Source organism: Hordeum vulgare, chromosome 2H (genome assembly GCF_904849725.1).
Source record: "Hordeum vulgare subsp. vulgare chromosome 2H, MorexV3_pseudomolecules_assembly, whole genome shotgun sequence".
Lineage (NCBI taxonomy): Eukaryota > Viridiplantae > Streptophyta > Magnoliopsida > Poales > Poaceae > Hordeum > Hordeum vulgare.
In genome coordinates this window covers 271,105,448-271,249,626 of record NC_058519.1, presented here as the reverse complement: position 1 = coordinate 271,249,626, position 144,179 = coordinate 271,105,448, and positions in this window count along the sequence as shown.

Genomic DNA, 144,179 nt, shown 5'->3' with positions numbered 1-144,179 from the left:
GGGCGAGTTACGTCCGGGCACTCAACGAAGAGAACACGAACGACGGCCAGCTCAGTCCTCGACATACTACTGTACAAGCCATGCCCCAAACACCCTGCCCCCGGCTGAATCAAGCTCCATACATAGCCTTCGAGCATGCTGGGTCGTGAGACAGGTCGCAAAAATCGGGGAAAGCATCCTCAAGGCAACTCCGACGGAGGGCCGGTCAGGAGCGTCACTGGATAACAAAATAGAGAACTTGACGATCTATGAGACATTTACCTCAAAGAATCAGAGAAAGAGAGCCTTTCGGAAGCTCCATCAAATCCACCATGTAGTAACGGAAAATCCATGGTCGAACAAACCCATCAGTTTCGACTAGGGCAACAAGCCGATGGCTAGCACAGGACGGACAACTGCCACCTTAGTCCCGAACCCCGTAGTCGATGGCTTCAGACTCAACAAGGTGTTAATGGGTGGGGGTTTCTTCCTCAACCTCTTCTACCTGGACACTGAAAAAAATAAAGTTCGATCGATCTAGAATCAAGCAAAGCACAACTACCTTCTAGGGTATTGTCCCCGGGATAGAGACCCACTGCATCGGACGAGTAACGCTCGTCGTAGTATTCGGTACACCCGAGAACTACCAATCCAAAGAGATCCTCTTTCATATCATCCCGTTTCACAGTGGTTACCACGCCATGTTAGGACGCGAAGCCATCACAAGTTTCCAAGCCATACCGCACTATGGGTACATGAAGCTCAAAATGCCACGACCAAACGGCATGATCATAGTGATCAGTGACCCCAACAGAGCCCTCCGAGATGAAAAGAAAACAGAATCCCTAACCCTGGAGGTACTAGCTGAGACCCTCGCCTTAGAGTAACTCACAACACTATGTGTCGGGGTGGACAAAGATGATGTGATCCCCGGCAAGCTGCCCATGTCCACATCCTTCAAATATGCATACGAGATCATCAACTTCCAGGTGCACCCAATGGATCCTAATAAGACCACATCAATGAAAGCACAACTGGAGCCCGCAATCGACAAAGCATTATGGGCCTTCTTGCGCGAAAATTGGGACATATTTTCCTCGCATCCCTGAGACATGCCATGAATCCCTAGGGAGCTGGCGAAATACAACCTGAACATAATTGCAGGCTTCAAGCCTGTTAAATAGGCCATGCGTCTATTTTCAGAACCAAAGCATCAAGATATGGGTGAAGAACTTTCCCAGCTCCTAGAACCGGGTTCTTCAGAGACATTAAACATGTCGATTGGTTGGCAAACCTGGTCATGGTGCCAAAGAAGACCAAATTATCGATGCAACAGCCGAATGTGACTCCTTGTGTTTCCTTGAAGCCTACTCCAGATACCATCAGATCAAAGCGAAGGAATCCGATAAGGCCGATACCGCCTTTATAACACCCTACTGGCCATTCTGCTTTAACACAATGTTGTCCGGGTTAAAAAATGCGGGCGCAACTTACCAGTGCATGATCGAGACATGCTTGGGGAAGCAGACCAGCAAATCTATGGAGGCATACGTGGATGATGTGGTTGTTAAGACCAGACACGTCAGTCAACTGATAGACGACCTCAGGGAAACATTCACCAATCTACGGGCATACGATATACGGCTTAATCCGGATAAGTGTGTCTTTGCAGTACGAACCGGCAAACTCCTCGGATTTATAGTGTCAAAAAGAGGAATTGAGGCCAATTAGGCAATAATACGTTCATTGTCACAACTAGCCATCCGAACAGAGCTATAACATGTCCAAATGTTGGCAGGCTATGTGGCAGCCTTAAGCCGATTTATATCTCGCCTCGGTGAGAAGGCCCTCCCGCTCTATAGGTTGGTGAAGAAAACTACGAACTTCAAATGGAATGATGAGGTCATGCTACCTCTTGAGCTTGCGTTGGTTTTCCCTTGAAGAGGAAAGGGTGATGCAGCAAAGTAGATAAGTATTTCCCTCAGTTTGTTGAGAACCAAGGTATGAATCTAGTAGGAGGAACAAGCAAGGCTCCAATAGTAGTACCTACACAAAGAATCAAACACTTGCACCCAGCGCTATAAAGGTGTTATCAATCCCTTCAGAGTTATTTGCAAGGATGAGATCTGATAGTGATAGATATAAAATATTGATAGATCTGAAAGTAAAACTAAAGTAAATAAATCGCAACAAAGTATTTTTGGTTCATAGATCTGAAAACAAAATAAGGAAAATAGACCCGGGGGCCATAGGTTTCACTATAGGCTTCTCTCATAGATGAAAATAATACGGTGGGTGAAAAAATTACTGTCGAGCAATTGATAGAAAAGCAAATAATTATGAAGATAACCAAGGCAATGATTATGCATACAGGCATCATGTCCATATCAAGTAGACCGAAATGATTCTGCATCCACTACTATTACTCCACACATCGACCGACTATTGCGTGCATCTAAACTATTGAGTTTATCAAGAACAAAGTAAAGCATTAATTAAGATGACAAGATGTAGAGGGATAAACTTAAGCAATTTTATGAAAATCCCATCTTTTTATCCTTGATGGCAAAAATACAATACATGCCTCGCTACCCCTACTGTCACTGGTTGAGGACACTGCACGATTGAACCCAAAACTAAGCACTTCTCCCATTGCAAGAATTACCAATCTAGTTGGCCAAACGAAACAAATAATTACAAGAGACTTGTGAAGATATGAAAGCATGCATATAAGAATTCAGAAGAGACTCAAATAATATTCATGGATAATCTGAACATAAACTCACAATTCATCGGATCTCGACAAACACACCGCAAAAGAGTATTACATTGAATAGATCTCCATGAAGATCATGAAGAACATGGTATTGAATATGAAAGAGAGAGAAGAAGCCATCTAGCTAGTAGCTATGGACCCGTAGGTCTGTGGTGAACTACTCACACATCATCGAAGGGGCAATGGAGTTGATGTACATGCCCTCCGTGATCAATTCTCTCTCCGACAGATTACCGGAAAAGGCTCCCAGATTGGATCTCTCGGGAACAGAGGCTCCCGGCGGCGTAAAAGTATTTTTGTTCCTCTTTTTGGCGATACTGGAATATTTGGAAATTTATAGGCCAAGAATTAAGGTTAGGAGACCTGCAGGGGGCCCACAAACAAGGGGCGCGTCCACTCCCCCAGGGTGCGCCCTGCAGGCTTATGGCCTCCCGGCAACTGCCTTGCCCCTACTCCAAGTTTGTTGCATGTCTTCTGCTCCAAGAAAAATCTTTTCGGAGATTTTATTTAGTGTAGACTCCATTTAATATTCCTTATCTGCAATATTCAAAAATGTGGAAAAAACAGAAACTGGCACTAGGCCCTAGGTTAATAGGTTAGTCCCAAGAATAATATAAAACGGCATACACATAAAACATCCAAAACATATAATATAATAGCATGGAACAATCAAAAATTATAGATACATTGGAGACGTATCACGCCACGACGGCTCTGGAGTAAATCAAGGCGATACTAGCCAGAAACCCCATCCTAGCCCCACCCTACACAAAGGAGCCGATGCTCCTATACATCTCAGGCACTAATCAACTGGTCAGCATGTTCCTCGTCGTTGAACGAGAAGCTAAAGGTCAAGAACTATAGATACAAAGGCCGGTCTATTACGTATATGAGGTGATCACCCCATGCAAAACCAGATACCCGCACTACCCAAAGATTGCCTACACATTGTTTATGGCACCACACAAACTTAGTCACTATTTCCAGGAATGTGCGATCACTGTGACTTCGGAAGTACCACCGAGTGACATCATTAACAATAAGGGCGTACGCCACCTGCCGAATTGCCAAATGGGCCATCGAGCACTTGCCATTTGAGATTACGTACAAGCGACGACGAGCTATCAAATCTCAATTCTTGGAAGACTTCATGGTTGCATGGAATGAGGCCAAACTCCCCAGAGAGTTGAGCACTTATGCTCATTGGACCATCTATTTTGACGGGTCCAAAACACTCGGCGGTCTGGGGGCTGGAGAGATTCTCACATCCCCTACTGCGGATAATCTTCGGTACGTGCTACAGATCATGTATGCCGACTCGAATAATGCACCACAATACGAGGCGCTACTACACGGTCTCCGGATGGCAGCCTCAATGGGCATACAATGGCTCAAGGTACAAATCAACGGTGAGTTTGATGCAAAATATCCGAAGAAGGCAGCATATTGAAATGCTGTCCTCAAGATATCAACACGATTTAAGGGGCTGGAGTTCCACCACGCCTGAAGAGAAAATAACCAAGCCACGGACATTCATGCCCGCTTAGGAGAACAATGCGACCCCGTCCCCAGCAACATATTCCTAGAACGGCTATTCAAGCCATCCGTAGTATGGTAAGATGAAGGGGGTAGCATAGGAACCGATGGTGTAGAGCAGGTTATACCACCTACAGTCGAGCAGGATGATCAAATCATCGGCGGAACTTCAATTGAAGAAACGCCATCGGCCCACGAGATCAAGACAGTAATCGTGCCATGGACGGAACCATTCCTTGCTTCTCTATTGTGCAAGGAACACCCTAAGGACCAGACCGAGGAAAGACGTATCGTCCACTGATCAAAGGCTTAAAAGGTCCACAAGGGCGAGTTATATAAAAAGAGCACCACAGGTGTCCTCCAACGATGTATATCCGAAGAGGAGGGAAGGCAGCTTCTAGCCGAAGTACATGCTGGTATCTTCGGTCACCATGCAGCAGCTTGGGCCCTGGTCAGCAAGGCTTTTCGAGCTGGTTTATTCTGGTTGACAGCCCGAGAGGACACCCACGCGCTCGTTCAGTGTTGCGTGGGGTGTTAACTCTCTGCAAATCAAAGCCACATGCCCCAACAGCTCTTCGGACAATCCCGATCACGTGGACCTTTGCGGTCTGGTGTCTTGATATGGTGGACCCACTCAATAGGGGGACCAAGAAAAAGAAGCACCTGCTAGTCATGGTTGACAAGTTTACCAAATGGATTGTAGCAAAGCATATTAGCACCACCAAAGCTGGGCCAGTAATCGAATTCATTTCTGGTGTCGTACACTATTATGTTGTCCCGCATAGCATAATAACACACAACGAATCCAATTTCACTACCCAGGAGGTAAAAGATGGTGCGCAAAATTAGGCATCAAGCTCGACTATGCCTTTGTATACCACCCGCAGACCAATGGACAAGTCTAAAGAGCCAATGGGCTCATTATGAGCGGTATTAAACCTCTGCTGGTCTGCTCTCTTCAATAATACTACTCCCAATGGGTGGAGGAGCTCGACTTCGTACTATGGGGCTTGTGTACCACCTTGATTCGTTTCATAGGGTACACACCATTTTTCATGCTGTAATGGGCTGAAGCGGTCCTCTCATCCGACATTATCCACGATGCACCTCGGGTGCATATGTATGATGAAAAAGAGGCTGAGTTGGATCGGCAAGATGACTTAGACGCATTTGTAGGCAAGTGCGACATAGCTCGGGCTCGATCTGCTTTCTATCAACAGCTAGCTCGACGCTTTCAGAGTAGGGAAGTTCGGGCCAAGGCATAAAACATGGGCGAACTCGTCCTACGCCTCTGAGAGAAGGACAAGCATAAACTTCACCTAACGTTGGAGATCCCTTTTATAATCGATGAAGTCTTAATAGGAGGAGCTTATCGCTTGCGCAACTACGACGACAACTGCCTCAAGCCGAACACATGGAATGCAGCTCGTCTTTGGTGTTTCTATGGCTAGACCAACGTTGTTACCTTCTTTCCATTGTTGCCTTTTTCTTTTTCCAAAAAAAATTATTTCTATTTTATAGGGCTTATTAGACGGTCTGAGGATGTGTTCGGCTTAACTGAACTACTTCGAGCATTTATGAGAACGCATGTGCTAAATGGAATGATCAAATTACACCCGGGGGCTTCATCAAGAAGCCGCTCAATGTATTCTTCACACCTACTTGTTTATATATACACCTTGACTCAACATTGATTCCCGCCATTATATGCATCAATTGGACTTAAGATCCATGCAATGTTGTGTGGCAAAGCTCGTGTGCTTACTGTCTACGTTCCTGATATATTTGGCTAGAGGGTAAAGGGAGCACCGCTGCGATTGTTATGACTAGTTCGCCCATATACGTAGCTCAGACTGGTAAAGCCAAAAGCTAGTGTTTCTTAAGAGACAACTTGGTCGGCTACGAACAATGTCCATCTAATCAACACTTTTCGTCGCATATAGCAGTTGTCCGTACAACATGGAGAAACGGCTCCACCGATTATAGCCTATGTAGCAGCCCAGAAAAAGGAACCCGTCGAGGAACTATTTTTTCGGAAGATGTTTCTTACGTCACATCGTAATATAACATAATCCCCCCATGTACTCTTTGTCTGTTAGCACCACATGGCCGAATTTCCTAGTTATCAGAAATAAAATCCTAATATCATAGGATACAAAGTACGGAACACTACCCAATTGTTAACAGGGAGATAGAAGACAATGACGGTTAAAGTGACAGTTTTGAAAACATGAAGGGAAGTGCCTTAATGCACAAATATAACATTACATATGATCACAAGCTTGGCGGTTGGTCGAGATGATATATTATAGCAGTCCTCTTGCGAAAGGCAGCTTGAAAGCAGATCTCAAGTGCCTTAAGTGCAGTCCTCTTGCGAAACATGAAGGGAAGTGCCTTAATGCACAAATATAACATTACATATGATCACAGTTTTCAAAACATGAAGGGAAGTGCCTTAAGTGCAGTCCTTTTGAGAAAGGCATGCGGCAGGCATCACTTGATCATACACCAGCTGATGAGGAATTTCTTTCCCATCCGGCCCTGCCAACCCAACCCGGGTCATGTGCTCGGGATCTAGGGAAAAGCGGGTCTGGATGATAGCCCACTCTTCCCGAGCTCCTTCTTGTCAAGCCAAAGTCTTCCCTAGTTCAAAGCGGCATCGAGCTCCTTTAAACAGCTCGCCAAACTTGACCATCCCTTCCGAAGGGTTTTGGTTTGGCCCTAAAGCTCATACCATACTCCACATTGCCTTTCAAGCCCGCACATGCACAACGGAAAGTTCCTTCAGCAGGTCAACCCCTAAAAGAACTGGCTTCCTCTTCACGACACCCAGTTAAGAGACCTAATCAAAAAGGGGCGCACATTTTCACAATCAACGCAACACAACCGTGACCCACTACAGGTCGGAGTTTTGCTTACAGAATATGCCGCCTTTCAGTTTCTAATTCTCTTCGTGGTTCTATGCCGATTGAGATTTCAAACTCTCAATTTCATCAGCTTGGTTTTTATTATCTTCTTTGAGATTTTTATTTTCCTCGTGGCATCGCTTCTACATGATAACCGGTTTCAAGATGAGATTGAGTGTACCACTGAAAATCTCGAGTTGCATCTAAATCCTTTTGCATTTGGCATATTGATTCGCCTGCTATAACAAAATTCTTGGTTTTTTGAATCCAAACAAAATTTAGCACAACACAAATAATTACCCTTACCGAGTGCTTCTCTCGTGATTTTTTTGGCATCCTCTAGTTCGGCCCTGCTGGCTTGTAGATCAGCTTGGCTTAGTTGAAAATCTTTGGATTATTTTCTGTTTTCCTGCTTTAAAGCCTGCAAATTGGCAAGATGTCAAGTCGACCATTAATTTAGCCATCCCGCCCAAATTAAGGCTCGGTGTCTACTGGGTCCAAACTTTTGTTTGAATATAGGGACACCAATGACTCACCTGCAGATGGGCAGATGTGTGCCTTGCCACTTCTTTAAGGCCAGCTCATGCAACTCCAAGGTATGCATTAGCCGAGTTGAGAGCGTCAAACTCTTACTCGGAAAACACAGGTTGACACAGTGACTCCTCTCGTTGCCAATGATTCGTCGCGCTTTTAAATTCGAAGTTAGTCATCGACAATCCTTCACAACCTGAAGGGAGCTGGCCCGTGTTCGGTACTCCTATGTCAGCCGAAGATTTTTGGTTTGGTTGACTAGCCAATACCTCGACGCCGTCCTCGGACAGGGAGGGCTGCGCACGTCTCCTGAATTTGTCAACTAGGGGTCATGAACATTTAAGTAGATGGTCACTACTATTAGGGATAAGGATTGATCTATGTACCTTTGCCGAGGGGACAACTGATGTTTTTTCTACGAGTGCCTCTTGTTCAGCGATTCTGTTCTCGTTTGACGGGACCCCCAATGGTACAGCTCGAGAACCCGTTCGGCGCGTGTTCCGGCGAACCCTGGGCACGGCCCCTCGTTAGGTAGTCATTTTCCTCTTGCTCCCTGAAGATGGAAGGGACCTGGGGTTGTCGTCTAGATGGGCCACCTTCTGCTCGTCAACACTCTCTTGATGAAAGACCCAATCCTCAAAGATAATCTAAATCCCTGTGTCTTCATGAAATCGGGGTCATCGTCACGGGCGAAGTCCTCGGGCTCGGGTGCGGGAGAGTTTCTCATCTAGATCCAACGCCTCCAAGTCTGTTGAGGGGGGTAGGGGTTATTGATCAGCAATAATGGACATAAATATCGAGGATGTGAATATAAACACACTTACCCATTCAATGGGGTTATATGCCGAATAGTTATCCTTGGGGTGAGGCGGGCGAAATCTTCTTTTTCCCCCTTGAAGAGATCATCTAGAACGGCCGCCAAGGCCTTCTGATCATTCGGTGTCTGCCCTCTAGATAGAGTAGAGTCAGTCATTACACTTTAGCGCGACAAAGGGTGTGTACGCTATTGGAGCTGTTGGAAGCACTAGGTAATTACCACGGCCATCACGTCAATGATGGTCAGCCCACTTTGAGTAAGTATCCTGACCTTCGAGGATAGGCGCTTCACTTTGGAGCTCTCCTCTTGGGAAGAGATCTTCGGCCTCTAGCTGAAGCGCTTCTTTAAAGGGGCTGCAGAGTATTTGGGAATACCTCTTCGAACTGGTTCGAGCAGGGGAACATCCTCCATATAAAACCACTCCGAGGGCGACTCGTCGGTCTCCTTCTTCGGTGTCCTCACCGGGTATCATGTGGCAGCTATACACAATATTCCGGCTACGCCCACTTCTCGAATTGTCGTTCCTCTAGTTTGGGGAACAATACAGAAGTACTTTCTCCATAGATCAAAGTGGGGCTCGCAACCTAGGAACATCTTGCATAAGGCCACAAAGCCTTAGATGTGAAGGATGGAGCCAAGAGTGAGATTGTGGAGCTGCAACCCATAGAACTCCAACAAACCCCTTAGGAAAGGGTGAAGAGGGAATCCCACTCCTCGCTGTAGGCAGAAAACAAAGCAGACCCTTTATCCCCTTTGAGGGGAAGGGATGTTTCTACGAAGGCTTCACCATTGGTCGAGGCCAGTCCGGCACGAGTGGGTGCGAGGTACGATAGGGGAAGATATCCTCGAGTTTTGAGTTTGCGCAAACGGAGAAGGGAAATGGACCAACTGGCCCAGTCCCCCGGAAGGGTGCCGAGGGGCGTGAGGAGGAACCTACCATGGCTCTGGAGTACTAGAACCCTAGTGTTTCTTGGTGACACTCGGATGGCATGGAGCCATGGAACAGATTTTGATTTCTTTATAAAGGGCATTACCTCCTATGGCTATAGGGAGCAGTTCCGACAAGGATAGCTAAAAGTGCTTGCCTTTGTTAAAGCACGCAAAAATTGAGAATTGTTATTAATCTTTATGCAGAGTTAAAAGTTATGGGGCCCGCGACGCTTCGAAAATCGTCAGCCATCCGTGGACTAAATCATCATTCCGTGATCGGAGGAAGCAGGGGAACTTGCCTTGTTAGCCGAACACTCTGGGTGCGAGCATGCGAAGACCCTGCACATCGGCATTGAAGGCTAGTTCGGGGGATACAAAGGGAGTCCGGTATTAAAGGGTCCTTAGGTAGTTGGTTTGCTACATAAAGGATGACCTAATGGGTTGTACTAATTGGAGGCTAGACTGTGTGGTTATCTCGTATTCAAGGAGGAAAGCACCGAAGGTCGGCGTGGCGTCCAAGTAAAGTAGACAAGGTCGGTCCAACCACCATCAGTTGGAGGTCGGTTGTATGTAACCCTAGATCCCCTGATGGCTATATAAACCAAGGGTCCTCGTTCATGTAGAAAGGTTAACTCATCTAGGGTTTAGCTCATATATAAACTAGGGGTCCACATCAATATAATCAAGTGGGATGTAGGGTTTTACCTCCTCAAGAGGGCCTAGACCTGGGTAAAATATTGTCTCCCCCTTTCTCTTGCAACCCATCGATCCAAGGTCCATAGTTCGGGACCCCTACCAGAGATCTGGCGGTTTTGACACCGACACCGATGACATTGCCAAACGAGCATAACACTAGGAGCCCTAGTGGCCCGGCGTCTTCAATGAAAGGCTCCTCAAGCCATCGGTCGTGCCACCCATCACCAGCACCGTGCCGCTGCCTGAGGAGCTGCCACCCGTACCACTAACAAGCGCGTCGGACAGCGGCCCGCCGTTGGGGGATTGGTTGCTGCTAGCGCTGGAGCCCGAGGAAGGAGATTGGACTGCCGAGTTCAAAAACTACCTGCTTCTGAGCAACCTCCCCACGGAAGACGAGAGAGCAGAGCGCGTCATCTAGCAGACCATTTCTTACTGCCTGTGGGACGGGGAATTGTACCATAGGTGGGCCAACAATGTCTCAATGTGGTGCATCTCGGAGCAGCAAGGGAGCGAGCTGCTCGCCAACATCCACGGAGGGGATTGTGGGCAACACTCCTCGTCGCACACCCTCGTTGGTAAGGTGTTCCGCAGCGGCTTCTACTGGCCCACGGCACTCTGCGACGCCACCGAGGTGGTTCGGTCTTGCAAGGCATGCCAGTTCCACGCCAAGCAGATCCATCAGCATGCGGAGGGGTTGCAGACAATTCCGCTCTCCTCTCCCTTCACGGTATTGGGACTGGACATACTAGGCCTTGTCCCCCACGCGGCTGGCGGATATCTCTACCTCTACGTCGCCATCAAAAAATTCACCAAGTGGACATAGGTCAAAGCCGTCAGCACCATCCTAGTCGGCTTGGCCGTTTGGTTTATCAAGGGCCTCGTATGTCGATTCGGCATCCCCAACCACGTCGTCCCAATTCATAAGTGGTCTCTTTAACTCATATTACTCTAATCTTGATACGTAGTTATACTACGCCTCTGTGGCACACTCTCGCAACAATGGCCAGGCTGAGCGCACCAACACTGAGGTTCTCAACGGCCTCAAGACCAGGAGCTTCACGAGGAAGCTTGAGCATGTGGAAAGGGTTGGCTCGATGAGCTACAGTCCATATTGTGGTCCATTTGCACCACTGCGACTAAGCCCACCAGCGAGACCCCCTTCTTCCTCGTCTATGGGGCTAAGGCAATCCTCCCCCAGAGCTTAAGTATGGTTCAATATGACTGTTGGCGTTTGATGAAGAGCATCAAGCTGACTCACGGGAAGCCGACCTCCTGCTTCTCGAGGAGGCCTGGCGTCGGGCCGCCCTTCATGTCGCGAGATACCAGTAGGCCTTGCGGCGCTACCACAACCACCACGTTTGCCCTCATACCCTCGAGGTCGGGGACCTTGTCCTGAGGAGGTTCCTCTTTAGGGAGGGCCTTCAGAGGCTCTCTCCCATGTGGGAGGGCCCCTTCACAATCACGCATGTTTCCAGGCCTAGTGTCGCGCTCCTGGAGACAAAGGGTGGGAACCCGGTGTCGAACGCCTCGAACATTCAGCACGTTTGAAAGTTCTACCCGTGAAACTCTCACATAAGAATGACTCGGCTATATACACCCAGAGCCTCCCAAGTGGAAGCCCACGAAGAGTCGCATCATGGCCTCGAAAGGGGGCTCCCGCCCACGAACAAGTGGAAGTCCCTATGCTCGGCACTGGCGGTATGACTGTGGAACTACGACTATGCCCACCCCCAAGGGGAAGCCCCATGCATCGCGGTTGGGGAGCGATCGAGGAAGACCCCCCGCGGGCCATGATAACCGACAAGTATAGGGGATCGCAACAATTTTCGAGGGTAGAGTATTCAACCCAAATTTATTAGTTCGACACAAGGGGAGCCAAAGAAAACTCTCGAGTATTAGCAGTTGAGTTGGCAATTCAACCACACCTGAAAGACGTAGTATCTGCAGCAAAGTTTTAGTAGCAAAGTAGTATGATAGGAACAATAGCGGCGGTAACAGTAGCAGTAGTGATTTGTATAGGAAGTGTGACAACAGTAGCGGCAAAGTAACTTAACAAGGACCAGTATAGGAAAAACTTGTAGGCATTGGATCGGTGATGGATAATTATGTTGGATGACATTCATCATGTAACAGTTATAACATAGGGTGATATGTAACTAGCTCCTGTTCGTCAATGTAATGTAGGCATGTATTCCGTATTTACTCATGCGTGCTTATGGAAAAGAACTTGCATGACATCTATTGTCCATCCCTCCCGTGGGAGCAGGGTCCTAATGGAAACTAAGGGATATTAAGGTCTCCTTTTAATGGAGAACTGGAACAAAGCATTAGCACATAGTGAAAAGATGGACTCCTCATACTATGGTCATCTCCGGGAGTGGTTCCGGTTATTGTCACTCCGGGGTTGCCGTGTCATAACACATAGTAGGTGACTACAACTTGCAAGATAGGATCAAGAACACACTTATATTGATGAAAACATAATAGGTTCAGATCTGAAATCATGGCACTCGGGCCCTAGTGACAAGCATTAAGCATAGCAAAGTAGTAGCAACATCAATCTTAGAACATAGTGGAGACTAGGGATCAAACCCCATCAAAACTAACTTGATTACATGATAGATCTCATCCAACCCATCACCGTCCAGCAGGCCTACAATGAGATTACTCACGAACGATGGAGAGCATCATGGAATTGGTGATGGAGGTTGGTTGATGATGACGACGGCGTCGATTTGCCCTCTCCAGAGCCCAAAACGGACTCCAGATCTGCCCTCCCGAGGAAGAATAGGTGGTGGCGGGGGCTCCATATCGTGAGACGCGATGAACTCTTCTCTCATAATTTTTCCTGGGCGAGAGAGACTTTATAGAGGTGTAGTTGGAAGCTGCGGAGCCACGTGGGCCTCACAAGCGTGCCAGGCGTGCCCTAGGGGGGCGCGCCTCCTGCGCTTGTGGGCTCCTGTTTCCGTGTCTTCGGGTTATTCTTGCGCCAGTATTTTTTAGATATTCCACAAAAAATCCTCGTAAGTTTCCAGGTCATTCCGAGAACTTTGATTTGTGCACAAAAACAACACCATGGCAATTCTATTGAAAACGGCGTCAGTCCGGGTTAGTCCCATTCAAATCATGCAAATTAGAGTCCAAAACAAGGGCAAAAGAGTTTGGAAAAGTAGATACGATGGAGATGTATCAACTCCCCCAAGCTTAAAGCCTTGCTTGTCCTCAAGAAATTAAGTTGACAAACTGAAAGAGACAAAAGAAAAACTTTTACGAACTCTGTTTGATCTTGTTGTTGTAATTATGTCTAACTCATATTCGGATTTTCAGCAAGATCATAAGCTAACCACATAAGCAATAACATTTAGGTCTCATGGTGTACTCGTATCAATGGCATAGTCAACTAGCGAGCAATAATAATAAGTTTCAAACATCAACACTTCAATTAAAACAATCATGATACACTATGAACAGATGGTTTCTCGCTAGCCCTTTCTGACACCGCAAAACATAAATGCAAAGCACCTTCAAAGACCAAGGGCGGACTGAATATTGTAATTGATGGCAAAGAAGATCTAGTCATAGTCATACTCAAAATCAATTAATAGGAAAGCATAAAAATGACGGAGGTGCTCTCTAGTTGGTGCCTTTTATAAGAAGAGGATGACTCAACAGTAATGTAAATAGATAGGCACTTCGTAGAGTTAAGCATTGATTTGCAGAGGTGCCAGAGCTCAAGCTTTTTAAAACAAAGATAAATAATTTTGGGTGGCATGCTTTCAATGTCAACGCGATGACCAAGAGTTTTCACCATCTTCCATGCTACACATATTATAGGCGGTTCCCCAGCAGAAAAGTAAAGTTTTGACTCCCCCACCATCGATCAGTCACACTCCATGACTAGCCGAATCCTCGGGTGCCATCCATATGAACAACAATCCAGGGGGATTTTTGTTTGCAATTATATTTTTGATTTGATTTGAGCATGGAACTAGGCATTCAGATTACCGACCCCTTTCTCGTGAGTGATACTGAATAAACACGTATCGAGGATAACACGCCTAGCATGGAAGATACTGACCGCCCCTTGTCTCCACATGAGCGGTTCGGGCATACAAAACATATTATTATTTGAAGATTTAGAGAGTGGCACATGCAATTTACTTGGAACGGCAGGTAAATACCGCATATAGGTAGGTATAGTGGAATCATATGGAACAACTTTGGGTTTATGGAAGTGGATACACAAACAGTATTCCCACTTAGTACAAGTGAAGGCTAGCAAAAGAGTGGGAAGCGACCAACTAGACAGCGACAACAGTCATCGATATGCATTGCAATTAACCAATGTTGAGTCCAAGCATGAGTAGGATATAAATCACCATAAACATGAATATCGTAGAGGCTATGTTGACTTTGTTTGAAATACATGCGTGAACATGTGCCAAGTCAAACCACTTGAATCATTCAAAGGAGGATACTATCCTATCATACTACATCAGAATCATCTTGAAATTCATGTTGGCAGCCAAGACAAACCATTATAAGCTCCTAGCTAATTAAGCATGGCATCAGAAACTATGATCTCTAAGTTGTCATTGCAAACATGTTTCTCTCATAACAATGCTGAATTAGGAACAATGAGCTAGTCATATTTACAAAAACAAAATAGGTCCAGTTCATACCAGCTTTTCGAGGCTCAGTCACTTCGTAATATATCGTCATTATTGCCTTTCACTTGCACGACCGAATGATATGAATAATAAGAGTGTTCGTGCATTGGACTAAGCTAGAATCTGCAAGCAAACTCAGAGGAGAAGACAAAGTAATACGGGCTCTCTGACAGATAAACAATAATTAAAATGAGAGCCACTAATCAATTCAATCATGGTCTTCTACCTTGACCCAAAGGAAAAGAGATCTATTTACACGGGAAAGCTCCCAACAGGCAAAAGAAGAACGGGAAATATTTTTGGGTTTTCTTCTAATTACCACTAAGAGAGGTGGAAAATAAACTTACAACTATTTTTTTTGTTTTTCTCAGTTTTAAACAAACACACGAGACGAATGCAAGAAAAAGAAATAATCTAGCATGGATGATACAATGGAAAAGTGTGAACACCGACTATCAAAGTGAATGTGTGAACAAGAATGTAAAGTCGGTGAGAAACACGTACTCCCCCAAGATTAGGCTTTTGGCCTAAGTTGGTCTACTCCCACGGCCGGGCAGGGCGATATCCAAAATCATAATGGGGGTTGTACTGGAAAGCGGCAGCTACCGCCTGAATAGCTGCCTCACGGAGGCGAGCAGCCTTCACCTCCCTCTCATTTCGTCTGCCTCTCCTATGGTTATGCAATATCTCCGTTTTCCCTGAAAGTCAAAGAAGGCAGGAGCAAGAAGGGTAATATGGAAAACACGTTGTCGGTAAAATAGTAACCGGTATAGGAGGGATTCATTATCCCTCTCAAGGAACTGATAACGTATCATAGAGGCCCGGTCAAGGAAAGTTGTATGGAGAGGGGGATCTCGTGTGCGGATGGGTATTCCAAGAAAATTTGCTATGCGAGTGGCACAGATCCCACCAAAGAAATCCCCTTCATTAGTATTATTATTTAGCCTCCTCGCAATTATAGTTCCCAGGTTCAAACTTCTATCACCCGTTACTGCGCTCCTATGAATAATAAGATCAGGTGCGCAGAGGTGACTATGCTCATGCTTGCCGTTAATGCATGTACCTATGAAGAGGGCAAAATAATGTAAGGCAGCAAAATGGATGCTCCCCATGGTAGCCTGCGTAATGTCTCTATTTTCTCCAACCGTTATAGTAGAAATAAAATCTCTAACCGAAGACTTAGGAGGGTCATTGGGACTACCCCAATCAGGTATCTTGCATATTCTATTAAAATCCTCCATATCCATAGTATACGATTTGTCATAAAGATCAAACAGTATGGATGCGTCACGACCAGCTGAAAATTTGAATCTACAAACAAAAGAGGCAGTGAGTGTAGTATACAGTTCACATTTATTCGAGATGAATTCTTCGAGCCCGGCGTTGCGAACAAATCTATCAATCTCGTCCTTGAAACCTGCATCAATCATGAACACATGGGAATGCCACTCACATGGTTGCACCGGTGCGTTCCTCGACTGATAAAGATCGGGCTCCCGAATCGCGAGACGGGGACCCCTTTTGCTTGAGGAACCACCATGATAGTTTTTACTGAACATCTTCTTTTTTCTGAAATTTTTAGTGACTCAAAATAAAAGTGAACAAGGCTTAACAAAACTCATAGCAACTACTCCTACAAGTGCCTAGAGGCTATATCATGCATCAAAACTACTTGGGACCAACTAAAATTAACATGCAACGCTCAAGAACAAGGTCATGAAGGCAGGAATAATATGCAAAGAATAAAGCACTAGAACAAAAACTAATTGCACCAATGGAGGAGTAACATACCAAGGAACAATTCCCGAAAATAGTTTGGTGAATGGAGCTTTGCACAAGGAGATCGAAAAATGCATCCCCCTGACTTTCAGGGCATTTGGAGAACCTTTATTTTCAGGTCATTTTTCTATTGAACGGAAAAAACAGAAAACAGGAAAATAAAGCTATATTTATTATTTTCTTTCGAAATAACAGAGAGTAAGAGTTGGGAACAGAAGGATGTGACTTCTAGATTCATCAATCCTATGGTCATCAAAATAAATCCGTCAATGAGGTTGATCAAGTCTCCTTGACAAACTTTTTTCGAATCACATAAAACCAGAGAATTTTCGAATAATCACTAGGTTACCTCAACGGGGATGTTCATATCCCCAACAAGTATATCATATTTCATCTTGACAATAGGTAGAGGACATTCAAAGGTTCCAATAATAATTGATGAATATTTTTCAATAGCTTTAATGCAATGAACTCGATATTGTTTCTTCGGAAAGTGCACCGTGTGCTCATTACCATTAACATGGAAAGTCACATTGCCTGTGGTGCAATCAATAACAGCCCCTGCAGTGGTTAAAAAGGGTCTTCCAAGGATGACCGCCATGGCATCGTCCTCGGCAATATCAAGAATAACAAAGTTTGTTAAGATAGTAACATTCGCAATCACAACAAGCACATCCTCGCAAATGACGATAGGTAAAGCAGTTGATTTGTCGGCCATTCGTAAAGATATTTCAGTAGGTGTCATCTTATCCAATTCAAGTCTACAATATAAAGAGAGAGGCATAACACTAACAACGGCTCCAAGATCGCATAAAGCAGTTCTAACATAATTTCCTTTAATGGAGCAAGGTATAGTGGGCACTCTGGGATCACCTAGTTTCTTAGGAGTCCCTCCCTTTAAAGTGTAATTAGCAAGCATGGTGGAAATCTCAACATCAGATATTCTCCTTTTATTAGTCACAATATCTTTCATGTACTTAGCATAAGGAGACATTTTAAGCATATCAGTCAAACGCATTTGCAAAAAGACAGGTCTAATCATTTCAACAAAGTGCTGAATATCCTCATCATCCTTTTTCTTGGATGGTTTGGGAGGAAAGGGCATGGGTTTCTGAACCCATGGTTCTCTTTCTTTACCATGCTTCCTAGCAATAAAATCATTCTTATCATATCTCTTGTTCTTAGGATGTGGGTTATCAAGATCAACATCAGGTTCAATCTGCACATCATTATCATTACTAGGTTGAGCATCAACATGAACATCATTATCAATATTATCACTAGGCTCATATTCATCACCAGATTGTGTTTCGGCATGAGAAATAGAGACATCATTTGGATTCTTAGGTTTAACAGCAACAGGTTTACGAGCATGCAAGTCCCTATCATCTTTCTGTTTCTTCCTATTACCAGGATGACTAGGTGCATCAGTGTTAACTCCTTGATAATCTTGTTCAATTCTCTTAGGATGGCCCTCAGGATACAAAGTTCCTGAGTCATTCTACCACCTCTAGTGACAACTCTAGCAGAATTGTCATCCAATTCATTAAGCAAGTCATTTTGAGACTTAAGTACTTGTTCTACTTGAGTAGTGACCATATAAGCATGTTTACCAATAAGCTTAAGGTCATTAACATTTCTATCCACAGAAGCGCTTATATGATTAATCATACGAGCATTTTGTTTCAGTTGTCTGCTAACATAATCATTAAAACTTTGTTGTTTGGCAACAAAGTTATCAAATTCATCTAAGCATAAGCTAGCAGGTTTATCATAAGGAATATCACTCCCATTGAATCTACGAAGAGAATTTACCTCTACTACCTGTGTCGGGTTATCAAGACCATGCATTTCTTCAATAGGTGGTAGATTCTTAACATCTTCAGATTTAATACCTTTCTCTTGCATAGATTTCTTGGCTTCTTGCATATCTTCAGGACCGAGGAATAGAATACCTCTTTTCTTCGGAGTTGGCTTCGGAGGTTGTTCCGGAATAGTCCAAGCATTATCATTGCTCAAGATATTATTCAATAGAATTTCAGCTTGTTCCACAGTTCGTTCCGTGAAAACACAACCAGCACAACTATCTAGGTGGTCCCTAGAAGTATCGGTTAGTCCATTATAAAAGATATCAAGTATTTCATTTTTCTCAAGAGGGTGATCAGGAAAAGCATTAAGTAACTGGACAAGCCTTCCCCAATCTTGTGGGAGACTCTCTTCTTCAACTTGCACAAAATTATATATATCCTGCAAGGCAACTTGTTTCTTATGGGAAGGAAAATATTTCTCAGAGAAGTATTAAATCATATCCTGGGGACTATGCACACAACCAGGATCAAGAGAAGTAAACCAAGTTTTAGCATCACCCTTTAGTGAGAGAGGAAACAACTTAACGATATAGTAATAGCGAATTTTTTCCTCATTAGTGAATAGGTGGCTATATCATTCAGTTTAGTAAGATGTGCTACAACAGTTTCAGATTCATAACCATGAAAAGGATCAGATTCAACCAAAGTGATTAACTCAGGATCGAATGAGAATTCGTAATCCTTATCAGTAACAAAGATGGGTGAAGTAGCAAACTTAGGATCATATTTCATTCTAGCATTCAGAGATCTTTCTTGCCACTTGCGTAATAAATTATCAAGATCATAGCTATCCTTACAAGCAAGAAAGACTTCAGCTACCTCTCCCTCCATAACATAACCCTTAGGTATATCAGGCAATTCATATCTAGGAGAGCTAGTTCTAACATGTGAAGCAGCAGGTTCCATTTCAATAATTTCATCAGTTTCAGAAGTATCATGAGATTCAGCAGTAACTCTAGCAATTTGTGCATCAAGAAATTCACCCAGTGGCATATCATTATCAAGCAAAGCATCATCATAAGCATCATGGATAGCAAAAGTAGCATCATCAAGCACAGGCGACATATCAGAATTAGTAGTAGGTGGTGGTGTCGCAAATTTACTCATGACTGAAGGTGAATCAAGTGCAGAGCTAGATGACAGTTCCTTACCTGTCCTCGTAGTTGAGGGCAATAGAAATTTTTAAATATTCCAGAAAAAATCATATTTGAATTTCAGGGCATTTGGAGAACCTTTATTTTCAGGTCATTTTTCTATTGAACGGAAAAAACAGAAAACAGGAAAATAAAGCTATATTTATTATTTTCTTTCGAAATAACAGAGAGTAAGAGTTGGGAACAGAAGGATGTGACTTCTAGATTCATCAATCCTATGGTCATCAAAATAAATCCGTCAATGAGGTTGATCAAGTCTCCTTGACAAACTTTTTTCGAATCACATAAAACCAGAGAATTTTCGAATAATCACTAGGTTACCTCAACGGGGATGTTCATATCCCCAACAAGTATATCATATTTCATCTTGACAATAGGTAGAGGACATTCAAAGGTTCCAATAATAATTCATGAATATTTTTCAATAGCTTTAATGCAATGAACTCGATATTGTTTCTTCGGAAAGTGCACCGTGTGCTCATTACCATTAACATGGAAAGTCACATTGCCTGTGGTGCAATCAATAACAACCCCTGCAGTGGTTAAAAAGGGTCTTCCAAGGATGACCGCCATGGCATCGTCCTCGGCAATATCAAGAATAACAAAGTCTGTTAAGATAGTAACATTCGCAATCACAACAAGCACATCCTCGCAAATGACGATAGGTAAAGCAGTTGATTTGTCGGCCATTTGTAAAGATATTTCAGTAGGTGTCATCTTATCCAATTCAAGTCTACGATATAAAGAGAGAGGCATAACACTAACAACGGCTCCAAGATCGCATAAAGCAGTTCTAACATAATTTCCTTTAATGGAGCAAGGTATAGTGGGCACTCTGGGATCACCTAGTTTCTTAGGAGTCCCTCCCTTTAAAGTGTAATTAGCAAGCATGGTGGAAATCTCAACATCAGATATTCTCCTTTTATTAGTCACAATATCTTTCATGTACTTAGCATAAGGATACATTTTAAGCATATCAGTCAAACGCATTTGCAAAAAGACAGGTCTAATCATTTCAACAAAGTGCTGAAAATCCTCATCATCCTTTTTCTTGGATGGTTTGGGAGGAAAGGGCATGGGTTTCTGAACCCATGGTTCTCTTTCTTTACCATGCTTCCTAGCAATAAAATCATTCTTATCATATCTCTTGTTCTTAGGATGTGGGTTATCAAGATCAACATCAGGTTCAATCTGCACATCATTATCATTACTAGGTTGAGCATCAACATGAACATCATTATCAATATTATCACTAGGCTCATATTCATCACCAGATTGTGTTTCGGCATCAGAAATAGAGACATCATTTGGATTCTTAGGTTTAACAGCAACAGGTTTACGAGCATGCAAGTCCCTATCATCTTTCTGTTTCTTCCTATTACCAGGATGACTAGGTGCATCAGTGTTAACTCCTTGATAATCTTGTTCAATTCTCTTAGGATGGCCCTCAGGATACAAAGTTCCTGAGTCATTCTACCACCTCTAGTGACAACTCTAGCAGAATTGTCATCCAATTCATTAAGCAAGTCATTTCGAGACTTAAGTACTTGTTCTACTTGAGTAGTGACCATATAAGCATGTTTACCAATAAGCTTAAGGTCATTAACATTTCTATCCACAGAAGCGCTTATATGATTAATCATACGAGCATTTTGTTTCAGTTGTCTGCTAACATAATCATTAAAACTTTGTTATTTGGCAACAAAGTTATCAAATTCATCTAAGCATAAGCTAGCAGGTTTATCATAAGGAATATCACTCCCATTGAATCTACGAAGAGAATTTACCTCTACTACCTGTGTCGGGTTATCAAGACCATGCATTTCTTCAATAGGTGGTAGATTCTTAACATCTTCAGATTTAATACCTTTCTCTTGCATAGATTTCTTGGCTTCTTGCATATCTTCAGGACCGAGGAATAGAATACCTCTTTTCTTCGGAGTTGGCTTCGGAGGTTGTTCCGGAATAGTCCAAGCATTATCATTGCTCAATATATTATTCAATAGAATTTCAGCTTGTTCCACAGTTCGTTCCGTGAAAACACAACCAGCACAACTATCTAGGTGGTCCCTAGAAGTATCGGTTAGTCCATTATAAAAGATATCAAGTATTTCATTTTTCTCAAGAGGGTGATCAGGAAAAGCATTAAGTAACTGGACAAGCCTTCCCCAATCTTGTGGGAGACTCTCTTCTTCAACTTGCACAAAATTATATATATCCTGCAAGGCAACTTGTTTCTTATGGGAAGGAAAATATTTCTCAGAGAAGTATTAAATCATATCCTGGGGACTATGCACACAACCAGGATCAAGAGAAGTAAACCAAGTTTTAGCATCACCCTTTAGTGAGAGAGGAAACAACTTAACGATATAGTAATAGCGAATTTTTTCCTCATTAGTGAATAGGTGGCTATATCATTCAGTTTAGTAAGATGTGCTACAACAGTTTCAGATTCATAACCATGAAAAGGATCAGATTCAACCAAAGTGATTAACTCAGGATCGAATGAGAATTCGTAATCCTTATCAGTAACAAAGATGGGTGAAGTAGCAAACTTAGGATCATATTTCATTCTAGCATTCAGAGATCTTTCTTGCCACTTGCGTAATAAATTATCAAGATCATAGCTATCCTTACAAGCAAGAAAGACTTCAGCTACCTCTCCCTCCATAACATAACCCTTAGGTATATCAGGCAATTCATATCTAGGAGAGCTAGTTCTAACATGTGAAGCAGCAGGTTCCATTTCAATAATTTCATCAGTTTCAGAAGTATCATGAGATTCAGCAGTAACTCTAGCAATTTGTGCATCAAGAAATTCACCCAGTGGCATATCATTATCAAGCAAAGCATCATCATAAGCATCATGGATAGCAAAAGTAGCATCATCAAGCACAGGCGACATATCAGAATTAGTAGTAGGTGGTGGTGTCGCAAATTTACTCATGACTGAAGGTGAATCAAGTGCAGAGCTAGATGACAGTTCCTTACCTGTCCTCGTAGTTGAGGGCAATAGAAATTTTTAAATATTCCAGAAAAAATCATATTTGAATTTCAGGGCATTTGGAGAACCTTTATTTTCAGGTCATTTTTCTATTGAACGGAAAAAACAGAAAACAGGAAAATAAAGCTATAATTATTATTTTCTTTCGAAATAACACAGAGTAAGAGTTGGGAACAGAAGGATGTGACTTCTAGATTCATCAATCCTATGGTCATCAAAATAAATCCGTCAATGAGGTTGATCAAGTCTCCTTGACAAACTTTTTTCGAATCACATAAAACCAGAGAATTTTCGAATAATCACTAGGTTACCTCAACGGGGATGTTCATATCCCCAACAAGTATATCATATTTCATCTTGACAATAGGTAGAGGACATTCAAAGGTTCCAATAATAATTGATGAATATTTTTCAATAGCTTTAATGCAATGAACTCGATATTGTTTCTTCGGAAAGTGCACCGTGTGCTCATTACCATTAACATGGAAAGTCACATTGCCTGTGGTGCAATCAATAACAACCCCTGCAGTGGTTAAAAAGGGTCTTCCAAGGATGACCGCCATGGCATCGTCCTCGGCAATATCAAGAATAACAAAGTCTGTTAAGATAGTAACATTCGCAATCACAACAAGCACATCCTCGCAAATGACGATAGGTAAAGCAGTTGATTTGTCGGCCATTTGTAAAGATATTTCAGTAGGTGTCATCTTATCCAATTCAAGTCTACGATATAAAGAGAGAGGCATAACACTAACAACGGCTCCAAGATCGCATAAAGCAGTTCTAACATAATTTCCTTTAATGGAGCAAGGTATAGTGGGCACTCTGGGATCACCTAGTTTCTTAGGAGTCCCTCCCTTTAAAGTGTAATTAGCAAGCATGGTGGAAATCTCAACATCAGATATTCTCCTTTTATTAGTCACAATATCTTTCATGTACTTAGCATAAGGATACATTTTAAGCATATCAGTCAAACGCATTTGCAAAAAGACAGGTCTAATCATTTCAACAAAGTGCTGAAAATCCTCATCATCCTTTTTCTTGGATGGTTTGGGAGGAAAGGGCATGGGTTTCTGAACCCATGGTTCTCTTTCTTTACCATGCTTCCTAGCAATAAAATCATTCTTATCATATCTCTTGTTCTTAGGATGTGGGTTATCAAGATCAACATCAGGTTCAATCTGCACATCATTATCATTACTAGGTTGAGCATCAACATGAACATCATTATCAATATTATCACTAGGCTCATATTCATCACCAGATTGTGTTTCGGCATCAGAAATAGAGACATCATTTGGATTCTTAGGTTTAACAGCAACAGGTTTACGAGCATGCAAGTCCCTATCATCTTTCTGTTTCTTCCTATTACCAGGATGACTAGGTGCATCAGTGTTAACTCCTTGATAATCTTGTTCAATTCTCTTAGGATGGCCCTCAGGATACAAAGTTCCTGAGTCATTCTACCACCTCTAGTGACAACTCTAGCAGAATTGTCATCCAATTCATTAATCAAGTCATTTTGAGACTTAAGTACTTGTTCTACTTGAGTAGTGACCATATAAGCATGTTTACCAATAAGCTTAAGGTCATTAACATTTCTATCCACAGAAGCGCTTATATGATTAATCATACGAGCATTTTGTTTCAGTTGTCTGCTAACATAATCATTAAAACTTTGTTGTTTGGCAACAAAGTTATCAAATTCATCTAAGCATAAGCTAGCAGGTTTATCATAAGGAATATCACTCCCATTGAATCTACGAAGAGAATTTACCTCTACTACCTGTGTCGGGTTATCAAGACCATGCATTTCTTAAATAGGTGGTAGATTCTTAACATCTTCAGATTTAATACCTTTCTCTTGCATAGATTTCTTGGCTTCTTGCATATCTTCAGGACCGAGGAATAGAATACCTCTTTTCTTCGGAGTTGGCCTCGGAGGTTGTTCCGGAATAGTCCAAGCATTATCATTGCTCAAGATATTATTCAATAGAATTTCAGCTTGTTCCACAGTTCGTTCCGTGAAAACACAACCAGCACAACTATCTAGGTGGTCCCTAGAAGTATCGGTTAGTCCATTATAAAAGATATCAAGTATTTCATTTTTCTCAAGAGAGTGATCAGGAAAAGCATTAAGTAACTGGACAAGCCTTCCCCAATCTTGTGGGAGACTCTCTTCTTCAACTTGCACAAAATTATATATATCCTGCAAGGCAACTTGTTTCTTATGGGAAGGAAAATATTTCTCAGAGAAGTATTAAATCATATCCTGGGGACTATGCACACAACCAGGATCAAGAGAAGTAAACCAAGTTTTAGCATCACCCTTTAGTGAGAGAGGAAACAACTGAACGATATAGTAATAGCGAATTTTTTCCTCATTAGTGAATAGGTGGCTATATCATTCAGTTTAGTAAGATGTGCTACAACAGTTTCAGATTCATAACCATGAAAAGGATCAGATTCAACCAAAGTGATTAACTCAGGATCGAATGAGAATTCGTAATCCTTATCAGTAACAAAGATGGGTGAAGTAGCAAACTTAGGATCATATTTCATTCTAGCATTCAGAGATCTTTCTTGCCACTTGCGTAATAAATTATCAAGATCATAGCTATCCTTACAAGCAAGAAAGACTTCAGCTACCTCTCCCTCCATAACATAACCCTTAGGTATATCAGGCAATTCATATCTAGGAGAGCTAGGTCTAACATGTGAAGCAGCAGGTTCCATTTCAATAATTTCATCAGTTTCAGAAGTATCATGAGATTCAGCAGTAACTCTAGCAATTTGTGCATCAAGAAATTCACCCAGTGGCATATCATTATCAAGCAAAGCATCATCATAAGCATCATGGATAGCAAAAGTAGCATCATCAAGCACAGGCGACATATCAGAATTAGTAGTAGGTGGTGGTGTCGCAAATTTACTCATGACTGAAGGTGAATCAAGTGCAGAGCTAGATGACAGTTCCTTACCTGTCCTCGTAGTTGAGGGCAAGACTTTAGTTTCTGCATCTCTCGAATTCCTCATAGTGATCAACAGATATAAATCCCAAGGGACTCGGAGAATAGAGCAATGCTCCCCGGCAACGGCACCAGAAAAATGTCTTGATAACTCACAAGTATAGGGGATCGCAACAGTTTTCGAGGGTAGAGTATTCAACCAAAATTTATAGATTCGACACAAGGGGATCCAAAGAATACTCTTGAGTATTAGCAGCTGAGTTGTCAATTCAACCACACCTGAAAGACTTAGTATCTGCAGCAAAGTTTTAGTAGCAAAGTAGTATGATAGTAACGATAGTGGCGGTAACAGTAGCAGAAGTGATTTGTATAGCAAGTGTGACACCAGTAGCGGCAAAGTAACTTAGCAAGGACCAGTACAGGAAAAACTCGTAGGCTTTGGATCGGTGGTGGATAATTATGTTGGATGACATTCATCATGTAACAGTTATAACATAGGTTGATATGTAACTAGCTCTAGTTCGTCAATGTAATGTAGGCATGTATTATGTATTTAGTCGTGCATTCTTATGGAAAAGAACTTGCATGACATCTATTGTCCATCCCTCCCATGGCAGCGGGGTCCTAATGGAAACTCAGGGATATTAAGGTCTCCTTTTAATAGAGAACCCGAACAAAGCATTAGCACATAGTGAATACATGAACTCCTCATACTATGGTCATCTCTGGGAGTGGTTCCGGTTATTGTCACTGCGGGGTTGCCGGGTCATAACACATAGTAGGTGACTACAACTTGCAAGATAAGATCAAGAACACACATATATTGATGAAAACATAATAGGTTCAGATCTGAAATCATGGCACTCGGGCCCTAGTGACAAGCATTAAGCATAGAAAAGTAGTAGCAACATCAATCTTAGAACATAGTGGATACTAGGGAACAAACCCCATCAAAACAAACTCCATTACATTATAGATCTCATCCAACCCATCACCGTCCAGCAGGCCTATGATGAGATAACTCACGAACGATGGAGAGCATCATGGAATTGGGCGATGGAGGACGGTTGATAATGACGACGGCGTCGATTTCCCCTCTCCGGAGCCCAGAACGGCCTCCAGATCTGCCCTCCCGAGGAAGAACAGTTGGTGGCGGCGGCTCCGTATCGTGAAACGCGATGAATTCTTCTCTCATAGTTTTTTTGGGCGAGAGAGACTTTATAGAGGTGAAGTTGGAGGCTGCGGAGCCATGTGGGCCTCACAAGCCTGCCAGGCGTGCCCTAGGGGGGCGCGCCTCCTTGGCTCGTGGTCTCTTGGCTCTGTGTCTTCGGGTAATTCTTGCGCTGATATTTTTTATATATTCCACAAAAAATCCTCGTAAGATTCCAGGTCGTTCTGAGAAATTTTATTTCTGCACAAAAACAACACCATGGCAATTCTGCTGAAAACAGCGTTAGTCCGGGTTAGTCCCATTCAAATAATGCAAATTAGAGTCCAAAACAAGGGCAAAAGAGTTTGGAAAAGTAGATACGATGGAGATGTATCAGGCCGCAACTAACACCAGGTTGTCCCGTGCTGAACATGGTAGCCACATTTCTTTCAGGCTGACCCGTGCTGGACACGGTAGCTACATTTCTTTCTAGGGTGACCCATGCTAGACACGACAGCCGCTTTTCTCCCCTTCTTTTTGGACTTGTAAACAAGCTCACCAGGCTGACATGTGCCTGACACGGTAGCCGCATCTCCCCTTTTTGGCTTAGAAGCAAGTTCTCATTTGGTTTTAATAAAGATGTTGGTCTTCTGGTTTTGGGGAGTTTCGTTGGTTTTCTCTTTTCTTACCACGCGCGCTCGGCCTCTCACTCTTGAACGTCACACGAGGGGGGCTGGGGTACGGTGCCCACGCCCGAGATACATGCTTCGTCCACGGGCTTGTCCCCGCACGCACCACCTCACCAAGGCCCTTAGTGCCAAATTCACTCATATGATGCACAAGAGCAAGCTGACGAGCGTATGTCATGCCACCGAGGCAAAACACCCCATGCGCGGGAAAGCGCAACATTCGGCAAAAGTACGGCCTATTGAGCAGACCGCCCCGGGAGGACCCCGGCCTGCTCCGGGCATCCTCGCCGCTTGGCCGTACCCAGGCGATCGTGGGCTGGTTCACCGCTGATGGATGAGCCTCACATAAGGGTTGCATTTGGATAATACAGGGTATGGAGTGGCACCAAAGGAAGGCACGACAAGCAGAGCTATTCATGATAGGCGCGGGGAGTTCGAAACAAAAGTCGTTGGCTTCATACCTCAGCGGGACTAGAAGCTGGCATGGACATGGGGGTCGCGGGAAGCCTAGAGGGATGTATCGCTCTCATTGCCATCGTCATCACCATGCGCTTTAGCTCCATCACCGTCATCATCAATTGTGTGTCCCTCAGCACACTATTGACCCTCGAGGTTGTCAGGGGTGAACTTCGCGCTCAACGCATCAACGTGTTCTCCCACCGCTTCCCCCAGGGTGCTGCGGATTGCCTCAGGAATGGGGGCCATTGCGGCCTCAAAATCGAAGTGGGTCGGCACGGAGGAGTTTTCAGAAGACAGACGTCAACGCTTTGTATAGGATATCATGGCTTTCCTCCTCGATCAAAACGCCCACCTGGTTGGCGCCAGCCTGACACTCGAGGCCTTCGAATATGGAACCCAGGGCACGAGAACGTCGATGGGCACGAGAAGATTGGAGACACTCCCTCCACAAATGGAACCCAGGGCTCGGCGTACCCGACGCTCGTGGCCTGGTTCCACGACCTTTGTGAAAAATCAAGATAAGCAACGTCGATGGGCACGAGAAGATTGGACACACTCCCTCCACAAATGGAACCCAGGGCTCGGCGTGCCCGACGCTCGAGGCCTTCGAATATCTTCGAGCGCAGGCGCTGCAGCTCTCGAGCCTCCTTCGTCTTGTCAGTCGCTCGCTCTACAAGCGACGCAACGCTGCCCACTTGCGTGTGAATTGACGCCGGCTAGGCCGCGACAGTGGCCCGGGCCTGAAGTGTGGCTTCCTACCGACCTTCCTCAAGAGTAAGAACCTATTTAAGACCTGCTATCTTGCACTACAGCTCTGCGTGTTGAGCCCTGAAGTGGCTCTCCTCGAGCTTTAGTTTGTCTCCGTAATCCTCCCGGGCTTGCTTGACCCACGTCTCGAAATCCCCTTGGATCTCTTCCACTTGTTTATCGTAGGTGGCCGTGGCAATGGTAACGTCTCGATCCAACACCTCCAGCCGCTCGTGCTCCAAGTCCAACTCCGACGACGTCAAGTCAAGCTGGTGTTCGAGGGCCCGGAGATCTGCCTCATGGAGGCTGATCTCGCACGCTCCCACCGCCTCGACCCTTCTCTCCTAAAGTTACTGCTCCAAAATGGTGTTTGAAGCCTGAAGCTCCCGCTCAGGGGCCTCTGCAGCCTCGCGGCGCTCGTCCGCTTCTTCGGCTGCGTAGAGGGGGCGATCGGGCGCCTTCATCTCCTGTACAACATGTACTTCAAACTTCGTGCGCGCTGCTTCATGTTGGTGGTGACTCAGCTTGACGGCCAGGTCAAACTGATGCCACCCATGAGTCAAGCGTTAATGCTCCTCGGCAAAGAGCATGTCGGCGTCTCAAAGCTCTACACCGAGCTGCTCGAGCGTGCTCATGCCATTCCTCAGTAGGTCATGACGGATCAAGGTCTGGGAGGCCACGAGTGCCACGGCCCAGTCCGGCTCAAGCCCAATGCCTTCATCCACCGATGGGGTACCAAAGGTTCCAGCACCGTAGGTCCGGTGTAGGGAGCCAGTTGATGCTGACCCTGCCCCATCAAGGCGGGGCATCACGCGCGGAGGTCTCGAGGCCCACTCCAAGGTAGCTAGCTCCTCGAAGCCATCCACGACGTTGCCCGGGACGGCCGAGGTGGCCGGTGGCTCCGTCCCCTTCAGCTCAACACTCTCCATGGAGGAAGGCCCCCCGAGGGGCCCATCAACACGTCTTCGCTCTTGGAGCCTCCCGCAGGTGGTGCTGGGGAGTTGTTTCCCTTCGCCCCGCGCCCTCGATGGGCGTGGATGGAGGCTCATCATGACTAGGTACGTTTCTCGCATTTTGACAACCCCCCAGCCCCGGTCGAAGGAAGGAGGGCACGCTCCGGGCCAGGGGGCTTGTTGGTCCTTTTGCTCACCGAAAGCCTGCATGGAAGGATTTTTCAGCCACACCTCGGGTGCGGAAGCAAGCAAGTAAAAGGGGCGGCACTCACTCATCTCTAGCGGCCCATCTCCTCCCCTTCAACACACTCAACAGCTTGCCGGTACTGCCCTCGGGTTGGGACCAGGGCGGGTGTCCGCTGCCACCCGCCGCCCCAGCTAGGGGCTCTGGGCCCGTCGGAGCTCCAGGGTCAGGAATCACTAGTACATGGCTGTCCCGAGGCCCCTTGTGTCCCTCCGGAAGTAGCCCCCACTGATTGAAGCGGGGCATCATCCAAATAAGGTATTCCCCGTTCTTCTACTTTGACACGGGATGCCCCTCATGGGAAGGCCGCTGATAGTCTAACCAATTAGGATCTAGATCATCCCGTCTAGCACGTCGACCGACAGGCGCTCCAGATGGAGCCTCATGGGGTCCTCCGGCCCAGAGAAGGGCCACATCATACGGGAGTTGTGTTGAAGTGGGGCAAGCCGCGTTAGGAACTCCCTCACGACCAGTGTGGCAGTCACGCCCGCAGCCCTCAAGGTGTCTAACCTCCTCCTCACCGGCGACCACCTTGGGTCGTCAAGCCTTGCGTGCCCCCACCCGGAGCTCAGCGCCTCTGGGGACGATGGAGTCAGCAGCAGGGGGTTGTATTGACCCCCGTCCACGTACACCTAGTGTCGCCTGAAAACTTGTGCGGTGTGGTTGATCCTCATATCGATGCACTCGCCCATCGTTGCGTCCTCACCCTGGAGGGACACGCACCCAGAGCACTAGTCGGGTGCGGTCAGCTAGATCGAGAAGAAGTGCCAGAGCAATGCCACCGAGGGGGGGGACACCTAGGAAGGCCTTTCATAGGATGGAAAATGTTGAGAAAAAAAGAACGGACCTGGGATCAAGATGCAGCACGTGAATTTGGTATAGCGTGAGCACAACGTTGAAGAACTCCGAGAATGGGGGAAGTAAGCCAAAGAAGAGCGCGAGAAGATGGAGGTGACTAAGGTCGTGGTCATCTCAGTGAGGGGAATCGTAGTCAGTAAAATTTTGGTTGGTCCCCACTCGCTGCAGTCGGGCGCACCATGAAGAGGACCTTGTCGATCCCCTAGCGATTCAGCACTATCGACCTACCCAGGGAGGATTCCGGTGCATGGCACCGTTTCTCCACTGCAATTTCCTAGCCCTTCCTGCCCGGAGAGCTATGGTGGCGCTGCGGGATGGGGCCAACAATCACTTGGTGGGATGGGGACAGTCCTACACGGGAAGGAAGGCGCAAGGAGGCGATGAAAGTGAAGGAAGAGTGATACGTCTCCAACATATCTATAATTTTTGATGGTTTCATGCTATTATCTTGTCAAACTTTGGATGTTTTGCATGCCTTTTATATATTTTTTGGAACTAACTTATTAACTCAGTGCCAAGTGCCAGTTCTTGTTTTTTCCATGTTTTTGACCCCTTTCAGAGGAGGTTTTGAAACGGAGTCCAAACGGAAGAAAATCCCCGAAAAGATTTTTTCTGGAATGGAAGAAGATCTCGGAGCTTGGGAGCCAAGGCAGGGGATCCCTAGGGGCCCCCACAAGCCCCCACCCCGCGGCCAGGGGGAGGCCGCGCCATCCAGGCTTGTGGGCCCCCTGAGCATCCCCTGACCTAGGGGTTGTGCCTATAAATTCCCTAACAATCCCGAAAAAATTAGGAGATCATCGAAATCACTTTTCCGCCGCCGCAAGCTTCTGTCTCCGCAAGATCCCATCTGGGGCACGTTCTGGTGCCCTGCCGGAGGGGAGATTCGGACATGGAGGGCTTCTTCATCAACAAAATGACCTCTCCGGTGATGCGTGAGTAGTTCACCATAGACCTACGGGTCCATAGCTAGTAACTAGATGGCTTCTTCTCTCTCTTGGATGTTCAATACAAAGTTCTCCATGATCTTCATGGAGATCTATCCGATGTAATCTTCTTTTGCGGTGTGTTTGTCGAGATCCGATGAATTGTGGATTTATGATCATATTATCTATGAATCTTATTTGAGTTTCTTCTGATCTCTCTTTTGCATGATTTCATATCCTTGTAATTCTCTTCGAGTTGTGGGTTTTGTTTGGCTAACTAGATCTATGATTGTTGCAATGGGAGAAGTGCTTGGTTTTGGATTCATACCGTGCGGTGACCTCACCCAGTTATAGAAGGGGCAGCGAGGCACGCATCGTGTTGTTGTCATCAAGGGTAAAAAGATGGGGTTTTCATCATTGGTTTGAGATTATCCCTCTACATCATGTCATCTTGCTTAAGGCGTTACTCTGTTTGTCATGAACTCAATACACTAGATGCATGCTGGATAGCGGTCGATGTGTGGAGTAATAGTAGTAGATGCAGAAAGTATCGGTCTACTTGTGTCGGACGTGATGCCTATATGTATGATCATTGCCTTAGATATCATCATGACTTTGCGCAGTTCTATCAATTGCTCGACAGTACTTTGTTCACCCACCGTGATATTTGCTATTATGAGAGAAGCCTCTAGTGAACACTATGGCTGCCAGGGTCTACTCCACACCATATTTTCAGCCATACACTTTGTACTTCGCTGTACTTTCCGCCGTTAGATCTCACTTTGCAAACAATCTTGAAGGGATTGACAACCCCTTTGAAGCGTTGGGTGCAAGATTGTTTGTGTTTGCGCAGGTACTTTGGACTTGACGAGGCCCTCCTTCTGGATCGATACCTTGGTTCTCAAACTGAGGGAAATACTTACTGCTCCTGTGCTGCATCACCCTTTCCTCTTCAAGGGAAAAACCGACGCAAACCAGAGAAGTAACAAGAAGAATTCCTAAGCGCCAGGGAAGGACTTTTGTTGCCGCAGCAGAAGAATTTCTAGCGCCGTTTCCGAGGAGGAAGATCAAGTCAATAACTCATCCAAGTAGGTGTCGCAAACTCATCTCTTGCATTTACTTTGTTTGCTAGTTGCCTCTCGTTTTCCTCTCCCCCACTTCACCAATTTGCCTTTTTCTTTTGCCTTTATCGTTCGCCTTTTCGTTCACCCTTTTTCTCGCCTGCTTTTTTGTTTGCTCGTGTGCTTGCCTGCCTGCTGAAGTCACCATGAATGAAAACACCAAACTTTGTGACTTCTCGAATACTAATAATAATGATTTTATTAGTACTCCAATTGCTCCCGCCACGAGTGCGGAGTCATACGAAATCAATGCCGCTTTGCTGAATCTTGTTATGAAAGAGCAATTATTTGGCCTTCCTAGTGAAGATGCCGCATCCTATCTCAATACCTTCATTGAGCTCTGCGATATGCAAAAGAAAAAAGTTGTGGATAATGACGTGATTAAATTGAAGCTTTTTCCTTTCTCGTTGCGAGATCGCGCAAAAACTTGGCTTTCTTCTTTGCCCAAAAATAGTATCGATTCTTGGGATCGGTGCAAAGATTCTTATATATCCAAGTATTTTCCGCCGGCTAAGATCATCTCTCTCCATAATGATATCATGAATTTCAAGCAACTTGATCATGAACATGTTGCACAAGCTTGGGACAGAATGAAATTAATGATTAGAAATTGTCCCGCTCATGGCTTGAGCCTTTGGATGATTATTCAAATCTTTGACGCTGGCTTGAATTTCTCTTCTAGAAATATCTTGGACTCCGCCTCAGGTGGAACGTGCATGGAAATCACGTGAGGAGAAGCCACAAAGCTCTTAGACAACATCACGACGAACTACTCTCAGTGGAACACTGAAAGGTCACCTACTAGTAAGAAAGTACACGCTATAGAGGAACTTAACTCGTTGAGTGCTAAGATGGACGAGTTAATGGATTTGGTTGCTAGTAGAAGTGCTCCTTTGGATCCTAATGATATGCCTTTGTCTTCTTTGATTGAGAGTAGCAATGCTAGCTTGGACATTAATTTTTTTGGTAGGAATAACTTTGGCAACAACAATGCTTTTTGAGGAAACTATGTTCCTAAGCCTTTTCCTAGTAACTCCTCTAATAAATTTGGCAACTCCTACAACAATACTCATGCAAATTACAATAGATTACCCTCTGATCTAGAGAGTAATATCAAAGAGTTCATCAACTCTCAAAAGATTTTCAATGCGTCCATAGAGGAAAAGCTATTCAATATTGACGATTTGGCTAAGAGCGTTGATAGAATTTCTAGTGATGTTGATGCCTTGAAAGTTAGGTGTGCTCCTCCCAAAATCAACATGGATGAAACTTTGAAAGCTATGCGTGTTTCCATGATTGAGAGCCAAGAAAGAACCGCCAAAATTCGTGCTAGACATGAATGGCTTAAAAAGGCGTGTTCTCGTGATGAGAATCACGAAGATCTTAAAGTGCTTGGTGTGACTCCCATTGAATCTTTGTTTTCTTGTGTCAAACCTAATGATTATGGGGCTGGATATGAATCCACTTTGGTTGAAAAGTGCCCCAATGATTCACAGTCCATCTATCTTGATGCCAAAAGCATTGAAAGTGGAGTAGAAGATGTTAAAACTTTGAGTAGTAATGAAATTACTACTGTGGATTTCAAGGAATTCAATTATGATAGTTGCTCCTTGATTGAATTCATTTCTTTGATGCAATCCATGTTAAACTCTCCACACACTTATAGACAAAACAAGGCCTTTACCAATCATATCGTCGAAGCTATGATAAAATCTCTTGAAGAGAAACTTGAATTGGAAGTCTATATCCCTAGAAAGCTTCATGATGAGTGGGAACTACCATAAAAATAAAAATCAAAAACTATGAGTGCAATGCTTTGTGTGATTTGGGTGCTAGTGTTTCTGTGATTCCAAAGTCTTTATGTGATGTTCTGGGTTTTAATGAGATTGAAGAGTGTTCTCTTAATTTGCATCTTGCTGATTCTACTGTCAAGAAACCCATGGGAAGGATCAATGATGTTCTTATTGTTGCAAATAGGAACTATGTACCCGTGGATTTCATTGTGCTTGACATTGATTCCTACTTGCCTTATTATTCTTGGTATACCTTTCCTAAGGACTATCGGTGCTATCATCGATATGAAGGAAGGGAATATTAGATATAAATTTCCTTTAAGGAAGGGCATGGAACAATTTCCTAGAAAGAAAGTAAGATTTCCTTATGAATCCATGATGAGGGCCACTTATGGTTTGAGCACCAAAGACGATGATACGTGATTCTATTGCTTCTATGCCTAGCTAAGGGCGTTAAACAATAGTTCTTGTTCGGAGGCAACCCAATTAATTTATCTTTTTCTTTCTGTTTTTTTGTGTCCATACTTTCATAATTCTGTTGTGATTTTGTTTTTTGTGTTTCTTTTTGTGTTTGAGCCAAGCAAAACCTTTATGACTAGTCTTGGTAATGGTTGTTTGATCGTGCTGGAAAAAGACAGAAACTTTGCGCTCACGAGATGATTTTTCATTTTTATTCAGAAAGAGATTTTGAGTTGATTGTTTTTATTTCTGATTTATATGCCTTTTCCCAGGACTTCGTAAATGTTCAGATTTTTCGAGGTACCAGAAGTATACGAAGTATACAGATTGCTACAGACCGGTCTGTTTATGACAGATTCTGTTTTTGTTGAGTTGGTTGCTTGTTTTGATGAAACTATTGTCAGTATCGGGGGGTACTAGCCATGGAAAAGTGAGAATACAGTAGCCCATCATCAATATAGATAGAATTCAAGTTTTATATAGTACCAAAAGAAGTGGTAGTTTGTTTTCTTGTGCTAATGTTATCACGAGTTTCTGTTTAAGTTTTGTGTTGTAAAGTTTTCAAGTTTTGGGTGATGTTCTGATGGACGATGAGATAAGGACTGGAAAGAGCTGAAGCTTGGGGATGCCCAAGGCATCCCAAGCCAAATTCACGGACACCAAAAAGCCTAAGCTTGGGGATGCCCCGGGAAGGCATCCCCTCTTTCGTCTTCAATCCATCGATAACATTACTTGGAGCTATATTTTTATTCACCGCATGATATGTGTTTTGCTTGGAGCGTCTTGTATCGTAGGAGACTTTTCCTTTTGTTGTTTCACAATCATCCTTGCTACACACCTTTTTGAGAGAGAGACACATGCACTCATCGTGATTTTTGCTAGAATGCTCATAGTGCTTCACTTATATCTTTTGAGCTATATATTTTAGTTCTATGTGCTTCACTTATATCTTTTAGAGCACGGCGGTGCGAGATTTGGTAGTTGCCTTATGCTATGAAAGTAGTCCCAAATGTGATAGGTACCCAAAGAGGATGCCAAAACCTCCATCTTCATGTGCATTGAGTAGAAAGAGAAGTTTTGATTCCTCTCAATTAGTTTTGAGACATGGATTCGGTAATATTGAGAGTTATGTTAGTAGGGTGTTGTGAATCTAGAGATACTTGTGTTGAAGTTAATGATTCCCGTAGCTTGCACGTATGGTGAACCTCTATGTTAGGAAGTCGGAGCATGATTTATCTATTGATTGTCATCCTTTGTGTTGAGGTCGGGATCGCGCGATGGTTAACACCAACCAACCCTTCCACTCGGAGTATGCGTTTAGCACTTTGTTTCGATTACTAGTAAAAACTTTCGCAACAAGTATGTGAGTTCTTCATGACTAATGTGAGCCCATGGTTTAGATGTACCTTCACCTTCCACCATTGCTAGCCTCTCTAGTGCCGCGCAATTCTCGCCGGTGCACAAACCCACCAAATTCCTTCCTCAAAACAACCACCATATATACCTACTATGGCATTTTCATAGCCATTCTGAGATATATTGCCATGCAACTCCCACCGTTTCGTCTCATGACTTGTGCCGTCACTCTCATACTGCCATTGCATGATCATCATATAGCTAGCGAGATGTTTTCAACGTCATACGCCATGCTAGATCGTTGCACATCCCGGTACACTGCCAGCGGCATTTCCTATGGAGTCATCATCATTGTGATCTTTGAGCTGTGAGTAAATAAAAGTGTGATGATCGTCATTATTAGAGCATTGTCCCATGTGAGGAATAAAAAAAGAGGCCAAAGAGCCCAAAAACAAAAACAAAAAAAAGAGAGAAACAAAAAGAGGCCTAAGAGCCCAAATGAAAAAAAGAGAAAAGAGAGAAGGGACAATGGTACTATCTTTTTTTTAACACTTGTGCTTCACGATAGCACCATGTTCCTTCATGATTAAGAGCTTCTTGCTTTGTCACTACCATGTGCTAGTGGGAATCTTCATTATATAACTTTGCTTGTATATTCCAGTGATGGGCTTCCTCAAAATTGCCCTAGGTCTTCGTGAGCAAGCAAGTTGGATGCACACCCACTAGTTCTCCTTTTGATCTTTCACATACTTATAGCTCTAGTGTATCTTTTGTATGGCAATCCCTACCCATTCAGATTGATATCTATTAATGGGCATCTCCATAGCCTATTGATACGCCGAGTCAGTGTGACCAACACCTTCTTTTTGTCTCACAACCACCACCACACTCTATTCCACCTATAGTGCTATATCCATGGCTCGCGCTCATGTATTCCGTGATTACCTTGCTAGTTTGCTTGAAGTATTATTGTTTTCATGTCAATAGAAATCTATTGTTTTGAATCTTACGTATCTGAACATTCATGTCACGTGAAACAAGTTGCAAAGGACAACTATGTTAGGTAGCATTCCACACCAAAAATTCATTCTTTATCACTTCCCTACTCGAGGAGGAGAAGGAGTTAAGCTTGGGGATGCTTGATACGTCTTCAACGTATCTACTATTTTTGATGGTTTCATGCTATTATCTTGTCAAACTTTGTATGTTTTGCCTGCCTTTTATATATTTTTTGGAACTAACTTATTAACTCAGTGCCAAGTGCCAGTTCCTGTTTTTCCATGTTGTTGACCCCTTTCAGAGGAGATTTTGAATAGGAGTCCAAACGGAAGAAAATCCACAAAAATATTTTTTCTGGAACGGAAGAAGATCTGGGAGCTTGGGAGCCAAGGCAGGGGAGCCCCATGGGCCCCACAAGCCCCCACCCCGCGGGCAGGGGGAGGCCGCGCCATCCAGGCTTGTGGGCCCCTTGAGCGTCCCCTGACCTAGGGGTTGCGCCTATAAATTCCCTAAAAATCCCAAAAAAATCAGGAGATCATCAAAATCACTTTTCCGCCGCCGCAAGCTTCTGTCTCCGCAAGATCCCATCTAGGGCACGTTCCGATGCCCTGCCGAAGGGGAGATTCGGACACAGAGGGCTTCTTCATCAACAAAATGACCTCTCCGATGATGCGTGACTAGTTCACCATAGACCTACGGGTCCATAGCTAGTAACTAGATGGCTTCTTCTCTCTCTTGGATCTTCAATACAAAGTTCTCCATGATCTTCATGGAGATCTATCTGATGTAATCTTCTTTTGAGGTGTGTTTGTTGAGATCCGATGAATTGTAGACCGATACCTTCTAATTCTCTTTGAGTTATGGGTTTTGTATGGTCAACTAGATCTACGATTCTTGCAATGGGAGAAGTGCTTGGTTTTGGGTTCATACCGTGCGGTGACCTCACCCAGTGAGAGAAGGGGTAGCGAGGCACGCATCGTGTTGTTGCCATCAAGGGTAAAAAGATGGGGTTTTCATCATTGGTTTGAGATTATCTCTCTACATCATGTCATCTTGCTTAAGGTGTTACTCTGTTCGTCATGAACTCAATACACTAGATGCATCCTGCATAGCGGTCGATGTGTGGAGTAATAGTAGTAGATGCAGAAAGTATCGGTCTACTTGTCTCGGACATGATGCCTATATGGATGATCATTGCCTTAGATATCTTCATGACTTTGCGCGGTTCTATCAATTGCTCGATAGTAATTTGTTCACCCACCGTGATATTTGCTATTATGAGAGAAGCCTCTAGTGAACACTATGGCCCCCAGGGTCTACTCCACACCATAGTTGCAGCCTTACACTTTTTACGTCGTTGCACTTTCCGCCGTCATATCTCACTTTGCAAACAATCTTGAAGGGATTGAAAACCCCTTTGAAGCGTTGGGTGCAAGCTTGTTTGTGTTTGCGGAGGTACATTGGACTTGACGAGGCCCTCCTTCTGGATTGATACCTTGGTTGTCAAACTGAGGGAAATACTTACTGCTCATGTGCTGCATCACCCTTTCCTCTTCAAGGGAAAAACTGACGCAAACCAGAGAAGTAACAAGAAGAATTCCTAAGCGCCAGGGAAGGCCTTTTGTTGCCGCAGCAAGGAGCAATGATGAACCGGCTATGTGCGAGGGCTTTATGCCAACACGGGGTAGTTTTAGAGGCGTCATGGGGAGTCTGGCCCATAGATGGTTCGGGTCCGCGTCGCTTCGCCCCTCCCACCGGGCGGAGTCATGCGCAACGGGGACCCGGGGGCTACTGTCGAGCCCCTGTGAGCGGGGGTAACCAGGACCAACGGCCTGTGGCCCCACGTGCAACGCACTCCACTAGCCCAATTCGGCCTGGTGGTGTGCCCAGCAAGCAAGACCCTTTGGTGGGCCCTTGCCTCGCGAGGCGGGCATCGAGGAGTTCACACCAAGGACTCAATGGAGCAACTCACCGGTAAGGTGGGTCCCGAGGCCACCCATGAGGCCCTCGCGGGGCGGACTTGTCAATGGCAGCCGGGTGGGATCTCATGACCTTGCCCCCTCACATGGGCGATGCAAGCCGCCTAAGCGGTGTAGGGGTGGTGCCAGCAAGCAGGGATAGAGAGGCTTTCCTCTTTGGTCCTACGGGAACAAAGCCAGCACGCAGGTTCCCAAAGTAGCGCCCAAAGGTTTCCTACTTGGTACAAGAGGACCGAGGCTGGGGACTCGGCGGGACGGAGGTCACCCCCAAGCCCACCAGCGCGTCATGGCGAAGAGCTTTAGCAGACGAATTCCACCTTTGTCAGGGTAGGATGCAGCCATGTCCTCTTTCAAAATGGCCATTGTGGCAACCCGTCCTGCCAAGTGTGTTTTCGGGGGGGGGGAGAGAGGACCAATGCTTGTATAAGAGGGAGGTCCGGCCTCCGTAACAAAGGGGATCTACCAACTCCATTAGGGCAAGACCCCCGTGTACTCGTGTCACACGCTGTTTTCACTTCACTTTTACTGTAGTTCAAAAATCTAAGTTTATTAAAACTTTTCAAAAACCAATGATGTGAGTGCCATGGTTGTCATTGTGTGCTTGTATGCTTGACTGTGTATTATCAAAACCAAAATTTTCATAACCTAAATATTCTCAAAATACTTTTTCTTATTTCTGATTGTTTCAAAACCATGCTTTGGGTTGCACTACAAGTCCTTGGCAGCAAGAAAGTGCTTTCACCCAAAGATGGTTATCTCGTTCTAAAATGATTTTACTTGCCTGTCCATTTCTGAGGCCAAAAATGATATTCCTATATGGGAAAATACTTTTCTGCCTTAGAAAAATCTGAGAAAATTTGGAGATACTCAGAGGACGTATATTTTCCATACTTAAGATTTTCAACCCCTATTTATATTGAAAATATTTGAGTAAATCCTTGAAAACCTATTCTGTCTCTTTTGATCTTTTGGAATATTTCCAAAGGGAACATTTCCAATAAGATCCCATGGAATTGCAGCATCCTTCCAAAGCTATATTTAGTGGCCACACCAAGTTTCACCTCATTCCAAGGTGGTTTGGTGCACTAAATAATTCCAAAACCCTTTTTGTCCAGAACCAAGTTTAAACATCTCTACATTGCAAAGTTTATCCAAATAGATTGAAACCTTACAGGAGTGTTCAACACCCCAAATGAGGAGTCTCTGCCAAAAATGGGATTTGCAGGAGGTAATCTACCCACATTCCCTTTGGAAGGGACAGAACTGCCATTTGGGGGATGATTTCAAGTTTGCATTGCCAAACACATCCAATGAGGCTCAAATTTGGTGGAGTGTCTTATTTTTGCACCCAAGCTAATGTTGTTAACTCTCACGACCAGTGGTGAGGTCTTGCTACTCCAAACACCTGTCAAACACCTATTGTCATAATAGCAAAACAGCTCCTACCCCGCTCCACACTTAAGCCCTTCCCTCCAAACTCTTTGACCAAGTAGCCAGCACCACTCCCCAACTACAGGAGAGTGGCCCCTCTTTGAATCCAAGCAGAAAGCCCAAAAATCCTCATTCTACTTTCTGGTCTAGCACTAGCATATCTTCTTTGCTCTCCTCCCATGGCAAGAGTGAGCCCCTCGGCTCCCAAACGGCTAGCCATCTCCAAGCCAAGCCCAGGACAGCCCAGAAAAGGCGAAAGCGCCCAAAGCGCGCCAGCATGCCGTGGCATGCCAAAACTACGCTCTGGGCACATTGTTGGGCACACCCAAAGCTAAGGTGGCCAGCCCGGCAGGTTCAAGCCTCCCCTTGTTGCCATTACGAGTCCCCGACCACCTCTCTGCATCACGGCAGCTCCAGGGCTCCTCCTCCCTCGCTCTGTTGACCGGAGCAACGCGTGCCCACGCGCGCCAGATCCACCAGAAGACCGTGGCCACACGTGCACGCTCCTCCTCACTCTCTCTCCCTCTCAGTGCGTCACGCAGGTCCTAAACCACGTCTGCACCCATTGGTTTTGACCTCGAAGGCTCACTGCTCCTCCTGCGAGCTACAGTGAAACAACCGGTGCCACCACCTCGCTACACCATCGGGAGCCTAAAAATAGGCCCCCCCTCGCTCTAGCACCTCCATCCCACCTCTCGAGAGCCTGAATTCAACCCCTAGCATCAACATTTGAGCACATCGAGCTCGTGTGCTCGAGATCGACCGAGGCCCTGCCGTATCGGAGCTCTGTCGATATCGGGCTACGGCCAGCTCCGATGTCCTGTCACCTCCAACGGGTTCCTAGCAATCTCAGGGAGCTTTCCCATCACCTCACCGAGCTTATCCACGCCCGTAGCACCCAGTTCATCGACGTCCCGAAACTGCTCCGCCGTAGCACCTCATCGCCTGTGAAGCAGGGCCTCCCGTCGACCTCTCGACCACCAGCAGGTAGGCGACGATAGACTGGTTCCATTTCTGCCCTTGGTTGGGCTCGAGGTCGTTGGTAGCATCGCCGACGCGCCTCCCCTCCTCTCTGTCGGTGGCTCCTGTTTCCCCCTCTCTCTCCTCTCTGCCGCTGACCATAGAGTCGTGTGCGTAAGGTTTGAACCTGGCCACGCGCGCGCCTCGGCTGGCTGGCTGGGCCGGCCCAAGCCTCGGACCAAGCCAGGCCTGAGCCTAGCCTCTTTTCCTTTTTTGGTTAAATCTGTTTTTGAAAGATTTTTATAAAAATAATTATTCAATATATTTTTATTATTCTTCCACGATAATTCTTCTAAAAATGAGTATTATTTAACACAGCGTTTTGAACAATATTTGAGACAACCTTTCTGTTTTGTAATGATTAAAAGGCTATTTGGAACAGTTTTTCTTATGTTAAATTGATTTTACCAATAATTCTTTCACTAAAAGTAGAGACAAATATTTTTAAAATAATAATATGGATTTATCAGAATTAAACAACATTTTTAAAGTGAAATTGTGATATGTTGTTGAGTGAGCTACTTATTGCTTTTTATTTATTACGACGATAGAAACCACGTTTGACGAAGGAGTTGTACTTGAAGACCCCGAAGACCCCGGATACTTAGCTGATCAAGGCAAGCAGCCCTTTGACCATGTTTGAGCATTAGTTATATTGTATGCTAGTAAGGCAAATATTTCCGTTGCATGTGATCATAAGTGATGTTACAAAAGGCTCCTCCGGAGCACTTGCATTTTAGGCATGATCCTACCACCTATGATAGTCACGCTAATATCATGTTGACAAGTAAAGCTAAGCATAGTAGAAGCATGAGCATGATGATGGTAAAAATCAAAGGTTTATGAAATCTCCCGTCGGGTATCACTAATGCACGAGGGTGATGATGAGTTAGGTCGCAACTTTTGGTGAAGTGGTTCACCGGGTATTTTGGTGTGAGTGGTTTCTGAAATGGGAATAGATTTATGATGTGTCGACCTTCACATCCTTACATGTGTGACCACGTTAGCCCTTTATGGGACGGGGCTTTGTTGATTACTCTGGTCGGTGCTAGCAAAGAGCCACATTACTAGTGGCGGGAGTGATGTGTGGTCACTCTCGTCACGGGGTCGTGCCAGGTAGGGCGACTATGTCGTTTTTACGTGTTCCGGGCACATTGTTGGTCCCTGCATGGATGATACTGTCCAGAGTCGGTGCTCATAAGACGTACATCATGTGGGCTGGGTACCAATAGAGTGGACCTCTTTGTCTAGTATCATCAGGGGAAAGGCATTGATCGGCTACTTACCTCGGATATATTATATACCGCTAGTCGTGGATGACACGGAAGTTTCCCGGATCTCGTGGGCACAACGTAGAACCTCTGCAAAGTGTAAAATTATTCGAATAGCCGTGTCCACGGTCAAGGACTGTTGGGTGGTGCTTCTTAAACTACGTCCAGTCGTTTCCGCATAAACCAAGTGTTTGTGTGTGTGTGTGTGTGTGTTTAATGGTGTTATCTGAAAAAGAGTTCATATTACCAAGTTTGGTGACTTGGCATATCGGGTGAACCCGGAGTGTTCATCCCATAACATATATGTTGATATCTGTAACCTGTTCTTCTAAATACCATCTAGCTTAAGTTGCACACCCATGAACATGTTTATTTACAGTTAAGATGCTATCCGCCAAAACTGCATATTACTTGTTATTCTGCCAATTGCATTGTTCATATCATGGGCTATTTGCGAGTACATTCAAAGTACCCATTGGCTTGCCACTGGTTATATTATTGACCACACATGGAAGGACCGGAGTTTGGAGAAGAGTAGGTCATCGGAGATGGCCCTACGAACTAGGACGCTTGCCAGTCAGAATGCCTGTTGGTGTAGGCTGATGGCATGGGAACCCGCTTAGCCCTAAGATTTCCGTTACTAGTTGTATCCGTGTGATTTGGCCTTATAGGCCCTGCCTTGTGAACTTGACTTTATCGGTCATGTGTTGTAATATTTCTGTACTTCGATGTAAGACTCTTAATATTAAGCATCTGTGTGTTCGGTGAGCATTGATCTATGGGATCACTTAGCACGTTCATTCGGCGCTCTCGACTCGTAAGTCGGGGTCCCCACAACTCGTCTTCCACCTCAAGCAATCCAAACAAGCAGGGGCAGGATTCTACGCCGCATGGTGGGCTGAACCTGGGTAAACTGTGCGAGTGTTCTTGTTCATCTTCCTTAGCCCAAGCCACCGGAGAGTCACCGTGAGGTTGATATGTTGAACACGTAGGAGAGCGAGTGCACCCGAATGTTTGAACCTTTCTGGGTCTATGGAGCCCCGATTCTGACATTTACCACCTCGATTTCCCTTGGCTCGGCCTCCTCTTCTACCTCCACGGCACCCACGAGAATCTCCTCGACCTTGATCCTGACGCATGGACCAAGAAGCTTGGAGATCCTTGAAAACTAAGACAACTTTTGGGTGAATCCCCTTACCGTGCTCTTTAAACACGTGACCCAGGTACCCACAAACTACACACCAATCTGGAAAACGCTCGTATTTCACCCTGTAGATTGTCTCTTCGAGTCTTTGATTAAAGATATTGCATTCCTCAACAGTTTCTCGACATTGATTCTAACCGAGACACGGTAAAAGTTTTCCATGAAATCAAATGATTTAGGCTCTAAGAATTGAACTTCTCCCACCTTTGATGCTAAAGTGGGTACCAGATGTGCATATAGGCTCTGAACGTCATGAATCTGGATCCATATGTCCAAGCTATCCAGCTTAACACTAGATGGTTGGGTTACTCCATCATATGGGGTGATTACGACTGCATTACCACGGAAGTTCCAAGGTCATTCCACCATTACTCGCTCCCAATCACCAAGGCAGTGAAATTGAAGTCCCTACAGATTCTTCTAGGGCGGCTTGAAGTTAACCGCCTACGCAAGGCTCCATGCAGCACACATGTTCCTGAAAAACCATCCTTGGATATACGGTTTATTGATGTGAATTCGCACCACTGCGAGCCATCGAGCAGAGTCATGTGGCACCTCAGGCTCGTCCACCACCACGTCGTCCATATCGCCTTCCCGGAGACCAAGCTCGGCCATCAACTTCTCAATCTCAGATGCGGACGAAGAGCCGCCGGCCATAGCCGAGCCCCCTCCTCTCTTCATAGCCACAATTCAGCAAACCCTAACCATAACCTAATCCAGCCTGAACCGAGCAGCGAAATTCGAAACCAAGGCGGAATCAAAGTCCAGGATCGGGTGGAGGGAAGGAATAAAGCTTTCCGACTCAACGGTGACGAGATCGCCGTGAAACCCTAACTAGAGGGAACTTTTTCTTTCTTTGCATTTTTTGTTTCTGAAAGAAGCTTCCTCGGCCAGCCCACGAGAAGGGGTATTTCACGCATCGATTCCCCAAAGGCGTTGGAGGCTCCACACAGGAGCTCCCACACACTGCCCCATCCAATTCATTAGGACGGTTCTTCTTCTCCCACAATTGCGGCGACCCGTGGCAGCTAGATTGGACGCCGCCTCATCATCTGAGATCGGATCCATCGTATCAACTCGCGAGCAACAAGACACCGGCATTATCCCGCTTGAACGAATCTGCACGGCTCATTCGTCTTAAACGGTTCCACGCTCCTCATCCCGTCATCCGGCCCCTTCCCTGTTGTTGAGTTATCATTCCTCTCCTCGTCGGTTAGTTCCATCTTTGCCAACGCATTAGATTTTCTAACTCGATGAATTCACACGCTAAATAATCTGTTGGGTGGGCGAGGTGCTACATATTTGAGTTTTCCACAACTCGTAAATTTTGTTTCTCATCTGTACAGCTAGAAGCCCAAGTGGGGCGGACCTATAATTCCCGCCAGTCATCGGGTGCTGGCGTGTATACAGCTACCACCAGCTGTGGGGTGCCAGCTTGAACAGACACTGCTCCGGCAGGCGGCGGCCATCATACGTGCTCCACCTTTTGTCCTCTTTTCTATGGAAAATTACCCATGCGTGGTTTTGTTAGTAGGACTAGCAAAAGGCCCGTGCGTTGCAACGGGAGAAAAAAAAATCATAATATTCAATGATCATGATCACATTTTGCTGCATCATCGAGATACACTATCATTCTCAATTTCGTGAAATCAAGAATATTTTTTAAACTCTTGAACATATTTGAAATCGTGAATATTTTTCAAATTCATGAACAATTTTACAATCTTTTGATATTTTGGAAAATCAAGAACATTTTTGTTATTTGCAAACAACTTTTTAATTGTGAATATTTTTTGAACAATTTTTCTCCATACCACCTCTAGCGTGTCTATCTTTGGAAACATTAAGCATGACATCTTCTTTTGCGTGTCAATTTTCTTCCGGTAATCTTCCCCATAATCATCCCACAAGTTTTCTTCCTATCGAGAGACGGATTAACTCCATACAGAATTTATGGGCTGGTTATATTGATATCAAGTGATAGAAGTACATAAGTTGATGGAATTCTGTGGAAGGGAGCGGGGTGGGACAATACAGTACATATATGCATTTTAATTACATAACAAATAGTAAAAGTGAGGGATGAAAAAAATTGAGGCAACCAGGGATCGAACCTGGGTCTGTTCTGTAAGGGAACAGGCGCTCTAGCCACCACAACTCGTGTGGGCTCTTAAGTCTTCACGATCTGGTAGTTTATAAACCGCATGGTAAAAAAATTGATTTTAAACAGAAGACGAAAAAAGGTTGAAGGTGGGACTCGAACTCAGGTGTTCGGGCTAGGTTAGATAGAGAGAAACCACCATGCTACTTGCTTGTCCATGATAGAAATGGTTCGCAGGGAATAAGTTAAATCACACGGTGAACTACGAAAACGATGTGCTTTATTATTAGGATATGCGCCTTCACTTGTGCATTATTGGTTAGAACTGAACTATTCTATTTAAAATCATTAATGATTTGTTATGTCTTAAGTATTCTATTCCATATAGACGATTATTTTTCTTCTTTCCATAAAAAATAAATTGAAGTCAAAAATACATTTAACAACTAATTTTGGCCGAAATTGAAAGGAAACCAACGAATTTTGCAAAAAAATGGAATTCACTATCGGGGCTACAATCCAAACAGTCGTAGCTTACATGGTGCTCAATTCAAACACACACATACTACCCTCCCTCTTTCCATCGCGTGCAACTCCGACCGTAGTGGCCACTAATAATCCTCAAGTGTGAGAATCATCGTAGCAATTTTCAAAAATGAAAGTGGTAAGTATGGAATGTAGAACCCACAAGGAGCTAAAAGTAACATCAATATTTTCTCAAGTCCTATCTACCACCGATACGACTCTACGTACACCGAATGTTTGCTTCTATCTAGTAACAAGAAATAAAAGCGCGTTGTGGGTATAGAGAGGATAGCTTTGCATGATATTGGAAAACTAAAACATGAAAAATAGCTACTGTACTAAATTGATTGAATATATCACAATATCTTACAAATAGCGACTGCGGAATAATAATAGTATGGTGTGCGAAATCATCCTAGGCAATTGATAACAAGATCGGTAATTACTCTTGCAATTTCATATGAGGAAGAGGAATGAGTTAACATACTTTTCATACTTCGATCACATGAACTTATGATTGGATATCTAGTAAGCATCCGCAACTACTAGAAATCATTAAGATAAACCCAACCATAACATTAAACATCTAGTCCCCTTTATTCCGATGTGCAAAGAACTTACTTGTTTGAGTGTAATCTTTTGTCACTCTAGGCACCCAGTATAAATGAATGATGAATATATTCCAAACCCTATAACACCTCACCTGTGTGTGGCACAAAGCCACCATAGGACAACGTCAAAATAAAGCATACACTCAAATCAATCAAGATCATCAATCAACCCAAAGGACAACGTAAATCTACTCAAACATCGTAGGATGGCAACACATCATTGATTAATAATATGTTGCATGAAACACCATGTTCAAGTAGGAAATTAAAGCAGGGTGCGGGAGTGGACCGCCATAGATAGATGAGGGAAGGTGATGGAGATGGTGATGTTGATGAAGACGATCACTGGGGGGAACGTTCCCCCGACAACACTCGGACGCCACAGAAAAAGAGGGGGCGAGATTCTCCCCCTTAGGCTTCCTCCTCCATATCCTGTCCCTAGATGGGGAGAGGTTAAACCCTCTGGTCCTTGGCCGCCATGGCTCCGAGAGGGGAAAGAGCTCCTCCGAGATTGGATATCTTTCTGTGTGTTTCTCTCTTGTTTTCTCCGAGAGGGGAAAGATCCAAAACTCCGATCAGGCTGAAATTTTGAGGAATTTTTTATCGGAAAAATATGTTTCTTGCGCTGAAAGAAGGGCCCAAACCAAGTTAAGGGGGAGGCACAAGCCATTAGGGCGCGGCCAACCCCCCCAGCACATGCCCTATTGGCTTGTGCCTCCCTCGGGCGCCGAGGTGCGCTGATTCTTCTTTCCAAAATTCACATATATTCTTAAAGAAATCTCCGTAAAGTTTTATCACGTTTGGCATTTGTTTGATATGGAATATCTGCAAAACAAAAAACATACAAAAAACATGAACTAACAGTGGGCACTATCTAAGTAAGTTAGTCCCAAAAATTATTATAAAATGTTGCCAAAAGTATATGAAAGTTGTAGAATATTGGCATGAATACTTCATAAATTATCTATATGTTGGAGACTTATCAACATCCCCAAGCTTAATTAATGCTCTCCCCTGAGTAGGTAAATGAAAAAAGAAATAATTTATAAAGTGTGAATGCTAGCATAATATATAGGTTTAAATGATGTTACTTCCAATCACTTTTTCTAGCATCAAAAAACAGCAACTCTTTTCTCATCAAACTTCTCATTATAGAGTAACAAGCTATTCACATGTTAAAGTTTCGACCATAGAATTTCTTATAAATAGCAAACTATGTTTTAGTCATCAAACAATTGCAATTCATCTTATTTTCAGGAAGGGTCTATGTAATAGCTGTGATTTAGCAAATTCCACATACTCAACTATCATTTAGTCTTCCATGATTGCTGACACTCAAGGCATATTTTATGAACAAGTAGTTTCAATCAAACACATAGGATGATATGGGCTTAATGTTCCTATTCCCAACTTATTTATCTCACGGATAATGTCAACAATAATGAACCATGATCACGTATATCCAACTGGATATATGGCCTCGATCTCCCCAGCACATGATGCTTGACAACTAAAGAATTATTAGATTGGAATAGGGATGAACATTATTGACTCTTGCATAAAAGTAAAAAATAGAAAAGTAAAAGATAATCCCTTCATAGAGGGAAGCACAGATTAGCATGCACTTTTTATTTTAGGATGTACAATCTCTTAATAAAAAGGAATATCACTTTATATTTCCCCTTGTGATAGCAAACTTTAATATGCAGTCCGTCACTTTTATTTATTTGCCACCACAAGATCGTACAAAAGCTTAGTTTCCCTTACAATAAAACAGCATACATGTTTAGGAGAAATTTTTATTGCTTTGTGCACCGATGACAACTTACTTGAAGGATCTTATTCAATCCATAGGTAGGTATGGTGGACTCTTTTGGCAAGAAACTGGGTTTAAGGGTTATGGATGCACAAGTAGTAGCTCTACCTAGTGCGAATTTTTGGGCTAGCAAAAGATTCGAAGAAATCAACACATGTTAGAGGATCCATGACAATATAACTATTATGTGAATATAAGCAAACATAACCATTACGTTGTCTTCCCTCACCAATGTACTATTTCATCAAGTATGAAAATAATTGATGAGGGCTCACAAGCATAGAAGATGACCAAGATAGTTTATTTATATGTGAAATATCTCATCCTTCAATATTCATTCATGAATTGTTCAAGTCAACAATGCTATGTTTGCTAACCTCCAATAAATTTTATTGCTTATACTCTTAGTATGTGAAGTCACTACTCCCCATGGGACTATCATATGAACCATTTATAATTTCATGTTTTATGACATTCAATTTATTTAACATTTTCTCTTAGGACATAAGTGAAGAACAAAATGGATCATCAGACTAATCTAAACAATATAGAAGTGAGTTTCATATAGCATTCTTCAATGAATAAAGAAATACCAAGGTCCAAGCTGAAAATATATAAGTGAAGCACACAAAGCATTCTATAAAGCCATACTTAAAGTATTTAAGTTAAGAGCATGAATCATTCTATAAATCAACCAACGACTATCTAATACCAGCATGGTGCATAAAAAATGGAAGAATACACACAAAATATGCACCAAGAATAGAACACTTGAATGAATGAAAACTTATGATCATCATTGGCTAACCGATAAGACTTGACGAAGAGAGGTGGCATGCGTAGCATCTCCAAGCTTAGATGCTTGAGTCTTATTGTAATATTTCCTTGGGGAACCTTGGGAATCCCAATCTTGATTTTTTGTATCTTGTTCGATCCTCTCATATCCAGGTTTCACCTAAGTCTCAAAAACTTCATCCACATAAAACTTGAAAAGAACTCGTGAGAGAGGTTAGTACATATGAGAATAAATCAACACTTCATGTACTGTGAAGGCAAGTTGAATAATAATTTTATAATATTAGGCAATATATAATATCATTTCCACAATTTATATCTACCAATATAAGCCATAAAAACTCTAGGATAATTAGATAACAAAATTATTAGAGCAATCTGTCCAAACAGAACAATCTGTAGGAATTCATTTAATAAGTGTACTTATCTATCTCCAAAATACTCAAAATTTAGGAAAATCTAAATATTTTGTATGGAAGTACAATATAGAAATTTCAGAAACTTTCCATGTTGCACTCAAATCTCATAATTCAAAAGTTTCTGTTTTATACACCACACCGCACACATTTAATTCGAGCATTCTAAATGCAATTCATGGAATTTTTTATTCAAAAACAAGATTATAAGTAGCAGCATGCAAATGCTAAAAAAATAAAATGATTCTCCAAGAAAAACACATATTATGTGATCAAAAAAATATAGCACCAAGTAAGATATGCTGATAGTGTGAAGACAAATGAGGGGATGCCTTCTGGGGCATTCCGAAGCTTAGACGCTAGAGTCTTCCTTGGATATTAACTCGGGGTGCCTTGGGCATCCCCAATATTAGGGTCTTGCCGCTCCTTATTCTCCTCATCTCCGCATCTCATCAGAAACATAAAAACTTCAATCACACAAAACATAACAGAAACCTTGTGAGATCTGTTAATATAATTGGCAAATCATAAACTTTAGATACTATTATAAATTGATTCATATTTAATTATTGGATATGGTAATGTATTCTAACTTCTCCATGGATTTTACCGTCTCATACAATGCATGGCATTAACAGAACATGCAAAATATGCAAGGAAAAACAGAATATCTCTAAAACAGAAGAGTCTCTAATGATCAACACAAATACCAAACTTCTGTAAATCAAAAAATTCAAAAAATTAGGAGGTCCTAGGATATTTGTATATTAATGGTGTGTCAATAGTTTACATCAAAAAAGACGTTCAAATAAAATCACAGAAATTCTGGACTGGGCGTCAAAGTTTCTGTTTTTGCATTCTATCGATTATACTTATCATCCAAATCATCCTAAAGGCTTTACTTGGCATATTCTCGAAATAAGAGACACATAACATGATTATTATATTAGCTTAATCTTGTGAACACATAAAAACATAAAGGATAAGTGTTGGGTTCACTACTGGAATCCAGAAATTTGCCGTCTGCTTGGCCTTTGCCGTCAACTCACACATGGCAAAGGTACTCTTTGCCGTCAGCTGCCACAGTGCTGACGGCAAAGAGGTGGCAGACGGAAAAAGATTATTTTGCCGTCTGCCACTTCTTTGCCGTCCGCTGGCCGACGGCAAAGAAGCCCTAAGCGGACGACAAAGGGAGGCAGACCGCAAAGCCCCGCCACACAACGGCCGAAACGTCACCCCACACTCCCCTCCCTTTGCCGTCTGCTTGGGGCCCTTTGCCGTCCGCCTGGGAGGGCGGCGGACGGCAAAGGTGTCTGCGCCCACCAACCCAACCACCCACCCGGTGCCCTCCCCCCCCGGGACCTTTTCCGTCGGCCTTGGCTGCCTTTGCCGTCAGCCTAGGAGCGCGGCGGACGGCAAAGGTGTCGGCGCCCACCAACCCAACCACCCACCCGGTGCCCTCCCCCCCCCCCCCCGGGACATTTGCCGTCGGCCTTGGCTGCCTTTGCCGTCAGCCTAGGAGTGCGGCGGACGGCAAAGGGCCGGCAGCCTAGCCACGTCCACGCGCACCCCCGCCACCCTTCCAACCGTTCCCACGTAGCCCCCCTCCAACCCCCGCCGCCTACCGACGTCCCGCGCCGCCGCTGCCCTGCGCCGCCGCTGCCCCGCGCCGCCGCCTGCCCCGCGCCGCCGCCTGCCCCGCGCCGCTCCTCCTCCCTGCCCCGCCACGCCGCCTGCCCCGCGCCGCTCCGCTCCTCCTCCCTGCCCCGCGCCGCCGCCTGCCCCGCGCCGCCCCTCCTCCGTGCGCCGCCCACTCCCCTGTCGCCTGCCCCTCCCGGCGCCGCCCCTCCTACACCGCCCCTCCCGCGCCGCCCCTGCTCCCTGCGGCACCCCTCCTCCCTGCGCCTCCTCCCTGCGCCGCCCCTCCTCCCTGCACCGCCCTTCCAAGATAGGTAAATTTATTTTTGTTTCTTTGTTTTTTCTCTTTTGTCATTTTTAGGTTCATGGTAATTAGTTTGTGGTAATTAGTTTGGGGAAAATCTAAGTGGAGGCGTGCGCATTGTTTCCTTCCCGTGCGGCGGTGCAATTATCTTAAATATTTATGGGTACATGCAGCTGTAGCGCAGCAGTGTGGCTTTAGATAAAAAAATCTCTCTTTTTGTGGGCCCACAACATCATTACTGGCTGAAGCGCGTATTATCTCATGGCTACAGTAACAGCTGCTACAGTGGCTTTCTTCTTTTTATAACTACAGTTGGCTTGTTGTGCAGTGTACGGATGCCTTCTCCATTGTCTAATCAGTACTCGCTATTGGAACCTAGCCGAGAAAAGTTTAGTAGCTGACAAAAAATTATGATAATTAATCTGAAAACATTTCATTCCTGAGATAATAATTTGATAACTACAACTTTCTTCACCAGGTAACTACACTGATTTGTTGCTTAAATCTGACAACTACGATCGCTTAAGTCCGAGAACTACATCTATTTAAACTGATAACCATGTGTAAATATGTGACAACCGTATCCACTTAAATCTGACAATTACACTTGCTTAATCATGGCAATCCTGTACTGAGAACATGTAATGCAACTTAACATGTTTAATTTTTTTGGCAACTAAGCACTTTATAATCTGGTGACTAATACGTTTAGCTAGCAGCCAATTAGTATTTATGTATGTGGCAACTAATCACTTTATAATTTGGAAACTAAATATTTTTAATTTGACAAGTACAATAATACAACCAATCATGCAATAATTAACTTGACAAGAACTTGGCTGCCGACTCTACCTAGCTCTGACATGCAATGCATGCTCCTCGTTTTGGACTTTTGCGACCCTTTATATGCGTGAGCTTGCATGTCATCTCGCCCCTTATTTTTTTTCTGGAAGAGAAAAGCCGATGCATGTGGCACATACATGCCGCTGTTGTCCATGAGAAGGCCTAGAGAATTGTGTCGCAGGTGCACGGAAGCTAAAACGTGATTTCGCATGTGGATTACTGTCATGCCCCTGATGATGTGTTTCAAGAAAAAAGTGGTGTCATTAGAAAAGAAAAAGGTTTAGGGTTGAGCACATTATTCTATCTTCGAAGATTGACCAGGTACCCTCCCAAAAAAAAGATCGACCCGGTCCAGCTGATTCATGAGCACAACGACGTGGGAAGCACTATGTTGTGGTGTGTGTGCTTCCACCGGACAAAACAATGAAATTTTGAAACATGGACGCGGCGCTGGACGAGGTGTTGACGGCGGAGGCGGCGGCCGTGCTCTCCCCGAGCAGGCCGGTCAGGTAGCTGATGAAGTTGGAGGAGATGCCGTAGTACGCGAACCCCCGACCCCCGACGCCACTGACCCCTGACCCCCGACGCCACTAACCCTCGACCCCCGACCCCCTACCCCGACCGTGACGCCATTGACCCCCAACTCCCGAGCCCGGACACCTCTTTGGCCTCTTGTTGACCCAAAAGACCGCAACCCCCGACGCTAGTGAACCTCAACCCCCGACAACACTCACCCTCGACCCCCGACCCCCGACCCCGACCCCCGACGCCACTGACCCCCGATCCCCGACGCCCGACGCCACTGACCCTCGACCCCCGACCCTCGAACCCGACAACACTCACCCTCGACCCCCGACCCCTACGCCGACCCCCGACGCCACTGAACCCCGACCCCCGACGCCCGACGCCACTGACCCTCGACCCCCGACCCCCGACAACACTCACCCTCGACCCCCGACCCCCTACCCCGACCCCCGACGCCACTGACCCCCGACCCCTGACGCCCGACGCCACTGACCCTCGACCCCCGACCCCCGACCCCCGACAACACTCACCCTCGACCCCCGACCCCCTACCCCGATCCCCGATGCCACTGACCCCCAACTCCCGAGCCCCGACACCTCTTCGGCCTCTTGTTGACCGAAAAGACCCCAATCCCCGATGCCAGTCACCTTCGACCCCCGATGACACTGACCCACATAGTTATGAGTTAGGTCATATAGTTATGTTAATTATAAAAACATCATATTTGTGTTGATCGGGTGAATTTCAATGTGCAGTTGTTCGACGACCTCCACGTGCGTTCGACGAGCTCCGCCCTTGCGTTGTTGGTGAGCACAAATGACTTCTCCTCCTACCCCCTTAATTTTCTCTGTCCCGGTCTTCGTGCCGATGAAACTTGCTAGCTATAGGTTTCTTCAATCAAGAGTATGCGTGACCAGTATGCGTCTCCCATTCGAAAGGGCGACATCTATAAATATGCATTTCTTTGCATATTTATAACCGCCATCCTTTCGAATTGTCCAACATTATCCATGGACAGCCCGAGTATGTGTAGATTGGGTTTGTTTTCCCGTATGCTGTGCTCCAGATCTAATGCGGAATTTCGTCAGTGCCTCCGCTGTTGTTCTCCGGGTACACATCCTCTCTGCTTATTGCCGAGACGTGTATCAGGAGAACAGCGGGGAGGTGCTGTCGAAATTCTACGTCGCATCTGGAGCAGAGCATGGGAAAACAAACCCAGTCTACACATACTCAGGTGGGATTAGGACCTATCTTTACCTATTAGCGTGTAGGTTGCATGGACGTAATAAAACTGACAAACTTGATTAGCGTATGAATATAGATAATGAATTATATATTTATTTCTTGTGCCCCCATAGGTAGCTAGGCAACATGAGTGATCGTGCTTGGATGTACACTGGTCACCCTAGTCAGAAAGACATGACCCATGAATGGTTAACAAAAACCAGGGGGTTTGTGAGAGCCGCATTTGCAAATGGCCAGCATAAAACATGGTGCCCCTGTCCCAACTGCGACAACTGGAAAAAGCAGACAGAGTTTGAAATGGGTAAACACCTGCAGAAGTGGGGTTTTACGCCTAAGTATACGGTGTGGACTTTTCATGGTGAGTCTGACCAACGTGCTAGAGCTGAGGTGATTCGTCGTCGCACCGACGAGCATGGTACCGGGATTGAAGACATGGTGCAAGACTTTGATGATGCTCGTGATTCGGACGATGATATGGAGGAATCTGCAAAGGCCTTCTATGAAATGTTGGAGTCTTCAAAACGTCCTCTCCACGAGCAGACTGAGCTTTGTCAGCTGGATGCCATCGCGCAAGTAATGGCTCTGAAGGCTCAATTCAACCTAGGCATAGAATGCTACGACGCGATGATGACGATATTTGGACGCTTTCTACCCAAAGGCCATGTACTGCCTGCAAACCTGTACCAGTCAGAGAAAATCCTCCGTGTACTTAAGATGCCCTATGAGAAGATACATGCCTATGAGAATGGATGTGCCTTATTTAGGCTTGAGTATGCGGCCTTGAACTATTGCCCCATTTGCAATTCTTCAAGGTATATTGTGGTAGACAACAGCATGGGTGAGAAGAATCAGACCAAAATCCCCATTAGTGTTCTTCGATATCTGCCAATCGTACCAAGACTTCAACGTCTTTTCATGGTCGAAGAGACGGCCAGACAGATGACATGGCACAAATTGGGCAAAAGAACCGAACTAGATGCGGATGGGAACAAGATGCTGGTACACACTTCAGATGGTTTTGCGTGGAGGCACTTCGATGTATTACATAAGGATAAATCGGAAGATCCAAGGCAACCTAGAGTTGCCATCAGCACGGATGGGTTCAATGTGTATGGTATGACGGCAGCACAATACAGTTGTTGGTCTGTATTTGTCATTCCACTAAATTTGCCACCCGGAGAGATTATGAAAAGAAAGAACATTTTCCTGACGTTGATAATTCCAGGGCCCAACTATCCGGGGAAGAATATGAATGTGTACATGCAGCCGCTTAAGGATGAGTTGCAAGAAGCCTGGGATAATGGGATCAAGACCTACGACGCGGCTACCAAAACAAATTTCAAAATGCATGTGTGGTACATGTACTCGACGCATGATTATCCGGCGTTTGCGCTATTCGCTGGCTGGTGTGTGCATGGAAGGTTCCCGTGCACCACATGCAAGGCAGCTCTTCAGTTCCGTTGGCTGCAGGCTGGTTGCAAGTATTCTTGCTTCGACATGCATAGACAATTCCTGGATCCTGACCATAAGTTCAGAAAAGACAAGAAGAATTTCACCAACGGTAGAGTTGTCAAAAACACTGCACCAGCTGCGTTGACAGGCCAACAGACCCTTGATCAGTCAAAAACACTTCAAAGGGTATCCCTTACTTCAAAGACCTCCTTTGCCCACACAACATTGACGTGATGCACACTGAAAAGAATATTGTGGAGGCCATTTTTGGTACATTGTTCGGCATAGAGGGGAAGTCAAAAGATAATCCTAAGGCTAGAATCGACCTGGAGGCTCTATGTGATAGACCGTTGCAAAACTTGCGACAACGAAAAGGAAAGCAAAGCATAGCGAAGCCAAAAGCATGGTTCAATCTTGAAAGGCCAGCTATGAGGGAAATACTATTGTGGGTAAAAATGCGGTTGATGTTCCCCGATGGGTATGCTGCGAATCTAAAGAGGGGAGCGAGTCTTGAGAAATTGAAAATATTTGGGCTCAAGAGTCATGATTGGCACATATGGATTGAGCGGGTAATGCCGGTGATGTTGCGTGGCTTTATCCCTGAGGATGAATGGCTAGTACTGGCAGAGCTGAGCTATTTCTTCCGTTCTCTTTGTGCGAAAGAACTATCGCCTGGCGTGCTAGATGAAATGGAAGAGTTGGCGTCGGAGTTGATCTGCAAATTAGAAAAGATCTTTCCACCGGGCTTCTTTAATCCAATGCAACATTTGATTTTGCATCTCCCGACCGAGGCAAGAATGGGGGGGCCCGTTCAAAATCGATGGTGCTACTCAACTGAGAGGATGCAGAAGACGCTTCGAGCTAAGTGTAAAAATAAACGTAGAATTGAAGCATCGATGGCCGAGGCATTCATTACTAAGGAGGCGGCAAACTTCGTGACAGCACACTACGAAGCCAAAAATCATCATTTGTATAACCCGAAGCCTCGGTACAATAATGGCGATCGAGAAAAAGTTCGATCCAACCTCAGCCTATTCAAAGGTAAGCTCGCACCATCCGGTGCTTCGAAAGGGAAATCGTTGGATGTCGAAGAATGGTGGACCATTTCATTGTATATCTTCACCAACCTAACAGAAGTGCGGCCGTATATCGAGTAAGTTCTCGGTAATTTATTGTTCCGCAACTTCTAATTGCTTTGAACTACTCTTATTCCCGGATATTTGATATAGTCGATACGTCGCCGAATTCTCGGATGGAGCGGTCATCGAAAATGATTCCGTCGAAGAGTATGAGCTTCTCGCAAAGCATGGAGGCGACTATCCTGGTTTCATATCTTGGTTCAAACAAAGGGTAATTAATTACCATTAAGGGCCCATTTGATTTATTGGTCTAATTTGCGGCTAATGCATCCATTCTTTCGTATTAAACTTGTAGGCTGATGCATAGTCTATGGACGCCGAGTTGAGACAAGTGGCTAATGGTTTTGACTATAAGGTCCGTTCATTTGACAAATACAACATCAACGGGTATCACTTTCGTACCTTTGGCAAAGAGCTATCTATGCCCGACCTAAAGACTACAAATTGTTCTGTCTCTGCTATCGGCGAAGGAGACACCGAGTATTATGGAAGGGTTGAAACAATTTATGAACTTCTATTCTATGGTGAAAACCCACCGACCGTCGTAGTCTCCAAATGTTATTGGTTTGAGCCGAGGGAGACTAGAAGGACTCATGAACATATAGGACTAGTCGAAATCAACCAAAACACCCACTTAGATGTTCCCGATGTCTATATTATGGCTCAATAGGCGACACAAGTTTTCTATCTACCGTGGGCCTGCCAAACTGATCCAAATCTCAAAGGTTGGGATGTCGTTTATGAAGTGCCACCACATTTTAGACCACCTACCCTCAATGAAGAGGATTACGAACCTCACATAAACCCAGACACATATGAAGGAGAATTCTTCCAAGAAACACGTATGTCCAAGAAACGTTTCAAGAACCGCTCTACTTCACCCCAGAACATTGAAGTAGACAGCGACAGTGAATCCGTCTTAACCCCTGAGCCCGAACAGGAAGAGCTGGAAGAAGAAGAGGTTACTACTGCGGATGACATGTCACTTCTTGACCGATTACATAATGGTGGCCTTCCACATGATCTTCTAGATAGTGATGATGATGATGCATTTATTGATGATAGTGATGATCATGATGCATTTATTGACCCCGAAGCATATATAGACGAGGACGATTGTTATTAGTTCATGTCAGGTATTCAACTATTATACTATATATAAATTTTGAGTTCATGTTAGGTATTCAATTTTTATTAGTCATGTTGGTATTTATGTTGTACTAATTTCATTTACTCTTTGTCATGACAGGTGTTGAAAGATGGTGGGAAAGGGTCGAAAGCACGCCGCGGCTGCTTCTTCGTCGGCGGGTGATGGGATGGGTACTTCCATTCCTGCCTCGCCTCTTCGGAGAGTGTTGCTCTCTACTATGCAAGGAGCGGCCCCCGTGAGAGGAGGTCGACCACCCGCGAAGCCGAGAGGCACTAAAGGTACACGTTGTATTCATGTTGGTATTTATGTTGTACTCATGTTGTATGCATATTGGTATTTATATACATTTTATTACTCATGTTGGTATTTATGTTGTACTAAAGGTACACGTGGCCGCGGGAGAGGTAGGGGTACACGGTCTCCGCCACCACCCCAAGCTGATTCACCTGAGCACAGGAGAACTTCTAGAGTGGATTCGTCTGAGGTGGAGGCTACACGGTCTCCGGTTCACGAGCCTCGGGTCGACGAGCCTCAGGTCGACGAGCCTTTGACCCACGAGACTCGTGTCCCAGAGGCTTCCTTCCAGACGACTGCGGAGCACAGCAGGGATGAGGGTACGTCCCAAGAGACCTAGTGGGATCCCTGGCCAGAGCCAACTGGCCATGCTGGTAGCGACGAGGAGCTGGGTCAGGGGGATACCGTCTACCAGCGTGGTAGTTCGGGGCTCCCGCTCGTGCCAGCGACCCCCGAGCAGAGGTGCTCGATTAGGCCAAATGGGGACAAGTAAGTTAATTTACTCTTATTTAACCTTTTGCCTTCGCGTTTTCTCAAATATCTAATGTTTTGGCTTTAATTTGTCATACTGTAGGGGTTGGATTCTTGCCAAGGGTGTCCGCAAGCCCAACAGCGTCCTCGGTGTTCTTTGCCGTCAAAACTTCCCAGGGTTTGTTACGTTGTCCGGTCGGGAGCGAGAGGTAGGGATGACCTGGGAGCAGTACTTGGGTGCCCCGGCCCCGCCGGAGGTGGAGATCGACGGTGTTTTGTGTGACACGAGGGCGGACATGGTGATCCGAAAGTTCTGGGTAATTTCTCTTTCACACAATTATAAATTAACCATAGCTATTTATTGTACTAATCGGTGTTGTCTCGTTTGCAGACCTTCTACACGTGTGAGGAGGGATACGAGGACGACGCGGCAAAGGTTATCGAAACCGAATGTCGCCGCCTACTTAAAAACTTTCGGCACGAGGCTCGGGTGCAGGCTGTTCGAGACTACTATGCCACGCGGCGTATTAGGATTGATAAGGCGAAGTGTCGTGATGCTAAGATGGAGAAGGAGCATTACATCAAGGTAATTACATATTATTAAGGCTTTGTAGTTAGTTTCCTTGATTTGGTTCTTACGCACTCAAATTTCTCTTTATTAACTTAGGTGCCCCCGAGATGGTGTGTGGATAAGATGGATTGTTGGGAGGCCTTGGTGGACCAGTGGTGCTCCGAAACGTGGGAGACCAGCCACAACAACGCCAAAGAGAGGCGTGGCAAAATGGTTGGCGTGCCACACCATCAAGGGAGCGTCAACTTAATCCAATTTGGCGAGAACTGGGTATGTGGTTTGCTTCATGCCTCATGCAATTCATTCTTAATGCTATCTTGAGCCCTTTACCAATACAATTTTCTGCTCTCTCTCTTTTAGGCGCGTCACAATAAGACGGAGGCGCCACAGATGTACGACCTGTATGCGATGGCCCATACTGCCTCGTACAAGAAGGTCAAGGCATTCTCTGAGTCTGGCCTCGAGCATCCCGAAAACTTCACCAATATCTCCTCCCACGACAAGCTCGTGAAGTACAGAGATCACGGGAAGGCGAGGAAAGGGGAGGACTTTAACCCGAGCGAGGGGCCTATTGATCGAGAGCTGGTGATGATAGCTGGCAACGGGAGGCCCCATGGCTTGATCGCCATTGGAGACGGCCTTATACGTTGTCCTAGCACTCTCCGGCAGATAAAGGCACACCAAACGAGCTCTTGTCTAGAGATAACACGTCGTCCACGGCCAGTCGAGCTCGCCATCGAGGTTAGTTTAATGGACTCAACTATCTTTCCGCATTATGTTGTGCGTTGGAACCAATATGATTACATTGCTAACAATGAGTTGTGTTGCAGGCTGCTATTCAGAAAGAGAGAGCGGCAATGCAGGCGGCTATGGCGGAGAAGGATAAGGAAATTAGGGAGCTGGAGGAGAGGACGACTGCATTGGTGGAGGCGGAGAGGGCACGGAATGAAGCGTCTACCAGGGCCATATACGAGCTCTTCGTGGTAAGTTTCTTCTTCATGTTATTTCAAATCTTGCATTTGAATGTCCGTTTCATTAATAAATAAAAAGTTTGACTTGTCGAAACCAAATGTACAGTCTATGTGCGAGAAGAACGGCCAAGTCCCTCCGCCGATGCCAGTCATTAACGTGGCGGGGACGGTGAGTTTCATTTCAGTGGAGTGATCTTAAGAGTGTCCTCATGCTAACTACACATTGCAAATGATGTTTGGTGCAGAATATGTCCCAAAACGCATCGCACGACCCTTCTACAGTCGAGCCTTCTCCAGGGCAGCCTTCTCGAGGTGAAACAAGCCAGAGCCACTGTGCTTCACCCTAACTTAGGTATGTTATTTCTAGTGTTTTAATAAAAAATAGCTAGACTTCCATCTAATGACATAATTAGCTTAGTTAGCTTCAAAATAGCTAGACTTCCATCTAATGACATAATTAGCTTAGTTAGCTCCAAAATGGCCTATTTAATAAAAAATGACCTATACTTAGCTAATTATCCTCGAAATGACATAATTAGCTCCAAAAAGGCATTCTTAGCCAATTTAGCCCAAAGAAGGGTACAAGAAGAGAAAAAGAGGAAAAATGAGGAGAAGAAGGAGGAGAGGGAGGAGGAGAAGAAGAAGGAGAAGGAGGAAGAAGAAGGAGTAGGAGGAGAAGGAGCTCCTCCTACTCCTTCTTCCTCCTTCTCCTTCTTCTTCTCCTTCTCCTTCTCCTTTTCTTCTTCTTCTCCTCTTCCTTCTTCTCCTCCTCCTCCTGCTCCTCCTTATTTTACTTCTTCTTCTTCTCCTTCCCCTTTTCTTCTTCTTCTTCTTCTTCTTCTTGTTCTTCTTCTCCTTCCCCTTCTTCTTCTTATCCTCTTCCTTCTTCTCCTCCTCCTCCTACTCCTCCTCCTCCTCCTTATTTTACTTCTTCTCCTCTTCCTTCTTCTTCTCCTCCTCCTCCTCCTCCTCCTCCTCCTTATTTTACTTCTTCTTGTCTATCTCTTCTTCTACGTAGCTTAGACTTATCCAAGAAAGGCTAAATTGGCTAATTATCCTACGAAATGACATAATTAGCTTAGTTAGCTCCAAAATGGCCTATTTAATAAAAAATGACCTATACTTAGCTAATTATCCTCGAAATGACATAATTAGCTCCAAAAAGGCATTCTTAGCCAATTTAGCCCGAAGAAGGGGTCAAGAAGAGAAAAAGAGGAAAATGAAAGGAAGGAAGAGGAAAAATGAGGAGAAGAAGGAGGAGAGGGAGGAGGAGAAGAAGAAGGAGAAGAAGGAGGAGAAGGAGAAGGAGCTCCTCCTTCCCCTTCTTCTTCCTCCTTCTTCCTCCTTCTCCTTCTCCTTCTTCTTCTCCTTCTCCTTCTTCTTTTCTTATTCTTCTCCTCTTCCTTCTTCTTCTCCTCCTCCTTATTTTACTTCTTCTTCTCTATCTCTTCTTCTACGTAGCTTAGACTTATCCAAGAAAGGCTAAATTGGCTAATTATCCTACGAAATGACATAATTAGGTTAGTTAGCTCGAAAATGGCCTATTTAATAAAAAATGACCTATACTTAGCTAATTATCCTCGAAATGACATAATTAGCTCCAAAAAGGCATTCTTAGCCAATTTAGCCCGAAGAAGGGGTCAAGAAGAGAAAAAGAGGAAAATGAAAGGAAGGAAGAGGAAAAATGAGGAGAAGAAGGAGGAGAGGGAGGAGGAGAAGAAGAAGGAGAAGAAGGAGGAGAAGGAGAAGGAGCTCCTCCTTCCCCTTCTTCTTCCTCCTTCTTCCTCCTTCTCCTTCTCCTTCTTCTTCTCCTTCTCCTTCTTCTTTTCTTATTCTTCTCCTCTTCCTTCTTCTTCTCCTCCTCCTTATTTTACTTCTTCTTCTCTATCTCTTCTTCTACGTAGCTTAGACTTATCCAAGAAAGGCTAAATTGGCTAATTATCCTACGAAATGACATAATTAGGTTAGTTAGCTCGAAAATGGCCTATTTAATAAAAAATGACCTATACTTAGCTAATTATCCTCGAAATGACATAATTAGCTCCAAAAAGGCATTCTTAGCCAATTTAGCCCGAAGAAGGGGACAAGAAGAGAAAAAGAGGAAAATGAAAGGAAGGAAGAGGAAAAAGGAGAAGAAGAAGGAGGAGAGGGAGGAGGAGAAGAAGAAGGAGAAGAAGGAGGAGAAGGAGAAGGAGCTCCTCCTTCCCCTTCTTCTTCCTCCTTCTTCCTCCTTCTCCTTCTCCTTCTTCTTCTCCTTCTCCTTCTTCTTTTCTTCTTCTTCTCCTCTTCCTTCTTCTTCTCCTCCTCCTCCTCCTCCTCCTTATTTTACTTCTTCTGCTCTATCTCTTCTTCTACGTAGCTTAGACTTATCCAAGAAAGGCTAAATTGGCTAATTATCCTACGAAATGACATAATTAGCTTAGTTAGCTCCAAAATGGCCTATTTAATAAAAAATGACCTATACTTAGCTAATTATCCTCGAAATGACATAATTAGCTCCAAAAAGGCATTCTTAGCCAATTTAGCCCGAAGAAGGGGACAAGAAGAGAAAAAGAGGAAAATGAAAGGAAGGAAGAGGAAAAATGAGGAGAAGAAGGAGGAGAGGGAGGAGGAGAAGAAGAAGGAGAAGAAGGAGGAGAAGGAGAAGGAGCTCCTCCTTCCCCTTCTTCTTCCTCCTTCTTCCTCCTTCTCCTTCTCCTTCTTCTTCTCCTTCTCCTTCTTCTTTTCTTCTTCTTCTCCTCTTCCTTCTTCTTCTCCTCCTCCTCCTCCTCCTTATTTTACTTCTTCTTCTCTATCTCTTCTTCTACGTAGCTTAGACTTATCCAAGAAAGGCTAAATTGGCTAATTATCCTACGAAATGACATAATTAGCTTAGTTAGCTCGAAAATGGCCTATTTAATAAAAAATGACCTATACTTAGCTAATTATCCTCGAAATGACATAATTAGCTCCAAAAAGGCATTCTTAGCCAATTTAGCCCGAAGAAGGGGACAAGAAGAGAAAAAGAGGAAAATGAAAGGAAGGAAGAGGAAAAAGGAGAAGAAGAAGGAGGAGAGGGAGGAGGAGAAGAAGAAGGAGAAGAAGGAGGAGAAGGAGAAGGAGCTCCTCCTTCCCCTTCTTCTTCCTCCTTCTTCCTCCTTCTCCTTCTCCTTCTTCTTCTCCTTCTCCTTCTTCTTTTCTTCTTCTTCTCCTCTTCCTTCTTCTTCTCCTCCTCCTCCTCCTCCTCCTTATTTTACTTCTTCTGCTCTATCTCTTCTTCTACGTAGCTTAGACTTATCCAAGAAAGGCTAAATTGGCTAATTATCCTACGAAATGACATAATTAGCTTAGTTAGCTCCAAAATGGCCTATTTAATAAAAAATGACCTATACTTAGCTAATTATCCTCGAAATGACATAATTAGCTCCAAAAAGGCATTCTTAGCCAATTTAGCCCGAAGAAGGGGACAAGAAGAGAAAAAGAGGAAAATGAAAGGAAGGAAGAGGAAAAATGAGGAGAAGAAGGAGGAGAGGGAGGAGGAGAAGAAGAAGGAGAAGAAGGAGGAGAAGGAGAAGGAGCTCCTCCTTCCCCTTCTTCTTCCTCCTTCTTCCTCCTTCTCCTTCTCCTTCTTCTTCTCCTTCTCCTTCTTCTTTTCTTCTTCTTCTCCTCTTCCTTCTTCTTCTGCTCCTCCTCCTCCTCCTTATTTTACTTCTTCTTCTCTATCTCTTCTTCTACGTAGCTTAGACTTATCCAAGAAAGGCTAAATTGGCTAATTATCCTACGAAATGACATAATTAGCTTAGTTAGCTCGAAAATGGCCTATTTAATAAAAAATGACCTATACTTAGCTAATTATCCTCGAAATGACATAATTAGCTCCAAAAAGGCATTCTTAGCCAATTTAGCCCGAAGAAGGGGACAAGAAGAGAAAAAGAGGAAAATGAAAGGAAGGAAGAGGAAAAAGGAGAAGAAGAAGGAGGAGAGGGAGGAGGAGAAGAAGAAGGAGAAGAAGGAGGAGAAGGAGAAGGAGCTCCTCCTTCCCCTTCTTCTTCCTCCTTCTTCCTCCTTCTCCTTCTCCTTCTTCTTCTCCTTCTCCTTCTTCTTTTCTTCTTCTTCTCCTCTTCCTTCTTCTTCTCCTCCTCCTCCTCCTCCTCCTTATTTTACTTCTTCTGCTCTATCTCTTCTTCTACGTAGCTTAGACTTATCCAAGAAAGGCTAAATTGGCTAATTATCCTACGAAATGACATAATTAGCTTAGTTAGCTCCAAAATGGCCTATTTAATAAAAAATGACCTATACTTAGCTAATTATCCTCGAAATGACATAATTAGCTCCAAAAAGGCATTCTTAGCCAATTTAGCCCGAAGAAGGGGACAAGAAGAGAAAAAGAGGAAAATGAAAGGAAGGAAGAGGAAAAATGAGGAGAAGAAGGAGGAGAGGGAGGAGGAGAAGAAGAAGGAGAAGAAGGAGGAGAAGGAGAAGGAGCTCCTCCTTCCCCTTCTTCTTCCTCCTTCTTCCTCCTTCTCCTTCTCCTTCTTCTTCTCCTTCTCCTTCTTCTTTTCTTCTTCTTCTCCTCTTCCTTCTTCTTCTCCTCCTCCTCCTCCTCCTCCATATTTTACTTCTTCTTCTCTATCTCTTCTTCTACGTAGCTTAGACTTATCCAAGAAAGGCTAAATTGGCTAATTATCCTACGAAATGACATAATTAGCTTAGTTAGCTCCAAAATGGCCTATTTAATAAAAAATGACCTATACTTAGCTAATTATCCTCGAAATGACATAATTAGCTCCAAAAAGGCATTCTTAGCCAATTTAGCCCGAAGAAGGGGACAAGAAGAGAAAAAGAGGAAAATGAAAGGAAGGAAGAGGAAAAATGAGGAGAAGAAGGAGGAGAGGGAGGAGGAGAAGAAGAAGGAGAAGAAGGAGGAGAAGGAGAAGGAGCTCCTCCTTCCCCTTCTTCGTCCTCCTTCTTCCTCCTTCTCCTTCTCCTTCTTCTTCTCCTTCTCCTTCTTCTTTTCTTCTTCTCCTCCTCTTCCTTCTTCTTCTCCTCCTCCTTATTTTACTTCTTCTTCTCTATCTCTTCTTCTACGTAGCTTAGACTTATCCAAGAAAGGCTAAATTGGCTAATTATCCTACGAAATGACATAATTAGCTTAGTTAGCTCCAAAATGGCCTATTTAATAAAAAATGACCTATACTTAGCTAATTATCCTCAAAATGACATAATTAGCTCCAAAAAGGCATTCTTAGCCAATTTAGCCTGAAGAAGGGGACAAGAAGAGAAAAAGAGGAAAATGAAACGAAGGAAGAGGAAAAATGAGGAGAAGAAGGAGGAGAGGGAGGAGGAGAAGAAGAAGGAGAAGAAGGAGGAGAAGGAGAAGGAGCCCCTCCTTCCCCTTCTTCTTCCTCCTTCTTCCTCCTTCTCCTTCTCCTTCTTCTTCTCCTTCTCCTTCTTCTTTTCTTCTTCTTCTCCTCTTCCTTCTTCTTCTCCTCCTCCTCCTCCTCCTCCTTATTTTACTTCTTCTTCTCTATCTCTTCTTCTACGTAGCTTAGACTTATCCAAGAAAGGCTAAATTGGCTAATTATCCTAAAAAATGACGTAATTAGCTTAGTTAGCTCCAAAATGGCCTATTTAATAAAAAATGACCTATACTTAGCTAATTATCCTCGAAATGACATAATTAGCTCCAAAAAGGCTTTCTTAGCCAATTTAGCCTGAAGAAGGGGACAAGAAGAGAAAAAGAGGAAAATGAAAGGAAGGAAGAGGAAAAATGAGGATAAGAAGGAGGAGAGGGAGGAGGAGAAGAAGGAGGAGAAGGAGAAGGAGCTCCTCCTTCCCCTTCTTCTTCCTCCTTCTTCCTCCATCTCCTTCTCCTTCTTATTTTCTTCTTCTTCTCCTCTTCCTTCTTCTTCTCCTCCTCCTTATTTTACTTCTTCTTCTCTATCTCTTCTTCTACGTAGCTTAGACTTATCCAAGAAAGGCTAAATTGGCTAATTATCCTACGAAATGACATAATTAGCTTAGTTAGCTCCAAAATGGCCTATTTAATAAAAAATGACCTATACTTAGCTAATTATCCTCGAAATGACATAATTAGCTCCAAAAAGGCATTCTTAGCCAATTTAGCCCGAAGAAGGGGACAAGAAGAGAAAAAGAGGAAAATGAAAGGAAGGAAGAGGAAAAAGGAGAAGAAGAAGGAGGAGAGGGAGGAGGAGAAGAAGAAGGAGAAGAAGGAGGAGAAGGAGAAGGAGCTCCTCCTTCCCTTCTTCTTCCTCCTTCTTCCTCCTTCTCCTTCTCCTTCTCCTTCTCCTTCTCCTTCTTCTTTTCTTCTTCTTCTCCTCTTCCTCCTCCTCCTCCTTATTTTACTTCTTCTTCTCTATCTCTTCTTCTACGTAGCTTAGACTTATCCAAGAAAGGCTAAATTGGCTAATTATCCTACGAAATGACATAATTAGCTTAGTTAGCTCCAAAATGACCTATTTAATAAAAATTGACCTATACTTAGCTAATTATCCTCGAAATGACATAATTAGCTCCAAAAAGGCATTCTTAGCCAATTTAGCCCGAAGAAGGGGACAAGAAGAGAAAAAGAGGAAAATGAAAGGAAGGAAGCGGAAAAAGGAGAAGAAGAAGGAGGAGAGGGAGGAGGAGAAGAAGAAGGAGAAGAAGGAGGAGAAGGAGAAGGAGCTCCTCCTTCCCCTTCTTCTTCCTCCTTCTTCCTCCTTCTCCTTCTCCTTCTCCTTCTCCTTCTCCTTCTCCTTCTTCTTTTCTTCTTCTTCTCCTCTTCCTTCTTCTTCTCCTCCTCCTCCTCCTCCTCCTTATTTTACTTCTTCTTCTCTATCTCTTCTTCTACGTAGCTTAGACTTATCCAAGAAAGGCTAAATTGGCTAATTATCCTACGAAATGACATAATTAGCTTAGTTAGCTCCAAAATGGCCTATTTAATAAAAATTGACCTATACTTAGCTAATTATCCTCGAAATGACATAATTAGCTCCAAAAAGGCATTCTTAGCCAATTTAGCCCGAAGAAGGGGACAAGAAGAGAAAAAGAGGAAAATGAAAGGAAGGAAGCGGAAAAAGGAGAAGAAGAAGGAGGAGAGGGAGGAGGAGAAGAAGAAGGAGGAGAAGGAGAAGGAGCTCCTCCTTCCCCTTCTTCTTCCTCCTTCTTCCTCCTTCTCCTTCTCCTTCTCCTTCTCCTTCTCCTTCTCCTTCTTCTTTTCTTCTTCTTCTCCTCTTCCTTCTTCTTCTCCTCCTCCTCCTCCTTATTTTACTTCTTCTTCTCTAACTCTTCTTCTACGTAGCTTAGACTTATCCAAGAAAGGCTAAATTGGGTAATTATCCTACGAAATGACATAATTAGCTTAGTTAGCTCCAAAATGGCCTATTTAATAAAAAATGACCTATACTTAGCTAATTATCCTCGAAATGACATAATTAGCTCCAAAAAGGCATTCTTAGCCAATTTAGCCCGAAGAAGGGGACAAGAAGAGAAAAAGAGGAAAATGAAAGGAAGGAAGAGGAAAAATGAGGAGAAGAAGGAGGAGAAGGAGAAGGAGCTCCTCCTTCCCCTTCTTCTTCCTCCTTCTTCCTCCTTCTCCTTCTCCTTCTTCTTCTCCTTCTCCTTCTTCTTTTCTTCTTCTTCTCCTCTTCCTTCTTCTTCTCCTCCTCCTCCTCCTCCTCCTTATTTTACTTCTTCTTCTCTATCTCTTCTTCTACGTAGCTTAGACTTATCCAAGAAAGGCTAAATTGGCTAATTATCCTACGAAATGACATAATTAGCTTAGTTAGCTCCAAAATGGCCTATTTAATAAAAAATGACCTATACTTAGCTAATTATCCTCGAAATGACATAATTAGCTCCAAAAAGGCATTCTTAGCCAATTTAGCCCGGAGAAGGGGACAAGAAGAGAAAAAGAGGAAAATGAAAGGAAGGAAGAGGAAAAAGGAGAAGAAGAAGGAGGAGAGGGAGGAGGAGAAGAAGAAGGGGACAAAAGGATAAGAAGAAGAAGGAGAAGAAGGAGAAGAAGAAGAAGAAGAAGGACAAGGAGCTCCCGCATGGCAAAGAGAGGAGGCCTGCCATTAACACTTAACGGGGACGTTGCAATATATGCCGTCCCACTTATTTTGCCGTCCGCCCCCTCATGGCAAAGATTCTTTGCCGTCCGCTTTGTTAAAGCAGACGGCAAAGAGCCTCTTCACCGGATTTTTTTTTATTGTCTACTTTGCCATGAGGGGCCAGACGGCAAAGCCTTTGCCGTCCGTGGTTGCCCCCTTTGCCGTCCGCCTTGGCAGACGGCAAATTTCTGAATTTTAGTAGTGGTTGTCTCCCAACAAGCGCTTTTCTTTAAAGCCTTTAAGCTAGGCATGATAATTTAAATGATGCTCACGTAAGGATAGTTGATGAAACATGCAAAACAGCATCATGAATATTATGCCAAGCACAATATTTTTATGGTACAGTGGTATATACAACGGGATAATTATATTTATGAGAAAATTCCAAGAAAAATTACATTTTTTCCTTGAGCATGAACACAAATGTTCAAGGTCGACCCTCACTTCTCCAATGCATAACTTTCGAATCGCTTCTCTTATAAAAGGCAAGTATTTTTTTTGTTTTTATTTTATCAAATTTTTATTGGTTTCACCCACAACTAAAGAAATAGAACAAGAAAACAGAAACAAAAGTAAAACAAAATCTAATTAGTGATAGAAGCAAACAAGCTTACACGAAAATATTAACCCCGTGCTATTGCTCCCCGGCAACGGCGCTAGAAAAGAGCTTGATAATGACCAAGTGCAAGCAATCATCGTAGAAATTTCCAAAGATGGAAGTGGTAAGTATGAAGTGTTGAAGACACAAGGAGCTAAAGGTGATATGAATATTCTCTCAAGTCCTATGTGCCACCGATACGACTCTACGTACATTGAACGTTTGCTTCTATCGAGTAATGAGAAAATAAAGCCGCGTTGTGGGTATAGAGAGGATAGCTTTGCATGATATTGGAGAACTAAAATATGAAAACTAGTTGTTGTAATAAATAGTGTTAGAATATATCAGAATATATTACAAATAGCGAGAGCGGAATAATGATGGTATGGTGTGCGGAATCATCCTAGGCAATTGATAACAAGATCAACAATCATTCTTGCAATTTTATATAAGGGAGAAGCATCAGCTAACATACTTTCCATACTTGGATCATTTGAACTTATGATTGGATCTCTAGCAAGCATCTACAACCACTAGAAATCATTAAGGTAAACCCAACCATAGCATTGTACAACAAGTCCCCTTTACTCCCATAGGCAAACAACTCCCTTACGCGGGTGTAAGCTTTTATCGCTCTATCCACCCACTATAAGTGAATCATGAACATAGTGCAAAGCCTACATCGAGAATTCCCTCACGTGTGCACGGCATGAAGGTCACCATAGGACAGCACCAAAATAAAGCATACACTCAAACTAATCAAGATCATCAATAAACCCAGAGGACAACATAAATCTACTCAAACTTCATACGATTAAAAACATCATTGGTTAATAACATGTGGCATGAAACACGATGCTCAAGTAGGGGATTACAGCTGAGTTCGGTACAGTGGTCCACCATAGATAGATGAGGGAAGGTGATGGAGACGGTGATGTTGATCAAGATGGTCGCCACGGTGATGGTTCCCCTGTCGGCACTCTCGCGCATCTAGAAGAGAGGGGAGAGAGTCTCCCCCCTTACGCTTCCTCCTCCATGGACTCTCCCTAGATGGGGAGAGGTTCTCCCTTTGGTCCTTGGCGGTCATGGCTCCCAGAGGGGAGAGAGCCTCTTCAAGATTGGATCTCTCTCTCTCTCTCTCTGGTTCTCTCTTGTTTTCGTTGTTGTTTTTTGGCCCTTCATCGTTTCTTAAATACTTGGAGATCCATAACTCCGATCGCTCTGAAATTCTGAGGAGATTTTTATTGGAAAAATATATTCCTTGTTGTTACGGCATATTTCTCCTTAAGTGGTTTTGGTGATTGAGGAAAATTCTTATACGGACTAATCGTGTACAATGAGCATTTCACATAATCCATGTCTAGGCACAAGACGATTCAGTGTCCCTCGAAATCTATCAAAGACGGTTGATTTCTACGTTTCTTTTTGGTGGATTTGAGTCATAGGAAAGCCATACTATTAAGAGGGGGCCCGCTTTGGAAATATTAGTGTGGAATCAACACGTACACAATTGTTCTTTTGCACCACCTTTCCTTCGCTTCAAATGAGCTCCAGTTTGTTTCCCCCTGTCTATGCAAAGTGCCACCGTAGTACAGCAGGTGCCAACGATAGTATCATAGGTGCCAGTGGTAGTACCGCTCTATTAGTGGTAGTAGTTTTTTACTACCGATCTCTGGTGGTAGTACCGTATGGTACTACCGGGTCGGCCTTTTGCACAACCGCAGCCTCAGCGGAGGAAGGCACAGAAGTAATTTTTTACTTCCGTGGCAGTTGGATCTACCCTGCGGTAGTACCGTAAGGGCGTGTGGTAGTACCGCTCTGGTGTTTCTACCACACGTTGCCCCTTGCAGCAATTCCTCTCTCTTCCACTACCGTCCGTGCAGTAGTACCACACAGCACATCAGTCGTATCGCAGCTGGCAGCGGCAGTACCGCTCCTAGAAGCGGTAGTACCGCTTTGCCCGGGCTGAGAGTGGGGGTAACCGTTGGATTCTTCCCCCCACTATATAAAGGGGTATTCTTGCCCAAGAAGACGACCTCTTACCTCGCAAAGCTCCATTGTTGTTCCAAAGCTCATTTTCGTCCGATCTCTCTCCTTGGCCAATCAAACTTGTTGATTTTCTAGGGATTGGTTGAGAAGGCCCCGATCTACACTTGCACCAAGAGATATTTGATTCCCCCCACTAATCCCTTGCAGATCTTGTTACTCTTTGGTGCTAGAGCACCCAAGACGGTTGAGGTCACCCCGGAGCCACATTCCATTGTGGTGAAGCTCCGTGGTCTTGTTGGGAGCCTCCAAGCCTTGTGTGGAGATTGCCCCAATCTTGTTTGTAAAGGTCCGGTCGCTGCCTTCAAGGGAACCACTAGTGGAATCACGTCATCTCGCATTGTGTGAGGGTGCTAGGATAATATGGTAGCCTTAGTGGCTTCTTGGGGAGCATTGTGCCTCCACACCGCTCCAACGGAGACGTACTTCTTGTCAAAAGGGAACGAACTTTGGTAACAGATTCTCGTCTCCACCGGTTCCACTTGTGGTTATCTCTTACTTTTACTTTGTCCTTATTTTTGTTGTGTTGTATTCCTTGCTTGCACTAGTTGTTGTTGTTGTTGTTAGCATCATATAGGTTGCTCACCAAGCTGTTCATCTAGAGAACCTTTTGTTGCTAACCTTAATTTGTTAAGAAGGGCTAAAATTGTAAGTTGCCTATTCACCCCCACTCTAGTCAACCATATCAATCCTTTCAATTGGTATCAGAGCGTCGTCTCTTTATTAAGGGTTTCACCACCCAAAGAGTATGGTTGACGATGGTGGGAGTGTGGGCATATAGTGCCCGAGGCCGTGGAGTTGAGTTCGATCATTCGTGACGACTTGAATGAGGCTATGGCCTCACTCATGGCGTCCATGACGATCGAAGACAAGTTCATGCTTAAAGAATTACTTGAGCGGTTGAAGAATTCTCCCAAAACTTTGCTTGTGGATAAACACACCACATCAGAGTCGGAGGCCAATTACAAAAAGGAACTGGCCATAAGTACTCGAACTTCTTACCCTCTTGAGAAGAATGAGACAAGAACCTTTGCCTCGGTTCCTCCTTTCCAGTCTATGGAGGACCTATCCCTACACTTCATATTAATAACCTTGGTCCTACTCCTAAACTTGTTAAAGGTTATTTCGCCAATTGGGTCTGTTGCATCAGGTCTCATTTGAATCACAACTCAACAAATCTTTGGAGAATCATCAAACAAGGTTTCTACCCACATGATCCAAACAACTTCACTCCAAGTGAAGAGGCGGACAATCAATACAATCATTCCGTATTATTCAACCTTCAATCCACGGTTCCTCCTGAAGATCTATCTCACTTGCGCCTGTTTACTCATGCAAAGGATTATTAGGAGCACATCATGGTGTTGTACAAGGGGAGATCAAGCATTCAATGGTCCAACTTTGATGTGGTACTTGATGAGACCGATGATTTTCTGATGCTAGAAGATGAGGATCCTCGTGATCTCTACCGAAGGGTGACTACGCTTGATGTTGCTCTCCAAGATCATGGGAGCAAGGATACAGATGACACTTGGATCAAGCGCAAGTTTCTCAAGGCCATCGTGCCATTCAACAAAGCCATGTCCTCCGTAATTCATCAAAGGCCAGAGTTCCACACCTTGAGTTAAAGTGAAGTGGTTGATGAATTCATTGCCATGAATATCATGAACAAGATTGCCGACAATGCTCTTGCTCGTGTTCGGTCAAAGAAAGCCCCACATAACCTTGCCTTGAGAGCCAAGGTCATTTCGGATGAAGAAGAGGAAGGGTAAGAAGAGGGCTGCCCTGAAGATACAAAGTATGCTTATCACGAGCACATGTCTCTTCCATCAATACAATTTTGGGGCAACAAGAGCAACTCAAGGCCCAACTTATCCAAGATCAACTCTAGTGGGTCCAAGAACGAGCAACGATCAAGGACATGCTACAATTGCGGCAATGTGAGTCACTTTATGGTGGATTGTCCTTATGATAACAGGGAACAAAATGGGGGCAAACTCATTCGCAAAGACAAAGCCAAGTCTTTGCCAAGAAAGAACAGCTTCACCAAGAAGACTCCTCCAAAGGGTTTGGTGTCCCACGAAGAGTACACCACCGATGATGACGAGGATGATACAAGCCGTGAGGGGATGACAATGGCTACCGTGGCCATTTCCACCTCACCCCTGAAGGTGTCTCTCTTCGGCGCCACCAATAAGAACCGCATCACTAACTGTCTCGTGGCTAAAGGTATCAATAAGGTAACCCCAACATTAGGACCACTATCACCACTACTCCTTCATTGTTAGATTGTGTTGATGATAGTGAAGTAGTGGAGCTTGATGAGAATGAGTTTGAAAAATTCTTTTGTAAGATCAAAGGTGAATCCAAGAAGCACTTTGTTTCTCTTTTGGAACAAGTTGGTGAGGCCAATGGTCTCACTGAATCTCACGATGATACTATCTCCAAGATGGAGGGACATAGTCGTGAATATGCCGATGAGATTGAGAAACTATCCATTTCTCTAGAAGAAGAGTGTGGTCTTCGTTCGGCTCTTGAGGATTCACACAACGTTGATCATACTAAATTGCAAAAATATCTTCATCATGCTATTGTTCTTACCCGTGTTCTTAATTCCGAGAAAGTTGCACTTGGGGTTGACCATGATAGACTCAAGGAAGAATTTGACACACTTTACAAGGCCCACAAGGTATTGAAAGGTGTTCATTCCTCTCTTAAGGAGTCTCATGATCAACTCCAAGTAAAACAAACCAAGGAGATTTCTACTTGTCCTCCCTTCGTTCTAGCTGATAATGCTTGTGCTACTAACGCTTGTTGTGAGCACGTGCATCTTGTGGAGGAGAATGCCAAGTAAAAAGAACAACTTGAGAAAGGCCTTGTTTCATGGATCCAAGGCGAGAAGAACCTAAATAAGCTTTTGAGTAATCAAAAGGAAGTTGTAGGAAAGGAGGGTCTTGGGTTTGCCCCCAAGTCTAAAAAGAAAAAGAAGACCAAGACCAAGCAATCTCCTCCTCTCAAGGACACTTTTGTCAAAGAGGGTGAGAGTGCTCATAAGAAGATGAAGAACAAGGAAGGGAGTGGCAATGCCAAGAAGGACAAAAGAACCTCTACCAACAAAGCCAACGGCTTTAACCCCTCTTATGTTTTATATCGTGCTAGTGATGGGCATGTTTATGCTAAATTTGTTGGTTCTTGTTATGAGTACATTAAATGGGTTATTTGGGTTCCTAAGACCCTTGTTTCGAACATCAAAGAACCCATTCAAGAATGGGTACCTAAATCCAAGCATTGATCTCTTGTAGGACTTTGCTTCGGGTGGGGTGTCATGGTTGCTCGAAAGTGGAGCCACAAATCATATGACCGGGTGCAAGGACTTAGTGGTGGATGTGCATTCAATTCCATCTATGCCCACCCATGTACAATTTGTTGATGCCTCAACATCTAAGGTATTGGGATTTGGCAAGGTGGTCATCTCACAAGATTTATCGATAGAGAAGGTCATGCTTCTTGAGTCTCTTGCACACAATGTTCTTTCCATTCGTCAACTTGCAAATATGGGCTTTGCCACATTCTTTAATCTTGATACCGTGGCCCTTTTGTGGAGCAAGACTCTTAAATTACCCTTTGTTGGACATGTCGAGAACGGTCTCTATGTGGTGAACTTTTTGGAGCGACCCACTAAGATCGCGACTTTTCTAATGGCTAAAGTTGACGTGGGTTGGCTTTCGCATCGCCGGCTAGCTCATGTAAATATGAGATCTTTGCGAAGTCTCCTCAAAGGGGATCATGTTCGTGGACTAACAAATGTGAGTTTTGCCAAAGACTGTGCTTGAAGTGCTTGTATTGAAGGGATGCTTCATGAAACAGCTCACCGTCCCATGACTATCATCTACTCTAAATGGCCCTTGGAGCTCCTTCACATGGACCTCTTTGGTCCTCCATCTTTTGATAGTCTTGGGGGAAGAAAGTATTGCTTGCTGATTGTGGATGACTACTCGAGATACACTTGGGTGTACTTCTTCAAGTGGAAGAGTGATACTCAACAAACCGTCATCGACTTTGTTAATGAAGATCAACGTCATCATGAAGCAAAGATATTGATGATTAGAAGTGACAAACGGCACCGAGTTCAAGAACTACACCTAGGATGAGTTCCTTAGTGGCGAGGGGATCAAGCACCAATATTCGACACCCTATACCCCTCAAGAAAATGGTGTGGTGGTGAGGAATAACCGAACGTTGATGGACGTAACAAGAACCCAGATGACAGAGTTCAAATCTCCGTAAAACTTTCGGGCCAAAGCCATTAACACCGCATGTCATGCATCCAATGGGCTCAACCTCCGCAAAGGCTTGAACAAGACTCCATATGAGATTCTTACCGATAACAAGCCCGACCTAAAGTACTTCCGGGTGTTCGGTTGTAAGTGTTTCATTCTCAAGAAAGGTGCTCGTTTGTCTGAATTCAAAACTAGAGCTCAAGCGGGTATATTTGTTGGCTATGCTACAAACTCTCATGCTTACTGTGTCCTTGCAAGTCCACCGGACTCATTGAGGAGACGTGTAACGTAGAGTGTGATGAAAATAATGGCTCCCAAGTGGAGCAAAGTGTTCTTTGTGATGTAGGTGATGAAATTCCTCCTCGGGCCATAAGAAGAATGTGGATTGGTCAAATACCCCCCATTGAGGAACCCCTTGGGCAGAAGGAGGAGGAGAATGCTCTACTCAAGTGGAGCCATCACCTTCGCTAGTCCCACATGCTTCGGAAGAACAAAGTGAAGACCCTCAACCTGTTGAACAAGGTGAACCTCATGAAGATGGTGATGCACCAAATGATGTCCAAGATCATGCTCAAGACTCCAAGTTTGACCTAGATCAAGTGCAACCAGAAGATCAAGGGCAAGCTAGTAAGCAAGCTCAAAATGGTGCTCAAGATGATCAAGATGATGATCCTCAATTACCTAGTGAGGAGCTCCTTGAGCGTCTCACCATCATATTGGCTTCCAAGCTCGAGCGTCGACAACATATCTTGGAAAATGTGCTTGGAATGTTCAATAAGGGGATTACTACTCGCCAACAATTATCAAACTTTTGTGAGCATCACGCATTTGTTTCGTGTGTTGAACCCCAAAAGGTACATGAAGCGCTCGATGATAATGATTGGCTTCAAGCCATGCATGATGAACTTAACAAATTCGAGCACAATCAAGTTTGGGAATTAGTGCCAAGGCCAACGGAGGAACATAATGTCATTGGAAACAAATGGATTTTCAAGAACAAGCAAGATGCAAATGGCCTTGTAGTTAGAAACAAGTCAAGACTGGTGGCTTAAGGCTACTCCCAAGTCGAGGTTGTCGACTATGGTGAAACCTTTTCCCCTGTTGCTCGTCTTGAATCTATTCGCATGCTCCTTGCATTTGCATCTTATCATGATTTAAAATTGCAACAAATGGATGAGAAGAGTGCATTTCTTAATGGTCCCTTGAGTGAGTTGGTATAAGTCAAACAACCACCAGGATTCGAGGATCCCAAGCTCCCCACTCATGTATACACAATGAAGAAGGCGCTCTACAGCCTTAAACAAGCCCCACGTGTGTGGTATGAGTACCTTACGAAGTTGTCGCAAGATCGTTGGTTTGAAATTGGGAAAATTGATCCCAACCTTTTTACCAAAAGGGTCAAAGTGGATTTGTTCATATGCCAACTTATGTTGATCATATTATTTTTGGTTCTCCTAATAAATCTTTCAATGAAGAGTTTGCTGCACTAATGATCGAGAAGTTTGACATGTCTATGATGGGAGAGTTGAAGTTCTTTCTTGGATTCAAAGTCAAGCAAGGAAGAGAAGGAACATTCATCAAAAAAGCCAAGTACACTCAAGACATGCTCAAGAGGTTCGAGCTAGAGGTCGTCAAGCCTGTCAAGTTTCCCATGCCAACCAATTGCAAGATTAACAATTGTCCGAATGGTAAAGTAGTGGATCAAAATGTATATCGCTCCATGCTTGGATCCTCCCTAGACCAGATATCATGTTGAGTGTGGGAATTTGTGCCCGGTTTCAATCCGCACCAAGGGAAAGCCACTATGCGGCAGTCAAACGAATATTTCAATATTTGGCTCATACCCCAAACTTTGGCTTTTGGTACCCCAAAGGAGCAAGCTTAAATCTTGTAGGTTAGTCTGAATCCAATTGCACTGGAGACTGTGTCAGGAGGAAGTCAACTTCTGGACGATGCCAATTCCTTGGTCGCTCTTTGGTAAGTTGGTCATCGAAAAAGAAAAATTGTGTGTCACTTTCTTCCATCGGGGCCGAGTATGTTGCTGTCGCAAGTTGTTGTGCTCAATTACTATGGATGATGCAAACTTTAAAGGATTACGGTGTCACTTGTGACAAAGTGCCTCTTCTATGTGACAATGGAAGTGCTATCAAAATTTCTCTCAATCCGGTGCAACATAGCAAGACCAAGCATATTGATATTCGTCATCACTTCATCCGGGATCATATCAGGCATCGATATATTGAGGTCATCTACATCAACACTCAAGAGAAACTTGCGGATATTTTCACAAAGCCTCTAGATGAAGCAAGGTCTCGCGAGTTAAGGCATGAGCTAAATATCATTGATTTGATCAATTTGGATTGAAACTAGGCACACCACACCACATTCATTATTATATCTTGCTCTAGGTGTAGGCATGGACATAGGGGAGTGTTGTTCTCTCAGCGGACTTTCCCTCCCCCCCATTATGCATAGATTGATCACATCTTTCACATTAGCCATTGTTGATAGAACTTGTGCTTCAAAGTTGACCTTTGGTCATGAACCCAAGGATAATTCTTCGCAGTGTCATGCCAATTATCTCAAACATAGGTGGCTCCGGCCACCACCCTCCCTTCATAAGAAGAATCGTTGGTCGTGTTTGATTTGCGTTGTTTGCCTTTCGCTTGGAGCATTGTTGTGTCTCTTCTTTATTTATTGCAAAAGTACAAACTCGTATTTTCTTGGTTGAACGGTACTACCGTGGATAGCCACGATACTGCAGCTGCAGAAGGCATGGTACTAAACCATCCAGCAGGGCCGTGTTTTCCTTCAGCCCAGGACGAACAGTACTACCGCCAGCGAGCGGTAGTACAATTTTAATTCCGCTGTCTAGGCGGTACTACTATGATGACCGCGGTACTACCGCGCCGACGGGACCACGAGGGGTTACAATCGGGCAGGGGGCAGTTTATTCTCCCCCATACCCATTCATCCCCTAGTCTCGTGGCTCTCTCCCTCCTCTCAAGGAACGGCGCCGGAAGATCTCACCGGATCTCCTTCTCCGCCCACTCTCCTCCCATTCCGTTTGGTGGGGTCGTCTCCCTACTCTCCCTCGTGCCATGGAACCCGATATTGCCCCTAGTTCTCCACTCTTTGCTTCATTTTGTGGGATCTAGGTTTGGGGGCATATGAGTTAGGTTTCATCATTTTGTGGCACAAATGTTTGCATAAATGGATGGTTGGAGAGTGCTTGTGTGGTAGAAATGCTACTTAGTAGGATACAACATGATATTTTTGATCTACGGTAGTACCGATCTACGGGTTGGATGGTCAGATCTTGCGTTTTATGCCCTGTGCGGTACTACTTCTCCTCCTAGAGCGGTACTACTGCAGTGGGCGTGGTAGTACAAATTTACTACTGCCTGACCTATGGTACTACCGCCCCCTGGAGCAGTACTACTGAGGCTAGCGCGGTAGTAAAATTTTACTGCCGCTTGACTTGCGGTACTACCACTTGACCCTAAATTCCCATGTTTTTTCATACTAATTCTCATTTCTCTGGGGTTCTATGGTTTGCTTTGTTCTTTGCCTTGACTTCTTTCGATGTTCTCTTGTGTTTGCGTTGTCTGCCATAGGTGGTAGATCGAGTTCCAGCTCCACGCACTTGAATCCTTCTTGGGATACCGGTTCCAAGCGCCTTCGCAATCAAAACGCATCCGAGGGATCCAAAGCTCGAAGGGCAATTTCAAGAGGCCCGCAAACAAGAACACGGAGCACACTGTCAGTTGGGATGGTATGCCGCAAGCTGAGTTTCACATTCGCCAGAAGCGCGACCCCTATGTCATCGATAGGGTTTATCTCAGGGCTATGAACTTTTCTAGTCCAATCAACATGCTCTTATCTATCAAGATGTGATCAAGACAAAGAATAACATCTATGTTCCGGTATAGTGGATTGACATGGATCATCTCAACAAAGAATCGACATACTTTGGTGAGCCTCTCGACATGGTGGAGCAGCTAGGGATCCAGGAGATCATCTTGTTTCAGATTGACTTTGATCCTCAGATTGTGGCTTAGTTCTTTGTTATCGTCCACTTCCACTCTGATGCGGCGCACACAATGACTTGGATGACCAATGGTGAGAGGTTGTCTGCAACCTAGAAGGAGTTCATGGATCTTCTGCACATTTGCGATGATGGGTTTGAACACCCACTTGGTCTACGCCCGCACGCGAACCCAACTGATGCACCCAAGGAAAAGCTGATGTCCAACTTTATGCTGAACCTGTTCCTTGATGTCAAGCACATAATCTTTTGCAACACTCTCTTTCCTATGTTGGCAACAAGGACCAGGTGCATTCCTATCTGGTGGATATGGTTCTCGTGTGTGAGAAAGGGCCGGTTCGCGCTCCTGGACCGCTCGATGTGTCCCATGTCATGTGGAGTGAGATTCAGTCGACTATGTTTTTCCATAAGGTCCCCATCTATGGACCTTATTTGTTCTACTTGATCCGGGTGAGGTGGTCGGCGACCTTTCGAAAAATGGTTTTTCATGCTCCCAGCGGGCCAACACTACCACTACACCTGGTGCTGCCAGCGTGGATTCTGATGAGGATGAGGCTGAGGCTGAGGATTAGGGCAGTCCCGAGACACATGTTCCTTCCTCTGCTGAGCCATCCTGGGCTAAGAAGCTCAAGGACAGGATGAAAACCTTGTTTTGCATGCAGGCTAAGGGGAAATATATGACCCATGTTGCTTAGAAGAAGAGTCGTCAGCGCGACAAGCTGATTCAGATGAAGCTAGACGTGCACATCTCAAGTGGGTCTGAGAAGGACATTACTCCTGAAGCTGCTTGGATGGAGAATCAGAACCTTCAGTGGGATGAGTCTGATGAGGAGTCTAATGAGGAGTCCGATGGTTGATATCTCTGATGTAGGAGCTACCACCTATGTCTTAGGTGTCCCCCCCTGCCTTTTTGGTGTCTCGATGCCAAAGGGGGAGAGAGTGTAGGATTTGCGAGTTCTTTCATTTTTCGTGTCTCCTTGTTCGTTGGACCTTTGTCGTTGCTTTGGTTGGTTTTATTATATGTGTGAGACAAGAAGACTTATTCTATTATATGGTGTGAGACATATGCTATCCCTCTTCTCTCATTATTGTCTCATTATTGTCTGGTATGTTAGTAGCTTGTGAGTCTATTTATTATGTGCCCTTATCTTCATGCTCACATGCTATGACTTGCTTCCATGCTTAGTGCTAATCAATTTGTTGCAAGGAATGCCTCGTCTATAAAATCTACGGGGAGTGATGTTCCTTGGTTGTGTGATTTGCAGTCCGGAGCCTATCTATATTTTTTAGAAGTTTGGGTTTGCATATCTTTTTTGTATATCCTTTCGTTCAAATCCTGTTTTGTCATCAATCCACCCAAAAGGGGGAGATTGTTAGGGCATATTTATCCTTAAGTAGTTTTGGTGATTGATGACAATTCTTATGCAGACTAATCGTGTGCATTGAGCATTTCAGATAATCCATGTCTAGGCACAAGACAATTCGGTGCCCCTCGGAGTCTATCGAAGACGGTTGCTTTCTACATTTCCTTTCGATAGATTTGAGTCGTAGGAAAGACGTACTATTAAGAGGGTGTCTGCTTCAGAAAGGTTAGGGTGGAATCAGCACGTCCACATCTGTTCTTTTGGACCACTTTTCCTTTGCTTCAATGGAGCTCCAGTTCGTTTCCCCCTGTGTGTCCAAAGTGCCAGCGGTAGTAATGTTTTACTACCTCTCTCTGGTGGTAGTACCGTCCGGTACTACCGGGTCGGAGTTTTGCACAACCACAACCTTGGTGGAGGTAGGCACAGAAGTAATTTTTTTTACTTCCGTGGCAGTTGGATCTACCTCGTGGTAGTATCGTAAGGGCGTGCGGTAGTACCGCTCCGGCGGTTCAACCACTCATTGCCCCGTGTGGTAGTTCCTCTCTCTGCCACCACCGTCCGTGCGGTAGTACCACATAGGACAACGGTGGTACCACAGCTGGGAGCGGTAGTACCACTCCTAGCAGCGGTAGTACCGCTTTGCTCGGGCTGAGAGTGGGGGTAACGGTTGGATTCTTTCCCCCACTGTATAAAGGGGTATTCTTCCTTAAGAAAACGACCTCTTACCTCCCCAAGCTCCATTGTTGCTCCAAATCTCTTTTTTGCCCGATCACTCTCCCTTGCCAATCAAACTTATTGACTTTCTAGGGATTGGTTCGGAAGGCCCCGATCTACACCTCCACCAAGAGATATTTGATTCCCCCCACTAATCCCCTGTGGATCTTGTTACTCTTGGTTGTTTGAGTACCCTAGACGGTTGAGGTCACCCCGGAGCCACATTCCATTGTGGTGAAGCTCCGTGGTCTTGTTGGGAGCCTCCAAGCTTTGTGTGGAGATTGCCCCAACCTTGTTTGTAAAGGTCTAGTCGCCGCCTTCAAGGGCACCACTAGTGGAATCACGGCATCTCGCATTGTGTGAGGGTGTGAGTAGAATACGGTGGCCTTAGTGCCTTCTTGGGGAGAAATGTGCCTCCACACCGCTCCAATGGAGACGTACTTCCTATCAACGAGAAGGAACTTCGGTAACACATCCTCGTCTCCACTGGTTCCACTTGTGGTTATTTCTTACCTTTACTTTGTCCTTATTGTTGTTGTGTTGTATTCCTAGCTTTCACTAGGTTTTGTTGTTAGAATCATATAGTTTGCTCACCTAGCTGTTCATCTAGAGAACCTTTTGTTGCTAACCTTAATTTGTTAAGAAGAGCTAAAAATCAGTAGTTGCCTATTCACCCCCCTACTCAACCATATCCATCCTTTCACTTGTGGTGATAGAAGGGTCCCAACCGACTTAAGGGGGAGGCACAAGCCATTAGGGTGCGGCCAGGGGGGTGGTCACACCATATTGGCTTGTGCCTCCCTAGGGCACAGTGTTGCGTTGATTCTGCTTCCCAAAATTCATGTATATTCCAAAACTATATCCGTAATTTTTTATTGCGTTTGGATTTTGTTTGATACGGAGTTTCTCTGAAACAAAAACATAAAAAAATAGAAACTCACACTAGGCACTAGGTAAGTAAGTTAGTCCCAAAAAATAATATAAAATGTTGCCAAAAGTATATAATTTTTTTAGAATATTGGCATGAATACTTGATAAATTATTGATACGTTGGAGACATATCAGCCACCGCCCCGGCCCTTGTCGGACCTCTTACGACCTCCATCATGTATCACTTCGGCCGCGTGAATACTGGGTTCGCGAGCTGCTCAGTGAACAGGGTTCACTGTTATCCATCTAGCGTATGTCAGGGGCAGTAAATGCTTCAACAGTCTTCCTGACCCGCATCAGGGTGGTATCGACACGTACCCATGTGTTTCGACAAGTGGGTGTTGCGCTGGCGCATGAGGGATGCACCGGCGCTGTGGTAGCGGTGGCACTTTGGAGGGAGGGAACACTCGTCTCGCGAAGGGGGCTTGTCGGACAGGTGCCCTTGCGCCTGTCTTCCCGGCAAGGAAGGCTTGTCGGGGCCTTGTCTATCTTCCCGGCAAGGAGGACTTGCCGGGGCCATGGATGCCTTCCCGGCAAGAAGGGCTTGCCGGGGCTTTGGATGTCTTTCCGGCAAGAAGGGCTTGCCGGGGCTTGTAGCTTAGACTTGTTCCTCACACCCTTGGAGGTGTGCGGTTTTGGTGAGCTTGGGGATTAATCTCCCTGCCAGCCTTCGTCGTGCCTTGCCGTTAAAGGGGTTTCCGGCGCCCGTGCACAAGTCTGGGGCACAGTCTTCAGTGCACCGATAGGAGCCCTTGGGCCTGGGCCACACACGCGTGCGAGGCGTTGTTGGGCCAGGCCCAAAGTGGTGCACGGGCCCCTGGGACGGGGTATCTTGTGGGCTGGAGCCGTTGCTGGTGGTCTTTCCCCACGTCGCGCATTGAACACACGAAGTGCAGAGGCGTGCACACACTGGCCATCCCACCACCTGGAGCGTATCTTCCACTTGCAAGGCATGCAGAATAACGGTTAGGCAAGTGGCGATCGTGGCCTTAAAAGTCGTAGCCGTGGCATGGCCCGCCCTAGCATGCATTGGTGCAGCAGGGCGGCTCCCTGTTCGCCCGTGACCATGGGCGATTTGGCGAGAGGGGCGGCGGATTCTGGAGTGAGGAGGGATAGTCCCGATGCTTCGCCCTATAAATTAGGGGGTTTTTCTCATTCATCCAACTCCTGAAACGCATAGCTCCCCTGGCCTGTCTGCAGTATCTTCTTCAACTGTAGGTGGTGCTCGGCCCTAACCATGTCTAGGGGACAAGGACGGTCACCATCAGCCGCCAGAGCAGCTAGAGGATCCCGTTCGGATCATGCCACAACTTCAGGAGCTGCAGCTGCGGAGGACGGCTCGAGCGCCCGAGGTGGCGGAGGGGAGAGGGGCCCTGGTCGCCGCGGATGACATGGTCGGGGAAGGCGAGATGCTACTCCAGCACCCCCGCCTTCTCCGAGGCTCGCTCCTACGGGGACTCATGTTGAAAGAACTACATTGCAGTTCCTTGTCAAGCTGCAAGGCCGCATCAGGACTCGGCTTCAACTCCTCAGCACCTTCACCAAGGCGATGGGCGAAGAGAAGCTCCTGATGCTGTGGCTCCAGGTGCATGGGTGCGGCAACGGTGCCATACCAGTGGCCGTGGAGCAACCGGGGCCTCGACTTCTATTCCTTGGCTGTGGGTGGAAGAGCTTCGCTCGCGGCCATAATCTCTGGGATGTGCACGTTCTTCACTTCAAGACGATGGCGGACAACCTGCTCTCCATCAAGCTATATGGGAGCTCAGGTGTACGCCTCAGCTGCTACGAAGAGAGCTCGAGCGGGACTGAAAGTCCTTCCTCGCGTGGGAGCGACGAGGAAGGGACAAATGGGAGTGACAGCGGGTACGGGTCCGACCCTCGGCAGGCTTAGCCTGGGTACGAGGATGTGACCCCTGATTGGCCGCCGGATGCACCATCACCGTCAGTCCACGGATCTCCTCCTCCCGAGTTGGGACCAACGGACCGGAAGAACTGACGCTCCCTTATATTCCTGGCAGCGCCTGGTTCCTAGCTCAACCGTCCCTTCTGGCGCCGTTCTCCTATGCGCAGTGGTGGTCCAGGAGGAGCCAGCCTGGGTTGCGCCACGGGCCTCCCTGTTTTTTGTCTTCTTGAACTTCTATCCGACAAGCATTGTCCCTCGCCAAAGACACTATTATAGGTTAGAGTAGTAAATTCATCCATGTAATATGCCTGAGTTTGCCTCGAACAAATGAATAAAATATTGTTTCCCTTTTGTCTAATCCCCCTTTTTGTTTGATACACACTTTGCGTTTTCCGGAAGCTTGCTGGCTTGACTGGTTCTACCGCTAGTGCTTGGAGTAACGGATCGTTAGCAGTTCGTCGGAGGGGTCGTTACCGGCAAGATTCCTTGTCGCATTCAGTGCAACCGTTAAATCGACGAGCGCGGCTCGAGGCGAAATAAGGTGATGCATAGCCGCTTGGTATGTTGAGCAAGTTCAAACAGTGTGAAAGCGCTCTGTGGCCGTTCAGGTCGTTGAACGAATTCGGAACAGAACCAAGGTCAACTGATCCTAGCAAGGTTCCTCTGCGCGCAGGTTTCTCATACAACGATTGGGATCTCTAGAAGGGAAACAATCTATCTACTCAAAAATCTTATCTAGTGTTTTTATCATTTATCTGTTGTGCCGCGGCACTTCTTCTCGCGGCGTCTAAATCTTTTGCTGGGGCCTCAGAATCCCGGAAAGCAGGATGTTCACCCCCCGGAAACCTCCTCGCCGGCAAGATTCTTGCCGATAGTCTTTGACCATTGTGTAGGAAAGGGGTTTGCCGGGATGTAACTCCTTTTATCTTTTGCCAGGCAGTCTTTGGCGGCAACGCGACACTTCCAGGGAAGAAAACATTCTCGCTGGAGTGCGTGTCGGGGCTTCGGGACCTGTTGGTGCATCCTCATGGCTGTGCATCACTCTACAGAGGTGCGTCCGTCTGGAGTATGCGCTGGAGGCCTCGTCGAAGCGCTCAGGCACACCCTCGACAGCAACACACTGTTACGGAGCGGCGCATCAGCCTGATGGCGTCGAACTTGGGGTCTCCGCTTCTTTGGCCTGCGCTTGCGCAGCAGCGCGCTTGTGCACGTGCTAGGAGGCAGCGGTGCGCTCAACACCTAAAAATCCAGCGCAGAGCTTGCTCAGATTAGCGCAAATGCTCTCACCCCCTACATGGCGTGCCAAAGTTGTCGGGAAGACACCTATGGGAACCCTCACAGATCCCTTGATCATTCAGCGGGGAGAGGGGTGGCGCCAAGAGCCGAGCTAGCGATCAGCACCGGGAACGTTTTTGCCAGGTTCGGGCCGCTTAGTGCGTAAAACCCTACTCCTGCATTGTTTGTTGTATTAGGTGCTTGCTGTAGGATTACGTGCTACAGTGATAACTTACTAGCCAATGCCCAAAGTGTATAACCCCTTAGAACTGAGCCTTGGGCCTCCTTTTATAGGCAAAGGGGTCACGAACAGTGCTCAACAGTGGGTTCACTTGCTGCAAAGTGAACAGGGTTCACTGTTATCCATCTACCGCATGTCAGGGGCAGTAAATGCTTCAACGGTCTTCCTGACCCGCATCGGGGCGGCGTTGACAAGTACCCAGGTGTTTCGACACTTGGGTGTTGCGCTAGCGCATGAGGGATGCGTCATCGCTGTGGTAGCGGTGGCAGTTTTGCAGGAGGGAACACCCGTCCGGTCAAGGGGGCTTGCCGAACTGGTGCCCTTGCCAGTGGCCTAGCCTGTCTTCCTGGCAAGGAAGGATTGCCGGGGCCTTGTCTGTCTTCCCGGCAAGGAGGGCTTGCCGGGGCCTTGTCTATCTTCCCAGCAAGGAGGACTTTCCGGGGCCTTGGATGCCTTCCCGGCAAGAAGGGCCTGCCGGGGCTTTGGATATCTTCCCGGCAAGAAGGGCTTGCCGGGGCTTGTAGCTTAGACTTGTTCCTCACACCCTTGGAGGGGTGCGGTCTTGGTGAGCTTGTGGATTAATCTCCCTGCTAGCCTTCGTCGTGCCTTGCCGTCAAAGGGGTTGCCGGCACCCATGCAAAAGTCTGGGGCAGAGGAGACCCCAATGTTCAGTGCACCAACAACTTCTCCACGACAACCTTCTCCCAGTGAACCCGCCCTTAAAAACCCCCATGATTCACATCCTTGATGATGATGACGTTAAGTTTTCCCTAGTGTTCTGCGGTATACTTAGTTTATTTTTCTGAAGAAAGACACACTTAGCTAATTATCCTCCAAAATGACATAATTAAATTGATAAGTTCATTTATGACCTAATTAGCTTAGTTAGGTCAAAAATAGCACAAGAACCTTGGCGAGCTCATAACTTAGCGTATCTTCCTCCAAAATGACATAATAAGCTCAAAATAAGATAAGTAATCATCTTCTCCTTGTTCTTCTCCTTGTTATTCTTTTTCTCCTCCTTCTTCTTCTCCTTCTCCTCCCCCTTCTCCATCTTCTCCTGCATCTTCTTCTTATGCTCCTTCTTCTTCTACTTTTTCTTCTTCTTCTTCCTCTAGTCTTCTTCTTCTCCTTCTTCTTCTTCTTCTAGTTTTATTCTCCAAAATGAAATACCTAGCTAATTTTCCTCCAAAATGACATGATTAGCTTATTTAGTTCATTTATGACTTCATTATCTTAGTTAGGTCAAAATAGCACAAGAACCTTAGTTAGCTCATGACTTAGCATATCTTCCTCCAAAATGACATAATAAGCTCAAAGTAAGATAAGTAATCATCTTCTCCTTCTTCTTCTTTTTATCCCCCTCCTTATTCTCCTTCTCCTCCTTATTCTCCTTCTTGTACTCCTTCTTCTTCTTCTCCTTCTTCTTCTCCTACTTATTCTTCTTCTTCTTCTTCTTCTAGTCTTCTTCTTCTCCTTCTTCTTCTTGTTCTACTCTTCTTCTTCTCCTTCTGCTTCTTCTTCTTCTAGTCTTCTTCTTCTCCTTCTTCTTCTTCTTCTTCTAGTTTTATTCTCCAAAATGACTTACTTACCTATTTTTCATCAAAAATGACATAATTATATTATTTAGTTCATTTATGACATAATTAGCTTAGTTAGGTCAAAAATAGCACAAGAACCATGGTTAGCTCATAACCTAGCATACTTTCCTCCAAAATGACATAGTAAGCTCAAAATAAGGTAAGTAATCATGTTCTCCATTTTCTTCATCTCCTTCTTATTCTTTTTCTCCTCCTACTTCTTCTTCTCCTTCTTCTTCTTCTTTTTCTTCTTCTTCTAGTTTTCTTCTTCTTGTTCTAGTTTTATTCTTCTTCTTGGTCTAACTTTCTTATTCCCATTTTGCGGATTTGATTCACTTCATGGAAGCTAGCATTCATGGAAGCCACCATGGATGGACTGGTACTGTTTACTTTCTACTTTGATTTGTATTGATGAATAGTGTGAAACTATGTGTGTTTATGGAGATAAGATAATTATTTGTATGTATGATGATTGAAACTATGTGTATGTATTGGAAGCTAGCCTATTTGTTGTCTTGCTCTTATATGATGTTCGATACATAGCCTATATACTGCTTATATGATATGTGTATTTTGAAAGTATATGTGGGTGTTAGAAATTATATATATCATATGTCTATTTGTAAAATACAGGAAAATCACTCAAGGCAAACAAAACACTTGCAATGCATGCGATTTGCCGTGTGCCACCGGACGGCAAAGTAGCCACGTGTCACCCACCTGTGCAAACTAGGGCAGCCGATGGACCCATATGGTCACTTTGACGTCTGTTATGGCTCACATCAGTGTTGGGGAACGTAGCATGGGAAACAAAGTTTTCCTACGCACACGCAATACCTATCCATGGTTATGATCATCTACGAGAGGGGAGAGTCAATCTACATACCCTTGTAGATCGCTAAGCGGAAGCGTATGTAACGCGGTTGATGTAGTGGAACATCTTCGCGATTAAAATCGCAGCCCTTCCCCCGATCCCATCACGATCCGTCCCGGATCCCATCACGATCCATCCCGATCTAGTGTCGAACGGACATCACTTCCACGTTCAGCACACGTACAGCTCGATGACGACCCCCGCCTTCTCGATCCAGCAAGAGAGACGGGGAACTAGATGAGTTCTCCAGCAGCGTGACGGTGCGCCGGTGATGGTGGTGATCTATTCCTGCAGGGCTTCGCCTAAGCACCGCAGAAATCCGATCTAGAAGAAGAACTACAAACTAGAGGAGAGGCTAGCACGTGGCTGAAATTGTGTGTCTCAAAAACCCTCAATACCTCTAGTATATATAGGAGGGAGGGAAGGGAGGAGGCAACCTCAAACCCTTAAGGTTTGGCCGAAATTGGAGGTCGAGGAGTCCTACTCTAGTCCTACTAGGAGTAGGATTCGTCCTTTCCACTTGGAAACAATTTCCACCTTTTCCACCTTTGGGGTTTTGCCTCTCAAACCTCATGCGCCTTAGTGGGAGCTTATGTCAACCCACTAGGGGCTGGTTTGTATCCTCCTACAACCCATAAGGCCCCTCGGGGCGTGAAACCCCTCCCGATGGTCCCCGGTACCGTCTCGGCACTCCCGGTACACTACCGATGAGCCCGAAACTTTTCGAGTGACCAAAACAGGACTTCCTATAAATTAATCTTTACCTTCGGACGATCTCGGAGCTCCTCGTGGCATCCGGGATGTCATTCGGGACTCTGAACAACTTTCGGTTACCAACACCTATAACTCAACTATACTGAAACGTCACCGAACCTTAAGTGTGTCGACCCTGCAGGTTCGAGAACTATGCAGACATGACCTAAGACATTCTCCGGTCAATAACCAATAGCGGGACCTGGATGTCCATATTGGCTCCTACATATTCTACGAAGATCTCTATTGGTTCAACCTCTATGTCAAGGATTCAGTTAATCCTGTATAATGTTCCCTTTGTCCTTTGGCATGTTACTTGACCGAGATTTGATTGTCGGTATCTCCATACCTAGTTCAATGTCGTTACCCACAAGTCTCTTTACTCTTTATGTAATACAAGATCAAGTAACTAACTCATTAGTCACATTGCTTGCAAGGCTTGTTGTGATGTTGTATTATCGAGTGGGCCCGGAGATACCTCTCCATGCCAACCCAACATACACCTTTGGAGATACATGTAGAGCACCTTTATAGTCACCCAGTAACGTTGCGACGTTTGATACACACAAGATATTCCTCCGGTGTCCGGGATTTGTATGATCTCATGGTCATAGGAACACATACGTTGACATGCAGAAAACAGTAGCAATAAACTGACACGATCATATGCTACGTTTATAGTTTGGGTCATGTCCTTCACATCATTCTCCTAATGATGTGATCCCATTATCAAGTGACAACACTTGCCTATGGCCAGGAAACCTTGACCATCTTTGATCAACGAGTTAGTCAACTAGAGGCTCACTAGGGACAATGTGTTGTCTATGTATCCACACATGTATTTGAGTTTCCAATCGATACAATTCTAGCATGGATTATAAACGATTATCATGAACAAGGAAATATAATAAGTACTAATTTATTATTGCCTCTAGGTCATATTTTCAACAGTCTCCCACTTGCACTAGAGTCAATAATCTAGTTCACATAAGTCTGTGATTGTAATGAATCTAACACCCGTACAGTTCTAGGGTTCGATCATGTCTTGCTTGTGAGAGAGGTTTTTAGTTAACGGATCTAAACCTTTCAGATCCGTTTGTGCTATACAAATCTCTATGTCATCCTACGGATGCTACTACTATGTGCCATTTGGAACTATTACAAATGAGTGCTCCACTATACGAATCTGGTTTACTACTCCAAGTTATTCGGATTAGTGTCAAAGCTTGAATCGACGTAACCCTTTACAACGAACTCTTTAATCACCTCAATAACCGAGAAAAATTCCTTAGTCCACTAGTTACTAAGGATAACTTTCACCGCTGTTCCGTGCTTCAATCCTGGATCACTCTTTGTACCCCTTGACAAACTCATGTCAAAGCACACATCAGGTGCGCTACACAGCATGGCATGCTTTAGAGCCTACGGCTAAGGCATATGGGACGACCTTCATCCTTTCTCTTTCTTCTGTTGTGGTTGGGCTTTGGGTCTTACTCAAATTCATACCTTACAACACAGCCAAGAACTCCTTCTTTGCAGATCTATTTAGAACTCCTTCAAAAACTTGTCAAGGCATGCATTTCATTGGAAGTTCTATTTAGCATTTTGATCTATCTCTATAGATCTTTATGCTCAATGTTCAAGTAGCTCTATCCAGGTTTTCCTTTGAAAAACTCCTTTCAAACAACCCTTTATGCTTTCCAGAAGTTCTACCTTACTTCCGATCAACAATATGTCAACCACATATACTTATCAGAAATTCTATAGCGCTCCCACTCACTTCTTTGGAAATACAAGTTTCTCATATACCTTATATAAACCCAAAAGCTTTGATCATCTCATCAAAGCGTATATTCCAACTCTCAGATGCTTGCACCAGTCCATAGAAGGATCGCTGGAGCTTGCATACTTGTTAGCATCCTTAGGATCGACAAAAATTTCTGGTTCTATCACATACAACCTTTACTCAAGGAAACCGTCGAGGAAACAATGTTTTGACATCCTATGTGCAATATTTCATAAATAATTCAGCAACTGCAAACATAATTCCAACAGACTTTTAGCATCGCTACGAGTGAGAAAGTCTCATCATAGTCAACTCTTAGAACTTGTCGGAAACATCTTTGCGACAAGTCGAGCTTTTCTTAATGGTGACTTTTCACCATCATCGTTTGTCTTCCTTTTAAAGATCCATATGTACTTAATAGTCTTATGTCCATAAAGTAGTTCTTCCAAATTCTACACTTTGTTTTTATACACAGATCCTCTCTCGGGTTTCATGGCCTCCAGCCATTTGCCGGAATCCGGGCCCACCATCGCTTCTCCATAGCTCGTAGGTTCATTGTTGTTCAACAACATGACCTCCAAGAAAGGGTTACCGTACCACTCTGTAGCAGTACGCGACCTTATCGACCTACGAGGTTTTTAGTAACTTGATCTAAAGCTTAATGATCACTATCATCAGTTTCAACTTCAATTGGCGTAGGCGCCACAAGAACAACTTCACGTGCCCGGCTACACACTGGTTGAAGTGACGGTTCCATAACCTCATCAAGTTCCACTACCCTCCCATCCAATTCTTTTGAGAGAAACTTTTCCTCGACAAAGGACCCGTCTCTAGAAACAAGCACTTTGCTTCCGGATCTGAGATAGAAGGTATACCCAACTGTTTTGGGTGTCCTATGAAGATGCATTTATCCGCTTTGGGTTCGATCTTATCATGCTGAAACTTTTCCATGTAAGCATCGCAGCCCCAAACTTTTCAGAAACGACAGCCTAGGTTTCTCCAAACCATAGTTCATACGGTGTCATCTCAACGGAAATACGTGGTGCCCTATTTAAAGTGAATGTGGTTATCTCTAATGCATAACCCATAAACGATAGTGGTAATTCGAGAAGAGACATCATAGTATGCACCATATCAAATAGGTCATGGCTATGACGTTCAGACACACCATCACACTATGGTGTTCTAGGTGGGATGAGATGTGAAACAATTTTCACATTTGTCTTAATTGTGTACCAAACTCGCAACTCAGATATTCATCTCTATTATCATATCATAGACATGTTACCCTCTTGTCACGACGATCTTCAACTTCACAATGAAACTACTTGAACCTTTCAATAATTCAAACGTGTGTTTCATCAAGAAAATACACTAGTATTTACTCAAATCATCCGTGAAGTAAGAACGTAACAATATCCACTGCGTGCCTCACCACTCATTGGACTGCATACATCCAAATGGATTACTTCCAACAAGTTACTTTCTAGTTCCATGTCACTGGAAAACGAGGCCTTCAGTCATCTTGCCCATGTGGTATGATTTGCATGTCTCAAGTGATTCAAAATCAAGTGAGTCAAAACGATCCATCTGCATGGAGTTTCTTCATCCGTTTATACCGATAGGTACGGTTTGCATGTCTCAAACATTTCAAAAATGAGTGAGTACAAAGATCCATCAACATGGAGCTTCTTCATGCATTTTATACCAACATGACTCAAGCGGCAGTGCCACAAGTAAGTGGTACTCTCATTACTACTTTTTATATGTTGGCATCAATATTATGAATATGTGCAGCACTACAATCTAGATTCAATAAACCATTGAAGGTATTTATTCAATCAAATAGAATAGCCATTATTCTCTTTAAATGAATAATCGTATTGCAATAAACACGATCTAATCATGTTCATGCTCAACGCAAACACCAAATAACAATTATTTAGGTTTAGCACTAATCCCGATTGTAGAGGGAGCGTGTGATGTTTGATCACATAAACCTTAGAATTACTTCCAACACACATCGTCACCACACCCTTGCTAGTATCCATTTAATCCGTAGCTATAATTATGATTTAGTAACACTTAGCAACTGAACCGGTATCTAATACCCTAGTGCTACTAGGAGTACTAGTAAGGTACACATCAATATCAGGTATATCCAATATACTTTTGTCGACTTTGTCAATCTTCTCATCTACCAAGTATCTAGGGTAGTTCCACCTCAGTGACCGTTCCCCTCATAACAGAAGCACTTAATCTCGGGTTTGGGTTCAACCTTGGGTTTCTTCACTAGAGCATCAACTGGTTTGTCGTTTCATGAAGTATCCCTTCTTGCCATTGCCCTTCTTGAAACTAATGGTTTTACTGACCATCAACAATTGATGCTCCTATTTGATTTCTACTTTCGCGATGTCAAACATCGTGAATAGCTTAAGGATCATCTTATCTATCCTTGATATGTTATATTTCATCCCGAAGCTCTAGTAGCTTGGTGGCAGTGACTTTGGAGAACCATCACTATCTCATATGGAAGATTAACTCCCACTCGATTCAACCGATTGTAGCACTCAGACAATCTGAGCACATGCTCAACGATTGAGCTTTTCTCCCTTACTTTGTAGACAAAGAATATTTTCGGAGGTCTCATACCTCTCAACAAGGGCACATGCATGAAATCCCAATTTCATCTCTTGGAACATCTGGCATATTCTGTCACGTTCAAAACTTCTTCGGTGCCTCAATTCTAAGCCGTTTAAGCATTACGCACTTAACTATCATGGAGTCATCAAAAAATGTGTATGTCAGATGTTCGCAACATCCACAGACGACGCTCGAGGTTCAGCACACCGAGCGGTGCATTAAGGACATAAGCCTTCTGCGCAGTAATGAGGACAATCCTTGGTTTACGGACCCAATCCGCATAATTGCTACTATTATCTTTCAACTAAATTTTCTCTAGGAACATATAAAAAACAATAGAAGTACAACGTAATCTACAACATAATTTGCAAAGACCTTTTGACTATGTTCATGATACTTGAGTTTAGGTAATCATATTACTAATAACTCCCTCTCAAAATAGACATCCCTCTAGTCATCCGAGTGGCGCATGATCCAAATCCACCAACTTAAGTCCAATCATCACGTGAGTTGAGTATAGTTTTAGTGGTGAACATCTCCATGTTGATCATATCAAATATTTGATTCATGCTCGACCTTTCGGTCTCTTGTGTTCCGAGGACATGTCTGTACATGCTAGGCTCGTCAAGTTTAACCAGAGTGTTCCGCGTGTGCAACTGTTGTCCCCCGTTGTATGTGAACGTTGAGCCTATCACACCCGATCATCACGTGGTGTCTCGAAACAAAAAAATGTCGCAACGGTGCACAGTCGGGGAGAACACAATTTTATCTTGAAATTTTAGTGAAGGATCACCTTATATTGCTACCATCGTTCTAAGAAAAATAAGGTGCATAAAAGGATCAACATCACATGCAAATCATAAGTGACATGATATGGCCATGATCTTGTGCTTCTTGACCTCCATCACCAAAGCACCGACATGATCTTCATCGTCATCGGCGCCACACCTTGATCTCCATCATTGTGCCGCCATCGAGGTTGTCATCCTATCTATGCTTTTACTACTAAAGCTACTACCTAGCAATATAGTAAACGCATTTGCAAGCACAAACATTAGTTTGAAGACAACCCTATGGCTCCTTCCGGTTGCCGTAGCATCGACGTGCAAGTCGATATTTAACTATTACAACATGATCATATCATGTCTTTGGCCATATCATATCACATGCATACCCTGCAAAAACAAGTTAGACGTCCTCTAATTTGTTGTTGCATGTTTTATGTGGCTGCTATAGGTATCTAGTATGATTGCATCTTACTTACGGAAAGCCGCAATGGTGATATGCAAATTGCTTTTTAACCTTTCTCCAAGGACCGCCTCAGTCAAATCCGCTTCAACTAAAGTTGAAGAAACAGATACCCGCGAGTCATCTTTATGCAACAAGTTGCAAGTTAGTCGATGAAACCGGTCTCTCGGAAGCGTACAAGTAAAATTGGCCCGGGCCGCTTCAATCCAATAATATCGCCGAATCGAGAAAAGACTAAGAGGGCAGAAAATCGAACATCAACGCCCACAAACTCTTTTGTGTTCCACTTGAGATATCATCTATGCATGAATCTAGCTCATGATGCCACTGTTGGGGAACGTAGCATGGGAAACAAAAATTTTCCAACCCACACACAATACCTATCCATGGTGATGATCATCTACGAGAAGGGAGAGTGAATCTAGATACCCTTGTAGATCGCTAAGCTGAAGCGTATATAACGTGATTGATGTACTGGAACATCTTCACGATTCAAATCCCAGCCCTTCCCGCGATCTCATCACGATCCGTCCCGGGATCCCATGACGATCCATCCCAATCTAGTGTCGAACGGACAACACCTCCAAGTTTAGCACACGTATAGCTTGAGGACGACCCCCGCCTTCTCGATCCAGCAAAAGAGATGGGGAAGTAGATGAGTTCTCCGGCAGCGTGACGGCGGGCTGGTGATGGTGGTGATCTATTCCTGCAGGGCTTTGCGTAAGCACCGCAGAAATCCGATCTAGAGGAAGAACTACAAACTAGAGGAGAGTGTAGTACGTGGCTGAAATTGTGTGTCTCAAAAACCCTAATACCTCTAGTATATATAGGAGGAAGGGAGGGGAGGAGGCAGTGTCAAACCCTCAAGGTTTGGCCGAAATTGGAGGTGGAGGAGTCCTACTCCAATCCTAGTAGGATTTGGATTCCTCCTTCTCACTTGGAAACACTTTCCACCTTTTCCACCTTTGAGTTTTTGCCTCTCAAACCTCATGGGCCTTAGTGGGATCTTATGTCAGCCCACTAGGGGCTGGTTTGTATACTCCCACAGCCCAAAAGGCCCCTCGGGGCATGACACCACTCCCGATGGTCCTCGGTACCCTCTTGGCACTCCCTGTACACTACCGACGAGCCCGAAACTTTTCCGGTGAACAAAACAGGACTTCCTATATATCAATCTTTACCTCCGAACCATTCCGGAGCTCTTCGTGGCATCCGAGATCTCATCTGGGACTCCGAACAACTTTCTGTTAACAACACCTATAAATCAACTATACCGAAACGTCACCGAACCTTAAGTGTGCAGACCCTGCAGGTTCAAGAACTATGCAAACATGACATGAGAAATTCTCCGGTAAATAACCAATAGCGGAACCTGGATGTCCATATTGGCTCCGACATATTCTATGAAGATCTCTATCGGTTGAACCTCAATGTCAAGGATCTAATTAATCCCGTATGATGTTCCCTTTGTCCTTCGGTATGTTACTTGCCCGAGATTCGATCTCCGGTATCTCCATACCTAGTATCTCCATACCTAGTTCAATCTCGTTACTGGCAAGTCTCTTTACTCGTTGTGTAATACAAGATCCTGTAACTAACTCGTTGTTCACATTGCTTGCAAGGCTTGTTGTGATGTTGTACTACTGAGTGGGCCCCGAGATACCTCTCCGTCACACAGAGTGACAAATCCCAGTCTTAATCCATGCCAACCCAACAACCACCTTTGGAGATACCTGTAGAGCATCTTTATAGTCACCCAGTAAAGTTGCAACGTTTGATACACACAAAGTATTCCTCCGGTGTCCGGGAGTTGCATGATCTCATCGTCATAGGAATAGATACATTGACATGCAGAAAAACAGTAGCAATAAACTGACACGATCATATGCTACGTTTATAGTTTGATGTGATCCCATTATCAAATGACCATCTCCGATCAACGAGCTACTCCTTTAGAGGCTCACTAGGGATAGTGTTTGTCTATGTATCCACACATGTATTTGAGTTTCCAATCAATAAAATTCTAGCATGGATAATAAAAGATTATCATGAAGAAGGAAATATAATAATAACCAATTTATTATTGCCTCTAGGGCATATTTCCAACAGTCAGATGGCAATGGGACAAGCATGGAAAATGGCAAAGGGGCAAGCCTGGCAGATGGCAAAGGGTGCACCTCGCAGAGGGCAAAGGGCCACGCCTGGTAGACAGCAAAGGGTCGCGCGTGGCAGACGACAAATACTCCATTAGCCAGCTAACAGAGTAGGTGCTTGTCGGCCACCATCTAAATACTTTGCCGTATGCTTGCCATGTTAGAGAGATGGCAAAGCCCTTTACCGTCTGTTGCATACCGGCGTACGACAAAGAAGGCCCTGCACCGATGCAAGTAGCCGTAGAAATTTTGTTGTCTGTCGGCGAACGGCAACGGGCTTTGCCGTCCATGGAGTGGCCCTTTGCCATCCACTATGGCAGACAGCAAAGAAGCTGATTCGTGTAGTGTACGTGAATTTATCACTTAGGTCAAGCACCTAGCATTTTCAGAAATCTGCCCCTCCCTTTTGGACAAGCATATGTCAGATTTAGCTTGCCTTTTGATAGGGATTCCATGGTTTTTCAAAGCCCTCATGACTTTGGGGTGTTCGTGTTATCTTTCAGAAGCACAACCAAGGACAAAACTAGAGAAATCTTACTCTAGACAGAGATATCTGGTCCCTTTTGGTGGTTTTTCCTCTTCACAAGAGAGATATTTATGAAATTGCTAACCCTCTTAGGAGCTTTGGCAAGTTACTTCTCTAGGGTAGAGCTAGAAGCTCTAAAGCTGCTGCTATGGTGAAAATTAGAATTGAGGCTTTTAGAGATGTAACAATTAGCATTGTTGTAGAAAAATCTAAAGAAGAACATTCTCAGTCTTGGTCTATTCCACTGGTAATAATTTAGCAGGAATTGTTGGGACGAGGGGCTCCTAATGAAGATCCTCCTCCAGTTGATGGAAATCCCCATCCATAACCTGATAATCTGAACTTCCATCCAAATACACTAAACCACATTATTGGTCATATAAAGCAACACCAAGTCAATGATGATATGAAGCATAACAAGCAACATTTTCATCAGCCAGCACATCAAGTTGCAAATCATGAAAACATGGATGATGAGCATCTTCCTCACTAGGAAATTGGGCTATACCTGCAGGAGAAAATGAGCTAATAGATGAGTAAAAGGAAGAAGGAGAATTTATGGAACGAGGAGACATCATGTAGCCTTTAAAAGATCAGCCTGATCCTCAAGAGCCTTCTAAGATGGACAATGATAGTGAACTTACTAACTTAGTTGGTTCAAATGGGATTCTGGAGGGAAACTTGGTTCCCCAACTCCCTCAGTTGGCGGGAATGAAATTTCTTAAAGACCTGGGTAATGCCCACTACCTGCATATTGGGCCTCCACATCTCAACTTGGCTTTGGGACCTCCTTTTGGCTAGCCTGCATTGCTATTTTAATATTTTCTACCAGCTTCTGTTGTTCATCCAGTTGATGCTCCTTTGCAAGAACAATTTGTTGATAATGGTCCACTACTAGGCCTAGATATTAATATTGATCCTCCAGACCCAGTCATTTGGATTCGGGAGATGAAACAAATCATGTTATTCAGTTAGCCAATCGGAATGATCTTCAACAGCTGGATTCTCATGGCAATGGTGAAAGTTATACTACTTTTGTGGATCAATAAATCAAAATTCTGGAACCAGATAACGAAGTAACTTCAGTGATGGGGGATAATTCCAATAGTATGGCACTCCCTCTCAGTTCTGATTCTAGTAGCTGCCCCTGCCCCCTCCTGGATTTGAAATTAATGAAAGTACATGCATATTTTACTATCTAATGACTCTTATGGTGATGCCCAATGTTTGTTCGAAATTGGGCAAGAGAGCTTACATGCTTGGAAGACTCACTTTGCACATCATATTGATGGTAGGAAAGCAATTAAGGTACCTTCAAATTGGGTGAATTTTATTTGTGCCATTCTTTTGAATCTAGAAAAGCTTGATTGCGAAAAAATCCCTGTTTTCTCATATGTGGAAAATTATTAGTGAAGGAGCTCACTTTGACACATTCCTTGACTTATGTATCCCTGCTTCATGCCCTATCTCTTTGGTTCCTCAAAGTCCTTACGACATTGCTGCTGTTGAAGAATACAGCTCACCCAAGAACACAAAGCCTGCTTTAGACTCTCCTTTGGACCAGCACTGCACTGTCTCCTTGTCACTTCATGGCAAGAGAATGGATAGGGCACCAATTATGGAATTGGAGGTAAGAAGAAGTGCTGGACTGCAGTTTCTTAATAAAGGATATAAGCATAATACCTGTTAGAATTTTCATTGTATGTCCTGTCAAGCGAAGCCTCCAATATGTAAAAGTAAAGTGATTAGGAATCTGAACACTTCCTACTGCAAGGTTGATTCAAAGACTTGCACTGAGGACAACAACAATAAGAAGAGGACCAAGAAGTACGGAAAGCAACCTACCTGGAGGGATTAAAGCTCACCTTCCCTGGATGAAGAACTTGGATAATTTGCTTTTGCATGCTTTATTTAGAGGGATACTAGAAGCTTTTATACTATAACGGTTGGAGAAATATTTGAGACTTTGGCCCTTTATGACTTTTCATGCTTTCTCTATGTAAACACTAGAATGTTAATGATGTCTCATGTAACATCTTTTACTACTGTTGTGCAGCGACGTGCTACAGAAACAACTTTTAACCCCTTTCCGTGGCATAGTTTTAAACCGTCGCCTTGCATGTGTGGGTGATAGGGCGGTCCATCCTGCACGACTTGGAAAACTCGTCGGCTATGGTGACCCACAAACGCTAACGATTTGCAAAAGAAATTGTGTGCGGTGCAGGAACATATTGCACACACTATATTTTGGGCATACATGTGGGTTTGGGATCAATCACAAACGTCTATCACGAGTCAAATGCATCTAATTACTCATGGAAAACAAACTGTGTTTGACCTTTTACCATTTGCGAAACATTACGCAATTCACACGGGTCATGGCATAAACTGTGTGTGATATCTTCATCATCTCACACGATATTTCCTTGGAAACTGTCTGCCATGCATGATATCATCGAACACGTTCCCCAAATAATTTACGCATGGGGTCGTCTTTTAATCGGTCACGGTTTCATGTTGGTTCACGTGTGAGATAACGTGCTATTTCGAATGATTGTGGAGCTCCTATGCACACGTACAATTGATGCAAATCGTTTCAGTTTATATGTCGTGTGTTTTCCCTGTAGTTCACATGCGGTTCCGCTATGAGTTGCGCGTTCTTTTCTTGCGGATCACAAGCGGTCGCATTATAACTTGATTGTGCTTTCCGTTCTGGATGGCACACACTTAGTTGCTTGAACATTGTGCATTGAAATGGCTAGGTTATTGTAAAATATCGCATTTAAATCACCCCGCGAATAGAAAATTCAACACAATATGCAATCGACAAATAGTGTCCACATGAAGAACATTCATCATAATTTGCCACAATATGCAATTGAATCAATAGTGTCCACAGAAAGAACATTCATCATAATTCATTGCAATATGAAATTGAGAAAATGCTAGCTAAATTCCACTGCTGTAAGACCGACATATGTAGTACATAATCATATTGTGTACGAAATACGAAGACCTTTTAGTTGGGGAACGTAGCATGGGAAACAAAAACATTCCTACGCACACGAAGACCTATCATGGTGATGATTATCTACGAGAGGGAGATCAGATCCATATACCCTTGTAGATCACTAAGAAGAAGCGTTAATAAACGCGGTTGATGTAGTGGTGCGTCTTCACGATCCGTCCCACGATCCGTCCCATGAACCGTCTCCTGATCCGTCCCAATCAAGTGACGAACGGACGACACCTCCGCATTCCGCATACGTACAGCTCGATGACGATCTCCGTCTTCTTGATCCAGCAAGAGAGACGGGGATGTAGATGAGTTCCTCGGCAGCGTGACGGCGCTCCGGTGGTGGTTGTGATCTATTCCTCCAGGGCTCCGCCCGAGCTCCGCAGAAAACCGATCTAGAGGAAGAACTATGAAGTAGAGGTTTAGGGTTGCACGTGGCAAATTTGTGTCTCAAACATCCCTAAATCTCTACTATATAGGAGGAGGGAGGGCACAGGCCTTGTGCCACAAGGGAGGAGCCCTTGGGTTGGCCGAAGTGGAGGAGGGAGGAGTCCTCCTCCAATCCCACTTGGATTAGGACCCCTTCCTTATATTCCCACCTCTTTTGGATTTTCCACTTTTTCCTCATGGGCTTTCCTTGGATGACTTTGTCAGCCCATTATGCCTTATTGTCCATCCAATAAACCCACGTGGACCCCTTGGGGCGTGGTGAGCCCACCCAGTGGGCCCCTGGAACCCATTCGTCACTCCCGGTACACTGCCCGCATTGCCCAAAAACCTTCCGGAATCCAAATACCAACTTCCCATATATCAATCTTCGTTTCCAGACCATTCCGGAACTCCTCGTGACGTCTGGGATCTCATCCAGGACTCCGAAAAAAACTTCGGTCACCAACACATATAACTCAACTATACCGAAACGTCACCGAACATTAAGTGTGCACACCCTGCGGGTTCGAGAACTATGCAGACATGACCTGAGACACTCTCTGGTCAATAACCAATAGCGGGACCTGGATGTCCATATTGGCTCCCACATATTCTACAAAGATCTCTATCGATTGAACCTCTATGTCAAGGATTCAGTTAATCCTGTATGTCAAGGATTCAGTTAATCCCGTATGTTAATCTCGTTACTGGCAAGTCTCTTTACTCGTTCCGTAATACAAGATCCTGTAACTAACTCGTTTTTCACATTGCTTGCAAGGCTTGTTGTGATGTTGTATTACCGAGTGGGCCCCGACATACCTCTCCGTTACACAGAGTGACAAATCCCAGTCTTGATCCATGCCAACCCAATAGACACCTTTGGAGATACCTCTAGAGCACCTTTATAGTCACCTAGTTAGGTTGCAACGTTTGATAACCCACAAGATATTCCTCCGGTGTCCAGGAGTTGCATGATCTCATGGTCATAGGAACAGATACATTGACATGCATAAAATAGTAGCAATAAACTGGCACGATCATATGCTACGTTTATAGTTTGGGTCTTGTCCATCACATCATTCTCCTAATGATGTGATCCCGTTATCATGTGACAACACTTTTCTATGGTTAGGAAACCTTAACCATCTTTGATCAACGAGCTAGTCAAGGAGAGGCTTACTAGGGACAGTGTTTTGTCTATGTATCCACACATGTATTTGTGCTCCCAATCAATACAATTATAGCATGGATAGTAAACGATTATCATGAACAAAGAAATATAATAATAACTAATTTATTATTGCCTCTTTGGCATATTTCCAACACTTTTCACATGGAAAACAATGCATCCATGCTTATATGTTTAGCTAATAACACTATACGAATGCATACTTATTCTTGGGAGATATGAATACAGAAATCTCCGACGCCTTTAGTGGGCTTAATATAGTGTTTCACAGAGAAGGTGTTGATAAACTTCCAAATAGACAACAATTCATCTCCGTCGAGCAGTTCACAATTCGTCGTTATGAAGATCAACTAGAGGACTTTTTGATCAGAATGTGACATATGTGTGGAGCACAAGATAGTATTAAGAAAGATAATTACTGATTATATTTTCTCAATATCGACAATAGATAGAACATGTCTGCATAGCTTCATTATGTGTGTGCAAATGTAGTATCCACATAGGTTGGTCCCTTGTTGTTGTTAAGGACATTGAAAGTTTTTGTACAGTATTAGTCATGTATTTACCCTGTTAGGAACAACCTAACCGGTGTAAGTTGTTTCTTTTATTTTCTTTGGATCAAAATAGAAAGAGGTTGACCTAGAAACTTGAACATTCGGCTAGCATTTTCCAAAAATTACGGAGTTCATTGTCGTACCGGAGAAACGATCACGTGGTGCAGAGATACTTGGCTTTCGAACCATAACCCTCCTAAAGTTATGTACTTTGACAATACACTACAAATGAATATGAATTTTCACATACTCAATTCTTGAACCACATCCAAATGTCACATACTAACATCAAAGAATTCAATACCTATCTATGAAATCCCGAAGATGACTCAGATCCTGAGGATTATTTGATTCTCTGAGGGAATCCAGGTAGTAAATTGTGTTGCGTCTTGGAACAATGACCACCAAGATCCAGCGACGTCTAGAGATTAAGAAAACCTCAAACTTACAAAATATGTCAAAACCTGAAAGACGACCCATGTATGCATGGTCATATATTTAACTTACTGTTCATGATATGGCCACATGAAGAATTCTCCTATATGTAAGTCAAAGAAGATCTTGGCAAAATTGTCAATGGAAGCCTAGTTTGTGTCATTGTTTCTTAACAAAATGTCATTTGCTAAATTGGGATCTATGAAATACGCATTCACCCTTAATGATCTCTATGTTATCAATCCCCTAGGAGCAATACAATACAATTAGCATTTTTTCATTTACAGCCTTGTATGGAGAAGTTGATCAGAGTTTGTGAAGTACTAACAACATCAAGCATTTGACAAGAGTGGGAGTGAGCTCATCAAAGTTGAAGAAGAGATGAAAGTCCTCGAATTCCACACTGATGGTACCTACAAGGTGAGAGAACTGCCAACTGTCATAGTGCACTTCCAGAATCTTATGACCCTCTACTTTCGACATTGTGTCCTTGCAATATTTATGTAACGTGCACTCCTCAAAGTATTCACCAACAAGAAATAGTTGGCCATGCTTGTGCTTGCGTGCTTCAAATAGGTATACTTTCTTACTAGAAATTATCTTTTCACCTTCTCCTTCAGACATGCCATCAGAATCGAGATTACCTAGCCCTTAGAAAAACTTGTTGTTAATTCGGTTATGCGCGATGGCTCTTTGGGTAGGAGGCACTTGGTCCTATCCTTCCTTTTTGGGGGGGGGGGGTTGGTGAAAGGATCAACACCTATGGGGGCCTCAACGGTCCCCTTTTGCTGGTTAGGCGGGGAGACGGGTCGCGGCTAGAGCAGAATCAACAGTCAGGGCCCAGCAAGGTCGTTTTTACCCAGGTTCGGGCCACGTTGTGCGTAAAACCCTACTCCTTCTTGTGTTTAGTAATTCGTTTTTAGTTTCGGGTAGATTTGTCCCTCTTATAGCATTTCGGTTAGTCAAAAAGCCAAAAGTCCCTACTACTGAGCCTTGGGCCTCTTTTTATAGGTGAACGGGTTACCACAGTGGCTCAGTGGGTGAACGGTGGTTCACCAGTGGAACAACGCCGACCGACAACCACAGTGTTACTGCTGTGCATTAAATGCTTTGACAGACTTCCCTGGCATCGTGAGGAGGGGTTGGACACATACCCACACGTGGCAACTTCGGGCTGTTGCGCTGGCATGTGGGCGGACGCGTGGTCCATGCATCAGCGGTGGCGTGTTCGTTGGTGGAGGCGTTGTCATGACGCGAAGGCGCCATGGGCCTGCGCCTCTCCTTGGGCCTTTTCTTCTCTCCCGACAAGGGTTACCTTGCCGGGGCCCTCCTTGTTCCTCTTGGCAGGGAGGCAATGGCCTGCCGAGACGTTGTCAATCTTCGCGGCAAGGATGGCTTGCCGGGGCTCGGTCCTCCTTCCATGGCGGGAGGGTCTCGCCTTGGGATTGTCTATCTCCCCCCGGTAGGGGGCTCCTGTAGGGGCCTTTTCTTCATTCCCAGCAAGCGAGTTCTTGCGGGGGGCTTGCAATCTGTACTTGGCGGCTTCTGAGTTTCGCTTCCGCCCTAAGCTCCAGTGATGCGCCTTGCCGCTGCAAAGGGGTTGTCAGTGTCCGCACACTAGTCCGGGGTACTGGAGACCCCGGTATTTAATGCACCAACTGGAGCCCCTGGGCCCGGGCCACACACGCATGCGATGTGTTGTTGGGACAGGCCCAAAGCGGTGCGCGGACTCACAGGCGTCCGGCTTATCGGAATCGAGCCATTACAGGCTTTCTTTCCCCAAGTCGTGCATTGAACGCGCGAAGTGGAGGGTGCGCGGCTTGCGCGTGATGGCTTCCTTATTCCATGAAAACGCCTCTGCCACGTGTATGACATGCGTCGGGGTGGTCGGGCAAGTAGCGACCGTGGCCTCAAAAGCCGCGGGCATGGATGGTCACACCCCTGCATGCATTGGCGCTCCAGGGCGGTTCCATGTTCCGCTCATGACTTGAGGGCGATTGGGCGAGAGGGGCGGTGGCTTCTGGAGCCAGGAGGGTGGCCTCCGAGCTTTGTCCTATAAATTAGGGTCTATGCGTGGAGGTTTTTCTCACCCATCTCAGTCTCGAAGTCTTCCACGCATATTGCCTTGTCTTCTCTTGGTTTCTTCAGCCTTGCCGGTGGCACCCATCCCTAACCATGGTTAGGGGACGGGGCCGGCCTCCGTCTGCTGCCAGGGCGGCAAGGTGATCCCGCTTGGATCATGCCACAGCTTCAGGGACCGCAGCCAGCGGCAGCCCCGTCGACCGTGACGGGAGAGGCTTGAGGGGCCGAGGACGTCGGGGATGTGGCCAAGGGAGGTGGAGCCCTGCCCCAATGTCTCCGCCTTCCCCTAGGGTTGTTATGGCAGGAACTCACGTCGAAAGGACCCCATTGGAGTTGCTTGTCCTATTGCGAGGACGCATCAGGACCCGGCTAAAGCTCCCCTGCACCTTTGCCAATGCGATGGAGGAAGTGAAGCCCCCGACGCTATGGCTCCGGGTACAAGGCTGCGACAATGGTGCCATACCGGTGGCCATAGAGCATCCGGTGCCTCAGATCATGTTCCTTGGCCATGGGTGGAAGAGCTTTGCTCGTGCCCACAATCTTTGGGATGGGCACATTCTCCGGTTCAAGATGACGGTGGACAACCTGCTCTCTGTCAAGCTATATAGGAGCTCAGTTGCGCGTCTCGGCTACTGCGAAGCGAGCTCGAGCGGGACTGACAGCCCTTCCTCGTCCGAGGATGGCGACGAAGGGTCGGACGGCAGCGACAGCTGGGACGGGTCAGATCCTCGACAAGTTAAGCCTGCGTATGAGGATCTGACCTCGAACTAACCGCCGGTCGCACCATCACCATCAGCCCGTGGCTCACCTCGTCCTGAGCCGAGACTGGCGCGCCGGAAGAACCGACGCTGCCTCGTCTTCTTGGCAGCTTCCGGAGTTCGGCTCCATCTTCTCTCTTGGCCCCGTTCTCGTGTGCCCAATGCTGGCCCGGGAGGAAGCAGCCTGGGTTGCACAGAGGGTCCTACCGCCTTTTTTCCTTCTTGAACTTCACTCCTCCGTATAGGTCGTCCCTTGTCAAAAGACAAAGTCTTTATGTTAGGAATCAAATGTATCCAGACAAATGAATGAATAGATGCATCCTTTATTTGACTCTCATTTTGTATGATTATTCCTTTGCACTTTCCGGATTCTTTCCGGCTTGACATATCCCGCGCGAGTACTTAGAGGAACGGATCCTCAGAAAAGTTAACAGAGGAGGTCGTCACCGGCAAGAATCCTTGTCGCACTCAATGCAACCATGTAAATCGTCGAGCGCGGCTCGAGGCAAAATACAGTGCTGCGTAGCCGTCGGAAACATTCAACAAGTTCGAAACGAGATGAGGGCTCTCTTTGGCCGCTCAAGTCGTTGAACAGGCTCGAAACGAAGTCGGAGTGCACTAATCCTAGCAAGGTCCATCCGCGTGCGAGACCCTCATACAAAAGTCGATGCTTCAAATGGATGCAACTAATCTACCAAGAGTTTGGCAAAAAGTTTGTCTCTGTACTTATCTCAACCGTCGCGCCATTCTTAGCTGCAGCGTCTGAAGGTGCTGCCCGGGAGGAATATCCGTACCCCCGGCAAGCTGATGTTGCCTCCAGCGGCGTCCTTTCGAGGAAGTTCTCGCCGGTGGCCTTTGGCCACTCTGAAGGAAAGAGGCACGCCGGGGCGCATCACTTTCTCATCTTTTTTGCAAGAGATTTGCTGGCGGAGCCCCCAAGTGCACCTTTCTGGCGTCACAGCACTCCAAGGAGAAATGTGAGCCAAAGGGCGCATAAAAGGGCCGGTTCGGGGCCTCAACATGTCCTCGACGACCATGTAGCACTCCGACGATGTGCGACGACCGGATTAAGCATCGGAGGCCTGGTCGAAGTCCCCTACCACACCCTCGACAGCAACGCGAGCATTCCAAGGAGGTGTGTTCGCCGGGCGATGCAGAGCTTGGGGCTTCCGCTCCTTCCACCCACGCTCGCATAGCACCTATGGAGGCGGTATGAGCTCTCACGCGTTGGCAGAGCAGCCATTGCCTCCTCCCACTCCGGGAACAAGCTGCGATGAACTGAGATCCGTGGAGCCATCAAACGGCTCGTCGGATCGGGACGACGCCGACGCCAACCTACTTCCGGTGATCGCCCTACCTAGCGCGCCAAAGATGTGGGTGAAAGGATCAACACCTATGTTTGCCTGAATGTTCTGCTTTTGCTAGTTTGGCGGGGAGAGGGGTCGCGGCAAGAGTAGAACCAACAGTCAGGGCCCGACAAGGTCGTTTTTACACAGGTTCAAGCCGCGTTGTGCGTAAAACCCTACTCCTGCTTGTGTTTAGTTATTCGTTTTTAGTTTACTATAGATCTTTCCCTCTTACAGCCTTTCGATTAGTAAAAAAGCAAAAAGTACCTACTACTGAGCCTCAGGCCTCCTTTTATAGGCGAACAGGTTACCATAGTGGCTCGGTGAGTGAACGGTGGTTCACGAGTGGAACAACGCCGACCGACAGCCACAGTGTTACTCTGGTGCATTAAATGCTTCGACTTACTTCCCTGACCTCTTCAAGAGGGGTTGGACACATAACCACATGAGGCAACTTCGGGGTGTTGCACTGGTGTGTGGGAGGACGCGTGGTCCATGCATCGCTGGTGGCGTGTTCGTCGGTGGAGGCGTTATCAGAACGTGAAGGCCTTGTCAACATTCCCGACAAGGATGGCTTGCCGGGGCTCAGTCCTCCTTCCTTGGCGGGAGGTCTCGCCTTGGTATTGTCTATCTTCCCCCGGTAGGGGGGGCCTTTTCTTCATTCCCAAAAAGCGAGTGCTTGCCGGGGGCTTGCAATCTGTACTTGTCGGCTTCTAAGTTTCGCTTCCGCCGTAAGCTCTAGCGACGCACCATGCCGCTGCAAAGGGGTTGTCGATGTCCTCGCACTAGTCCGGGGTACTAGAGACCCCAGTCTTTAGTGCACCCACAGGGGGGCAACTCCGTTGGGCAATCGTGCCCGCTTTCGTCTTCTTAGCTCAAGCACTTCTTGTCTGATATCCGGTTTCATGAACGATCCGCTGCTGAGAAGCCTGTGAACGAATGATGGACTGCTGAACAGTTGATGCCGCTGTGACGGGTTGGTGTGTTGTAGTACTTGAGGCGACGGACAGCTGACCAGCCGTTGAAGCTATGTCGAGATTCTGAGCAGTTGATGTCAATGTGTCGGTCTGTTGACGCGGCTGTGACAATGCGTTGGTTTGCTGAGCAGGCAGTGCCGACACATCGGTATGCTTATCAGGCTGCTCTGAACCACTGGACTAATCAATAGGTGGTTCTTGACTTTGGAATTGCTTAGCAGGCGGTTCCGAACTTTTTGACTGTTTAATAGACAGTTTCGGACTTTCAGACTACTTAGCACGCAGTTCGATCGGGTTTGTTTGCCGAGCATGCAGTACCTATGTGTGTGCACTTTATTCTTTAGTGACTAGAATCTTAACTGATGACACGTCTTCAGCAGTTCTAGGCCTTGCTACTGGCTGCTCAGGAGCGGACGATGAACTGGCCTATACGGTTGGAAGTCGGGCAGGCTAATCATTAGTTCATGCCTCGGGCATCGGATTCCCATGAGTATGTTCATGGCGTGAGTCACACAAGATCCGCTATGGTGACAAGAGAGTCACTGATACGTCCATTTTGCATCATGCTTTTATATTGATATTTATCACTTTATGGGCTGTTATTACACTTTACGGTACAATACTTCTGCCTTTTCTCTCTTATTTTATAAGGTTTAAATGAAGAGGGAGAATGCCGGCTGCTAGAATTCTGGTCTGAAAAGGAGCAAGTTTGAGAAACCTATTTGACGCAACTCCAAAAGCCGTGAAAACCAACGAGGAATTATTTTGGATTTTCCAAAAAATATTGGGCGGAAGAAGTACCGGAGGGGAGCCCCCAGGAGGCCACAAGCCTGCCAAGCGTGGCCTACCCCCTAGCCACGCCTGGGTGGCTTGTGGGCCCCCTGTTGCCCCTCCGGCTCCCATCTTTTGCTATAAGGAGGGTTTCGTTCCACAAAAAAAATCAAGAAGAGGCTTCGGCAGGAGACGCCACCGCCACGAGGCGGAACTTGAGCAGAACCAATCTAGAGCTCCGGCAGGACCGTCCTGCCGGGGAAACTTCCCTCCTGGAGGGGGAAATCGTAGCCATCGTCATCACCAACACTCCTCTCATCGGAGGGGACTCATCTCCATCAACATATTCGTCAGCACCATCTCATCTCCAAACCCTAGTTCATCTCTTGTAACCAATCTCCGTCTCGCGACTCCGATTGGTACTTGTAAGGTTGCTAGTAGTGTTAATTACTCTTTGTAGTTGATGCTAGTTGGATTACTCGATGGAATATCATTTGTTCAGACCCTTAATGCTATTCAATAACTCTCTGGTCATGAACGTAATTATGCTTTGCAAGTAGTCACTTTTGTTCCTGAGGACATGGGACAAGTCTTGCTATAAGTAGTCATGTGAATTTGGTATTCGTTTGATATTTTCATGCGTTGTATGTTGTATTTCCTCTAGTGGTGTTATGTGAACGTCGACTACATAACACTTCACCATTACTTGGACCTAGAGGAAGGCATTCGGAAGTAATAAGTAGATGATGGGTTGCTAGAGTGACAGAAGCTTAAACCCTAGTTTATGCGTTGCTTCGAAGGGGCTGATTTGGGTCCACTACTTTCATGCTATGGTTAGACTTTGCCTTAATTCTTCTTTCGTATTTGCGGATTCTTGCGAGAGGGGTTAATCATAAGTGGGATGTTTGTCCAAGTAAGGGCAGCACCCAAGCACCAGTCCACCCACATATCAAACTATCAAAGTAGCAAATACGAATCATATGAACATGATGAAAACTAGCTTGACAGAAATTCCTATGTGTCCTCGGGAGCGTTTCACCTCATATAAGAGTTCGTCCAGGCTTGTCCCTTGCTACAAAAGGGATTGGGCCATCTTGCTGCACCTTTGTTACTATTGTTACTTGCTACTCGCTACGAATTATTTTATCACACAACTATTTGTTACCGATAATTTCAGTGCGTGCAGAGAATACCTTGGTGAAAACCACTTGTCAGTTCCTTCTACTCCTCGTTGGGTTCGACACTCTTACTAATCGAAAGTACTACGATAGATCCCCTGCACTTGTGGGTCATCAAGACTCTTTTCTAGCGCCGTTGCCGGGGAGTGAAACGCCTTTGGTAAGTGTAATTTTGTAAGGAAACATTTATATAGTGTGCCGAAATTTATTGTCACTTGTCACTATGAAAACTAATCCTTTGAGGAGCTTGTTCGGGGTATATTCACCTCGAACGGAAGCAAAAGGAGTTGCTCCTCAACCTTCTGCACCTACTGAAAATATTTGTTATGAAATTCCTTCGGGTATGCTAGAGAAACTGTTGGCTAATCCTTTTACAGGAGATGGAACATCACATCCCGACTTGCATCTAATCTATGTAGATGAAGTTTGTGGTTTATTTAAGCTTGCAGGTTTTCCCGAGGTGGAGGTCAAGAACAAGGTCTTTCCCTTATCTTTGAGGGATAAAGCATTGACATGGTATAGGCTATGTGATGATACTGGATCATGGAACACTAACCGATCGAAATTGGAATTTCATCAAAAGTTTTATCCTATGCATTTGGTACATCGTGATTGGAATTATATCTATAACTTTTGGCCTTGTGATAGAGAAAGTATCGCTCAAGCTTGGGGCAGGCTTAAGTCAATGTTACGTTCATGCCCCAACCATGATCTCTCGAGAGAAATTATTATTCAGAACTTTTATGCTCGGCTTTCTCATGATAATCGCACCATGCTTGGCACTTCTTGTACCAGTTCTTTAATGAAGAGACATATTGACTTCAAATGGAATCTATTGGAAAGAATTAAATGCAACTCTAAAGATTGGGAGTTTGATGAAGGTAAGGAGTCAGGTATGAATCTCAAGTTCGATTGCGTTAAATCCTTTGTTGAAACAAATACTTTTTGTGATTTTAGCGCTACACATGGACTTGACTCTGAGATAGTAGCTTCATTATGTGAATCATTTGCTGCTCATATTAATCTCCCTAAAGAGAAGTGGTTTACATATCATCCTCCCATAGAAGTCAATGTATTTAAACCCAATCCAGTTGAAGAGAAAGTCATTGCTTATAATGATCCTATTGTTCCTAGTGCTTACATTGAGAAACCACCTTTCCCTGTTAGAATAAAGGATCATGCTAAAGCTCCATCTGTGATACGTAAGGGCTACATTAGAAGACCTACACCCCCTGAGCCAATTAAAGTTGAACCTAGCATTGCTATTATCAAAGATCTCCTGTCCGACAATGTTGATGGGCATGATATTCACTTCTGTGAAGATGTTGCTAGAATTGCTAAACCTCATACTAGAGACAAAATAGGCTTGTTGTTGGCATGCCTGTTGTTTCTGTTAAGATAGGAGATCATTGTTATCATGGTTTATGTGACGTGGGTGCTAGTGTTAGTGCAATACCTCAATCTTTATATGATGAAATTAGAGACGAGATTGCACCTGTCGAGATGGAACCTATTGATGTCACTATTCAGCTTGCCAATAGAGATACTATCTTCCCTTTGGGAATTGTTAGAGATGTTGAAGTCTTGTGTGGTAAAACTGCTGAATAGTTTCCTGCTGATTTTCGCGTTCTTGCTACCACACAAGATAGCTTTTGTCCCATCATATTTGGCAGAACTTTCCTCAATACTGTCAAGGCTCATATTGACTCTGAGAAGCAAACTGTCACTATTGGCTTTGAAGGTGTGTCACATGAATTCAATGTCTCCAAGTTTGGTAGACAACCTCATGAAAAAGAATTGTCTAGTAAGGATGAAATTATTTCCCTAGCTTCTATTGTTGTGCCTCCTACTGATCCTTTAGATCAATACTTGCTTGAGCATGAAAATGATATGCATATGGATGAAAGAAATGAGATAGATAGAGTTATCTTTGAACAACATCCTATCCTTAAGAATAATTTGCCTGTTGAGCTGCTTGGCGATCCACCCCACCAAAGGGTGATCCTGTGTTCGAGCTTAAACAGTTACCTGATACTCTTAAGTATGCTTATCTTGATGAAAAAGAGATATATCATGTTATTATTAGTGCTAGCCTTTCAGAGCATAAAGAAAAGAAATTATTGAAAACCCTGAGGAAGCACCGTGCTGCTATTGGATATACTCTTGATGATCTTAAGGGCATTAGTCCCACTCTATGCCAACATAAAATTCAAACCGATCCTGATTCCAAACTAGTTGCTAATCATCAACGGACATTAAATCCTACGATGAAAGAGGTAGTAAGAAAATAAATACTAAAGCTCCTGGAAGCAGGTATTATCTATCCTGTTGCTCATAGTGATTGGGTAAGTCCGGTGCATTGTGTCCCTAAGAAGGGTGGTATTACCGTTGTCCCTAATGCTAAATATTAATTGGTCCCACAGAGAATTATTACTTGCTATAGGATGGTAATTGATTTTAGGAAAAGGAATAAAGCCACCAGGAAAGATCATTACCCTTTGCCTTTAGTGACCAAATGCTAGAAAGATTGTCTAAACACACACACTTCTTCTTTCTAGATGGTTATTCTGGGTTCTCCCAAATACCTATTGCACAATCTGATCAAGAGAAAACCACTTTTACCTGCCCTTTCAGTACATTTGCTTACAGACGTATGCGTTTTGGCTTATGTAACGCACCTGCTACCTTTCAAAGATGTATGATGGCTATATTTTGTGACTTTTGTGAAAAGATTGTTGAGGTTTTCATGGATGACTTCTCCGGTTACGGGTCTTCTTTTAATGATTGCATCAGCAGCCTTGATCGAGTTTTGGAGAGATGTAAAGATACCAACCTTGTCTTGAATTGGGAGAAGTGCCACTTTATGGTTAATGAAGGCACCGTCTTAGGACATAATGTTTTTGAAAGAGGTATTGAAGTCGATAAGGCTAAGGTTGATGCGGTCGAGAAAATGCCATGCCCTACAGACATTAATGGTATAAGAAGTTTCCTTGGTCATGCTGGTTTCTATAGAAGGTTCATTAAAGACTTCTCTAAGATTTCTAGGCCTCTCACTAATCTCTTGCAAAAGGATATTCCATTTGTTTTTGATGATGATTGTGAGGAAGCATTTGAAATACTTAAGAAGGCCTTGATAACTGCACCTATTGTTCAACCACCTGATTGGAATCTACCTTTTGAAATTATGTGTGATGCTAGTTATTATGCTGTTCGTGTTGTTCTAGGGCAAAGAGTTGATAAGAAATTGAATGTTATTCATTATGCTAGTAAAACTCTAGACAGTGCCGAAAGAAACTATGCTACTATTGAAAAGGAATTTTTTGTAGTCGTGTTTGCATGTGAAAAGTTTAGATCTTACATTGTTGTTTCCAAGGTTACTATTCACACTGATCATGCTGCTATTAAGTATATCATGGAAAAGAAAGATGCTAAACCTAGACCTATCAGATGGGTTCTCTTGCTACAAGAATTTGATTTGCATGTTGTTGATAGGAAGGGTGCTGAGAACCCCGTAGCACATAACTTGTCTAGGTTGGAGAATGTTCTTGATGACCCACTACCTGTTGATGATAGCTTTCCTGATGAGCAATTGAATGTCATCAATGCATCACGTAGTACACCGTGGTATGCTGATTATGCAAATTATATTGTTGCTAAATATATACCACCTAGTTTCACATACCAACAAAAGAAGAAATTCTTCTTTGATTTGAGACATTACTTTTGGGATGATCCCCACCTTTATAAAGAAGGAGTAGATGGTCTTATTAGAAGTTGTGTACCTGAGAATGAACTGGGACAGATACTACAGAAGTGTCACTCTGAGGCTTATTGAGGACACCATGAGGGAGATAGAATTGCACACACGGTATTGCAATCTGGTTTCTATTAGCCTACTCTCTTCAAGGATGCATGTAAGTTTGTCTTGTCTTGTGATGAATGTCAAAGAATAGGTAATATCAGTAAACGTCAGGAAATGCCTATGAATTATTCACTTGTCATTGAACCATTTGATGTTTGTGGTTTTGATTATATGGGACCTTTTCCAATGTCCAACGGGTATACTCATATCCTAGTTGCTGTTGATTACGTTACTAAGTGGGTAGAAGCTACCCCAACTAGTAGTGCTGATCATAACACCTCTATCAGGATGCTTAAAGAAGTTATTTTCCCTAGATTTGGAGTCCCTAGATATTTAATGACTGATGGTGGTTCACATTTTATTCATGGTGCTTACCGTAAAACGCTTGCTAAGTTTGATGTCAACCATAGAATTGCATCTCCCTATCATCCTCAGTCCAGTGGTCAAGTAGAGCTAAGTAATAGAGAGATTAAACTAATTCTGCAAAAGACTGTTAATAGGTCTAGAAAGAATTGGTCTAAGAAGCTTGGCGATGCACTGTGGGCTTATAGAACTGCTTAGAACAATCCCATGGGCATGTCTCCGTACAAAATGGTTTACGGTAAAGCATGTCATTTACCTCTTGAGCTAGAGCATAAGGCTTATTGGGCAATCATAGAGCTCAACTTTGATTTCAAACTTGCTGATGAGAAGAGCTTATTTGATATTAGCTCCCTTGATGAATGGAGAACTCAGGCATATGAAAATGCCAAGTTGTTAAAAGAAAAACTTAAGAGGTGGCATGATAAAAGGATACAAAAACGTGAGTTCAACGTAGATGATTATGTCTTGCTATACAATTCTGGTTTAAGATTTTTTGCAGGCAAGGTTCTCTCTAAATGGGAAGGTCCTTACATTGTTGAGGAAGTATATCGTTCCGGTGCCATCAAGATCAACAACACGGAAGGTAATTTTCCGAGAGTGGTAAATGGGCAAAGAATCAAGCATTATATTTCAGGTACTCCCATAAATGTTGAAAGCAATATTATTAATACCATAACTCCGGAGGAGTACATAAGGGATATTTACCAGCTTGTTTCAGACTCGAAAAACGAAGAGGTATGTGATTCGGTAAGTAAACCGACTCCAAAACTTTTCGAGTAGAAATTTTTCTCCTTTTTGGAATTTTTAGAAAAATAGAAAAATTTGAAGTAGTCCGGAAAGCGCACGAGAAGGCGACAAGCCAGACAGGCGCGGCCTACCCCCCTGGCCGCGCCTGGGTGGCCTGTGGGCACCTCGTATGCCTCCCGGACTCTGTTTTCTTGTGGAGTACTCCTTTTGGTCGGGAAAAATTCATTATATATTCTCCCGAAAGGTCTGACCCTCCTATCACGTAGATATCCTCTATTTTTGTTTCTAGCTACTGTGCAGACAGATCTATATCGCTATGGCGTCCCCAAAAGTTCCGAAGGACAAGTTCTTCGAGAAGGTCATCAATCCCTACCTCGCGGGAGTGCTGCAACACCCTCAATCTATCGAGATGCATGAGGGGGTGCTGCACATCCGTGATGTTGAGGGCCCAAGAAGACCGGATGCGTGGAGGCGAGGCTCGAAGAAATGGAGTAGCAAGTCTTCAAGTGCCAAGGGATGGTGGAACGCGGACTCAACGCCAGCCACATCACTACAAGAAAAATGCTCAATTATGACCAAAAATAATGACGGTGGTTTAATTGGTTATTGATCCATGACCAAAATTCCAAAATTAGTCATGGCAAGTATAAGAGGGTCCAAAGCCCATAATGTTATGACCTTTTGTGTCCATTAGGTCATGATACTATTGCATAAATTGGTCATTAAGTTCTACCAATTGAAAAAGAAGAAGAGAAAAGTGATAGAAGTGTGTGTTGGATGAGGGGAGAGTTTTGAAGCGTTGGATGTAGGAGGAGTGGATGGCCAGGATCTATTTCAGGGGAGTGATCCTTGGCCTCGCATGTGATAGGCTGGCTGCCCAAAGTGAAAATAAACGAGAAAAAAAGTGAAAGATAATCTCTCTCTACCCCACGACCACTTCTCTCCTGGCGATCCCCATCTGTCTCCCCCACGACCTATGGCGGCCGATATTCCCCTCGGCCCAGATCCACCTCTACCTCCCACGACCCGCTCGCTCTCTCGGCCACGCCCCCCGCCGTCCCCGGGCGATGTCGTCGTCGTCGCCGCCGCTGTCGCCTCACGGGGCGGAGGAGGAGGGGGACACCAGGAGCGACGGCACAGGGAGCGGCGGCAGCGCGGTGTTCAGCTCCGGGGAGGCAGGGTACTGGGACGTGCGCTACGTGGAGGAGGGCGGCGCGCCCTACGACTGGTACCAGCGCTATGCCGCGCTGCGCCCCGTCGTCCGCTCGTACGTCCTCCCCCCTTCCCCTCTTCCTCTCTCCTCCTCACTATTGCTCCGCATAGACGAGACTGCCGCTCGCCTAGTACCCGAACTGAAGTAGCTGATTTGTGCTCGTGGTGGTGGTGCTTGACTGCTTGTGCATTCGTCTCTCTATTCGGAAAGTAGGAATTCCCTTTCCAGCTTTTCAGGTTCGGTTCAAATAGGTGCTTGATTGTGATTTGTGAAGGGATGGGGGTGATTGGCACGGACCAGCGAGCAGGTGATCTTTTGGATTAGCTGCTTGCACAGAGCACAGTCACCGTATGTTGGGGGTCAAAATTGCTATCATGGCAATAGTTTATGGATAGCTCCTCGTCTAGGTGGTGATTTAGCTCAAGTGCTTCCTGTATCTGTTCTATATATAACAACATGGCAATCAGATAATGCAATTATGTCAGTCCACATGCTGACATATATCACTTCCAGTAATCTGATAATTATACTCTGGATAGGGTAATGTGCTATGCTGCTATAGTTTCGCAATGTGTGAATTGACAGGGTTGTGATGTTGATGCCACACAAAAGCAGTCATTGTGAACTGGCATGGCCAAATGGGGTAGGGACAGTAATATGGAAGCACACATCTGAAACTAGCACATCTCTATTTGATAATAATCCAAACTAAAACCAACCTTGATCTGACTTGTTCCCCAGTAACCCAAAGTTGCTCTAGGATTTAGTATTATGGTGCAGGCCATAAATACTGCGTCGACACGTTAAACACACGGCAGCACATCTGATTTTTACTACTTGTGTTTTGCACCCTCGATGGGCTGTTCTGGTCTTCTAGATAGAGTTCAGGATGCGCTTCTAAACCTAGGCTCGATGATTACATTCACTGAGTTTTCTTCCCATGCTCTGATGTTTGCAGTTATCTCAGAGGACATGGTTCCTGATGTCTACAATGTATCCTTCAATATTTTAAATTCCCTCTTTGTTCGGGAAGTGAAATCTAGTGTTTGTTGATTTCCTTATGAGCAGTAGACATGCAAATGGATGTTAGGGATATGAGTAAATTCTTTGATGAATCATTTGATTGTGCCCCCGTCCCGCTCGCCCAGTTCGACGACACCCAACTCCTCTCCGGTGAGCAGATTCATCCCCTGACCCCATGTACAGTCCCCCGCCCCGTCCATGCTCACCGTCCCCTATTTTTTCTCCGCGCGCGAGCATATTACAACTTGCTGGAGGAGACGAGCCTGGTGAGGGAGTCGGCCCATAGGATTCTCGGCGACTTCGGCAACAACTTCGACCGGAACTTCGAGGGACGCCCGGACGCCAAGCTGCTGCCGTCGCTCGTCGCCCTCCGCAAGGCCGCGGAGCGCCGCAGCGTCTGGCTCTTCTTCCTCCCCCGCGGCATGACCAGGAGGGCGCAGAACCGCTCACGGCACGACAACAGGTTTCCTTTGCTGACCCTTCTTCCTTCTTAGTGTCCATCTTTCGATTGATTTTGGTTAACAAGTGCTATCTGGAACTGAAGACACCAGAAGTAAATGGATGTTGTAGAAAAGTGAAATGCTCTCCATGAGTTTGTATTGTCACTTTGACCATGTATTCAGTAGTAATATTTTCAGTAGCAGTATAGATTTTTCAAAGGATTAAATGAAAATCTCCTATGTCTAGAACTGGAAGACATCTTAGAAAATTAGGATGCACAGATTCAACAAAGAGCAACCAATTAACTAAGGAACAAGCCTTTTTGGCTAACAAAAACTAAAGAACAGAGGGGCCAGAGAAGAGACAAAACAACCTTCGTGACACTGCTGATGCAGACCATGAGGCCGCCATGCTTGGTGCTCCCATTCTGTGCCATGACTATGCAGAAAATAGCGAAGCAAGATTACGATTGTTCAAATTTTCTAAGGGGAGGATTGAATGTAAAATCAGTAGGAAAACCCACAATTTATATGTTGCAGCCGAGCAAACCTGTAGTTTATCGCCATCTTGATGGACTCCCCGTTTTCTTTTCTAATTAAACCAAGTCAGTGTGTGTGCATGTTTTTTTCTCCTGAGAAAACACACCCAAAAGGCATCATATATATGATAATTATCAAGTAAAACAGTAGCCAATACAGTGGAAAGACAACTTGACACATAACAACGAGCCAAAAATAAAATTGCATCGAATCTCTCTTCTTGGGAAATTGGGTGGGAGGAGAATTGAGCAAGGATAAGAGGCATACAAGAGTTAGTTTCTAGCTATTTAATTTGGAGAGACTTGATTTTCCCCTGAGCTGAGGTGAGTCAAGGAAGAGAGACTGGAATTTGATGCGTTATGTAGACTGCCTTGAGACTTATCCTACGTGTGAATATGAGATAAAGAGGTGAGAGAGAGACAAGAGATGGCTATGGTGTACTCGGTGGAATATCATATGTTCACACCCTTAATGCTATTGAATACCTCTCTGGTCATGAACATAATTATGCTTTGTGACTAGTCACTTTTGTTCCTGAGGACATGGTATAAGTCTTGCTATAAGTAGTCATGTGAATTTGGTATTCGTTCGATATTTTGATGCGTTGTATGTTGTATTTCCTCTGGTGGTGTTATGTGAACGTCCACTCCATAACACTTCACCATTACTTGGGCCTAGTGGAAGGCATTGGGACGTAATAAGTAGATGATGGGTTGCTAGAGTGACACAATCTTAAACCATAATTTATGCGTTGCTTCGTAAGGGGATGATTTGGGTCCACTACTTTAATGATATGGTTAGACTTTGTCTTAATTCTTCTTTCGTAGTTCTGGATGCTTGCGAGAGGGGTTAATCATAAGTGGGATGTTTGTCCAAGTAAGGGCAGCACCCAAGCACCGGTCCACCCACATATAAAACTATCAAAGTAGCGAACGCGAATCATATGAACATGATGAAAGCTAGCTTGACATAAATTCCAATGTGTCCTCGGGAGCGTTTCACATCATATAAGAGTTCGTCCAGGCTTGTCCCTTGCTACAAAAGGGATTGGGCCATCTTGATGCACCTTTCACTATGAATTATCTTATCACACAACTATTTATTATCGATAATTTCAGTGCCTGCATAGAATACCTTGCTGAAAACCACTTGTCAGTTCCTTTTGCTCCTCGTTGGGTTCGACACTCTTACTTATCGAAAGGACTACGATAGATCCCCTACACTTGTGGGTCATCAGTCACTCGTCCCAGGGCGACATTGATTGCTTTTGGGGGGCTAGAGGGATCTCGTCCATGAAGTCTATTTCTTTCTATGGCCACTGGATATGATTTAACTATGTTTCTTCCAAGGTCCTCTGCTCATCAGGTGTGACGCCCTCAATTTAATCGTACGCTAATCATACACGCCAATGCGTATGATCAAACTCAAGGACTCACAGGAAGATATCACAGCACAACTCTAGACACAAATAAAATATACAAGCTGCATATTACAAGCCAGGGGCCTCGAGGGCTAGAATACAGAAGCTCGATAAACACACGAGTCGGCAGAAGCAAAAATATCTTAGTACAAACATAAAACATGGGGTGCCTTAGAGAAGTCAAGCACAAATAAACACGATCGAACGAGGTGAGGCCTCCTGCCTGGGAGCCTCCTAACTACTCCTGATCTTCAACGGCCTCCACAAAGAAGTCACCATCGGGGTGGCAGACATCGGCAGGAAACTCCATCTCCTGGGCACCATCATCTGGTCGCAGCAACGGATCAAGGGGGCAAAGGGGGAGCAAAGCAACGGTGAGTACTCATCCAAAGTACTCGAAAGTCTTACATCAGAACTATGATAATTATGCATCTGTATCAAAGAAGGGGTTTTATTTGTGGACTGATTGGAGCAATGCGAGAATAGAGAGAAGGCCTAGTCCTATCGATGACTTGCACCTTCAGGGGTCTTGCAACAATAGACGAGAGTAGAACAGGTAACACAAAAATTATAATCATATTGTTGCAACAATATTAATACGAGATCACGTCCAGAGATCCTCCCTCGACTCCCTGCGAGGAAGCAACCCCGGGGCAACTAAATCTAGTTAAGTAACAATTGTAGTTGTATAAGATAAGGGCAAAACTCGAAGTTGTCCTGTAACCTTGGACACGGCTATCCGAATAGTGAATTTTCATGCCTGCAGGGGTGCACCAAGTTTCCCTTCACGCTCGATAACACTCTGGCCGGACTCACTTTTGTGGGTCATGCCCGGCCTCGTAATATCGACACGTCGTAGCCCCACCTAAGCTCAGCACACAGGCCAGCCCTGCGGTCTAACTCCTAAGCACAAAGGGTTCATGGGCCCACTTTCCCTCTGCGCTCCTGCATGATGCGAGGGCGACCGATGTCAGTCCTAGCACCCCTTAATACAAGAGCGATGCATCTCGGGACCATTCAGGCGTGCGCCGCTCCATCGCTGACGTCTAAAGAGCTTCGGTTGCTACCGCGATGTCGAGTACCCGTAATTCTCCCCGCGTAGCCGGTTAGTAGGAAAAGGGCTCCGACCAACCTAGATCAAATACCCAAATCCATTATCATTTTAATTATGTCATCGACAAAACCACGCGGGAATCCACCCGCCTAACATCTATTCATCAAAGATCCCAGTAACATGGTCAAGTAACTGCGTGGTAGAAACATCAGGGGGAATCCGAGGTATCACACTCGTTGGATTCCGAACGACGTATCCATCAAGGTGGACCTAGAGGAATCACCCTCGAGGATCCAACACTTGAGGGGTTGCACAACAGAGGCATCGTCGGGAATGGTGAAAGAGGAATCACCCTGGATAACCACGACCGACTAGTTGTACTACAGACATATCATCAGGAGTACTTCGCGAGGTGTGACCCTCGGTACCCGATAGTATCTCTGTAGCGTCGCACAACTAAGGGGGTGTAAGTGATGTGTCGAGTCTGGCTCGTCGAGCAGGGATCGAGGCGTGAAAACAAAGCGGGGCAACTAGACTATGCGGTCAGAGGGGATGACTGCTCCACCTATACTAAACAGTTTAAAGATACATTACTGAAAGTAGCAGTTCACACTACTAAAATCCAGTAATTTGCCATCAGCCAGTTCTTTGCCGTCAGCTGGCTGATGGCAAAGAAGCTCTTTGTCGTCAGCTGACCTAAAGCGGACGGTAAAGGGCTCACTGATGGTAAAAAGAATATTTGCCATCGGCCAGGGCTTTGCCGTCTGCCTGTGGACGGCAAAGAGACCTAGGGCAGACGACAAAGAGGGCAGATGGGTCCCACTAGACCTTTGGCCTGGCCTGGTCCAACGAGCGGGCTCTTTGCTGTCCGCCTGGCCTTTGCCATCAAAGGTTGGGCCCTTTGCCGCCTAGGGGCAGATGGCAAAGCCGACGGCCGTTATCAACTAGCCCCTCGCTCCACTACCCCACTCCCCACTCTGTCTCTCTCTCAACCGTCGTGCGTGCCTCCCTCCTGCACCACCGGCGGCCTGCCACCCCTGCGCTGCCCCCTACGCCGACCCCTGCGCCACCCCCTGCGCCGCCCCCTCACCTGCCCCCCACCGCCACCAGCACTGCCCCCCACCACCGCCACCACTGCCCCCCGCCGCCGCATAGCACCCCACCGCCGCCACCACTGCCCCCCGACGCCACCACTGCCCCCCGCCGCCGCACTGCCCCCGGCGACGCCCCACTGCCCCGTCGCACCCGTCCTCCTCGCCTCCCCGACGCCCCAGCCGCCCCCGCCGGTGAGTCCACCCATTTGTTTTTGTTTTTCCTTATTTTTATTTATGTTAAATTAGTTAGGTTAGTTTTTTAGTTTATTAGGTTAGTTAGGCTAGTTAGTTAGGTTGTTAAATTAGTTTAGTTTAGGTTCAGTTTTAGTTTAGGTTTAGTTAGGTTAGTTTCCTGTTTAGTAAACAACAAAAGGAGAAGAAGAAGAAGGAGAAAGGAGAAGAAGAAGAAGGAGAAAGGAGAAGAAGAAGAAGGAGAAAGGAGAAGAAGAAGAAGGAGAAGAAGGAAAAGAACGGAACTAGATGCGGATGGGAATAAGATGATGGTACACACATCGGATGGGGAAGTGTGGAAACATTTCGACGGATTGCATCAGGATAAAGCGGCAGATCCAAGGAATCCTCGAGTCTGCGCAACCACGGATGGTTTTAATCCCTTCGGCATGACGGCAACCCAATACAGTTGTTGGCCTGTATTTGTCATTCCACTCAATCTCCCCCCGGGCAGATTATGCAAAGAAAGAACATATTTCTGACGTTGATAATTCCAGGACCCAATTATCCAGGGAAGAATATGAATGTGTACCTGCAACCGCTTAAGGATGAATTGGAAGAAGCTTGGGATAATGGGGTCAAGACATAGGATGCCGCTAGAGAAGAATACTTCAAAATGCATGTGTGGTACGTGTACTCTATGCATGACTTGCCAGCGTATGCGCTATTCTCTGGATGGTGTGTGCGTGGAAGGTTCCCGTGCCTCCAATGCAAGGCAGCTCTTCAGTTTCATTGGTTGCAGGAGGGTCGGAAGTATTCTTGCTTTGACTTGCATAGACAATTCGTGGATCCTGACCATGAGTTCAGAAAAGACAAGAAGAACTTTACCAAAGGTAAAGTTGTCAAAAACATGGCACCACCTGCGTTCACAGGCCAACAGATCCTGGATCAGTTAAACACCCTCGAACCTGATCCAGAGCATCCAGGGTATTTCAAGGGGTATAATTCAAAACACGCTTGGACTCACAAGCCATGCTTCTGGGATCTGCCTTACTTCAAAGACCTCCTTCTTCCACACAATATCGACATGATGCACACTGGAAAGAATATCGGAGAGGCTATTTTTGGTACATTGTTTGACATAGATGGGAAGACAAAGGATAATATTAAGGCTAGAGTCGATCAAGAGACACTATGTCATAGACCGTTGCAAAACATGCGAGAAGGCAAAGGAAAGCAGAAGTGGTCGAAGCCAAAGGCCTGGTTCAATCTTGGAAGGCTAGCTATGAGGGAAATTATCTTGTGTGTCAAAATGCACTTCATGTTCCCTGATGGGTATGCAGCGAATCTAAAGAGGGGAGCGAGTCTTCAAAAATTAAAAATCTTTGGTCTCAGGAGTCATGATTGGCACATATGGCTAGAGCGGGTAATGCCGGTGATGTTACGTGGCTTTATTCCTGAGGATGAATGGCTAGTACTGGCGGAGCTCAGCTATTTCTTCCGTGTTCTTTGTGCGAGTGAATTGTCGCCTGGCGTGGTAGAAGACAGGGAGGAGTTTGCACCGGAGTTGTTGTGCAAGTTAGAGAAGATCTTTCCACCGGGCTTCTTTAATCCAATGCAGCATTTGATTTTACATCTACCGACCGAGGCAAGATTGGGTGGGCCCGTGCAAGATCATTGGTGCTATGCAACTGAGAGGATGCAGAAGACCCTTCGAGCTAAATGTAAAAATAAGCATAGAATTGAAGCATCGATGGCTGGGGCATTCATTACTGAGGTGTGGAAAACTTTGTGACAGCACACTACGAAGCCAAAAATCATCATTTGCATAATCCAAAGCCTCGACACAATGATGCAGACCCTAAAAAAGGTGGGTCCAACCTCAGCCTATTCAAAGGGAAGCTCGCACCAGCCGGTGCTTCGAAACCAATAACGTTGGATGTCGAAGAATGGCGGAACATTTCGTTGTATATCTTCAACAACCTAACAGAAGTGTGGCCGTACATGGAGTGAGTTCTCGGCACATTTTCCCGTAACTTCTAATTCATTTGAACTGCTCTTATCCCCGTATATTTCAAACAGCCGTTACGTCATCAAATTCTCGGATGGAGCGGTGATCGAAAATGATTCCGTCGAAGAGTATGAGCTTCTGTCAAAGACAGGAGGCGGCTATCCCGGTTTCATCTCTTGGTTCAGACAAGTGGTAATTATCAATAATGGACCATTTCATTCTTGGTCTAACTTGCGGCTAATGCAACAACCGTTTTGTATTAAACTTGTAGGCTAATTCAGAGTCTATGGACGCCGAATTGAGACAAGTCGCTAATGGTTTTGACTATAAGGTCCGTTCATTTGAGAAATACAACATCAACAGGTATCTCTTTCGTACGTTTGGCAAAGAGCTATCTATGCCCGACCGGAAATCTATAAATTGTGGTGTCTCTGCTATCGGCGAAGGTGTTATCTAGTATTATGGAAGAGTTGAAGCAATTTATGAACTTCAATTCTATGGTGAAAACCCACCGAACGTCGTAGTCTTCAAATGTTATTGGTTCCAACCGAAAAAGACTAGAAGGACTCATGAACATATAGGACTAGTCGAAATCAATCCAAACACCCATTTAGATGTTCCCGATGTCTATATTACGGCTCAACAGGCGACCCAAGTTTTCTATCTACCGTGGGCATGCCAAACGGATAAGAATGTGGAAGGTTGGTATGTTTTTTATGAAGTGTCGCCACATGTCAGACCACCTCTCCCAAATGAACAGGATTATGAACCTCACATTAACCCAGACACATATGATGGAGAATTCTTCCAAGAAACACGTCTTTCCAAAAAACGTTTCAAGAACCGCCGTGCTTCATCCAAGAACATGGAAGTAGACAGCAACAATGAATCCGACTCCAGCCCTGAGCCGGAACCAGAAGACCTGGAACTCGTAGAGGTTACTGATGCGTATGACCTGTCAATGCTTCAACGATTAAAGGAAGGCATTTCACAACTTCACGCCGTTGAACCCGATGAGCACGTCATTCATGAGGACATGCGTGATAGTGATGATGATGATGCATTTATTGATGATGATTATTAGTTTGTAAGATTCACAACTTAAATTATATATATTTTAATCTTTATTATTCATGTACATATTATTATTCATGTCAGTCATTCAATTTTTTTATGTTGTACTAATTTATTTTAATCTTTATCATGGCAGGTGTTGAAAGATGGTGGGCGCGGGTCCAGATCGCTCGACGGGTTCTTCCCAGGCGCCCCGCACGAGGGGTGGTACTTCCATTCCACCCCTATCTCTCCGTAGAGCCTTGGCAGACAGTCTTTCGACACCAGCCGTGGGTTCTTCTTCGTCAGCGGCATTCCCCGCTGGGAGAGGTGCTGGTCGGGTAGGGAAGAAGGGGAAGGGTACAGGAAGAGGTGGTGGCCGCGGAAGATCCAGGAGGACTGTTGAGCCGTCCTCGCCACCACCACCAGCTCATTCACCCGAGCATAGGACTAGTATGGTCGACCAGTTTGCGGAGGAGGCTACGGGGACTCCGGTCCAGGAGCCTGGTGTTCACGGGCATTCGTCCCATGCGACTCCGGTCCAGGAGCAGCCTCGGGTCGAGGTGCACTCGGCCCAGGAGCAGCCGGAGGAGACTATGGTTCCGGAAGCTTCACCTGACGTGGAGAGGTCCGGATGGGAGCCTTGGCCGGATCGTACCGAGTTGCCGGATTGGACCGAGGGTCCGGGTGTCTCAGGGGGCGGGGATGGCGGGGATGAGCTTACGGATAGCGAGGGAAATGTGCAGGTGGACGGGGCCCCGGCTACCTTGTACAAGCGTGGTAGTACATGCATCCCGGTCGCCCCGGCTACCCGCGAGCAGAGGCCGGTGATTAAACCTGAAGGAGATAGGTAAGTACATTTACCCTTTTTTTAGCTTTTGCCTTCAAGTTTGTTCAAATATCTAATGCGCTAACCTTATCATACTGCAGGGGATGGGTACACCCTCTTGGAGTCCGTAGGCCGAACTCCGTCCTTGGTGTGCTTTGCCGGACAAATTTCCTGGTGTTTGTCACGTTGCCTGGTGAGGGTCAGGTTCCTACACTAGGATTTACCTGGGAGCACTACCAGGCTGCGCAGGCCCCACCGGAGGAGATTATAGATGGTGTCTTGTGACACACGAGGGCCGAGATGGTGATCAGGAGCTTTTGGGTAAATTATCCTTTTACATAATCTAAAATTAACAATATAGCTAATTATGGTACTAATCGGTGTTTTCACGTTTGATTGCAGACCTTCTATAGGTGTGAGGATGGATACGAGGAGGCGGCGGCCAGGGTTCTCGAGGTCGAGTGTAGGCGGTTACTATAGAACTTGCGCCACGAGGCTCGGCCGCAGGCTATTCGAGATTACTAAGCCACGCGTGGTATTAAGAAGGAGAAGAAGGGTTGCCGCGGAAAGTTTCTGAAGAAGGAGCAATACATGAAGGTAATTACCTATTCTTAATTCCTTCTACGTAGTTTTCTTGATTTCATTCATAGGCGTAGCGCTGAAAATTCTTTCTAATAACTTACAGGTGCCCCCGAGATGGTGTGTGGATAATATGGATTGTTGGGAGGCGTTGGTTGATGAGTGGTGCAGAGGCAGCTGGCGAGCCGTCCACGATAATGCGAAGGATCGGTGTAGCCAAATGGTTGGTGTGCCACACCATCAAGGCAGCGCCAACTTACTTCAGTTTGGACGAAACTGGGTATGTGATTTGCTTCATGATTCATGCAATTCATTCTTATGCTAATATTTTGTTCCTCTCTTTTAGGCGCATCACAATAAGACTGAGATGCCACACTTGTACGACCTTTATGGCATGGCCCATACTGCCTCGTACAAGAAGGCGAAGGCATTCTCTGAGTCTGACCTGGATGATCCCAGTAACTTCACCAACATATCATCCCACCAGAAGCTCGTGGCATACAGGGACGCGGGGAAGGCTACGAAAGGGGATGACTTTAACCCTAGCCAGGAACCTTTGGATCCAGAGCTGGTGATGATATCTGGTGGCGGGAGGCCCCATGGCTCGATAGCCATTGGAGATGGGATAATACGTTGTCCACTCACTCTTCCGGAGATCAAGACGCGCCAGTCGAGCAACTGTCCTGAGATAACGCGTCGTCCACGACCAGTCGAACTTGCCATCGAGGTTAGTTGTACGGACTAAGAACACTTTCATCCATTTCATTATGTGTGTCACCATAGATCATTACCGTGGTAACGAGGAATGGTTTTTCAGGCTGCTCTTCAGAAAGAGAGAGCGGCAAACAAGGCTGCTCTTGAGAAAGAGAGATTGGCAAGCTAGGCTGCTCTTCAGGCTGCTCTTGATGAGAGGGACCAGAGCACGGCACGATTGCTTGAGGAGGAGAGGGCCCGGAATGAGGCGGGTCAACGGGCCCTGTACGAGCTTTTTGTCGTATGTTTTTTTCACATTAGCCAAATCATGTGTGTAATGTCTATTTCAATACTAACTAATACGACCCACTCTTCAGGGTTTGTGCGAGAAGAGCGTTCAAGTCCCTCCGCCGATGCCCGTCTTCTCTTCGATTGGCACGGTGAGTTTCATTATAAACTAGTATTAATAATTGAGTGTCATCATGCTAACTGAGACATTGCAAAATATATTTTCTGCGGAATAACTCCCGAGCGGCATCGCACGACCCTTCTCCAGGGCAACCGTCTCCAAACGAAGCCGGCGCGAGAAACCGTGGTGTTTCTCCTCCTTGATGACTACTACGGTAAGTTTCTCCTCCAAACTTAGCTTGTTTTCCTCTAAAATGAGATAATTAGCCAATTTAGCTCCAAGAAGACATACTTAGGTAATTTAGCTCAAAAAAGACATAAACAGGAGGAGGAGGAGGAGGATGCCAAGGCCAATTTGGCGTCCCAGCCGCCAGAATGTCATCGTGAGGGCGTCGAAGTCCCACACGATGGGCCCGAGGGTCCGGAGAAATTCCACACCGAGGATGAAGTCGAAACAGCCGAGGTCGATGCCGGCAGAGCTAATGGAAAAGTGTTCGCCCCCGATGGTGATGGGAACATCGCCGTAGAATCTGTGGCCGGGTCTGGTGCGTCGTTCGTCTCGTCCGCCTCGGTGTAGTCGACCATCTCCAAGTAGAAGAGGCTGGGTTAGACATGTGGCGGCGTGTAGGGCTCATCGCAGTTAAAGCAGAGAACCTGACGTCGACGCTCCTACTGCTCGGCTGGGGACAACCTGCGGAAGGTCCATGTGGCGGCCGGAGGTGCGGCCATTGTGGCTGACGGAGGCCGGCCCGGTGCTGGAAGGGTCGGCACGGGTCGACTGAGCTGGCGGCCGCCCCGTCCGGGCGGTTGCTGCAGTGCCTAGGCCCGCTGCTCGAAGGCCCGGGCGTAGTACATGGCGGACTGAAGGTCGGGGGGTTCCCGGAGCTCGACATCCATGTGAATATGGTCCGGTAGGCCACCCACAAAGAGCTCAGCGCGCTGAGACGCGGATATGCCTGGCGCGTGGCATGCCAGGGCTTGGAATCAGTCGGCGTAGTCCTGGACCGTTGAGGTAAACGGTAAGCGGCCGAGGGCTGCCAGTCGGCTGCCACAGATGGGGGGGCCAAACCGGAGAAGGCAGAGCTCGCGAATGCGGTCCCACGGTGGCGTGCCGCACTCGTCCTGCTCGAGGGCGTAGTACCAAGTCTGGGTAGTACCACGGAGATGATAGGACGCGAGCCAGGTGCGATCCGACGCGAGCGTCCGCTGCCCCCGAAAGAACTGCTTGCACTGGTTGAGCCAGTTGAGGGGGTCTTCCGCGCCGTCGTAAGTGGTGAAGTTCAGCTTAGCGAACCGAGGAGATGTCGGCCCGCCGTGTCCGGGAGCCGCGGATGTCGGTGGCCTCGCGTATGCCGGGTCGGGAAACTCCGGGTCGTAGGGCGCCGAGCTGGAGGACCGCTCGAACGGCAGAGAGGGTGCCGGGTGTTCCGGAGCCGGGGTATAGATCGGACCCGAAGATGATCCGGCTGCCCACGCGGGAATTGGCGATGGCGATGACGGGAACTGCACCTGGTGCAGGGGCCGACCGGTGGTTCGGGGCGCTGGAGGTGCTGCTGTCGATGGCGGCGGCGGCTGCTGGTGCGGCGCCGGAGCGTGCGCCGTGGTGGCCGGTAGCGACTGGTGGGGCAGCCCCCCCAGCGGCGCGGTGGTGGCCGGCCACACCGGCCGGGGAGTGCCCGCGGCGTGGTAGTGCTGCAGCAGCCGCTACGGCGGCGGCGGCGGCGCCCCTCCGTGGAGTGGCTGGAAGGCCGGGGTGGCCCACGGTAGCGACGGCAGCCCATAGGTAGTGGGGGCGACGCTCGGCGGCGGGGGTTGGGTCCCAGCGAGGTAGAGGCTGATGCCTCGGACGGCTTGGACAAGCTCCCGCAGGGTGCCCGATATCGCCTCGGGAGAGAGTATGGGGAGCGGCTCCTCTGCGGTGATGATCGGCACTAGCGAGGGAGCGGTCCCGGACGTGAGCGGCAGTGGCGGCGGGGCGGTGATGGTGGTTTGCGGCAGTGGGGCGGTGGTGGTGTTGAGCGGCGGCGGTGGTGGAGGGAGCGACATGATCAGCCTGGAATCTCTGGATACCAAATTGGTAGGACTAGGGTTCCTACCGGGCCTCCGGCATAGGTTGTAAGGGCAGGGAGGAGGGGAGCGAGGGCTGGAGCGGACGCGCCGGCGAGATGGCGCCGTCGCGGCTAGGGTTAGGTGCGGCGGAGGCTAGGGTTCCGGCTCCTTGGAGAGCCGGGCAATAGAAGATAATATCTTTATTGCTTGATCTCAATTGATGTCTTACAACTAGTATTTATAACTCGAGCCTAAGATAACTTTCCTAAAGTAATTTACCTAAGATAACTTGCGAGCCAAGCCGCTAATATTAAAGCCCAATGGGCCTACGCCGGCCATAGGCCAAGCCGGTCATAACAGAGGAGGATGAGGAGGAGGAGGAGGAGGAGAAGGCCAAGGACCTTCTATCCTTCTCCTCCTCCTCCTCCTTCTTCTTGATTTCTTCTTCTTCTCCTCCTCCTCCTCTTTCTTCTCCTCTTTCATATTATCCTTGCTTTAATTAACCCAACAATGACATAATTAGCCCATTTAGCTCCAAAATACCATAATAAGCTCAAAATGGCATAAGAACCTTGGTTAGCTCATGAATATTATATACTTAGCTTGTTTTCCTCTAAAATGACATAATTAGCCCATTTAGCTCAAAAAAGACATAATTAGGTAATTTAGCTCCAACAAGAGGAGAAGAGGAGAAGAAATAGGCAAAATGAAAAGAAAGAAGAAGAAGAGATGAAGAAGAAGAGAAGAAGGAGGAGGAGGAGGAGAAGGCCAAGGACCTTCTATCCTTCGCCTCCTCCTCCTTCTCCTCCTCCTCCTTGTTCTTGATTTCTTCTTCTTCTCCTCCTCCTCCTCTTTCTTCTCCTCTTTCATATTATCCTTGCTTAAATTAACCCACCAATGACATAATTAGCCAATTTAGCTCCAATATACCATAATAAGCTCAAAATGGCATAAGAACCTTGGTTAGCTCATGAATATTATATACTTCGCTTGTTTTTCTCTAAAATGACATAATTAGCCCATTTAGCTCAAAAAAGACATAATTAGGTAATTTAGCTCCAACAAGAGGAGAAGAGGAGAATAAATAGGCAAAACGAAAAGAAAGAAGAAGAAGAGATGAAGAAGAAGAGAAGAAGGAGGAGGAGGAGGAGGAGAAGGCCAAGGACCTTCTATCCTTCTCCTCCTCCTCCTTCTCCTCCTCCTCCTCCTTCTTCTTGATTTCTTCTTCTTCTCCTCCTCCTCTTTCTTCTCCTCTTTCATATTATCCTTGCTTTAATTAACCCAACAATGACATAATTAGCCCATTTAGCTGCAAAATACCATAATAAGCTCAAAATGGCATCAGAACCTTGGTTAGCTCATGAATATTATATACTTAGCTTGTTTTCCTCTAAAATGACATAATTCGCCCATTTAGCTCAAAAAAGACATAATTAGGTAATTTAGCTCCACCAAGAGGAGAAGAGGAGAAGAAATAGGCAAAATGAAAAGAAAGAAGTAGAAGAGATGAAGAAGAAGAGAAGAAGGAGGAGGAGGAGGAGGAGGAGGAGGAGGAGGAGAAGGCCAAGGACCTTCTATCCTTCTCCTCCTCCTCCTTCTCCTCCTCCTCCTTCTTCTTCTTGATTTCTTCTTCTTCTCCTCCTCCTCCTCTTTATTCTCCTCTTTCATATTATCCTTGCTTTAATTAACCCAACAATGGCATAATTAGCCCATTTAGCTCCAAAATACCATAATAAGCTCAAAATGGCATAAGAACCTTGGTTAGCTCATGAATATTATATACTTAGCTTGTTTTTCTCTAAAATGACATAATTAGCCCATTTAGCTCAAAAAACACATAATTAGGTAATTTAGCTCCAACAAGAGGAGAAGAGGAGAAGAAATAGGCAAAATGAAAAGAAAGAAGAAGAAGAGATGAAGAAGAAGAGAAGGAGGAGGAGGAGGAGGAGGAGGAGAAGGCCAAGGACCTTCTATCCTTCTCCTCCTCCTCCTTCTCCTCCTTCTTCTTGATTTCTTCTTCTTCTCCTCCTCCTCCTCTTTCTTCCCCTCTTTCATATTATCCTTGCTTTAATTAACCCAACAATGACATAATTAGCCCATTTAGCTCCAAAATACCATAATAAGCTCAAAATGGCATAAGAACCTTGGTTAGCTCATGAATATTATATACTTAGCTTGTTTTCCTCTAAAATGACATAATTGGAATATTTAGCTCAAAAAGAAGGAGAAGGAAGAAGAATAAGAAGAAGAGAAGAAGAATAGAAGGAGAAGGAGAAGAATAAGGAGGAGGAGGATAAGAAGAAGAAGGAGGAGGAGAAGAAGAGAAGAAGAAGGAGAAGGAGGAGAAGAAGAAGGAGAAGGAGAAGGAGCCCTCCTTCTTCTTCTCTCCTTCTTCTCCTTCGTCTTCTCTTCTTTTTTCTTCTTCTCCTCCTCCTTCTCCTTCTCCTTCCCCTTCCCCTCCTCCTCCTCCTCCATCTTATTTTTCTTCTCCTTGTTCTCTTATTGCTTCTTCTCTTTCTTCTTCAATTTAGCTTATTTGTCATATATATGTTGTTCTTCTTATTCTACTTACTTTCTTATTCCCATTTTGCAGATTGGATGTACTACATGCATGGAAGCTGGCGTTGGAGTGCTTTAGTTTCCGTTTGTATTTGAGTTGATGAACAATGTGTTGGTTCTTTGTATGTGTTGATGAACAATGTGTTGTTGAACAATATATGTGCAACTATATGTATGTATATATGGATGAAACTTCGTATGTGTTGGTTCTTTTGATATATGGGATGTACGTTGATGAACAAATGGCATTGATGAGCTTTATATGTATATCATATATGTGTTGTGATCTATTTATGATATATGTGCTCTGAATTATATGTATATGTGATGTGAACTAGAAAAAATAAATAAAAATGGGACAATATAGGATCTTTGCCGTCTCCCAGCTGATGGCAAAGGCCTTTGCCATCAGCCTGCAGACGGCAAAGGTGCCACGTGGCGCCCAGCTGTGCAACCTGGGCAGTAGCAGCTGGCCATATAGTCTCTTTGCCGTCTGCCTGCTGGGTGGGCAGACGGCAAAGAAGAGGGCACACAGGAGGGGGCAGAAGACAAAATTGGAGACAGGGGGGAGGGGAGGACACGGCAGACGGCAAAGATAGTCAAGGGGGCGGACGGCCTTCCTACTCCTTCTCCTCCTTCTTCTTTTCTTCTTCTTCTTCTTCCTTCTTCTTCCTCCTTCTCCTTCTTCTTCCTCCTTCTTCCTCCTTCTCCTTCTCCTTCTTCTTTTCTTCTTCTTCTCCACTTCCTTCTCCTTCTTCTCCTCCTCCTCCTCCACATTCTTTTACTTCTTCTTCTCTTTCTCTTCTTCTACGTAGCTTAGACTCATCCAAGAAAGGCTAAATTGGCTAATTATCCTACGAAATGACATAATTAGCTTAGTTATCACCAAAATGACCTATTTAATAAAAAATGACCTACAGTTAGCTAAGTTCTCTCCTAAATGACATAATAAGGCTTACGTAGCTGCAAGATGACCTATTCTCCATAACTTAGGTATTAAATGGCCTATAATTAGCCTAGCTGGATCCAAAATGGCTTAATAAGCATAATTTGCTCCGGAATGACCTATTTTACACAAGTTAGCTCCGAAACAACCTATAGTTAGCTAGGGTTCCACCTAGATGACATAATTAGCTTAGTTAGCTCCTAAATGGTCTATTTAATAAAACATGACCTATACTTAGCTAATTATCCTTGAAATGACATAATTAGCTCCGAAAAGGCATTCTTCGCCAATTTAGCCCGAAGAAGGGGACAAGAGGAGAAGAAAGAGGAAAAATGAAAGGAAGCAAGAAGAAGAAGAAGTGAATAAGAAGAAGGAGAAGGAGGAGGATAAGAACAAGGAGAAGAAGGAGCTCCTTCTGCTTCTTCTCCTCCTTCTTCCTCCTTCTCCTTCTCCTTCTTATTTTCTTCTTTTCTTCTTCTTCTCCTCTTCCTTCTCCTTCTCCTCCTCCTCCTCCTCCTTCTTTTACTTCTTCTTCTCTTTCTCTTCTTCTACGTAGCTTAGACTCATCCAAGAAAGGCTAAATTGGCTAATTATCCTACATAATGACATAATTAGCTTAGTTAGCTCCAAAATGACCTATTTAATAAAAAAATGACCTACAGTTAGCTAAGTTCTCTCCTAAATGACATAATTAGGCTTACGTAGCTGCAAGATGACCTATTCCCCCTAACTTAGGTATTAAATGGCGTATAATTAGCCTAGCTAGATCCGAAATGGGTTAATAAGCATAGTTTGCTCCGGAATGACCTATTTTACCCAAGTTAGCTCCGAAACGACCTATAGCTAGCTAGGGTTCCACCTAGATGATATAATTAGCTTAGTTAGCTTCTAAATGGTCTATTTAATAAAACATGACCTATACTTAGCTAATTATCCTCGAAATGACATAATTAGCTCCAAAAAGGCATTCTTAGCCAATTTAGCCCGAAGAAGGGGACAAGAGGAGAAGAAAGAGGAAAAATGAAAGGAAGGAAGAAGAAGTAGAAGAGAAGAAGAAGAAGGAGAAGGAGGAGGACAAGAAGAAGGCGAAGAAGGAGGAAAAGAAGGAGAAGGAGCTCCTCCTTCTCCTTCTTCTTCCTCCTTCTTCCTCCTTCTCCTTCTCCTTCTTCTTTTCTTCTTTTCTTCTTCTTCTCCTCTTCCTACTCCTTCTCCTCCTCCTCCTCCTCCTCCTCCTCCTTCTTTTACTTCTTCTTCTCTTTATCTTCTTCTACGTAGCTTAGACTCATCCAAGAAAGGCTAAATTGGCTAATTATCCTACAAAATGACATAATTAGCTTAGTTAGCTCCAAAATGACCTATTTAATAAGAAATGACCTACAGTTAGCTAAGTTCTCTCCTAAATGACATAAGTAAGCTGACGTAGCTGCAAGATGACCTATTCCCCCTAACTTAGGTATTCAATGGCCTATAAATAGCCTAGCTAGATCCAAAATGGCTAAATAAGCATAGTTTTCTCCGGAATGACCTATTTTACACAAGTTAGCTTCGAAACGACCTATAGTTAGCTAGGGTGCCACCTAGATGACATAATTAGCTTAGTTAGCTCCTAAATGGTCTATACTTAGCTAATTTCTCTCCGAAATAACCTATATATACACTTCTTCATCTAGTATTATTCTTCTAACTTTCCAATTTGTCAGTTTGGAGATTACCTTCACTTCACGGGAAGCTTGGATTATATTGATGGCATGCTTGAAGATGATTTCTTGTACCATGGCTTGTATTGAAACTATTGTAGTATATGGATATATATGAAACTTTGTATGCATGTGGATGAAACTGGTGTAATATATGGTTTGGTACAGATGCAGCTTGCATAATATGTATGCACTATGGATGAGAGTTATTTTAATATGGTTATGAGTACGGAAAGAAATTTATTTATGTCAAATATATATATATATATATACATATATATATGTATCCTGATTATTGTTAAAAATGGTGGATATAATAGAAAATAAATTGAAAAGGGGCTGGTTCCCCCCTTTGTCGTCCGCCCCCACAAGGCAAAGGGGTGTAGGCAGACGGCAAAGGGGGGAATCTGCCCACTCTCTCCCCTCTTTGCCCTCTGCCCACACATGGCAAAGGGGTGTAGGAAGACGTCAAAGGAAGGAATATGCCCTCTCTCTCTCCCCTATTTGCCGTCTGCCCCCACATGGCAAATGGGGGTGGGCAGACTGGAAAGGGGTGAATCAGCCCCCACTCTCTCCCCTCTTTGCCGTCTGCCCCCACATGGCAAAGGGGGGATGGCAGACGGCAAAGAGAGGAGGCCTGCCGTTAACACTTAACGGGGCCGTTGCAGTATATGCCGTCCCAGTTAATTTCCGTCTGCCCCCTCATGGCTGTCACGCCCAAGATGCGACCCTATCCTTAATTTGGCACGAAGGCCTCGTTAGGGATAGAAGCGCATCTCGTCGTGTCGCAAGAATGGATATCGTTACAAGTACATGTACTGAAAAGATGAGATATAAATAGAATTGGCTTACACTCGCCACAAGCTACATCAGAGTCACATAAGTACATTACATAATCATCAAGAGCAACAACAGGGTCCGACTACGGACAAAAACAAATGAGAAAAATAAGAACGACGTCCGTCCTTAGTATCCCAGGATGCCGGCCTAGAACCCATCCTAGATCGATGAAGAAGAAGAAGAAGGAGCAACTCCAAATGAACAATCAACGCGCTCGCGTCAAGTAATGTTTACCTGTACCTGCAAATGGTGTTGTAGTAATCTGTGAGCCACAGGGGACTCAGCAATCTCATTTCCAAAGGTATCAAGACTAGCAAAGCTTAATAGGTGAGGCAAGGTTAAGTGGTGAGGTTGCAGCAGCGACTAAGCATATATTTGGTGGCTAACTTACGAGTACAAGAAATAAGAAGGGGAACATCTACGCATAACGGACGTGAACTACTGATGATCAAATGAATGATCCTGAACACCTACCTACGTCAGACATAACCCCACCGTGTCCTCGATCGGAGAAGGAACTCACGAAAGAGACAGTCACGGTTACGCACACAGTTGGCAAGTTTTAATTAAGTTAACTTCAAGTTATCAACAACCAGTGTTAAACAAAGTTTCCACGTTGCCACATAACCACGGGCACGGCTTTCCGAAAAGATTTAACCCTGCAGGGGTGCTCCAACTAGTCCATCACAAATTACCACAAGCCGCATAGAAATCCTCAGTCACGAAGCTCGCGATCTCGTCGAATTCCCTAGTGGAAAACCTCAACTCTGAGATTACCCAAAGCATCACCGGAATCCCGATGCACAAGATATCTCGTCAAAGGTAAAACTAATCCAGGAAGGCCGCCTGGCGTGTCGACGATCCCGATAGGAGCCGCGTATCTCGTTCTCAGGACACGACGGATAAGCTATGCGTACGAGTGCCAAACCTCGAGTTTCCTCGCGGTGGCCTCGCACAGTGCTCTGTTTTGGACCAGCGCCATCAGCACTGGCCCTCCCTATATTATGTGAAATTACTCCTCGGGTTCATGACGCCCTATGCTTTCAGTATTAACAAAGTTATTATGTTGGGAAATGTAGTACCAATGTTGGGCCTTGCTAGTCCAGCTTTAATCTAAAACGAATTATCAAGGGGGTCCCCATAACAACCCCGGTCGTGTTAGGAGCGCTCGTTTATGGAACATAACACCGGTAGCCGAAACTAAGGGGGCAAAGGTGGAACAAAACACCAGGCTAGAAAGGCCAAGCCTTCCACCTTTTACCAAGTATATAGGTGCATTAAATTAAATAGCATTTTATATGGTGATATAACAAGGAACCCATGCTTTCACATGGAAGCATCTGCACCTGCAACTATCAACGCTACACAGGGTAAGCAAGCGGTAACATAGCCAATCAGTGGTTTGCTAGGTCGAACAGGTTGAAGGTTATCATGGCATTGTTGAGAGGCTGATATTTAACATGTGGTAGGCAACGAAACATAATCGATAGAAACGATAAAACTAGCATGGCAATGATAGTAATGGTATCTGGGGAAACGGTCATCTTGCCTGAGATCCCGATTGGAAGAAGAACAACTCCAAGAAGTCGACGAACCATCGTAGTCGAACGGGTCCTAACATTCCGACACGCTTGCGGAACTCTATCGAGATGGAGCAAACCGGAAACAAACATCAACACAAATATTCACCACAGCAAAAGCAAGACATGATGCATACCCTAATATGATGCATGAACAGTTCAAAGATGCGAGGCATGGCATGAAAATTCACCTCACACAAACACTACACATTAAGTGAAGCTCGATATGCAACGGGTTGCATATCGACGAAACTCCATGATTAATTATTTAATTGACTCCCGATTATTTACTCGGTAGTATTAAATGTTTTTTAACATGGCAAGGGTGAAGCGATGATCCTACGAGTCATCCTAGACGGTATAACTTGCGGAACATAGAACGGAGCTACGGCACAAGAACATGAAACACAAGATATCATGCCATGAATGCGACATGCATGCAAGTTACAACACGGGCAAGAAGGGTAAGAAGTAGGTGTCGCCACGGCGAGCGAGAGGGAACCATGGCGGCAAGACGGATATGATGCCACGGCAACGTACCTATCCCGATAACTCGTCGAGATATCGTGCCAACGTATATGAAGCGGGTGCGGGAACGCTAAATAAAGATGGGGTGATCCCGTATCTCGGGTTCCCATGTGTCGAGCCACGACGAAAGAAGACAATGGGCAACGGGCAACATACGGTGCATACATACATATATTCATATATCACTTGTACACGGTACACGACAATGTCTCAACGTTATACCTTCGGAGCGTGCACATCGGAGCGGTTCGGTCGAAGCGGACGTCGTGGAGGTCGTGGTCATCGTGGAAGTAGTCGTACAAGGTGTCGTCGACGGTAGTCGTTCGCTCGGCGTCGTGGTACATGGTCTTCGGCGTCGGTAGTCGATCACGTCTTCCGAAGAAGGTCGGGGTCGTCGTTGTGCACGGTGATCTTGTCGGTTCCACGGTGGAGGGAAACGGCACACGCGGCGACACAAGCGGCAACACAACAAAACAAGCAACAACATCTACTAGCATGTAAGCTACGGCAACTAGCGAGCTAGCAAGCATGCAAACTACAGTACCATGGGAAATGGCAACACGCAAGAAAGCAATAGCAAATAAGCAATGCCAGCAACTACACTAGCCTCTGACTCCGACTACGCTAGCAGCAACAGCAAGCTACAACATGCATCTAGCTAAACGGCAAGCTAGCAAAGGAGCAGCTAGCAAAACATGCACCGACAGGGCAAGCAGGGCAGCAGCAACGTGCATCAGCAGGGCACGCACGCAAGCAGCAAGAGCATCAGCACAAGCAACAGCCAAGAAACGGGAGCGGCAGCAAGCAAGACAGCACATGCACGCAAAATGCAATCACAGCAGCAGTTATGGCATAGCAACAACATGCCCGACAGCACTAGCATCTACACAGCATGCAACATGTCGACAGCAGCAACATGTAGACACAACACAGTGACGATCGGCAACTAGCAGCAACACGGCAGCAGGAGCAGGAGGCCGGGCTTGGTGGTCTACGACACAGGGCTGGCTCGGGAAGGCCACACAACACACCGGCGGCAGGAGCTGGTCCCGGGGCGGCGCCGGCGGAGGAGAGCAGCAAGGCAGGCACGCACGGCGGCGCGTGGGGTGGAGCACGACGGGGCGGCGCACCGGCGAAGGAGAGGGCACGGCGGCGAGGGGCGCACGGCTCCAGCGACCAGCAAGCCGGCGCGAGCACCGGAGAACGGTGGCGCGGCGCGGAGCACGCGAGCAGCAAGAGGAGCTAGCGCGACGGGGCGAGCAGGGGCGAAGGCCGCGCACCGGCGAGTACCGGCCGAGGGCGAGGGGAGGCGGATGAGGTCGCCGGGGATGCGTGGGCCACCGGGCGCAGGGGCGAACGACCATGACGCAGCCATGCGGGGACGGTGCAGGCAGCGCGGCTGCTCGGGCGACGGGGCGGCAGCATGGCAGCGACGGGGAGGCGCGGTGAGCAACGAGGAGGCGGGGCTAAGCGTGGCGGGGAAGAGGGGATCGGGGAGACGGCGCTACACGAGAGGGGGAGACAGCGCGAGGGACGAGGAGGATTGGGTTGGAGGGGTTCTAGGGTTGGGGGAGGCCTTGGGCCTGGCAGGCACCCTCTTCTCTATTTGCTCTCTTTTAAAAAAAAAGAAAACAGCAACACCAAAAGGAAAGGATTTTTTTTATAACAAAGATAAAAATATACTTTTTAACTCCTTTAAAACAAACCCCGCTATAAGAAATAGTTTGGGCTTTTTAAACAAAAGAAAAATGAAACTTTGTCTTAAGAATTAAATTAAAACCCTTTTACAAAAGAATAAAATTTAAACCCCTTTTGACAAGAGAATAAAATAAAACCTCTTTTATTTTAAGAATAAAATAAGAGCTCTTTAAAAGAGAAAAGCAAAAGAGAGGGTTTTAAAATAACACACAAGCAGAAATAAAATTAAACCCAAGGGTTGCCCCCACATTTAATAAAAGGACATTTTTAAAAGAAGACGAATCTTTTGACGGGGTTAAAACTGAACTTTAGCAAAAAACCACGAAAATGAAATAAGAGGAGAGAGAGGGGGAACAACTATCGCTCTACGGCTCGGTGATCACTCGAAGCACAACACTCAATACACCACACGCGATAGACGATGCAAGATGCCATGCATGATGCGACGATGCAAACTAAATGACGATGCAACAAAATAAAATAACCAGACGACGGAAAGGGAAATTGAGGGGAATCTTCTGGGCGTCGGCATCGGGCTGTCACAACTCTCCTACACTACAAGAGGATCTCGCCCCGAGATCCAAGAATGAAAGGGGGTGAGGAAGAGAAAGAACAAGAGGTAAAAACTTAGTCGCTTCTTTGACAAACGAGTGAAACCAACGATCCTTGAAGGTAGCAAAGAGATGATGAATGATATGAGAAAGAAGCAAGAATTCACGGAAAATTTTGGCAGCACTTCGGTAGGAAAATGGGACAAAAAATTCAAAAAGAAGAGAGAATTAGACAATATACATAACAAACAGCTAAATAGAACAAGGGAACACCATGAACTTGATAGAACAACAAGATTGACCCAAAGAGCAACATCACAATGCCTCCGGAACAATAGAATAGGAACTAGCTCATATGGAAGGAGAGAATGAAGAGAGAATGACAACTATCATCACAATATAATTGAAGAGCCTCCGGACAGAGAATAGACGTAGTAGTTGGAAAACCGACAACGAAAATAACAAGATAGTAGTGGGCTAATGAAAATCATCTCAACAAATATGAGGTGACAACCAACCACTAAAAGAAACAAGGGTTGATTGGGAGAAACAAGATATGGATAATTTCTTACACCAAGAAGATACATTGAGAACTTGGATTAGTGACAAGCACCATGATAGCAACAATCCATAGTAAAAGCTTTAGGTGAAATCCAAACAAGATAGCTCAATGAAGAAATCATGGGTTGAAAAAAAATGTCTCATGATCACAGAATTGGTGGGTTCAATTATCTCATTCTTGAAAGGAAAACTCTTCGAGGCTCCTACACTAACAAAAATGCTATAATACCACCTCAAAGGATAAAGGAAGAACAATTGCACATATAAATGCAAGAGAAAGGATACTTGAGGTTCTCCAAGAAGAATCTTTAAGAACACATGAGAATGGATTACATCCTTGAAGAACCAGCATGACGAGCCTCCGTATCAAAATGAATGACGCAACGACATGAAGGTAGAAAAGAATAAGATTATGGCCTTGCCAAGATTTAGATGAAGCTTCACAAAGAGATACTGTAGACATGGAACTTCAGAAAAGAAAGATAAGCACTTGAGAAAAGAATTGATATCATGAGCCACTCCGGAAGAAGAATTCACATTACTATGAACAAGAATAAGAATTATGTTATGCTCATCCTTCATCAAATTTAATTGATGACAAGCAACGGATTTAGCATACAGCTTATTCTTCTGAAAAGATAGAGGAGAGATATGAGAAGAAACTAAAACAAGTCTTGAAGGAGACTCCGGTGAGAATTGAAATAATGAGGCAACCATGAATGAATGGAGATACATGAGAATGAAGAGATCATGATCCACCTGAGAGAAACTAGAACAAGGCACCGGATAACCGAGAGACGAACAAAGAGACAACAATGGAGAAGAAGTGAGGATGAAAGCTGAAAGCTGAGAACGAAGAATCTTCTGAAATGATGGCCTTCGGAGGATCGAGAAATGAACACAACATTGAAATGCACCGAATAGCAAGAAAGGGAATACTCATGATTGGAACAAATCAAATGACGACACCAAGCTGAAATGATGAATCTACAATAGAATGGACCAAGATTGAGAGAAACACTCCTTCGAATTGCAAGCTGAGAATGATGACGAGGAACAACACCAAGAATAGTCGAGACACTCCGGAATAAAGAAGAATGCAAGGTTGAGCCAAATATGAGAATTAATTCAAATAGATCTTGGAGAAGGGATATGACTGATGAAATTCAGACTTACGTCATAGTTGAAAAGAATTAAAGATCTCTGGAAAAGATTACAAGAGCTAAAAGATCCTGGGAAAAACCTGTGGGTTATGGGCCCACTCAAAGAAACCACCGTTAGAAAAGATTGCTTACAAGAGAGATAATGCACCGGTATGAAGAGAACTAGATGAGTTTAGCACCTCGAAATAATTGAAAAGATTGGAAACAAAAACTTCTAAGACAGCTTCAACGCTCTGGATCGAAAAGAGGAATAAATAACAAGATAGGCTCATAATAATTTCCAACATGGAAAGAATTACACGATAAAAAGGATATGATGAACACGGACAACTGAATTAAATTCGCCGGTAAAGATAACAAGAATGCATAAAGAGGAACATGAATCTCCTGAGAATCTTCACAATGAACCACCGGATAGGACACGGAGGAAAAGATAGCGGAAGCACAAGAAAGAAAACTCTTGGATGAAAATTGAATCACTGAAGAAAAGGGTGGGAGGGCGGGGAAAAACAAAGACAACTTGGGACAGATGAGACAACTGCGGAAATAATTCAGAGAATGATCTTGCAAAACAGGAGAGGATCGAATTCAGTTGAGGAGAAGCACACCGGTTGGAAAGAATTGATAAGACAATTGATTTGAACAAACATAATTAGCATTCCCACAAAAATATGAGAACATCGCTTAGAGAAGATCTGAAATCACCACTTGACATCGAAGCAACTTGAATTACCATATTTCAACAAAACAAAGTGTGTGCCTTATGAAACAAGCCAGAACAAGCTCATGAGAAAGATTTCGTCCGATATTTTCGTGGACAGGATCCACTAGATGTCGAACCCCAACCTAACATCATGCATTTGTTGGAAGAATGTCCTATAAGTAACTACTTGAATTCCCACCTAAGAATTCCCGAAATATCTGGTCATGCAATCTGGTACCAGGATACAAGGAGTAATATCACACAACTCCTATACTAACCCGTCACTTGTATCACATCCGTCAACACACAACCAGAATCTCGGGCCTTCATCTACAACAGACCCTCGTGATCACAACGATACAAAGTATGGTAGTACTCCCGAACAATCTGCACCGGTACTGGGACATCGGGGTTATCTCGCCACCACTACTGGAATCCAGAAATTTGCCGTCAGCCAGTTCTTTACCGTCTGCTGGCTGACGGCAAAGAACCTCTTTGCCATCAGTTGACACAATACAGACGGCAAAGAACAGACACATGGCAAAAATACTATTTGCCATGTGTGGGTCCTTTGCCGTCTGCCACCAGACGGCAAAGAGCCCCAGGGCAGACGGCAAAGGGGACGCGTGGGCCCCATGCCTGCCGTGTCCGAAATCCGGGGCCTTTGCCGTCCGCGGGCCTTTGCCGTCAGCCGTACGGCCCTTTGTCGTCTGCCTTACGTCCCTTTGCCGTCGGGGGGCGGACGGCAAAGGGGCCTCCCTATAACGGCCGTTACCCCCCACCTCGCTCACAGTCTCTCTCTCTCTCTCTCACCCCGACCACTCTCACCCCTGCCGGCGAGATCCCCTCCCCGCGGCGAGCCTACCCCCCCGG